This window comes from Aythya fuligula, chromosome Z, assembly GCF_009819795.1.
Source record: "Aythya fuligula isolate bAytFul2 chromosome Z, bAytFul2.pri, whole genome shotgun sequence".
Classification (NCBI taxonomy): domain Eukaryota; kingdom Metazoa; phylum Chordata; class Aves; order Anseriformes; family Anatidae; genus Aythya; species Aythya fuligula.
Window position 1 is genome coordinate 65719510 of NC_045593.1, and position 144179 is coordinate 65863688.

At 40.4% G+C, this 144179-nt stretch overlaps 2 protein-coding genes across 3 annotated transcripts; one reads left to right on the forward strand and one right to left on the reverse strand.

Annotated features, from left to right (window-relative positions):
• The first annotated feature begins 16922 nt into the window (after positions 1 to 16922).
• Positions 16923 to 25442, forward strand: LOX (lysyl oxidase). The gene is given in 8 exon segments (XM_032205772.1): positions 16923 to 17389; positions 17392 to 17473; positions 17526 to 17696; positions 17928 to 18036; positions 19310 to 19447; positions 21729 to 21885; positions 25090 to 25185; positions 25323 to 25442. Coding segments are annotated over 8 exon segments (1296 nt in total). The 5' UTR covers positions 16923 to 16966.
• An 11704-nt stretch (positions 25443 to 37146) lies between these two features.
• SRFBP1 (serum response factor binding protein 1) lies at positions 37147 to 113506 on the reverse strand. 2 transcript variants are annotated; one of them, XM_032206531.1, is made up of 8 exons: positions 113445 to 113506; positions 86538 to 86626; positions 85528 to 85600; positions 61169 to 61240; positions 40905 to 40986; positions 39243 to 39990; positions 38794 to 38831; positions 37147 to 38027 (listed from the first exon to the last, which is right to left on the reverse strand). In XM_032206531.1, exons 1-8 carry the CDS (start codon positions 113472 to 113474, stop codon positions 37840 to 37842), a joined length of 1320 nt encoding a protein of 439 aa, XP_032062422.1. In that variant the 5' UTR covers positions 113475 to 113506; the 3' UTR covers positions 37147 to 37839. The 2 variants fall into 2 exon arrangements, with proteins under 2 accessions (XP_032062422.1, XP_032062423.1); XM_032206532.1 differs by lacking the exon at positions 61169 to 61240.
• Between the last annotated feature and the right edge of the window lie 30673 nt (positions 113507 to 144179).

The window sequence follows — 144179 nt, forward strand, 5'->3', positions numbered from 1 at the left end:
TGGTAATTCATGAGTGATATCCTTGTCCTTAATTCAACCCATGAGATATTTTTTTTTCCATCGTGTTTTCTTCCTCTGCTGCTGAGGAGGGGTAGTGAGAGAGCAGGGTGGTGGGCACCCAGCAGCTAGCCAAGGCCAACCCAGCAGTCTCAGAAACTGAATTACTGTCTAATGCATTGAACGATTTATTCACTTGCCTTAGACGTAATGTGTATTGTTACAGCACCTACACTTGCTCATATGATTTATCATCTACTTTTAATGAAGGCTGATTGTTCCAGATATTTGTTTTCTTCTCTCTGTATCTGTTGTCCCAGTATTCAAGGAGAGAAGTGAAACTTGGCCATAGTTATATGGCATTACTCCCTGTAGTGGGATGAGACTGAACCACAACAGTTATGCTAGTACAAGACCACATAGTCCAGCATTTCTTGCTTCATGTGGCTTGTTGGAGTTTCCCAATTTCACCCTTGTGGATCTAGCTAAAATAGGTGTGTTTTGCATTGCAAGTAATATCTCAATTTTGCTTCAAGGATAAACTGAGTAAAATATATCTAGTACTTGGAAATAACGTTCTTACTGTATAAAACTGGGCAATCATCAAAGTTAGTGCTTTAGTTAGTATGCTGGAAGTGGCCCATACCAGTTAAATATCTAGAATGAAAGGGTAATCAGCTCCAGCACCTTTCATTTTCAAACTGGGGGAATATCTGCAGGGTAGTATAAAACAATTTAATAACAATGTCCATTTATTTGGAACAAAGTGTATTTGATAGGATGGCTTAACAGCGATGAACATTTGGAATGAGCTATTCAAGATCAGAGTGAGATATTCAAAAGAGGAGCCAGAAGAAAGAGAACTGAAGAAATAAAATAGAGTATGCAACACGTTATGAATTAAAAGTGATGAACAGTTCAGAGAAAACCTTTGTTTGTCATAACTATAGTTGAGCCAGGAACATAGAATCATTTTGAGAAATCACAGTGCATCAGGTTGCCAGGAGCTACAGAAAATCTAAGTACCATTAACCAAAAAATAAGGAAAATAAGGAAATATTCAAAGTAAATAAGTTGTTCTAAGTAGTTCTTGCACCTATTAATATGATGCAAATATAAAGGGGAATTTACATGGGTGTAGTTGTTACCCATCGGTATTATAACGGCTTTTATGCCAAGGCTAGCATCATTTCTTTCATGATTACTTCTAGGTACAGTATGTTCATGTAACATTCTGTACCTTGAGCAACACATGCACTTACTACCTTTGTGCTGGATGACGAGGTTAGCTAGCAGGGACTCAAAATAAAGCTCTCACCCGGTGAGTTATTATCACCATATAGTGCATACTTTATTGCAGTACTTTCAGAGTCAGAGAGCCACATGATCTGACTATGTATGATCTAACTTCTGGATTACATTTAAGATACTGCTTTTCACCTATTAACTCATTTATTTTCTCTAAGCTGGTCTTCTCCCTACCTCACTGTCCTTCCCCAGAGCTAAAAGGAGAAGGGGACGGGCTAGGTGACTACCTTATCGAAGAATAAATGGAAAGATGGCAAAGATAAAAGCCAGATTAGTTTATAAACTTCATACACAGTAGAAACAAAATGAAAAATAGATGTGAAACTACAAAAAGTAATTGGGTGGTGAATTCAAGGTGGTTTCACTGAGGAGTTTTATCATCTTGATACAAATTAAAAACTACACATTGGCCCTCAGTGGCAAAACTAGTACATGAATATGGAGATTTTCTAAAGAAAAGAAGAAATGATGCTTACCTTTCTAACAGTTGACCATAAACCATGATCTCTTCTTAAAAACCATGACGTTTTTCATGGATTTTTGAATACTCAACCTGTTCTGAACAGTGTGTGCAGATAAATGAAGAATAATCTAACTGTATCTATTTCTGGAACATATCCTTATTTTCAATTGAAGCCTCAAGAATCTCTCACCTTGAACATAAATATTTACATGCCTAATATACCCACTACCTGACACATGGTCTAACCTCTTTTATAATCTGGTTGAAATCTCCCTAGCACAGCATATGAAGCTTAGCAACTAGGTGTATGTTACTTAGTATATTAACAATAAATGTATTCCTCTAGCCGTAAGGACAACCAGAAGCCCTACCTCCTTTTAGCGCTACCATGTTATATAAAAGCCAGATTCCAGGATGTGGACGTTTCCACTAAGACCTACCAGAATGCTTGCTAAATCTGGCAGACAGATTATTTTGAGAGCGCTATGAAGTTGAAGGAAGTTATTTTAGACAAATTCTTTAGTCTAAACATTCAGTTTAAGTCTCATCCCATCACAAGTTAAAGACTTCTCTTATGCCTGGGAGGTCCCTGAACCACCAACATTCCTCCTGGACAATTTGGGATCTGAATGGAATTATCTTCAAATGGAGAGGACTAATAAATAACATAGCTAACGGATAAGTAGAGTTTCAAGAATGTCCCAGTATACTGCTTTTCAGGACAACACTGTGTCTGGCATGATTGGAAGAGTCTAAGGATTTTTGAGGTCCAAAACCTTGCTTAAATACTTGTAGACCTTCATGTACTTGTACAGATGGATTAACTGGTGATGTGATAAAAAAGAAAAAGAAAAAAAGTGACATGTAGAATCAGATTTCACATTAGAAAACACACAGAGTTGCATTACAAGCAGAAAAATCTGGGGTGATTCTGTACTATGCCTCAGATTGCCTTTGCTGATTCTGGTCTTCTTTGTTGACCTCTGCATGACTTGGACTGTCCTGAAAACTTAATTGCAGCACAACCTAAAGAATTTACAGCACTCTGTGCCGTGATGCTGCCTGTGAGTTGCACCTCCAGGCCTGCTGCTGACGTGGTCCTGTGAAGTCATCCTTGCAAGATTCTGGCTGGCTGGCTGGCCCTCACACTTCCTTGGCTGTCAGTATCTTTCCCTGGGTTTCAGTCTTCAGGGACTTTTTTACTGCTCTAGCATTCTCATCTCACAGAAACACAGGGGAGAAGGTCAGAGGATAACTTTCTAGATGAAATATAATTCATATGTTTTCTACATATATACATGTAAGTGTATGTGTGAATACATACAAAATACATATAAGTATAAAATATCCAGATTACAGTATCTGTTCACAGTACAGGTGAAAACAAACACATGATACATACAACACAGACCTACGAATAAGAGTCTTCAAGCTGTTTTATTTCAAATAAACAAGCATAGGATACAAGCATAGATACCACGTCCCCACACAAGACAATTTACATAGCGTCAGACTTGGTGGTACTTCTTTTATCAGTGCATTTTCCATCCTGTGCCATTAAAGCTGATTTTTTAATTTTCTCATTCTTCTGGAGAACAAACACAGGTCCTAGGGTTCCTAATTCAAAACCCTTTCCCACATGTGCCACCTGCACAATGTATGCTGCCTCTGACAGTATCCAGCCCTGGCTAGGGATGGCTGGGGAGGCACATACAAACAGGCTGTGATGAGGGTGATCTATCTTGGAAATACATTCCCACATTCACATGTTGTTCACAAAGTTGTCTTTTCTTACACATTACTGTTGGTTTGGATCCCATCAGAGCAGATGTTGACCTGGGTTTATTTTTCTCCAATCTCTAATGTTTATCAGTGCTAATTTCCACCTTAGCCTGACCCAGACAATGGTGTGTCAGTACTAAGTTTTGATACCTCATCATTTGCACCTAAATCCTGCTTTATTTAATTTAAACAGGACAAGTCTCAGTACAGAGCTGTTCACTGGAGGAACAATGAACACCTTCCCCTTTATAGGAATAACTGCCTCACACTTTTCATGAAGAAATATATACTTCTGCCCTCAGAGATCCCTACCTGTAATGATCTATTATTTGACAATGGCTTCCTTTTGTTGTGTTTAGTGCAGTATCTTATCAAACTTTTTTTTTTTTTTTTTTAATAGGTAAATGCCTGGGATGCTCTGAGTGGCAGACAAATAGTGCAACAGCACAGGAAGCAAACAGAGCTCACCAGCTCTGACTTGAGTGCTTCCTCGTAGCTTCTTTCCAGTACACTGATGAGAGAGGTGGTTTGTAGCACCTGAAAAAAACGTGTTCATAACCAATACATTGGACTGGAAAAAAAGAAAAAAAAATTCATCAGGGGAATGCATAATGTTCTTAGATCTGCTTCACATATTTTAAACCCCAAAATTACCAGATGAAGCCAGGAGAGGGCAATGAGCACACAGAATATCATTGGTAGCTAGAAAGGCCCGAGTTCCTGAATGGTATATTTTCCTCTTTTTAATGAAGGGGTCTTTTAACGAAGGAGCTATTTGCTCCATCGTTGGCTCTGAAAAAAAATGCATTTCTGAGGTTAAGTATTATTACTCACACAATAAGTTTAAGGATCTTTCAAAGCTAAGCAAAGGTTTCCACACCAATTCTGCTAAAATAAAAAAACAATTCAGAACTGCTGCCGATAGTTTCCTCTTGGGCTAAATGGAAGAATGTGTTTAACTGGACAAATTCCCAGAATTAATGCCACAGAAATTTGCATTAAAAAAAAAAAAATAAAAAAAAAAATCAGCATTTAGAAGTGGAAAAACCATTGCAAAGATCTGTTCTAAGAAATTGCTTTCACAACAGTCGTGCTATGAATGCACTTGGAGTTGCTTCTTTCCCAAAGCATATTATTTTTAAGAGGTTTATTTAGTGCATTTTGGTCTCTTTCAGAATGTTTAACTTTTGTTGAACTCTGGGAAAAAATTGCTCTGTTCATTAACAAAACGAAGACAGCTTTTGTTAGGCTTTCCCAGAAAGAAAGCTCACTGTTATATGTGTTGCTGTTAGGTCCAGTGCAGACATAAACAACAATAAATTGTCCTACTGGATTGAAGCATATAATTTTCTTAGCTTTTTTTTTTTTTTTTTTTAACAGGAAACTCCCTTTAAAAAGACAGGGTAAATTCTAACTTCAAAGATACTGTAATACAAAGGAAAAAAAAAAAAAGAAAAAAAAAAGGAAAAAAGAAAAAAAAATTGCATTGGCTGAAATAAAAATAACCTTTTCCAAAAGCAAATGAATAAGGTACATCATTATTCACAGGTGTAAACAAGTGCAGAGGTTTAGACTGGAGCTTTTTATAGCTGAACTGGAAATACATTCCTTCAAAAAATTCTTCAGAAGCTTGAGTCCTGATTTTTTTTTCTATTTTTCAATCTTAATAGTCTAGGTGGCATGTGTTGGATTCTGTTTTTGACCTAAAGGTATTGGTTTAACATTTTATAGCATAATATTTAAAGTCCTGAGGAATTCAGAATACTTTCAGTATCCACAGGAGCAAACAAACACATATTGCCTGCATACCTAATAGTCTAGTGGTTTACCATAGTGAGAAACTGCCCACCACATTTTATGGTTTAACCTCAGTGCTTAGTTTTTTATGGGTTCAAATGAGTTGAGTTTATTTTTCTCAAGGATATCACTATCTCACATTTGACATATGCACTCTTTTCCCTGCATGGGCCATATTTCCCAAATAATGTATCTTAAAAAGCTGTATAGTTATGAAAACATGACTTCATATGGTATAAATAACAACACATCTATTTTCTGTCACAGAAATATACTGGACTGTCTTATGTTCTTAAACAAAACAACATTTTTGTTTATAAATATATTATTGTTGTAATAAGGGTGCTGCCACAGGGAGGAAGGTACAGGTAAAGGCAAATTAATTGTAATTGCATTTTAAAACCTGAAGGGAGAAAAGATGCTCTCCAGACACTGTATATCCACCAGTGATTCACAGCAGGATTGTTTTATTTGCAGCCTTCTCAGAAGAAACAAGCCTAAGGAAAGATTTGATCACATGGAGGTGCACCGGCAAGTCTGGAGTGCATGGGACTCGCTGAGTGTGGAGAGACAGACTGAGGCAGGACTGGCTGGAATGGAAATTTCCATAATGGAAATTTGTCCTTTGTTTCTGGCCACAGTTTGATATCTCTTAACCCCTAAGAAAGTAATCTGGTCTGCTTCTGCAGATACAGGATATGGTTTCCCTGAGGTATTTTAAGCTTGGGCAGAAATTGCAAATTGCGATGTAGGACTGAGTGTGTAGAGCTCTGTGTTCCTTGGTACCGGGCTTTTTTTTGAGCAGTTCTTCTACCCGGCGTGCCCTCTCACTGGAATGTAGACCTTAGATCAGTAAAACAGCACAAATTTTTTTTAGAAAGTGCAACTCCACTGCTATGATAATTCAAGCTGAGAACATAACATTTTGACTGGTTAAGAAAACTGATTTGTTTTCAAGCTGTGTAATATTCTTTCTGATCGTAGTGTTTAGAAATCAAAAACAGTTAATGTAAGGGAAGACTTCGCAATTTGTCCTAACTGACTGACTTGTTGGATGGCCTAATGAGAAGATGGGGTGAGGCTCTCCTCAGATGCTTGGGTATCAGCACTTGCTAGTCTCGGAAATGATTCCAGGCAGTAAGTGTCTCTCTGCTTGCCCCCACAGCTGACACCCACCAGTGGCTTTCGCAGTCCAGCAGCACTCCACTGGTTGGAATGAGGAATGCAGAGTTAAGGAAATACTCTTCCTGCATACCACATGCCACATCCAACACTGCTCCTTTACAGCAACATACTGAACTCGTATTCACACTTGTGTTAGCAGGTGCTTTCTTGCTGTGGATGCTGTCTTGAGGATGAGTACCTCAGAAGAGGTGTTCAATTCAGATTATAAATAAGGCACAACTTTGTTTTGTTTTGAAGTGAAGGGGAAAAAAAAAAACCTATTGCATCAGCTGACTTTGGGATGTGGTGTGCTCTCTATCATTTGAAATCTTTAATCCAAAACTGTCTTTCTAAAAAAGATACCTTAGCTCAGCTACTAATTATGATCTTTATGCAGAAATTACTGGGTAAAATTCTATGGCCTGTGTTATACAGAAGATTAGACTACATAGGTCCTTTTTGGCTTTAAAATTTTGCGAATCCAAATTCCAGTCCAAATTCTAACACATGTAATCTTCCCTATAGCTTTCCCCAGAGGTTTCTATAAAAGCATATTCCATTTACTGCCTGTCCAGCACTGCTCAGTAACACTGTTTCAACAGAGTTGACATGCTCTTCCTTCTTGGTGTGCTAAAAACAGTGATAGAGGAGTTTACTGTAATGTGCCTTTGAATCTTCCATGATGTAATGCATACTGCTTGTTAACACTTACTCTTTGGGAAATAGTAAACCTTTAGGACAGCACAGTAAAGATGTAAAGGTGCGTGGTAGCTTAAGACCTTTCCCTTGTTAATTAGCTCAGGCATTTTATATTGTGCTCTGCTCCTGCTTGCCAACATGTTACAATTTAAAATTTAATAACCTAAAGTTTTACAACAGTGGAGTGGTGTTGAAAATCATTAAAATTTTAATGCAGATTAAAATGCAAAGCCAGAGCTACAATTAAAAATGTGGCGAAGATAGTATCTAGAGGAAGTTATATTCTTTAAAAAAACACATCACAGGACATATGTTAAATGCTCTACTGTCAAGTGCAAAGTCCAACCTTAGTATAACTCAGCTAATATCCATGACATCCACTACAAATGAGTGCTGTCCATAAAACTTTAAAGAGGAATCCAGACACACTGAATTCCCTGCATGCCTGTAGGGGAAACACCTGCTTCTGGAACCAGACATTCGGTAAGTTTCATCATCCTCAGCAGCATCCTTCCTCCTTACACATGCCAAAATTAAGGCTCTCTTTTCTTACGGGGTCATTTCTGTTAATATGATTCCTCAGGAAGCCCTGCGAGAGTTCCAAACAGGCTTTGCTCTTTATTCCTCATTAGGACCAAGATGGTAAGGTAATGCCACCACATCAAGACCTTCTTATTCCCTACTGATTTTCTGGCCTCCTCCATGAAGCTTGGTTCCAGTGGAGCAGTCACAATGACCTTCCACTAGGGAAAGCAGAACATCTAGGGTCTGTCATGCCTCACTACAATCCTATCTGATCACAGTACTAGAAGGTGTAATTTGGTGTACTTGGGTTGGTGATACACCCCATTCCGCAGAACAGCTAACCCCTGTTAGGATCCCCACAGAAAAGCATGGACAATGACAGAAATATAAAATGTTCTAAAGCTGAGGACTGTATGTATTTTTTTTTTCGTGGTCTATGTATTTGTAGAGATCCAACGGTTTGGCTTTGTTCAAGCTATGCATGGACATGTTACTTGTGTTTAGATATAACATAGTATGTAGATAGATACATGTGGGAACTTTTGTTAAACAAGAACAGGTTAAGAATTTAAATAGCACAGTGAAACTAGACTAAAAGAAAACCTGCCGTGGGTTCTCCTGTAGATTTACCAGGGAAGACAAGTAAGGGGTTTAACTGTTCCCATATGTCCCCATCTCATGTCCTCGTCCTTCTCCCAAGCCACCAAATAGACAACTCATACAAACCCAGTCACTCTGTTTAACCACAGCTTTTCCCTAGTGCCTCTGAAAGTAGGGAGAAGTCAGTGCTGCACAGGAGTCAAGGCTGTTTGTCGTGGCCTCTCCCTCATCCCATCTCCTACCCCCTTGTAGACCCTCATGGCCGCATCACCCCATTCCCTGACCAGATGTGGACACAGCCCAGACGTGTCACAGGGGACAACACAAGTCAGCTGGAGAGTTGGGGAAGAGGATCCATTCACACAAACAAAAGTAGCAGCCACCTTTGCCACTAGAGTATTCAACTGAAATTGGCACAAATGAGTGTATAAATTTCTGAAAATGTATCTATTTCCACAGACATTTCTGTTTGGTTATATGACATCACACGCTGGGATAATTTTGAATACTTCTAATTGACACACACGCAGTGCAGTTTCAACCAGTTACTGTGTTAGGCTTCAAATCAGATAAATAAACCCAACAAAACCAACCTGTCATACCACCATGACAATTTCTGTGCTGATCTCTAATTAGTACCTGCTTGAGTCTGTTTGCTTTGAAGAGAAAACAGTATTTACCACCAACTTTTGCATCAACTCATTAAAGCTGAACAAGAACTACATAAAGTATATCTCCATGATCTTGAGGTCTCTTCCAACCTAGACAATTCTGTGATTCCGTGTGATTCTTTTCAACTACTATTAATTGGTAAATATCACAGTTACAGCTCTTATATACCTTCTACATCTTTTTACAAACATTCCTTTCAATCTAACTGCATGACATAATGTTTTATTTCAAATAATTTCTTCAATGATCTAAGCAATGAAAAGACCTAAGGTAAAATGTGATAATTACCTGTGGATGAAAATAGGATTTAGATCAGGAATGTGTTTCCAAAAGGATCCACTATGCTGCTACAGAGCAGAATAGTGAAAGAGTTCATAATATTGGTATGTGAGACAAAATATTATGATGAAAATTAGACCAAAGGGAAAACCACCATGGGTGTTTTATTTGAGTCAGAATTGCTGAGTGTCAACTTTGCTCAATAATACACACAGCTGCGTGAGGGCTTTCACATGTTCTAAATGTCGCATCTGTTCAACGCAGCATTCTGTATTCAGTGCTGCTATTCATATTGCAGCAGTGGCCAAAAGTAACAGTCAGACTCAGTGCCCTACTGTGAGTATCACTGAGCCTACACATAGGATGCCGTGGTCCCTGCCTGGACAGCTTACAATCTGGCTAGAGGAAGGATACAACAATTGGAAAAAACAAGGGAATAGTAAGGAGGAAAGCTAATGGGACCACGATCATGCACGTGGGTAGGACAAGAGTATGAACAACAAGTAACTCCTCAATAGGTTTAGTGTTCTCTTCATCTTATGAGGAAAGTAAATAAATAGTCAGCTCTTCCCAAGACTCATTCAGTTAGACACTGTTTGTTTCAATCTTCCTAGAATAGTTATAGCTAGTTAAGACTAGAGAAAGAAATGCTCAGCAACCAAGAAATGCTTGCCAGTCCAGACCATCAGTTTAGGCAAACTGGGACATCTCTTCTGTTGTTTGTAAGCTGACCTGTTCCAGAAGTGGAAATGCACACACTTTGCAATACATCTGTTTACTTAACCCTCTCAGAAACTTCTTTTATGAAGATGTACAGAAAAACCATCCTACACATTCAAAATAGAACTAATATGTCTGATAACTTCAAACATTTGCTTGCCCATAAATACCAAGCTAGGAGCCAAGACTGGGTTGAAAATGTGAAGTTATTTTTGATGCATCTTGCCCCACATAAGACACATTTACATTTTGACAGTACCATCAGATACAGCAAAAGGCTGCTGGAGGCATCCAGTAGAGATTAATTGCTGGTAGACGACCGAACTACACTGTTATTTTACATGAACTTGGCTACTGTAATGCAACTCAGAACCTGCATCTCTGTCAGAAGACTCTTTGTTGGGTAAGTCTTTGAGGCCTACCTGAAGTAGGTTTACATGTTCCATACCAATTGTTTCTATTCTTCCGTCATTTCTATTTGAATACATACTGCAAACTGTTTTTTTCTAGTATCCTTGATACCTCTAGGACCATTATATCTAATGCAAAGGTAACGTTCTCTTTGATGCCATGATGGTATATTGTAGTTATGTACTGGATACAAATTCCTTAGTGAAGACAAAGTATCAGACAATTCACACCCTCGTTACAAAGATACTGGAATTCCTGTGTCAGTTCTTCATTATTGTCATTGTGCTACTACTTCATATGCATTCTTGTTTGCATTATGAATGCCATTATAGATTGCTATTTTGATTGAGACTCTATATGCACCTTCTTGGGGTAGAGACAGCTCTTTTCTGACACGAGTTATGAAAATCCACCTTACAAGCTGAAGGTGGGCTCTTCTCTAAACTTTTTTGAGCAGATACTGAAGTCCTACAGAAAAAATTACCTGTCTCTTCAACATCCACGCTAATTCAGGGATGATTAGGAAGACAAAGGTGCTATACACTAGGCAGAAAAGAACTGTCAGAATACAGAACAGTTAGGAATTATTTCTACTTGCAGACCAAGCAAGTTAGTTATTATAATGAACTAGATACAACAAATCTGTAACTCCTTTGTGCTATTTTTACAAAATTAGATTTGTTTTAGATATATCACTGCCACACTGTCTAAATATTTTTGATGAGATGAACAGTAATATAATGTTCCAAAATTTCTGTAGGCAAGTTCTTCTTTCATATTATGTTGGATTTCACAAGGACTTTGCCCCAGTGAAGAGGAAAGAAAAATATCTGATTTGAGACGTCATCCATTCCTCTCCCTTCATACACAATGTTCTTAATCTCAGAACAGTCTGGTGAATGCATTAATGTGAAATTAATTGTTTACTCAACTCTCCCTTAGCTTGGACTTACTAGCTCTTTTTTTTTTTTCGTTGTTCTTTTTTAATTTCTTTTGTGCAAAATGTCCACATACGAAAGGCAAGACTCATTCTGGAGCTGGGCCACAAAGCAGACATGATGTGTATAGAATGATGTGTGATGCGTTTAGCCAGACATTTGTTTTTCTGAATTTACTTAAGCTTTTAAGGTTTGTCATGATGTCCTCTTCTCAGGATTGAAGAGCTTCAATAAAAGAAGGCAGTTGTTGAGGACTTGCTCTGCTTGTGAAGACAATCCAGGACTGAACTTCCTAACAACAACAAGAAAAAATACTGTTTACACATGCAGTGTTCAAATCTACTTCATTAACCTTGATAAATGAATCTAATGTGTACCTACCATATGCTCTAATGCACAGGTAATAGTCTCTTTGCTCTAAACATCCTGGATTACTATTCCTTTCTGCATGCCATCAGATAATTTACTGAAATTGAAATGAACATACCCAGTTATATTTTCGACGGTAAATTTTGCCTACTATTGCAATGAATACTTCAAAGACAATAATTAGGGAAACTTTCATCACAGATGCAGACATATATGAAAGGAAATAACTTCATTGGATTTTCAATTATCTGTCTGAATTTGCATTAGTTGTCATTTATTTATTTCACTTTTTTAGAAATCTCACTTGTTATTAAAATATTTGTGAGACTCCTTAGTAGGGAAATAGAAAACAATAATCAGAGATGAAATACACTACAGATTCACAGCAGAAAGTTTTAAAATTTGTTTAATTTTTACCACGCTCTTTTTATATTCAGGTTCAGGTAAGAAGCCATGTAACTAGATGTTGTGAAACCATTCATATTCAGGTCTACCGACACACTGATGGTCTAAACTTTAAAAATACTGCTATTCAAACTTCACTGCAAATCCCTAATTTGACAAAGTCCACAGATGTCAGAAGGCTTTTGTCTTCAAGCTCTCATACCAGAATAAACCAATACTTGCCTCATCTCTGGTAATTGCTTTTCTTATCAGTGCTATCTGATCCTGCAGAAATTTACAAGTGTGTTTAATTTTATTCACCAGAGTATGTGCAGTTCAGCAGGTCTACCCACAGCATGTAAAACCAAGTAACTAAGCTAGCTTTGTATAATAAAATATTAGATAGTGGCCAGGTGATGTTTTGGCTGCTAATGTTGAATTCAAGAGATCACTGACTAATTAAATTTTAAATGATTTATTTGTTCAACAAATCGATAGGTTCACCAACATAAGAAAAATCTATGCATTCCCTTACAAATTCAGAGCAGAAAAATATATAAGAGTTTCCTTTGGCATTTCACTTTGGTGAAGCTGCTTGATGAGAGACTTCAAAATCAGACCTACAAACAGTAGCTAAATTTAACTAGTAAATTAGCTTTTGTAAAAACAAATTTTTATAGAGTCTTGTCCAAAACCTACTGACATCAGAAAAAGCCTATGATCCTGGTCTCTAATTAAGTTGGTTTCTTAAAAAATAATAGTAATATAAACCCATTACAGACTGCAAATACTTAGTGTCCTTACTGTCTAGTGAAGTCACGTACTGTATAGAATATCTTAACATGTTAATTCAAACTATTAAGGATAATTCATTACAATGAGGAACCTTTTCATCCATTGCACTGACAATGAGTTTTCAAACAAACATATATCAACCTGCTGTAGAGTGGGCTTCAGAAAAATCTACATACAGTGTTCTGCTGTGCAACAAAATTACCCAAATTTGAATACTTGAATGTAAAAACAGTTATGAAAAATACAATCAATAAGATCTGTAAAGCAATAAAAGTGTTAAGAATCTACTTGCAATGCATTGTTTATGCACACAGAAAAATCACAGAAAGTACTTTGCCTACTCAGGCATAACTCACAGATGAGTAAACTAATTTTTTTCTCAAACACAGAAAGCTGAAACCAGCCACGACTCATCAAGCCTATTCTCATAGCGACTCCTCAGCAACCAACCCTTCAATCTCAAACAAATAAATACCAGCTTCAAAGAAATAGAGTTAACACATAGGTAACACAAATTCCAGTCTTTTGTTAAGATTTTATAAAATTGTTTAAATTTCTTTTTTTTTTTTTCATGTATATGCCTGTAAGTAAGATCCCAAATTAACACTAAACCAGACCACAAATTAGTCATCCCATAACAACAGAGTTGATGATGTTCTTAGAAATATCATTAAAGCTAATAAATAATGGAGTTGTTGTAAACTGGCTATACATGCAAAATAACTTCTTGTCCTCTACAGTATCAGAGTGCTTTCAACAACACACTAAATAAGAGTAAAGGCTATCTTAAAGAACCTTAAAATGTCTTTCTTGGGACATGTACTAAGAAATGACAAATTCAAATAGTTTTGATTATTTTTTTTTAAACTATTATTTTATTTTGTTGATTTTTTTTAATTTAATACAGGTTAATTTTTACTGTTTTTGAGATTTACCACTGCTGTTCAGTAGTGCTGGACATATAAGGAGAGCTCCAAATGTTACAAAGGCCATTAAAAACATTTTTCCATTTCTAACCTTTCAGTGAGGAGCACAACAATTTTCCAATTAAATTTAACTATAAAATACCTCCCAATCTCAGGTTTTGAGAAATTAGTGGGATTACACAATAATACCAGCTTCTATTACTGTAATTTTGGGGGAGGGAAAATTCAATATCTAAGTTGATAAAGACTATATATTTCTATGTGTGGCAGAAATCAAAGTTCTGAGTGCGACACACACACAGGCAGCTCAGTCCTTCTAGCCAAAAAAGAAAGAGGTAGATGAATACTCAGGTCGCTAAGAGAACTGCAAACCAGTGTCAAAATTGACCTTTACAAAGAAGCTGTGTTAAACTCACGAGGAAGCTTGATAACAGAGTACTCGCTAATTTTTAGCGCATTTTTACAGCAATCACATTACCTGGCTTGTTTATGAGACTTTCAAGAGATTTTCACCACCTGTCTGTCTGCTCACAGCAGTTGGTGGGCTTTTTGATGGCCTCCACAGACCAAGGTATAGTTAGGCAACCTGTGAGGAAAAGACAGTTGCTGAGCAGCATCTAACAAATGAAGGATGTGATGCTCTAGGGATGCTGCTAGTGCTTTTTGTGAGTTATGAAGCCTAAATTCATGAACAAATAAAAGTTGTTCTGTGGAAAAAATGGCAAACAGTGTGAATGGGTGATAAATGGGCAGGGCAGGCTCAACTATGCTTTCTCCAGTTTAAAAAAAATAATAGTTACTTAATGAGGCAAAGCAAAAACCAAAAACCAAAGACCAAAAATAAACCAAAAAACATATGGCTAGAATCCCACTGTGTGGAAAGATTTTCTAATGTCACACATTGGGAGACAACCTGCTGTTTGTAACACTAGTAAGATTTAGAGGAAGATTAGAAAGACAGAAACCTCATTTCTTTGGTCTTGTATTTTCCCTGTCTTCAACCTTTCCATTTTACTCAGTCTTAGTCACTGATTGTTCCAGGCAAAACTTTAAATGGAGAAGACTATTTTCAAAGCCACAATGGTAATGGTCTGAGGGGACAGACAGTACACAAATATGATGAGTAAGGAGACCCAACTCTGCAGCAGGCTGCCAGGGACAGGGTCTGTTGGGGGCCCTGGTCTGGTGGGTGCTCCTCACCAGCCTGTTGCTGGCTGTCAGGGACAACCAGCACCCACATGGCTCCTGGGGTGCTCCAGGCAAGAAGACTTTGCTCTCTGTGATGAAAATCACCCTGCGCTCCCCAGTGTCCTCCAGACAGGGAGTTTTTACACTTGTCCACTGATATCCCAGGGATCTGGGGCCTTGAGATGATGTGGGTGGATGTTGTGTGTCAGTGCCCAGGGCCTCACACTCTCTTGCAGTACAGCCACAGATATCAGCCACAGTGGTGGGCCTGATGGGACACTGGGGTGACACTGGGCACAGGGCTTGTCAGTGGCCACGGAGACCTGCCAGGTCAGGCCCTGGTGGCACTGATGTTGGGTGCCTCACCCTCGCATGCCCTCACAGCCACAGCACAGTGCCCCATTTTGTAGGACTTGGGTCACAGCCTGCAAACCTCTGGAGGCAACACGCAAACGAACCACCATGGGCCATGGCACAAGCGGAGAGCCTGGAGGTCACCTCAGCACAGCAGCCACGAGAAGCACACCCAGCCCAGCCTGGGGGATCACTGTGTGTGTGCTGGTGGTGGCAGGGAGCACGTCCAAAGCACCGAGCTGCTGGTGTGGGACCAGTGGTGGTGGTGGAGGTGGTGGTAGTGGTGGAGGACACATCCCAGCGCTGAGATGTTGGCGTGGGGCTGACTGATGGTGGTGGTGGTGATGGTGGTGGTGGTGGTGGTGGTGGTGGTGGTGTTAACAGTGGTGGTGGTGATGGTGGCGGCCTCCCCTCCGCCGCTCTGTCTGGCTCTCAGCCGAAGACCCTTGGCAAAGGCAGCGGGGGACCCGGGCCGCAGGGGTCCCGGTGCCGGGGTCCCGGTGCCGCTGCCGGTCCCGGCCGTGCGGGTTTCGCCTCCCGGCGAGCAGCCGCCAGCGCGCTGCTCGTGTGACTCACAGTCAGAAAGGCAGCTCTGGATCCTCGAGGGGCTGCTCGTTTGATGAAAGTTTTCTCCTAATTAACAGCTCGTTAAGCGACTCCGCTACCCAGCCCCGACACGGAGCTCCCCCTCCTTCCCTCTCCACCCGCAGCCGCTGCCCGGCCGGGGCGATGTGCCGGCCGCCCGGCGCATTTTCCAGAACCGTGTTTCACCTCTCGCTAGCGGCCCCTTCCCCCTTCGCCGCCACCCCGTTTCGAGTCTCTCCAGCGCTGATGAGCTAATAGCATTTTTCCTTTGCATACTTTGGCGCTGCCCCACGGCATAACTCTGGCGCGGCCCCGCCGCCTGGCAGCCTACGTGTGTCTGAGCGCGATCGCCCGCCGCGGGCCCGGCCCAGCCCGGCCCGGCTCGGCTGGGCTCAGCACGGCCCGGCCCGGCCCGGCCCGGCCCGTCGGGGCTGGGCTCTGCCCACCGGGGTCCCGCCGCCGCCCAGCCCCGTGCCCCGTCCCCCTCCGGCCTCCCCCGCCCGGTCGGGGGGCGGTGGCGGCGGGGGAGCCGTCCGGGCCGCACGTTTCCAGCCGCATTACGTGAACAAATAGCGGGGGCGCAGCCAGCGGGGCTTGTGTAACTTTGCGAGCGTGCCAGCGAGTTTAAAGTCCCTGCTCTCCTCCTCCTCCTTCCCTCGCTGCAGACGCCCGCGCGGGCCGGAGGACGGTGAGAGGCTGGTTGTTTGCTCCGGCTCCCATTCGCACCCCCTCGCCTATAAATACCGCCGAGAAGAGGAGCCGCTCCCGCCGCCTCCCCCGGGCCGGGCTCCCTCCCGACGGCCCGACCTGCCCGATGGCACCGCCCGCCTGCCGCCGCTCCTGAGCGACCGGGTGCCCCCCGCCTTTCTTCCTCATCCTCCTCATCCTCCTCCTCATCCTCCTCCTCCTCCTCGGCGGCCCGGCCCGGCCGGAGCCCCCTCCCCCGGCACCGGGGCGCCCCTCGCCCCGCTCTCGCCCTCCGTGCTCAGCTGCCTGCCCCCGCCGCCAAGATGCATTTCTCCCGGCCGGGGCTCCTGCTCGCCCAGCTCCACGCCTGCATCTACTGGAGCTGCCTCCGGCCCGCCGGCTGCCAGCAGCAGCAGCAGCACCAGCAGCAGCAGCACCAGCAGCCGCCGCCGCGCCGCCCCGCCGCCGCCCCGCCGCCCCCCGCCGCCTGGAGGCAGCGGATCCAGTGGGAGAACAACGGGCAGGTGTACAGCCTGCTCAGCCTCGGCTCCCAGTACCAGCCCCCGCGGCGCCGGCAGGCGGCCGAGCCGGCGGGCAGCCCCATCCTGCTGCTCCGCAACAACGCCTCGCAGCCGCGGGGCAGCGCCGACCGCCCGACGGCCGCCGGGCACCCGCAGCCCGACGGCGGCAGCCGCGGCTCCGGCGCTCGCCACTGGTTCCAGGCCGGCTACCAGCCGCCCGCCGCCCGCCGCCCCGGCCCCGGCCCCGGCCCCGGCCCCGGGGCTGCCACCCCCGGCGGCGCCCGCAGCCCCTCGGCGGGGCCGTCGCGGCCCAGCGCCCCCAGCAGCCCCGCCGGAGGGCCCGGGGCCGGCGGCTTGCTCCCCCCCGGCGGCCCGCGGGGCGGCAGGGAGGATGTGATGGTGGGCGACGACCCGTACAACCCCTACAAGTACACGGACGATAACCCCTACTACAACTACTACGACACCTACGAGAGGCCCCGCCAGGGCAGCAGGTACAGGCCCGGCTACGGCACCGGCTACTTCCAGTACGGTAAGAGCCCCCCCCGCTCCTCCTCTCCCTCTGTCTTACTCATTTTTCCCCCTCTTCCCCCTCTCCCAGTCTCTTTTGCCCCTCTTTTTTACGAGGAAGGGTCTGGACGCACGGGAGAGCGCGTAACGGGGGGCAGGCGACGTCTCCTTGAGGATGGGGATGGGGGCCAAGTGTGTGCAGACATGTCCTGGGTTGATCTTGCTGTTCTGTGGTTGGTTTGATGAACTGCAGGTCTCCCTGACTTAGTCCCGGATCCCTATTACATCCAGGCGTCCACGTACGTCCAGAGGATGTCCATGTATAACTTGAGATGTGCTGCCGAGGAGAACTGCCTGGCAAGGTAGGCATGGTTCGTGCCCTGGGTTTCATGGTGGTGCTGCTGCAGCTGTGGACTGGTGGGGAGTGGGAGACGGGAGGCCAGAGGGCCTGGGGACGTGCAGACCCCTCTGCAGCCCTTTTCTGAGCATGTGGCAGATGGCAGGGTTGTGCATGTAGCAGAACAGCACGACCCCATTAGAAGGAGAAGCCAAAGACACTTCGAAGAAACTCCACTTTTTTTTTTTTTTTTTTTTTTTTTGAGTGATGCTGCACGTTTCTATTGCCAGGCTCATTTGAACGTCGCTGAGTTTTGCAAAATGGAGGCACTGAAAAATCCACTTGGACCTGGTGATTTTCATCAGCCTCTTCTAATCCTGCCAAATTGTATTCTACTCCACTTGTAAAAACCTATTCCTAGCCAGCACAAGTTACTGTTAAAATTGAAACATGCTAATTGTTTCTGGACATATGTATTGCAGTGCATCTTAAAACTAAAATCGCCCTGAGAAGTGTTTCCAAGCCTTGCAACAGTCTGAAATAGCAGCTTTGCTGACCAAGTTAGGTCCTGTACACTTGGCAATGAGGGACTTTTCCTGTTTTGTTTGGAACAAAATCACCGTGGCTGGTTTTAACCATTTTAACTGGTTTGATATCTTATCGTGCAAAACACATTTATTATTTACCAGCATCATTAATTGATGTCAGACTCTTTCTGTGGTCGTGCTCTTTCTTCATTTGCTGAAAAAAGAAAACATGGTATAAGAACTGGTATTTTTTGTTCTCACTTTACAATGAAGGCAATTCGAAATGTTCTTGCTGACTAGCAAATGATTAAATCATTCAGTATGTAAAAAGCTGTAGATTACGGCGGTGTAAAATAGGATAAGCCTGGGGCATGTGTTCAATAATATTTTTACAACAGAAACAAACATCTGTTACGTGATCTTATATTCACAGTGATTTTTTTTGGTTAACAGTAGTTACTGTGATTGTACTTTTGGTACCAGAGTAATTTTACAGCTAAGCAGTGATCTGCTTAACAGGCAGAGCCAGAGAGTCGATGATCCAGCTCCTCTTTGTGAGATTAGAAGCAGGTCTGAATCTTACTCAGTTCTTCCTCTGATACCAGGCCCTTCTGAAGACACCACGTGGAATTCTTGTGCATCTCTATTGCATGAGCTTTAAGGAGGCTTAAAAGATCAATAATATTCAATCACTTCTGAAACAATATAATGTATTTTTAAAGTGTGCTTGTTTTGCATATACTTATGGCTCTTCTTTTTGCACTGTTACAGTTCAGCTTATCGAGCAGATGTTAGAGACTATGATAACCGAGTGCTCCTGAGGTTCCCTCAAAGAGTGAAAAATCAAGGCACATCGGATTTTCTACCAAGCAGACCCCGTTATTCATGGGAGTGGCACAGCTGTCACCAGTGAGTGAAGTGTTCAGTATGGTACCTTCTAATTATCTCTTTCAGTAACAAATTGTCAATTATAAGGTGACATTTTCTGAAACCAGAGTGGAGTTGGGGGAAAGCTATGGGAAGCTTTAGCATTTTACTCCGTGATTCATTTTATGCTAGTGGTAATCACTTTCAGAGAGCTGTGTGAAAACAAAATGAAGATTGGATATCTATAAAACTCTTGCAAGTATAAATTTGTTACACGCCTCAATTCAGTTTTTGACAGGGAAACTTCTCCTTCAACTATATTCTATTAAGGTTACTATCTAGTTACATATAAGTCGAACCAGTAAATGAAAATAAAACAAAGTAACTGTGGAAATTCTAAAATGCACGTTTACTAAGATGTTCCCTGTCATTGTAACCACTGACCCATACTTCTTGACCTGAACTTCTTGGGCTAGTTTGACAAGGCATGTTCAGATCAATGGGTACTGAGTTGGTACAGACTTGGTACTGAGTTGACTGATCTCCTTATCAACATTCATATCATAGCATGATATTTTAGCAGAGCAGTATGGCTCTTGAATGGCAAAATTGTTGGGAATGTGGCAAGGGAAATTCCCAACATTTTGGGAGCAGGTAACATTGCAAACTTGTACAATTACAGAAAATTCACATGCAGGCTTGGAGGCTTGTTCCTATTTCTGCTATTTCATAGCTGAATCAATTGTAAACTATTAGAAAATTTACCATACTTCCACCTTACTTAAAATATAGTTCTAAGTAATGGGTACTTAATGATGATTTAGTATTGTTCTATTAAAAATACTATGTAATGTGGGCTTAACCTGAATGCCACTTCTGTCAATTGTCTCTAGTTTCAGGGGCTTTAAGCTTAACTGCCTGTAGTCAAACTTGGATGAAAAATTGGTTTCATTAAAACAAATTCTTTCAAAGAAGGACTGATACTACTAGGTTATAAATCTTGTAAGGATCAAAAAACTAAAACCAAATCAAGCCAAACAGAAAAAGCTTCCAGAAATGTTTTAGTTAAACACCCACTGTGAAAAAAATCCAACAAAAACAACAAAGCCCCCACCCTGGCACTTACTAAGTTGATAAGTGGATGATGAAATGGATGGAGAGAAGTTGAAATCTTCATTGGTAGAAAAGCAGTTTCGTACTGTGCTACTGTAGCCCAGATATCACTATCCAGATGCAAAGTGTCTCTGATGTTAATACAGTTCTTGGACAGACCATATACTGTCAACAAAAAAAATCCATTTCTCGTGACCATTCCTATGGCAGTGAAACAAGTCCATTTGGAAATAGACTATAACTGCTAATGCCTTTGGCTAGTCATCATCTGTGAACTGGTTTTAGTGTTCCTGACATGTATGCTTGCTAGACTTCTGTGCTTCTCTCCATTTTAACAGTATGTTTGAATTCTATTTAATTACCTTTTTCATGTAGCTCTTGAGCTGAAAGTGTTCATAAGTAACAGTAGCCAAGTGCTGCACACAAAGTGCAGATAGGTAGTACAAGTTTAGGTTTCCACCTTTAAAGAAAAAGTGGGACTACTAGAATAGTAGGTGTTCAAGTCCACAGAGAGAGATATAACTCACAGTGTATGAAAGCAAGAAAAATACTGTGCCTAGATTGAAAGCATATGCACTTTTGAAATAGAGACCACATTAACTGTAGACTACAAAAATGCTGACATCTCTGTTCAGTTTCCGTTAGTTCTTAATGACCAAGCTAATGAGATCTGTACACCAAAGCTTCCTTCATGCAAATTTGTTTTCACTAATATTATGAATGTGATATGGATTTCCATGGACTGAGGACCATGGAAATGGGAAGGTAAATAGCTGGTTTTTGGGTAACAAGTAGGAAACATCTCTGGAATTTACAGTATGTAAGGTAAGCATTCCTAGCCAAACTCTGCCCAAAGGCAGAGTTATAAGATGTACAACTCAAGTATAAACTATGTAATATTTGCTATTGTTATTCTGATAATAACAGCTCATTCTCTGTAAAATGGTAACTTTTGGAAAAACCGGGCTGTTGTACAGTTTTTCCCCTATCATTTGCTTGAAGAAGTTGGGGTTTTTATACTCATTGAAAATTGGAATAATGAATAGAATACTTAACTGAGTGGCTTATAATAGGAAAGTATACTAACATGTGTGTTATGTGCAATGAAGAAAATGTGGCCAGGTCTTATCTTGATAAGTGAATAGGAATATGTTAAAATTATGCTGACAAAATCTGATCCATCTTTAATAACATATCCATGGTCTCACAGACATTATCACAGCATGGATGAATTCAGTCACTATGACTTGTTGGATGCGAGCTCACACAGAAAAGTTGCTGAAGGACACAAAGCAAGCTTCTGTCTTGAAGATACCTCCTGTGATTACGGGTATTATAGACGATATGCATGTACAGCACACACGCAGGTAAGAGTTGGTTCAGGGACAACCAGAAAGAGTTGGTTCAGGGTTTCTTTCTCCTATCTGATTTATTTTTTGATTGTGTGTCTTTTTCCTATCAGTACAGGCTAAATCTGATGTGCTAACAGGTGTGGAAATTCTGCATCACAGAGGTTGGGACAGCGACTTGAAATATTATAGTTTACCTAGTTGCTGTGAAATGCAGGTGTCACTAAAATGCAGGGATACTCGTTAACTTACACCACTGGTAACTGACCTGTGTTAAAGCACACCACAAATTCTTTCAATTTATAGACAGGACTGGTCTAGCAAGCTAAAGAGAACTGAAGACTGAGTCAGTAAAGTTGTTTGAAGTGTTCATTCCTCCAGGAACTGTTGGGTGATGCCCCTGGCTGTTCCCAGTGTTCATAGGTAGTATCTTCTCTCTTGCAGAGCATGAAGCTGCAAAGTGTTGAATTTCCTTGATACCTGTAGTTACTGGGTGGCAGTCCTGTACAGAAAGTTTACAGCATTGTTTTATGCATATATAGAAGGCCATTAAAGAATCACAGCCATGTGAACGTGTGTATATTAGTCATATACAAGTGTAAAGCAAGATATTAGGGCTATTAAAGAAACAGCCAAAAAACAACAAAAAACAAACAAACAAACAACAACAACAAAAAAGAATGTACCATTCTGATATACCAGTTCATGATAGACTGCTACCTTGACTATTGTGTGGAGTGCTGGTCACTGCCTCTCAAAACTGTTACCATAAACAAGCAAAGCAACCAACCCTAGGAGAACAAGGATGATCAGGAGTGTAGTATGGCTACAACATTAGGATTTCATAGGGCGTGAAAAATATTTTCATATTTGAAAAGCCAGAAATAGTACCAAATCATGAATGATCCTGGATTGGAAGAAGAAATCGTTGATATTCACTGTTTTTCACAGTACAAGAATTTAGGATATCCAAAAGAATTGCCAGGCAACATCTTTAAGACATTGAAGGGTGCTCTTTTGACATAAGAATAAATTGTTCAACTCCTTGCCATAGGATGTTGCAGAGACCAAAAATAATCTATGAGTTCAAAAAAAATCTTTGGCCAAATAATGGAGGCTATTAAACACAATCTGATGGCATTCTGTGTCTCAGATATTGTTAAATGCCTGGTGGAAGGAATTTATCTGGCTAAGGGACATTATGAATCCCATTTCTTTTGTTTTTTCTCCTCAATCATCTGTTGCTGACCACTGTCAGAGACATGACAATGAGCTCAATGGACCTGTGGTTTATCTCAGTGTGGCTATACCGTGAACTTGTATCCCTTACTCTGCAGTTTTTAATCTAGGAGGTAGTTATTTTATCACAGAGAATGACAGCCATGCTTCACTGGCTGACGTGTATGCATCTGAATTTTAAATATAATGAATGATCTACACTACATAAAAGCTTTGAAGAGGTTTTATAAACATCTTTTCTCCTTCTGTAGATGATGACATCTAACTAAGCAACATGCATATTTTACAGCTGGTGTATTTGTGTCAGTAGAATCATGCCTATGTCAGCATTTCCACTGGAAGCCCATATTTCAGGGGTTTGTAATTGGACTGTAAAACTTTCCTCCAGCCTCAGACTTGGCACATACGTGAGAGAGTCTGAGCTGATCACCAGCTGGGTCAAGAGGGAATTCTTGTGGACTTGGATTTTGAGCAATCTGTGTGTTACTAGAATGTATTAGCTTTGCCTAAACCAGTCTACATCGGCCATGATGAAAAACACCACATTTGAACCACTGATACATTCATATATGGAAATTCTTTTTAAAGTTCCTAAACTGCAAAGAAACTTTCAGAAAAGATAGGTCTGGAAGAAAGACTACATTTTAAATTGTATCAGAATTCTTGTGTCTGTGTTTGCCTGAAGAGAAACCCCACCGGGGCACTTCCCTGAAAAACTAAATGTGCAAACAGCCCTCAATTTTCCTTTTCCTGTTTAGAGGTTGCACTTACACAGAGCAAAAAGATATGCTCTTCCTAAGGGTGGTGACAGGTTCCAACACAGGTGATGAAGTTCATACTCAATCACAGAGTCATAGAGTGGTTGAGGTTGGAACGGACCTCTGGAGATCATCTAGTCCAAATCCCCTGCTGAGCAGGATCACCTAGAGGACTTTGCACAGGATGGCATCTAAATGGATTTTGAATATCTCCAGAGAAGGAGACTCCACAACCTCTCTGGGCAACCTGTCCCAGTGCTCTGTCATCCTCACAGTACAGAAATGCCCCCTCATATTCATCTGGAACCTCCTGTGCTTCAGTTTGTGCCCATTGCCTCTCGTTCTGTCACTGGGCACAGCTGAAAAGAGACTGGCTCCATCCTCTCAACACCCTCCCCTCAGATATTTATACACATTGATAAGACCAACAAACCTCAGAATCTCAAAAATCTCAGAAGCTGTTTACTTGAGATTTGCAAATATTTAGGTCCAGTCTTTGGTCAAGTTTGATTTTATTTTTTTCTGTTAAGATTAAGATTTTTAAATATTCAGCTGTAAGGTTTCCTTTGAAACATTGCTGTTGGAAAATGTATTATTTTCTGTGAAGAAGTGTCTTTTGGCAGTGAATAATTCCAACTCATTTTTATTTGGGCAGGAGTGGTAGTTAGGGAAGAATAGGGAGGTAGTGTCAGAATTCTGTCTTGTAAAGGTCCCTTTCATGTTCCAAAGTCTTCCTATCAGTAGCTCAGTGCCTTCTACTAAGGATCCCCTGCTGACTGACCGTTCTTGTACTAAAGTAGTCATACACACCAAAAAAGCACAGCTGGAGGAAAATTAAAACTAGACATGCCTAATCATCACTTCTCAGAGTACTTTTCAAAATTATGGTTTTCTAGATTATTTTAATTAACTTAATTTTTGACTTCAAACTACGGATAAAATCTAGATATTTCACAGTTGTGATATATACTGATAGTATAGGTATTTCTTATGCTATACTAGCAAAATGGTCTCTGTAAAAGTGACATGCTAGAATTATGTGTTCTAGTTCAGGTATTCAAATTAAATGCCAAGAAAAAATAAGCCTTATTCCCTGAGATAATTTTTCATTTTCCTACTGAAATGTTGTGATGGCTAAGTGTACTTCAGTCTCAGTGTTACTAATGTCTGGAATGTTACTGTTCCTAAAAAAAATTTTGACACCTATCTAACTCTTATTTTCAAGGGATTGAGCCCTGGCTGTTACGACACTTACAATGCTGACATAGATTGCCAGTGGATTGATATCACAGATGTGAAACCTGGAAATTACATTCTGAAGGTAAGGGTTTTGGGAAAGGAGAGTTACTTTCCTTCTCTCTTCTCTCTCTCTCTCTTTTTTTTTTTTTTCCTTTTTGCTTTTTAAGAGAAGCAATGTAAAGTTACCAACCCAACAACACTGCTCTTTCTCCTATTAAGGTCAGTGTAAACCCCAGCTACTTGGTACCTGAATCCGATTACTCCAACAATATAGTACGCTGTGATATACGCTATACTGGCCACCATGCATATGCCTCTGGCTGTACAATTTCACCGTAAGTATATTTAACTGTTTTGTGTTCATAGTACTGAAGTTGACAATCAAATTTATGAAGTTTAGAGATGTATTTCCTATTGAAAAAGTCACAGTTCTAATGATACAGGTTTATTTAGTATGTCACTTCACAGCTTTCAGGATCTAGTGTTTTAATTTGAAATTTGGATGAAACTTTTCAAAGGTTTGTCAGGAAGGATGAGTATGGTTACTTTGGTCTTGATAACTTCATATCTTTTGAATCCTGACATGGACTAATTACATTATTTACACAATTTAACACTATTTTTAAAATTATTTAGCTTTGAAAAACAATCATAAGTGAGAATTTCACTTTTGTCATCTTACTATTGGGATATATAGCACTTCAAAATTCTACTATCGCCTGTGCTCTGAGATGCTGCCTCTGGCTCAGGCCTTTATATTTGCACTAAAACCTTTCTGTTCTCATTCAATACCCATTTATAGCACTCGAACAGAACTGTTGAGCAGTTAAATAGCTCAGTTAAATAGTTAAAGCATTTTGCAAAATCCCACACGTATATGTTACTTTAGTGCTGTGGACACAGCAGCTATCTTTCCTGAAACAGCTCTCCCAGACACACAGTGTTGACAGTTTGCCATTAGTTCTTCAAAAGTTTAAACAATGCTACAACTATGCTTGTCATTTCTTTCCTCTGAAAAGGCACACTCACGTTTAAATAATGTTCATATTTGTGGATCTGCCATAGCTTAGTAGTTGCAAAATATACACACAGAAAGCAGTCTTCTGTAACACAGAGATAAGTGGTTCTCAGGATAACATGTTAGCTACTCATACAAAACAATTATGAAGTGGTTTGATTTCATGGCATAAAAAATGATGTGTCAACACTGTATAGAGATTCATGTGAGATTCCAGAGCAGCAAACAAAAAATGAAATAAATGTTCAGTATAGTCCACTGTAACAGCATCGATGAAGCAAACATAATTAATTTAAAGTAAATATTGATAATTTAGCCTGTAAAAGGTTCATTGCTTACTTTGTATTAGGAAGTTGCTGATTAAGTGACACTAAAATGAGAAACATTATTTCACTCCAGCATGGAGATATGTTTATAATTACACTTAGGTCATAAATGCAAGAAGTTAAATAAATGGCTTCAGCATAATCCTTTATTATTAGTGTACAGTGGTAAGACTTGTAGAAAGTAGTGAAAGAGAACAACATGTGTCCTAGAGGTCATGAGGGATTTATTTTTGACAGACCTGTGTAAGGAGCTTTTTAAAATATTTCTCTGTAGCAACAATGACTAGGTGAATGCAGTGAACGCAGCTTCTACTCACTCACATTCAAAGGGAAGAGATGCTTGATTAATTAGCTTAATGTTCTCCCCATCTTTGTAAATGCAAGCAAATAAATATATTCATGCCTATTAGAATCTGACAAAATTTCTTCTGCCCTTTTTGAGCTGCATCTTCATGTTGACAGAAGGATGTGTAGCAGATTTTTTTTGTATTTTTGACCATGTGCTTACCACTGTTACTTTTCTTTTAACAGGTACTGAGAAGGATGCAAGAAAATGGATGAGACAGAGCCAAATGTTTTGAACTGAAGTATCATTATATAAATTTCAATAGGATGTAAACACTATAGAAGCAAAACTACAGAACATACACATATACACCCACACACATCATGTGATTTTGAAGCACATCAGCTGCTTTTCAACAAAATCTGTAACTGGATTTTAAACATTTGAATTGGCATTACTTCTTTAACTATTGAAATGTGTGGAACTGGTGATTCATCTACAGATAAATTTTGAAATTCTAACTCATTAGTAAAATCATGAGCATTTTTTAACTCCTGCAAATTTGGAGTTCAGGTGATAAATAGACTTCAGTCAGAATATTACTGTTGAACGTATTCTAAAAAGTAGCAAAACTTTATGTAAAATAAATTAAATAAAATGCAATAGAAAGTACTAACATCAGCTATCTCAGAAAATACCAGAATGAAAAACAGCTTGAGAGTAATGCTGCAGTAACCATTAAAATAAAACTTGCTAGGACACGTTGATACGAATGAGAAAAGTATGTTCAGTTTTCAAGGGATATTAACATATAGCGAAGAAATACATATCTATCTATCTATCTATCAGTTATACCCCTGCAAGAAAAGTTACGTTTACATTTTTAATACATTAGAAGTTTTACCGTTTTCTTAAGTCAAAAACAGATGGGGTTTTGAAAGAAACCTTTCATCAGTAGAAATGAATTAAAGAACTTATCCACCTTTCTATGCTTTAGAGATTTTTCAAGGTGGGGCTTTTAAAAGACTTCTGCACACATAATGTGGATAAATATGAATACCTGTCAAGAAGAGGGCTCTTAGAGGTGACGAAGAGTCCCTGGTGTAGTCATCTGTGAAAAATAACCAGTTGAACAGGTTAACCATCAAAATAATACAGGCAGTTAACTCAGGTGGCACCATAAAAAGAAGTAGGTCAGAATCTCTAAAAAGGTATTTTTATCGTGAAGAAGCTTACTGCCTGCTTCCCCCTGAAGTACTGTACTTGGCTTTTAAAATTTATATCTCAGTAGTCAAGCAATGAAGTTGAAAATATACTATATAGAGAGGGAGAGCAAAAGTCAATGTATTAAATATCCTACTTTAGGCTGTTCAGGAACCAAATACAACATTTTTAAGGGGAAAAAATTCCAGCCCAAATTAAAGTTTTCACTGAATGTCTTACTGGTGCTGGGTACACTACCCCTCCTCCCATCCCCAAATTATTTTGCTTTTGCAGTGCACCCTGCTGTAAGCTACAGTAGCTGTGATTTTGTTTTTAAACTGTGAAATAACATATCACAAGGGGATCTCATGCTTTTTTTCAGATCATATAAAATGAAGGATCTACTTTTGAAACAAAGTGACCTAGAAGTATTGATTGGTATTGGTTATGTTTAATCAGCAGTTCAAAACATCTAATGAGATGTGAAAGCTAGAAATCAAGTATCTTGATTTCTTGATTTTTTTTAAGTACATGTGCTATTCAGTATAGTTAAAAAGGAAAAATCTGAGGAGATTTTGTTACCAGTATTGAGAATACTTCAGGCAGTATTTGGAAATATTTTTTGAAATAGAACCTTATGAATTAAATTTGGAAGTTTTATCTCAATTATAATATCCTTTAAGGATCAGCTTGTTTTTTACTGCATATATTTATTTCAAGAGTATAAAGTATTTCCACCGTAATCATAACTAGGTTAAAAACTTATCCAACTAATGGGTATACTGAAAAGAGAGTCTAAGAACCAACAACCAAGTGATTACTACCCCAAGTTTGAAGTGTGTCCTGAATACAGTTTAGACTGCAGGTCCCTTTTTGTTTGTTCAGAGATCCATTTTAGCAATCAGTCACCAGTATGGGCAGCGAACAGGAGCAAAATTTGGAAACTAGGTTTATTAGAAAGCCATTTATTACATGTGTCTGCAAAGTGAGGGCCTGATTAAAGCTCAGGCTTCTGAAATCTCAGCTCAAAGAGTTTTTAAGACTAGGGTTTAAGGGATGCAAGTGCATTCACCTTTCTAGAAACTTAGGTTAGAACTGGGGTGAAGGTCCTGATAGCAGCTTGGGCAGTGGACACACAAGCTACTACTGTAATGGAAGCTAAGCTGTGGGCACAGACTGCTTCCTGGTAAGAGGTTGTGTGCTCTTACCTCATTGTGCCTGACACTGAATGTGGGACAAGAAACTAACTGGACACAGAGCAGCTGAGGAATTTCTCCCTCAGCTTTCTAGGCAGTCACCTGCTCGCATGTCTATACCCAAACTACTTGCAGAACTCCACTGAAGTCAGCAAGAAGCCAGAGAAGGTTAAGCATCTGTGTAGGTGGAGCAAGTTTTAGTACTGGACTTAGACCTTTCAATGGGAACGGCCTGGTTTGGAAAGGTGTCGAACGCCATAACTTTGAGTATTGGGGATATTGTGGCTACAGGGATGTAGCTCTTTTCCGTAGCAAAATATTTTAACTTGTTTTAAAGTGTGTGTTAAGGAACGTGACAGTAATATACGATAGCACAAACATTGCTGAAGATAACATGAACAGTCTATTCAGAAAAGCAAGAGATTTTAGGATTAAAAAAAAAAGAAGAAATATGACTTTAACTTACCCTATTTAACTACAGCTAATCACAATGCAGTAGAAGAGTTGATCAAATAGCATGTGTAGAAGCATTTTTAATTAGGGGAGCGCCAACCAGAATTTTTAGTATCTTGGCTCTGCAGTTTTGTCCCAGACATCTTAACTGACTGTTTTCATACTGGAATATATTTAAGAAATTACGTGCATTTTTGCTGAAAAACATTTATAAAAAATGTTTGATAAAACCTTATTTTATAAAGCAAATTATGTTTTTGAATCATTTTTTACAAGACATTGGGCTTATTTCTATCGTCTTTGAAAGGGATCTACCATTGGTCTCAGTGGGAGCAGTATCAGACAAATTTTGTGAGAAATCCAGTATAAAATTGTTGTAATGTAGTCTCAGATCTTTGAAAAGACAAAATGTTTAGTATATGTGTGAAGCAATTGCCTCCCACATTTCAGGTCTTTAGGTAAAAACTGCACATAAGGAACGTACCATGTACCAGACTCATTACAGAAGGGGTTCGTTATATTTTTTTTTTAATCCTGAAATATATTTGGTATTTGCATATTTCTAGACAAAAGTGTAACAAAAATGACAGATTGGTCACCATCTGAACCAACATATTGTGTAGATGATGTTTTTGTGTTAGTAAGTCTACTCGTTTTTCTCTCTGCTCCAGAGTTTACTATGCCATGTTGAATGGGTACAAACACCAAAATGTACCTTCTTTGTCATTTATGCATTGTTTTGTACTCATTCAGACCAGCATGGTGAATTTCATAAATGAGACATCAAAAGGTGGTTTATCCTGTGTCTCACATTTATGCTGATATGGCATTTTCATTTTCTCCAAATCATAAAAGGTGCTGAAAGGTTTTAACTTGAATTAAAACCGAAAAGTATGCTATGGGGAGGTTTTTATTATGCAACTAATTGCTACAGATTCAGTGAAATGCCACTTGTTTTTGCAACTTTTTTTTTTTTAAGTTTTCATTATTTTCTTCACTTCTCTTCCAAGAGTCTTAATTTCAAAAAACCTTGCATCTTTATCTGAAGAGCTCTTATTTATAATATTCAGACACTAGCTTTGTATTCTTTATTGCACTTTCATATTCTTGTGTTACATGCCCGTATTATGGTTGCAAATTTATGTGAAAATGACTTGAATAAAATTTTTCAAGCGTTCTATTTGTCTAAGTTTTATGCTTAATGGAAGAGTTTATCATAGGCCACATCCAACTATAATGAGTAAGCTTCAGTGAAAGTTGTGTGCATGTGCACGTCTTATATGACAAGAAAATGGGGAAGACCATGTCGCTCTGACATGGTCTCAGAAAAAAATGTCATGCCCAGATAAAAAGAAATCAAAAGATGCAAGGGATGATAAATTACCCCTCACACTACACAAAAGCTTAACAAGTGAAGGCATAATAGGATAAGATATGGTTCATCTGGATACAGCCCATGTTGTTAAAGATTTCCGTACCAAACAAGCTGTCTCTGAAGGAACTGGAGCTTAGAAACCAGTTTTGGAATTTTTGCACCAAAAACTTTGCTCATATGGAAAGAATGTATGAGCAGTCTGTCACAGATAGTCAATGTACTCTATACAATTGACTTAACACATTTAACACTCAGTTACTCCAAAAACATTTTACCCTTTATTTACGTTTTCTGAATACAAACCAACATTCCGCTGCCTCTTCAATCTGTATGCTAAGCTGATTAAATAGGATGAATTACAAAACATCTCCATTCCCTTTGCTGAGGGATTAATTCAGAACATGGTTAAGAATACTGAATTGTTCACTCTAGTAAGAGGCCTCCAAGCACTGAAATATCAGCGATGGTGTTCTTGACCCTGGGTAAATGGAGATAAAAATGACGTAGTATCTTTAAAAAAAACACACACACATAAATGTAGAATTATTTCAGATTTAAACAATGTTGTGGTGGTGTTTCCAAAATTTATTTAACAATATTATTTCTATGCTATATGGTTTAGAGCTAAGAGCTTCTAACTAGGAATCCCTGCAAGTGCTATCCACAGAGCACAGAACTCCATGCAAGGACAGGAATGCAGTCAAAACAATTATACATCCAACTATTGTAGTAAGAATATTCAGATTTATTGAAAATATCATTTCCATCCACTATCACTCATCTCTCATTTTCACATTAACTCACCTGCCTAGTATCACAAAATGATCTGTCACCAGCCTACAACTAGAAAATAGCCCCAAACTTTCAGTTAAGATTTTAATTTTGGCCCTAAATCTAACTTGTTCATATAAAACTGATGACAAATTTTTTATGCCTGTTTGGAAATCTTCAAACTGGTGCTATCAATTTCACAGCTGTGTTTTTTTGATTTTTTTCCCCTCTTTTATTCCCTTTTAATATATTCAAAACTAACACTGAATCTTTTTAAAGATAGTGAAATCTGAGATTGTTTTGTCAGGAAGTTTGAAGTGAAAACATTGTGCACCTAAAAGCAGTCTAGGAGTATCTGACAAACCCAGGCTGAGAACATTTCGCCAATGGTATGGTACTGAAGTGGAAAGCATGGTTCTCCAGGTTTCTTAATCTAATCATCACAGAATAAAATAACTTTACATATCACTATGAAAATAGATTTGTAATACTTTGTGAGAGGTCTATGTTGAAACAATGTTACAGATACAAGCAATATTATATACTGAAAATGTTATGCTGTCATAATGAAGAAAAAATGTTCTAACTTTTATCAACAAGCTCCAGGCATGTTCACTGAGTTTATCAGTTCATAGAAATCACCCAGTTGCACATTATAAATATTATCAAGTTTTAACCATCACTGCTCATTTGTACAGTGCTTAGCACATGAAGGCTGTGATCCAGGTGAGTCACTAAGTACCAGTAGCAACAATTAATTAAGATATGAAGCAATGCCAATAACCTAATCTCTCTTCTCTCATTCATGTTCAGCACGTCTTTTTTTTTCACATCTTTTGATTTATTTACTTTTTATTTTTTATTTTTTATTTTTTTTTTTGAGTAGAAGCTTGAAGGTGTTTCAGAAGTGTTTCTGAAGAGGAAAAAAGAGATGTTTTGATAAACTAGGTTTCCTTCAAGAAGAACTCTATGGCCACAAATTACAGCTGTAAGAATTTGGTAAGAAACTTGCTCCAATGCCAAGATAAACTAACGCTCCTAGATCTCTCAACACATACAAACAAGCATTTTAGAACATATGCTTCTTAAACATTTTTTTCAAACTATTTGCACTCTAACTTTTTAGTCTTTAATGTAAGTCAACTATTAAAATATGGTTCTCATCTACTCAAAGAAAGATAAGCTGTCCATGAAAAATTGTATTATAACTGATGACAGCTAACAAAAGAAAATTTTCTTGCCTTTTACTGCCTTTTACTGGAACCAGAGAAGTCACATGTCAAACATTTGTTTGGACTAGCATTCAGCGAGGATTATGTATTCATTTGTTTATTGTAAGCATTCAGGACTAGCATTTGCATCTGGAAAACTACAAGAGTTTGCTATGTGGCAGGTAAATGCAAGGCGTTTTCTACAAAAGCTGATCCTTCTCTACAAAAACACAATACACAGGCTTTTATGTTTTCATGTTTTATTTTTCTGGCCTTAAGTTTAAAGTCATTCTATGTGGTACATTAGAAACAGCAACAACAAAGAGCACTGGGAAATGGAATGTTATCTGAATTTCAAATTCAAAAGCAATGCAACTCAGGAAAACAAAGCAGCCCAGAAGGCTACTGGTCTTCTCTGCTGTTGGGATGCATTCCTGGCTCATGCTCTGCTGGTGTCCACCAGACACCTGGGTCCTTTCCTGCAAGCTGCTTTCCAGGCAGTCAGCACCCATCACAGACTAATGTACAGTGCTTGTGCTCACCAGGGGCAGGGCTTTGCATTTGCCCTTCCCAAACTTCATGAGGTTTAAACTTTCCCTCTGACCATTTCTCCGTCCTGTCCACGTCTCTGCATGGCAGCACAACCACCTGGCTAACATGCCGCTCCTCCCAGTTCTGTAATTTCTGTAAATTTGTTGAAGGCGTGCTCTGTCCCATCATCCAGGTCATTAACAAAGCTGTTAAATACTGAGTTTAAAATTTATGGTGACAGAAGGAAAACAGCCACCAAAACTTCAGCCCTGGATATGAGGAAAGCAGACTTCAGGCTGCTCAGGGAACTAGTCAGCAAGGTCCCCTGGGAAACTGCTTTTAAGGCATTGGCGTCCATCAGTGCTGGTCTCTAAGCACTGCCTCCTAAAAGCACAAGATCAGGCAATTCCTAAATATCGGAAGTCAGGCAGGCAGGGCAGAAGGCCAGCCTGGCTGCCCAGGGATCTTTTACTGGAACTTAGGTGAAAAAAGAAAGTGTATGACTGCTGGAGGGAGGGTCAGGCGACGAGGAAGGAATACAGGGATGCTGTTAGTGTTTGTAGGGAGAAAATTCGTGTGGTCAAAGCCCAACTAGAGCTGGCCATGTCTGTGGGAGACAACAAAAAAGTTTTTTTTTTTTTTTTTTTTTTTTTTTTAAGGTATGTGAACAGAAAAAGGAGAGCCAAAGAAAACAGGTCTGCTACTTGATGGGGAAGGTCTCCTCACAGACAATGACAAAGGCAAAGCAGAGAAGTTTAATACCTTCTTCGCCTCTGTCTTCAACACTCATGATGGGCTTCGGGACCCAGGGTGCCCTGAGCTGGAGGACCACGACAGTGGGAATGATAAACTCCCAACCAACCCTGAACATGGGCAGGATTTGCTGGTCCACCTGGATCCAAACAAGTCCATGGGTCCAGATGGGATTCATCCCAGGGTGCTTAAAGAGCTGGCTGACATCATTGCGGGACCTCTCTCAATTATTTTTCAATCTGGAAATTTTCACTCTGGGAATCTGGAGAGGTCCCAGTAGACTGGAAGCTGGTAAATGTTGTGCCAATTTTCAAGAAGGGCAAGAAAGAAGACCCTAGCAATTACAGGCCTGTCAGTGTCACGTCAGTGCCTGGTAAAATTATGGAGAAGATGATCCTTGAAGTTACTGAAGCATACCTGGCGGTCAATGCAGTCATTGGTCCCAGCCAACATGAGTTCATGAGGGGTAAGTCGTGCCTAACAAATTTGATTTCCTTTTAGGATAAGATCACCCATCTAGTTGACCAAGGGAAACCAACTGATGTGATCTTTTTGGACTTTAACAAGGCTTTTGACATGGTTTCCCATAGGATCCTACTGGACGAAATGTCCAGCGTACAACTTAACAAAAACATCATACAGTGGGTGAGCTGATGGGCAGGGCTCAAAGGTTTGTGGTAAATGGGGCCACATCTGGCTGGCGGATGGTCACTAGTGGGGTCCCTCAAGGCTCCATTTTAGGGCCAGTCCTCTTCAATGACTTTATAAATGATTTGGATGTAGGACTAGAAGGTGTTTTGAGCAAATTTGCTGATGACACCAAACTTGGAGGAGTTGTGAACTCGTATGAGGGTGGAAAGGCCTTGCAGAGACCTGGACAGATTGGAGAGCGGGGCAGTCACCAGTCACATGAAGTTTAACAAAGGCAAGTGCTGGGTCCCGCACCTGGGACTGGGCAACCCTGGCTATACGTACAGACTGGGCAATGAGATGCTGGAGAGCAGCCCCGCAGAGAGGTCTCTGGGTGTTGCGGTTGACAGCAAACTGAATATGAGCCAGCAGTGTGCCCTGGCAGCCAGGAGGGCCAATCGTGTCCTGGGGTGCATCAAGCACGGCATCGCTAGTAGGTCAAGGGAGGTGATTGTCCCGCTCTACTCTGCACTGGTGCGGCCTCACCTCAAGTACTGTGTGCAGTTCTGGGCACCACAGTATAAAAAGGACATGAAACTGTTGGAGAGTGTCCAGAGAAGGGTGACGAAGATGGTGAAGGGTCTAGAGGGGAAGACATATGAGGAGCAACTGAGAGCACTGGGCCTGTTCAGCCTGGAGAAAAGGAGGCTGAGGGGGCACCTCATCGCGGTCTACAAGTTTCTTGTGAGGGGGAGTGGAGGGGCAGGTGCTGACCTGTTCTTTGTAATCAGCAGTGATAGGATCTGTGGGCACAGTGTTAAGCTGAGGCAGGGGAAGTTTAGGCAGGACATAAGGAAGAGGTTCTTCACTGAGAGGGTGGTGGCACACTGGAACAGGCTCCCCAGGGACGTAGTCACTGCAGCAAGCCTGTCTGAATTTAAGAAACAATTGGACTGTGCACTTAGTAACATGGTCTAAACTTTCAGGTAGACCTGTGCAGTGCCAGGAGTTGCACTTGATGATCCTCATGGGTCCCTTCCAACTCGGGATATTCTATGATTCTGTGACTATTGACTTCAGTACTGAACCCTGGGGACACCACTAGTTACCTGTCTTCCAGTTGTATGGGCTTTCTCCTGATCAAAGCCTTTGGAGCTCAGCAGTTTAGCCAGTTTTTGATTCATCTCACTTTCCATTTACCTCGTCCATATTACCTCAGTTTATCTATAAGGATATTAAAGAAGAGTGCATCAAAAGCCTTACTAAAGTGGAGATAAGCAACATCCATTCAGATAATATCCAGATGTTAGGATAAGCAACCTTTCTCTAACATCCACCCTCTCTATGATAAGTAGCATTGAAAGGGTGAATTAATTGTTCACTGTGCCTTCTAATACAGGAGTTGAGAACATTTAATAAACCCAGTAAGTCACTGCTTAAGACACAGAAAAAGAGATTGTTTTTTCTTAGAGTAAAATACATAGGAAGGACTTCTACAACGTAAGAGATTAGAGGCTGCACAAGTTCACATGGATTTTACAGTAGACAAACTTGCAGAAGAGAAATTCATTAAGGATTATCAAACACAATAAATTACCATATCTTAGTAAGTCCCTGAGCTGTAAAACTGCAAGTTGGGTGAATGTTTGGATAACGTAGCACTGCCTGCTTCCTCCATCTCTATACTTAAAGCATGCCTTTTTTTGATTACTGTTGTAGATGCTAGGCTAGATGACCCTTTGATGTGATACTAGGTTATTCTCAGGCATTAAAAAATGCCACAGGACTTATACAGTACATCATCTCCCACCCATAGTAGTCATTTATCAAGTTTCTGGATTAACTTGCTACAAGATTATGAAAGATAACTATATTTAAATAAACATCACCATTAAAGATTAACTATAAATTCAGAACTTGTTCCAATTAAGCAGTAGGAAAAGACCCTGAAGAAAAATACTGTGAAGATTTTATCTCATATCCCAATCAAAAGAACTCCAAAATTGAGAATGCCACTTTAAAGCCAAATGTTTCTTAGTCTGCCAAGACTAAGGCTTTCAGTTTTTCAGCATTCTACGAGAAATAACTAAATACATTTGTCTAACACTACTTTTTTATATACATTCAATTTGCTTAAATATCAGCTGTATCAAATACTAAGGATGACTTCTAATTGTACAAATGGAGACAGACCTAGTGAACCACCCAGATACAACCTCCAGGACAGGAATATTAAAGACACTTTTTTTCAGTTTTTCAGGTCAGCCATGTAATCAAGAAATGACAAAGATTGCAATTTAACAGGCCAATATTTTATTGCTATCTGGAAATTTTGGTATCACGTGCATTACAGAGTGGATTTTTGAGATACCTGATACATCCATGAATTTGTAAAGTCTATTCATGTTTAAGAGATCTTTTCTTCTCACCCAAGATGTATTTGATAATATAGTCCTAAGATTAGCACTTCAAAAGAGGTATTTTATATTCTCACCTCTCACCTGAAATACAAGCCCTCAAGCAGTTAGAAGTACACTTTTACAAAAACAATGCTCCAGAGAGTCTGTACTACTCCTACAAAGCACAAAGGGTGTTCCTAGCCCATTCAGTCACATTAGGATGTATTTCATACATGGTGGCATTATGTAACAGGACTTATAAACCAACTCCCAAACCAACGCCCATACCTTAGTCAACAGACAGCACGCTCAGTAAATGAAGCAATCTAATGACAATGCTTTTTTATAGACTGCAAAGAACAAGGAAGGTTTAGTAAAAATAATTTATAAAGACACCTAAACGTGACTTAAAAATGCATGAATTTGGAGACATGTAAAATTTTATCTCAGTAAAGATTTCTAGTCTGATTTCCATCCTTACCACAGAGAAAAAGTGTTCAAACAATGGTTGTTACTTCATAAGAAAGTACCACAGGATGCAAATTTACAAGAACCGTATTTTAAAATCTCAATTTATATACAGTCTAGTCATCAAATTTAATCTTTTTTCCTTGGAATGCTGTAATTTGAGATATTTGTTCCCGACGTCTCTTGCTTGCTTCCCATGAAGGATGAAGAGGCTGCTCCAAACACGATTTCTTACTGTCACATTTAAGACCCGAACCTTTTGCAAATGGTTGCTTTTTGAGCTGTGGTTCCTTTTTGAAAAGAGCTGTGCGAGAAGTACAACATGAAACATTAAGTACAGCACAAACCTTCATAAAAATGTGCTAAAACTACTTTGAGATTATAGACATTTTCAAGAATTTATTAATGAGCCATGGGGCATACATTCACCTGAATGCTCACAAGCAAGATTTTCTCATCTTGCAGCCCAGTAAATTGTCACTTGGTAGACTGCATATAGTTAAAATTTATTATTACCGACCACACTGTAAATTTGTGCAAATATTCAGCACAATCTCAACTTTTTCTTCACAATAAATCAATCAGGAATTACACAATAAAACTCAGAAGGACTGAAATGATACCCTTGACTTGAAGAATTCCAAAATGGAACCACATACTATAAATGGAATAAAATATTGAAGAAGTTAAGTAATTACTCACAAGGTAAACTATGTGTTAAACACCATAATACCATCCGATTGCACTTACCATTACCTGGGCACAGGTAGCATTAACTGCTCAATGTAAACAGACAGAAAAGCATTTTTCTGTGTAAACTACTATGTACTGTGTACATTTTCCTATGTATTACTTTAAGTATTTTTAATAATCAAAGATAGGACATAGCAAATAACATCCAGAAATAAAAATGAAAGCTAAAAAACCTGACAATTTTAACAATTTAAAACAAAAAAATAATGTTAAAATTGTTAAAATACATGCCACAATTAAGACTAGCACAATTTGACTGCAGAGGCAAGAAAATCTCAAGATGTTTTTATTTCTACAACTTAATCAGTAATACATACCTGTTCTTCTGTTTTGGAGAGGCTGATCTTTAGTATTTCTAAAAACAAAAACATAATTAATGACTTTTCAAGAAACTTGTAAGATGATAAACACAAATAAAGAATCATCATCACCAAAACACTCGTGCAATGACATTTCAAGCATAACAGTAAAAACCACATATAGTTTTTCCTCTTTGTTAATAAATGACTAAAACCAGAAGTATTCCACACTGATTTGATTTGGATGCAATACTAGTTAGGAATGCTAAATGTAAATCAGTGCCTGTATGAATATGAAAAATACCTTAAGTATCAATAAAGCACAAGAAGACTTAAGAGTAGTTTAGGCAAAAAAAGCTGTAATGGGCTGAAATTCTTGTTTAGTAACAGCTACTAAAAATCAGAAAAAATTACATTACTGGGAAGGAGGGAGGAAATGAATTACAAAGCAACAGGAATAGGTTTACCTTCCTCTGTTTTGGGATTTCTGATTGGAGGTAGTAGACAAAGAACTGCAGAACACTGATTCTAGCTTCTTTGCTTTTGTACTGGACTTTTCTTCTTCTACGATCAAATCTTGCACTGTCCTAGATCCTGTGTTCTTTTCTTTGTTCAGTACATTTTCCTGAGGCTTATTCTTATCTTTTACTAAAGAAAGATCACTAGCTGCCGTTATTTTTTTCTTTCTTTTTACTTTGCCAATGAAGAAATCGTCACTGCTATCACTGTCAGAATCTGATGTCTGGTTATAAAACCTCTCTTCAGTACTATCATCAAAGTACTCCTCTTCACTATTTTGTTCCAGGTCACTATCATTACTAATTGTTTTTTTCTTTGCAGTTAATTTGTTCATATTCATATTTTCTTTCCTTTTTTTATTGCCAAGTTTATCTCCTGTTTTATTCTGAGTGAATTGTGGCCTTTCCACTGTCTTAAATGAAAACTCTTTTGGACTGCATGTTCTCTCCATTTCCATAATTTTCTGTTCAGATTCACTGTCACCGAGTTCTTCAGCCCCTCCGTTAGTCTGTATTTTCATGTCCATTTTTGTTTTGGGTTCACATCCTTGCTTTTTTTGATCTGGTTTAAGTACTCGTTCATCCAAACTGCTAATGGAATGTTGTCCTGATTTAGGCTGTGCTTCTGGTGTATCCTTTTTTGCAGGACTGGCTTTGTTTGGGTCCTGTCTTGCATCCTTAAACGCTTTTACAGCAGCTATAAGAGGGGAAGAAGAAAGGTCATTTGTTGCAGCTATGTAAGTTAAGCATGTAAGTTATTTTAATAAAATAAAACATTTTTGCAAGTTAAATTTATTGTATTGAGTAAACATTATTTGAACGTCCTTATCAATCTTTAACTGAACAGCTGAGACAAATAATGTCTTAGGCTACAGCACAAACAAGTGAGGAAAACCAACTAATATGCTGTTTTTGAAACTAGGTTTAACTGTGAACTCATCTTCAGCTTATAATCACGGTTTTTAATTGTTTGGGATGTTTTTTTGCATGTAAAAACTGCTAATAAATATTAATTTCATTGGATATAATTAAATGGGTAGTTGACATGGTCTGTTATTAATGAAATAATTCCGTGTTGTTATTACTAGGACTTGACCCTTTTTAACATTGTTTTTAGTTCGAAAATTTGAGTTTAAAGAGCACAGGAGATATTCTGAAGAACCAGGAAAGATTCCATAGGGAATCTATAGGCAGTTTACCAGGAAGTCTAAGGGAGTAACTGGCAGAACCTTTTAGCTACCTTTGAAATCCCAGCTGAAATGCTCCTTTTACCTTTGTATCTGCTTGTTATTATTCTGCCAGTTCAGTCTTGTTTTATTTAGAGATTGTCCATTACATCTATTCAATTTTTGGAATTCCATTAAGAGCCCTGTTTGTACTATACTTTGTATCTTACATGCCATGTGATGTCCCGTCACGTACAAGCCTATTTCAGACAGCACATATAACTACAAGCTTGTGACACTTGCTCCACTGCAACCAGTTGAGGTAGCTATAGGTGCTGATACACTTTTCTTTTTATACTGGTTGTTCATATCAGGAATTAACATGAACAAGGGAACACATCTTCAAGCTACTAAGTCGCATGCAAGTTAATACACTGTGTCATACCTTTAAGTTCAGCAATTTTGTGTTTCAAGAGGGGGTGTGTTGCAAGTCTTGCAATGGCTCGCTCACTTGCAGTAGCCTTTGGCTATACAAAATAAAAGGCATGAACAGAATAATTAATACTTACAGAATAGGTCATGCTAAAATGCATACTAATGTGATTCTGGACTATTGAACAAAAAGAGAAAAAGCTTAAGACATTATAACATTTGAGGATTTCTCAGTTTTCTTGTATTACTGTAATTCTAAACGAGGAAAAATCTGGCTGCACAGATTGACAGAAACGTAACAGACAATTCTGCAATTTCTCAGCTACCAAAGAAGCATAACATGATTTTTATTTTAGAAGTACCAACCACATATTTCAGACCTAATGCATGGCTATTATATTTTCTGTTTCTGATACGTGTAAAGCAAATTCATGAACCCTGTGAAAAAATAACACTGTATTGGTAGGAGCCATTCTGCATGACGGAATAGAGCTGCCTGCAGGAGGTACAGCGCAGAAGCCTTTAAAGTTGGCAAAATCACAAAACAGATATTGCAGGAAGATACATTAAAAGTGTTTGATAGGCAAGGTCTAACCTGATCTTAGAGTCAAACAACCCTGAGTTTGATATGGTAGAATAACAGATCTACATAGACAGATTCAAAGATTGAGTACTATCTTAATGCTTTAATATGAAGAAAAAGTAGAGAGGTAGGAGGAGCTAATTCTACTTCTGACTTCCTCTTTTATAGGCTGGAATTCACAAGTACTAGCTATCATATCTTCAGGCTCTTCTTATCACTTGGCTTACAAAACAAAATAAGAAGTACCTAAGACTTTTTCAGGAATAGCGTTTTTTTTTATTTTTTATTTTTTTTTTTTTATTTTAGCTCACTAGGAAGATTTCCTAATGCCTGCGGTAGAATTTATGAGAAAGGATAAAAGACACACCATTCTCCCTTCCTCTTAGTGGTACTGTAATGGGTATATTATTAAATTGCTGTAACCCATGAACTGAGCTGTATGTTACAGGAATTACCACCTCAACCAATGGATGATGAGCCTTATAAAGAGCTGGGCATGTGCCCAGTGACCCAACCTGGGCTGGCTTTAGTGCCCAACAACTCAGCACAACCTGCTGCTTCTGCGTCTCCTGGCCTGAGTAACCACTGTAAGAAATGGAGCCCAAGTCACAGGCTGAATTAACTCGGTGAGCAGTTAATGGAGGTGCTTCACAGACTAAGGGAATGACAACCTCTGTATATAGTCAGGGTATGGGGGTAGTCGATAAGGATAATATAACAGTGAATAATATATAATGAATGAGTCCTGAATAACTCATGACCGAGCATGATAGAAATGGTATGGAGGAAGCGATGGAGATTGTACCAGGTCTGTCCTGGGATGAAGTCCACTTTCTTCATATCAGCCACACTGGTGCTGTGCTTTGCATTTGTGACTAAATCAGAGCTGATAACACAGCAGTCTTTTCGTTACTGCTGAGTGTTGCATGCACAGCATCAGGGCCTTCTCCATTTCGCTCTCAAGAGAAATGCACGTGATGTTGGGAAGGAAATACAGCTGGGACAGCTGACACAAATTGACCAAAAGTATATTCCATTTCACATTAAGTCATGCTCTGCAATAAAAGCTCAAGAAAAGGAGGAAGAGGAAGGATGTTTGCTGCTGCTGCATTTGTCATCCCAAGAATTGTTACCTGTGATGAAGCCCAGCTTTATGAGATGTGGCTAAACATGTGCCTGCCACTGGGAAGTAATGAATGAATCCCTCATTTTGCTTTGCTTGCACACACAATTTTGCTTCACTTAAAAAACTGTCTGTATCTCAACCCACGTGTTTTTTAACTTTTGTTCTTCCCAATCTGTCCCCACCCTGCTGGGCAGGAGGAGTGGAAGAGTGAGCAAGCAGCTGGGGGGTGCTTAGTGCTTAGGGTGCTTAGTCTGGTCAAGCCACCAGACATACAAACAATACCTAAAAGATCACAAATGCACGTTTGAAGTATTTGGTTTCTTTGACATAACAGCGTCGAGTAGGGAATCCTACTAGGTCGCAGGCACGTTTTCTTCCAGCACTCATGCCACTTAAAATTAACAGTTGTGTATTCATAGGGTAGAGATGAAGGGATACTTATACCAACCACGAGAGCTGGAGAGTCAGTTTCTGTGCTTTGGGTCTGAAGAAAACAGCAAATCCTGAAATTTGGAATCTGACGTGTCCCTGCTAAGTTTCTCAATATAACAAGACACCACAGTTACAGCAAAGCCAGTATTTCCAAATGAAAAAACATTTAACTGGTTTGCAAAATGTAAATTCTGTTCCTCAAACAATGCAAAGCAAATCCAATTTGCTGTAGTTGTATAGATTATAAAGTGCATGCTGGATATGTCAGTTCATATTTTACGTTTGAGTTGTGCAGAGCATCTGGGAATTCTAGTACTTTCCTTTCTCTTCAAGTCTCTGCTATTACAGCATTATTGCTTCAGATTAAGAAAAACTGGAAAAATATTTCGCACATAGAATGTCTACAGCATTACAAACACTGGCCGGAGAAGATGGGTCAGAAGATGAGTCCATTTCCAAGGGCCACAGACTGGCTTAATCTCAGGCTAGTCTAGCTCTGAGAACTTGGGAGTCTGGATTTTTGATTCCCATGTGACAGTGCTGTATGCTGCCACCAGATTCCTGGGACAGCAAGCTCACATTTCTGAAGATCAAACAGTATTTTCTTTGGAGATTTTTCTATAGCTGGAAAATGTATTTCTGAACTTAATTAATACACTTTTTCCCTCAGCCGCTTCCTGTGGGTTTTGAAAGAATATACCATGAAGTTCAGAAAGCAGCAGCAGCTTCTGTGCAACATCTGGTGTCCTTTAATTCAAATATTTATAGAAAGAGTTTAAGCATATACATGCCAATTCATATGGAATAACCACATTTTTTCCTTATAGCTAAATGCTTCACAAATGCTACTCACACTGACAGACAGCAGCCAACAAACATACAATATGACATTAACATTCTCAAAAAAATCCCATTTTTCTATTTTTTGGCACATCCAATGCTCAATTTATTTTTCCTCAAGTATTCTCCAGTATTCTCCTCAAGTATTCTCCATAAAGCCTTGGCAGAAAATAAAACTTAACAGAAAAATGCCAACTGTATCTATAGCAAGAACACTCCCACCCTCCACCTTCCCCCAGTATGTTTATTTACACAGATACTGGAAATGTAAATATTTACTTTCATAAGTTCCTGCTACTTCCTGTATTATTTTGCACTATTCATTTTTTTCATGCAAGAATTTCCTAATGTTTTTCATAGGAATGCTCTGCCTCATTCAATTTGCAACTGAGGCACTGCAAAATGAACAATGCAACTCAGCACTGCATGATCATACTTTTCAGCCATGGGCTGTATGCTACCTGCAGAAGAACCAGAAAGCTAGAGACTCCTCACATGTTTTATCTTGGTAAATAATTCATTATTTCATTATATATATACATATTCATGTATAGCATTAAAGACATTTACCATCACTGTTGTGTTTCACTAAACTCCATAGGAACATTTGACAGAATTAACTGCATCAATCATTGTGCCTTTCAGATCTTAAAATTAAAAAGAGAAACTTGTGTTCCTTATCCTAAATAGCAGATGTTGACAGATGCACAAACCTCAAAACATAATTTGTTAGTTATAGCAAATAAAGTAATCTGTGCTTAACTCATATGTACAAATACATAAGGACCCCCTACACAGGGGAGACAAACTTCGTAAAATGTGGCAATGATTGAGAAAAGTATGGACATTAGAAGCTTGTTAAAATAGAAACAGATTCACACTTCAAGTTTTGAGATGAGCTGGACAGGGGTCAGAAGTATGGAATGACTCTGAGGGCTGGCAGCACCATGTAAAAAAAAAAAAACTGTGGTATGGAAATATCATGCAGAATTTGGGTGTGTAGTACTTGCCTCATACCATGCAGGAGATAAAGTGAGAACAAGAAAGACTTGGTAGAGATGGGATTTGCTGCCATTACTTGCTACATGACAGTAGGGCTTCTGGAAGAATTTAACAGCAGAAATGTGAGATTAATTTGGGAACATGAAGTGGAGACCTCTGACCATTGCTTCATCCTTATTACTCATCCTGTTCAACTTTTCTTTAGATTTTACCCTCTGTGCTACAATTATAACCAATAACAGGGAAGAAAGAGGTCATACTTTTATTTCTGTTGGGTTCTGTACAAGAAGGGACTGCCTTGCTACAGATAGCCTAACCATGACTACTACTAGAAGACTACCAACAAGAATTTCAGCTGGGTCAAAGGACAGTGCCGCCAAACAGGCAATGCTTGGTGGCCCTCCACCTGTCACTGTACATGATTTATTATAATACTCACATGGACACAGTCAGAAAACCTATCAATGAGCACACAGTATACAGTACATCGCTAAACCTACAGCACAAAAGTAACCTAGAAACATGTCATATTGATATTTCTATAATAACTGGCAGTACAGTCTAAAGTGCAACAGCAGCCTGATTTCAAAAGAAAACAAGAAAGAAATTAAAACAAAACAAAACAACCAACCAAACAAGCAAGCAAAAAAAATAAGTTAAAAAAAAAAGACGAGAGAATGCTAACCAGGTTAAGCATAAAAAAATCCCAAATTCTGGGCCAAAAGAAGATGTCATTGTAATACCCTTTGTAGCAGATTAGTAGAAGAGCTCTCTCTGTGCTAAAAACATCAGAAAACCTCTTAATCCACATATTGTTCCCAGAGCTCTAACTAGCTACAGCTGTCTTTCACAACAGCAGGAGGAATGCAGTTAATGTGGAGTCACAGGGTGTCTGAAGGTGCTAGATGATGGCTGCCATCCAAGTCCATCCCATGACCTCATACTGCTTTGGAAAAAGATCATTGAGAAAAGTTACTTTCTGACTGTGAAATGCTGTCAGTTCTCCCCCTTCCTTTATGTCTGCAAGACATATGGTACGCGTCTTGTGGCCATCAGATCAACTGAAGATATTGGTATGAGAACCAATTGGTTATCGATCACACTTGTGGCAGCGGTGCTGCCCTACAGCTCCTGAGGTTGTTTGGCTGTGTCCCGTCTTCATAGTGGGAAGATGGATCAGATAGAGGATGCAAGAAACAGGTCTTTGTTGGGCATGGCAAGAGTTTAAAAGAGTGACTCTTCCAAATACAGAAACAACAGCAAGCATCACACAGTATGCACAGGACAGAAACATCAGCACTAACTGCTTCAAATTCTGCACTGGAAATAGATAACCAGAAATTATTGGATTTTATTCAACTTTTACTCATTTTTTACTCAAGTCTCCCTGTTTTTCCATCTAAGTTCAAAATGATGGTACAGCTATTAGGGAGAAGTAGCTCTATGAGCTTAGTATTAAGGCAAGTGAGAAATTCTTATGGCGATTAATTCTGTATGGATTTCAGGAAATCACGCTAGTTTATTTATTTTTTAAACTGTAATATACGTATAATTTTTAAAATGGGTTGAACATTTTCCAGTTGAAGCTAAAATGTATGTCTTAACAGATCTAAAGCCTTTGTAAAAACCTCAGTATGACAATGTCTTGAAATAGAAAAACAGGACAAAAATTGAACAATTTCTCATAAACCACCAAAATACACAGTAACCCCGAAGTCCCCTTTGACTACCTGTTTATTCTTCCTAAGACTTGTCACAATTTATGTTGGCTCGCCTAATTTTCTGTTATTGCCATAATTCAACCATGAAAATATATGAAAAATTATTTTACTTCTCTTGTAAGCACAAGGAAGTTGTAAGGAGTTGAATACTCACAGCAACATGGGGTACTCTGCACAAACTTTTTGGTCACTGCAGAACTACGCACAATGCAAGTCAGAGGTCTGGAAAACCCAGCTGGTCTTGCACTGATGGCAGTAGCACTGTCTGTCACGCGAACATTGAATTCTACGGACTTCTGAATCCAGCTTCAGGAAGAAGCATCAAAATCTTCTAAATACTGCTGAGCTGCTTACACTCCTCTAACTTAACTTGTATGCATGGATCAAAGTTATTCTCCCCCCCGCAATCCATTCACTTTATTTACCCTCAAATCAACATCCAATTTAGCTTGTTTTGTCTCTTATCAAAAATAAGTACAGAGCATAAACCTGTTTCTATCATTGTCTCCCTCTTCATTTAAAATGTGAGTTTCCAAAGATGCCAAAAACTCAAACAAAATAGACTTCCTGCTGTTCTTTGCTGTATGCATGATGAAAAAATACCTACAGTCCATGCATTTAACAACGTTTAAAGGCACTTTAAGAACAAGTGTTTCAAGACCAACTTTATTTGGAATACAGAAGAGTCAGAGTTCCTCTGGATTAACCTGTCACAACTAATTTAGCCAACCGTACAACTGTGAGGTAAATGCTTACTTTTCAGGTTGGGAATTGGTCAAAAAGAAAGAGTGCTTCATCACAAACTACCACAGTGATCTACAGCAGAGCTTGGAATAAAACACAGACCTGGCCAAGTCCAAATCATTTATTCAATCTACTGCTAATTCTTTCCTTCTTCTCTTTATGAATAAAATAACTCCTATGATTGTTTCAATAAAGAAAAGTCAGAGCAAGAAATCCAGAATAAAACAGGCATGGATTCCTAATTATCTCCTCATGGTGAACAGGGTAAACCCTACATGTAAGCTGAAAGAGCAAGACTGTGGGGAATCGCAAATGCTGCTTGCTCTTCACCTCTTGCAGGGCCAGGAAGAAGATGTCTATAATCCCATCAATTTGGCCTCCCACGCAAACAATAAACACATTTTGAAGAAAAAAGTCAATTTCTTAAGATTGTGAAAGAGGTCACAAAGCTAGCATTGTGTCAACTCCTCCTTCCCCTCTCTAAATTGCAGCAGTTCAACCTATTGTTAGTTAGTCTACCCCAGTGAAACCTCCGCTGACCTTCAACAAAGCCTAGAATCATGCTGAACATTATTTTATGCTGGGAAAAATGTGCACATGACGTCGACAAATCTTCAGTAGAAAGCAGCTGGAGAGACTGCTAACAAAGACTTCTTATATTTTTAATTAAAATATATTAAATGAATACAAAATTACATGAATTGTACATATGGTACAATTAACCAGCATTAAGTATTTATAATTCTGACTTGTATCAATTTAAAGTCAAGTACATAAAACTACAGCATAAAGACTGCATGGTTTTCCATATATTTTGGAATAAAATATATGCATTTTGTGTATTTTTGTATGTGAACATTGAAGCACTACATCAGTACAAAGTATTTGAGTTTTGCCAAACTGAATAAAAAAATAAAAAATTGGCACAAAGCACAGTAAAATAGATGCCACAGGAGAAGGAAAAAAAATCAGGCAAAAGACAATGATAATGAGAAACTAAAGTGGAAAGCAAAATATGAAGAAATAGAAACCCTGAAGCAAAAAATGTACTTTTCAGGGGGAACAGGAACAAAATGTGTCTTGGATAACAGGCGGTAGCTCTGAACAATACAAAGAGAAAGGTCTTTGCTACAAAATTCACACCGACTTCTTAAGAGAATATATTGACATTTAGAGTGAAGTTCATATATAAATTAATTTGACAAGTATTCCATATCAGATCTGAAACCACAACTGACTTTTCCAAGCATGTGAAGTATCCTGAAAAGTCGACTAATTGTTTGCTTGCAATTGGCCACCTAGAATGAGGGTCTAGAGGCTCAAAATAGGCAGTTTACTAACTCCAAATGGAGAGTTAGCTGGCCAGTCTCAAAATTAAATTTGAAACAAGTGCTGTTTGGGAAAACAAAATAAATTAATAAATAAAAGCTTACTTACACTTGCTTGCTTGTTATAGAAAAGACAACAGAAACACAAAGTAGACCAGCAATACTCAGACATGCATGAGTTCCCAAGATCCAACTGTGCATCATGGGCATGTCCAAAGACTCAAAGAGTGGAAGCAGATGGGAGCAAACAAATTGGCAGTGTACAAGGATGAGCTCTACATTACTAGAACTGCTTAATGGGCCAAGAAGCTCACAGTACTCAACCTTGGATGATCCCGTTAAGCTTCAGAATTGAGATATCCACCCGTCTCCTGACAAAATCAGTTTGGAGACAGAACTCTGTACAGAACTTTTAGGGATGTAATCCTGAGATGTCCTTACAATATTCTGCTGCAAGACAGATGCTCAAACCTCAAAGCATATCTTGTCAGCTGGAGCCTGATAAAGCGGCATAGATGTGAGCACATACAAGAGTTTATAACAAAGAACCACTGGAGAAAGTAGACACAGTTCAGATCTTAAAACTTTTAAAACAGATGCAAAGCTTCAAAACTAACAGTTGAAAACAAGCTCTGACTTAATCGTGTGTATTTCAAATCACAGGCAGTTAAAAGAATTATCTCTGAAAAAAAAAAAAACAACACAAAACAAAAACAAACAAACAAACAAAACCCTACACCATTCTGCTCACACCTACACAAGCATTAACACCAGGGAATTTGCCAATATATAACTAAAGACTTGTCAGGTCAGCATCCTCAGATAAAACTTCAAGAGAGAGATGTGTTTACGTTCAGAGCACTGCTGCAGAACCTACGATGGCCAGGGATTTGGGGGCACAGAGGACTTACAGACTTCACAAATCCTGCACACACGAACCAGGGGTAGGCCATATTAGAATATGCTATTCAAAACAAGACAGAGTTTCTTGGCATCTCACATTGCAATTTTTGTGCACAATTGAAAACAGATTTCTTTTAATCTATATGTTTTGCAGCCACTTTCTGAAAAAGACAATGGAAACACAAATTCAGTTCACTGAAAAACTATTAAACATCTGAGATAAACATACTGATTCCTTGGCACCAAAATACAGATTTTCCATCATTAAGTCTATTGAGGGAGTATATGCATTTGAAACTCACTCTAATCATAAACACATGTCAGATATATATAGAAGCCCTGCTGTTACTTAAGAATATCATCAGATGATGAATGTAAAATTAATGGAAAACCTGAACGGTCACATTTTCTAGCAGGTAGTTCACCATATGGTGCACAGATTAACCACCTTTATGCTCGGAGGCTCTCAGGCATCTTCTGGGCCATTACATTATTGTTACTTTGGCATGCAGAGTGTTCCTGAAGTGCAATCACTCAACCCTTTCAATCATCACACAATTATTGGTATTGGAAAACCAAGAAAAACTACACCACCCTTCAAATGTAATGCTGTTACACTTTCAGTAAGTAACTGGTTACATCACATTTCCCATACATTCTCTTACTTCATGATCTTGCCATAGAGGGGCAATATGCTCTAAACCCATGCTCTCATTTTACCTAACCAAGACTTTTAAATGTACCTACATTCACTGACATCTGAAGAGACAAGTTGTTTCCTTAAACAGAATTCCAATAACTCAAGAAAATCTTATTTTTCCAATTATACAGGCAGGTATTAAAACTTTCAAGCAATAATGTCTTCAGGATTTTTGATATGGTTTTCCAGTGTTACAGACTCATACTGAGCTGAAAGAATCTGAAATTTCATAACTTTTTTTTTTTTTAAAAAAAAAACATTTTTTGTAACTGTTAATTCCTTAGTTCTAAATTGCAAGACTTTAAAAATGACCTGGATAGGAAGGAGGGAACAAGTACGAAAGGTTTTGCATTTTATTTCTCTATGATATACAACAAGGAACTGATAGTTTCATATACGCAAATAAAAAGAGCAAAGGACAGCAGCAGCTGTTTTTCATTTTTAGAAATATCAGAAATGTCATTTATTCTATTCTAATTTTGTAACACAATTCTGGGTTACACCACAAAGCATATATATAGAAAGAACTTTTTCAATTTGAAATAGGTTAGTAGCTGGCAGTCTTTAATGTAATCATAATTGTTTAAATAGCATCAAACTCATCTTAACACAGTAGGTTCTGTAAGCAACAGGAACAATGGAAGATGACAACTCATGTGCGTTCCACCTCACATCTTCTCTTCTTGCACACCCTCTGTGGTGTTTCTCAAAACAAGACAAAGAGGTGATGAACCGCAGTCACCTTTCTCTCCCCACTGATTTAGGTTTCTCACTCCTACTCAGGGAAGAGCTGTTACACACAGAAATAACCTGTTGGAACTATGAGCTTCTAAAACCACGTCAGGTAACCTTGGTTGAAATTGATCGGTCGGTGCCAGTGTTTAGAACAGACTGACGGCCAGACAGGGCTTCCTCATCTGGTGGAGCACATCCTCCTCCCTGCCCCTTCATGTGGATGAAGTTGAAAAAATGATTACCTTCCCTATGGATACATAAAGGATGCAATTTAGAGGCTGTCTTTAGTAACCAAATCATACTGGAAGGAGGCCCCTTCCAACCCAAGCCATTCTATGATTTCTGTGATAGAATCACAGATTGGTTTGGTCTGAAAGGGGTCTTCTGAAAAGAAGACTATATTGTTCCAGCCCCCTGCCACGGGCAGGGACATCTTCCGCCAGCCCAGGCTGCCCAAGGCCCCATCCAGCCTGGCCTTGAAGACCTCCAGGGATGGGGCATCCACAGCTTCTCTGGGCAGCCTGTGCCAGGGCCTCACCACCCTCTGGATGAAGAATTTCTTCCTAATATCTAATACAAATCTATGCTTTTTAAGTTTAAAGCCGTTCTTCTTTGTCCTATCATCACACTTCCTGACAGAGAGTCTCTCCCCAGCTTTCCTGTAGGTCCCCTTTAGGTACTGGAAGGCCAGTATAAGGTCTCCCTGGAATCTTCTCTTCTTCAGGCTGGACAATCATAGCTCTCTCAGCCTTTATGTGTAGGAGAGGTGCTCCAGGCCCTTGATCATCTTCATGGCCAACCTCTGGATTCACTTCAACATGCCCATGTCCTTCTCATGCTGGGGCCCCAGAGCTGAACACAGTGCTCCAGGTGGGGCCTCACAAGAGCAGAGCAGAGGGGGAGAATCCCCTCCCTCACCCTTCTGGCCACACTGCTTTTGGTGCAGCCTAGGACACGGTTGGCTTTCTGGGCTGCAAGAACACATTGACAGCTCACGTCAAGCTTCTCATCCACCATCATGCCCAGGGCCTTCTCCTCAGGGCTGCTCTCAATCCATTCTCTGCCCAGCCTGTATTTGTGCTTAGGATTGCCTTGACCCAGGTGCAGGACCTTGTGCTCAGCCTTGTTGAACTTCATGAGGTTCACCCAGGCCCACCTCTCAGCCTGCCCAGGTCCCTCTGGATGGCATCCCTTTCTGCCAGCACGTCAACCACAGCACACAGCTCGGTGTCATTGGCAAACCTGCTGAGGGTGCACTCAGTCCCACTGTCCATGCCACTGACAAAGATGTTCAACAGTGCCCATCCTAATACCAACTGCTGAGGAACACCACTCGTCACTGATCTCCACCTGGACATTGAGCTGTTGACTGCAGCTCTCTGAGTGCGACCATCCAGCCAATTCCTTACCCACCAAGTGGTCCATTCATCAAATTCATGTCTCTCCAATCTAGAGACAAGGATATAACGTGGCACTGTGTCAAATGCTTTGCACAGGTTGAGGTAGGTGACATAAGCTGCCGTTCCCCTACCCACCAATGCTGTAACCCTGTCAGAGAAGGCCTCCACATTTGTCAGGGACCATCTGCCCTTAGTGTATCCATGTTGGCTGTCACCCATCACCTCCTTATTTTCCATGTGCCTTAGTAGTTTCCAGAAGGATCTGCTCTATGATCCTGCCAGACCCAGAATTAATGAATTAAATAGATGAATTAAAGGTAACTGAAATGTCTTGCTATTACCAGCGGTCTTAAATTTGTAGTTTCTATAACCTGGTTTATGGTTTTCTATTTGCAATCATCATTCTAAGTGTAAGTTGTAGGACATTACTAGTACCAAACTTTTATTACAGTTGTAACTTCCATTTTCAGGACTTCTTAGTGCTTCTGTTTTCCTGTTACATTTTTATGCTATTATACTAAAAACAATTATTCACAACACAGTTCTACTCTCATGCATGTACATACTGCCCCATCATCCCTGTAAAGACAGCACCTTTCATTAATAACCTTAAAGACTCTGAGGAGGATATCCATTAAATATGTGATGACAAAAAAAGGGAAACATTATTCCCATTATTCAGAAGGGTAAAAAGGAGGACCCAGGGAACTACAGACTGGTGAGCCTCACCTCTGTGGCTGGGAAGACCATGAAACAGGTCATCCTGGAAGCAATGTAAAGGCACGTGCAAGACAAGGTGATCTGAGACAGCCAGCACGGCTTCACCAAGGACAAGTCGTGCCTGACCACTCTGGTGGCCTTCTATGATAGACTGACTGCCTCAGTTAACAAGGAATGATCAACCAATGTCATCTGCTTGGAATTCTGCAAAGCCATTGACATGGTCCCAACACAGGTTCAACAAGTCCAGGTGCAAGGTGCTGCACCTGGGCATGAACACAGACTGGGAGAACTCACTGAGAGCAGCCCTGCAGAGAAGGACCTGGGGGTTCTGGTGGACAGAAAGCTGAAATAGTTGAAATGAACTTATTCCAATCTAAAGAAAGGACATCAATTTTGATATTGAGCTTAGCTAAGGACAGGAATACATTTTAACAGATCCTTGGCTTAGTCATTTAAAACCTGACAGGAGACAGCCTTTTCATGTCAGAGATGCATGTACTACCCCCATGAAAAGCTGTCAAAGCTGCTAGTAGTTTATTTCAACACTGAACTTTGAAAGTATTCTTTCGAGGATGGACAGATGCAGGCTGTAACTAAACTGAGATCATATGCTACTCTGGTGCTGAAGATGATTGTAAGTTCAGTCTTGCCTACCTCTTTGCTCACAAATAGTGACCATACTGAGGCACACGGGTGGCAGCTCAAGAATGGAGAAGGATTTGTCAAAAAATTGACAGACTTTTTAATACTTTTTATACATTTCATTCTGACATAGAACTTCAGTTGCAGCCATAGTGATGGGTTCTAGACTAAAGTTTCATGGGCTGCACAAAGGACACACATGCAGCTTAGCATATCTTTTGTTTTTATGTATACACATATGCTTATATATTATTTATATGTAAAAAAGACATGCTAAACAACTCACAGTTCAAATGATCAATTTTGGAAGATGAGAAGCCTTCAGGAAAAAAAAAAAAAGCCAACCAACCAACAATCAGTCAGATTGTACAGAGAAAGTATTTACGCCTGAATGCGATATTCATCGCTGAATGCAAAATTCTTCACTTCATCAGTAGTGTTAGAAAGACCACAGACATTCCTGTTAAAGTTAACATCTGGTGTTTGACATGGAAAATTCGCAGGAAACAGTGGTTTCATACATTCAGTTTAACTTCCATTCAAACAGAATCAAAATACTCAAGACAAAAGGAATCCAACACTGCAACACTGATTCCCAGCATTAATCCAATCCTATTAGCCTGTGTTACAGGAAATTGTGCTACAATATCAATGCAACACGTTTCCAAAAACATGTATCATGCTGACAGATGCAACCATTACATAAAGAAAAGCATATCTAGTGTCTGATATGCAAATCATTGTCTTTGCTTCCATACTGAAAGGAAAGGAACTCAACACGATGTCTTATCATGTGGGGATTCTGTGAAAAGTATTTTTTACGACTCTCATAATAAACATTGCTGGGGAAGGGAAACATCATTGTACATACAAGGTAATACATATTCATTCTGATGCAAAACTAAATAAGGGTAACAAATCTGGTCACATAAAACTGTTTTGACAGTAATGCTCCCAATCATTGTTACAAACAATGAAAAAGGAGATGGATATTATTAAGAGTACTGACAGACCGTCATTAAAGATCATAAACATATTATAATTATGCACTGATTATCTATACATAATTCCTAATTTAAGGAGAGTATTAACAACCTGAATTTAGATTAAAAAAAATCATGGGCCCCACAAGAAAAGCAGCTGTTCTCCCCAACATTTCTAAAATCAGGCCACAAAACAGCTCAGTGCAAAGACGTAATGATAAGTGCGTGTATTGTACAAAGCTGATGGACTGTAACCCCACTATTACACAAAAGACTGATTCATACAGTAGTTCTTTCCCTATGGTCTATGGATTGCAAAAAAAAATATTTTCATAAGCAAAGTATGTTAAAAATCCACATAAGTAATTATCTAGTTATGCTGCAACATAACTACTAAAGGTACTAGCAACAGAAACAGAAGTTTTATATCAATAATAGAATCTATCCTAATCAGAATGTTTTTGTAGCCAGAATTCTTCAGGGGGGCCTTGGAAGGGAGGGAAGGCAGGGGATTGTGGAAAAATCCCCCAAAGCCCAAACGAAAGACAGCAACTATTCTCTGCTTGATCCAAAGCCTTTGAAGTTAATGGAAAGTCTTCAATTAAACTGCAAGGGACTTTGCATCAGGCTCCTTTTATGATTTAATGTATTTCCTCAGATTAAATCCACAGAGAATACTGTGTGTTTTTTTTTTTTTTTTTTTTTTTTTTCTCTTTAATATATTTTCCATTAGAAAGTACATTTTCAAATAAAGTAAAGCCAGAATCACAAAATGTACATTTAGGAACGTCAACTAAAATTGAAACCATTATGGTTTTCAAAGTTAGAAAATACAGATACCAGCATTTCTCCTTGGATGCTGCTGTTTAATCAAAATTGTGTGTGATTCAAAAATGCCATCTTCCTTTCTTTCCTCATTATAAAATTAAAAATTACTAGAAGTATCAAATTTAAAATTTCCTTAATAAATTTACATTTTAAAAAACAAGTTTATGTGTAAGAGTAAATATTATGTTTGTATAACCATGTCTTGTTCATGTCTTCTGACCTAAGACTTCCAGTTAGTGCTATACTCTGGGGAACCTGATGCTCCAAATAATTGCTTACTGAGTGTGATACTCAAATGCCTCAAAGTTGGCAGCCTTTCACAAAATGCTTTTAACAAACTATTGGTGTGAAATGCATTTTCATTGTAAATATATGAAGAAGGACTTAAAGCAACACAAGCTCTGTGACTACCCTATCCTTGCTCTTTTTTTTTTTTTTTTTGCTCGCTGATTACAGAGTTGTGAATTTAAGAAGTTCAAATAATAGTTTAAAAAGAAGGATATGAATCTCATAATTGCTATTTTAATTTTGCAATGTAAACAGTTTATTTGAAATAAATAATGGTGATACACCATCAGTCTTGTAACTTTATCCTTTGCTCCATACACCTTTTTGCCCATACACCTTTCTATCTTGTTCTCATACTCTTCTTGCTTGACTTCTTCAGTCCTGCACTTGCAATCCAGTGAGTTCATGGAGGAGCTTGGTAGGTGGAGTAGTCTCTTCTCAAGTGTGAAGTAACAGCATTTTCATTTGATAAATTACAGAAAATCTTTTATTATTGCTGTTAATATTTTAGCTAGTTCTTAAATGCCAGATTTGTATGAGCCATGGATATTAATTTCACTCACCCCCAAAATAACCCCCAGAACTGTAGCATAAAAGCCTTTAAGCATCCATTAAAAACTGACGGACCTAAAGCTAAACAGCACTAATGTCATCCCTCCAAAATCATATGTTAAGTACAGCTGTTATCAAAAATCTTAGTGTGCACCAGGCTGCACAGTCAAATCCTGGCATGTATCTGCCTATGGCCATGCATAAGCTGCCTGAGATCCTGTTCCTAAAGCCTTAGAATTCCATCTAAATTCCAAACAAGACAAAGCTGGTCGCTGAACACGAAGCAATCCAAAATAAGCTGACCAGGCCTTACATTAACAAAAAAGCTTCTAAGGCCTAGTAATGGATTACATTTCTGGACTAGAAGAAATTTCTCAACACGCCTGGAAATTGCAGCAAGCTTTTCAGTAATGCTGAGACTCAGAATATGCCATGGCACCAAACTTTGGTGATCATTATAAACTCCAAGTTTGCTGCACAGAATCCTCTTTTCAGACAAGCATCTGCATACTTCAGACAAGACTGGAGGAGAAGGTGAAAATACAGGATTTAGCAGGAAAAGGTGGTTCCAAGGACCACACATGAGAGCTCAGTGCAGAAAAGGAAACCTCTGTTACTAATGTTATGTATCTAGGAACAAAAAACAGAGGACATACATTTATCATCTGCAGATTGACTTGCCTACTAAGATACAAATCATGTGCTCAGTTTAAGCTGCCATAGTAATGTATACTGGTGCTCTATTCTTTACTAAAGGAAAAGTTCATCGGGTCCTTTGCATTTTCAATTTCACATTTTCCCCTAAAAATCTGAAAGTTAATGAATTTTGAAGCATGTAGATTATTTAGGAAAAAATAAGAATATTTTGATTTAAGGCAGGATGGCATTTAAGATCTTTGCCTGGAGAAGAGAGTTCCATTATGCTGCCGTAGGATTCTGTAATTCTCACTGTTCAAAGCACAACTTTTTTTTTTTTTTTTTTTTTTTTTTTTCATGTTCTATATACCAAGTTTGTACTGGAAATAAAACTAAGTGAGGTGCTACAAGAAGTTAGTATCTGTTATCAGTAAGGGAAACAAAAGCAACTGGAGTTACGATGAAGGTGCTCATAGATGGATTACTGTCCTCTTTTTTTGGAGAAACAGCACATATGATTTCTCTAATACCACAAAAATATGATTGCATATTAACCTATCTATCCAGCCTCTCTTAACCTATCTAACTTACCTTGAAACTATGTTAACAGTAGATAATGGTTATGGCCCTTGCTAGCTTCTAAATCAGTTCTCTACTTATAAGAAAGAACTTTTTGTATGATTAGCTTTTGATTTATACTTCTGGAGTGCTGGAGCACACCACTAAGAAACCAAGCCTACCATATCAGTTCAGGGACACATCCTATAAAGAACAGTTCAAAATGTATCACAGTTGGAAGGCAAGTTAAAAGAAAAAAAATAGACAACAAAACTGGCACGTTTTTCAGTTTTAATGACTAACAAAAACATTCATTGCTGACAGTACACAACTGCATACAAAAAGTGCATAAAACTCATTCCAAACCTAGAAAATAGCTTTCATTTTTCAACAGCTGTATCTAAGCACCAACTATATACAGTTGAAGTCACATGGCAACATTTATTACAATCTTTACAACAGACTTTATCACCTGTTAATAGTAATGGTGCCAGCTGCAGCAATATTAAAAATGGGCTTTGAAAGTTTCATCAGAGGTGCACAAATGACTGCTCACCCACTGCTTCCTGTCTTACATTAACATGGCCAGCCCTATGACATTTTTATTAATGAAAAACAGAAAAAGTCTAGTGTCATGTGGCTGGTGAATTGCCAACTCACTCCACAACTATAATTTTGATTTGCTTATCAGGAACCATCAGCATAACAATCTTGACAGCTAAATCATAAAAACTGCAGTTACAGTGTCACTTGCTAAATGGCACAATTTTATTGTACTTCACTGAAATCTATGCAAACTCTTTCTAAATAGAAAAGTATGCTTATCTTATTCTGAAAAATATATGGGAAAACATAGTAATAGAACATAAAATCTCAGTGGGCAGAAGGAATGAAACAACTATCTTGACTACACATCCACTATGCAAAACTAATATTCAGCATTCCACAGTGAATTAAAAGCAGATTGCCTTTTATCAATGAAAACAAACCTATTCGGAAAATGAAAACAGCCACAGGATGTTTTGCTTCAAATATTTCGAAATTCGAGTTAATGAAAAGGTAAACAATGTGTTCGACATTTCATGTGACCTACAGAATATTGATATAGATTTTTTTTCCCCAAATTTTATTATTTCTAACTAACTGTGGGAAAAGAAGGAATAATACATTGGAAAATTAACTTCTGCTAAAGCATGCAAGGGATACATTCTTTAGCTGGGGATATGCTATGGCCAACCAGTGAAGTTAAGATGGCTAAGCTACCACTTATCAGCAGTGCTGCAATGCTAAGGATAACCCTGCCACCCCAGAGGTTTCAAAGAGCATCAGCCACCATCCAAACACTTGTTTTGAAACAGGAGACCTGTTCTCTACAAAGCATGAGATGAACAGACTTTCCCACAACCACAAAACATTACCAGCCGCAGAAAGTAACACAAATAACAAAAGATCTTAAAAATCAAAACAATTCCATGAAGACACCTGTATTATCTGTTTTCAACAATTCCTGCTAAATGAAAGTCTATTTTAAATACATTTGGAATGCACTCAGCCAGGACTATGAAAACATGAATCCTATTATCTGGGAGGAATATGTATACCCATGGCTAGGAGAATCTCACAGACTTCTCTTACACTTTTCCCCTCTGCTTACATCTGAGTAAATACTAGGAAAAGCAATGAATACACAAAATGAATGGGTAAGATTAACAATACCTCTTGTTATATTCTTGGCAATAGAATTATCCTCTTAGACAATAAAATTCCAACTATAAACCTGTAAACTCTTTTAAAACTCTTTTATTTCATCTGGGGGCTTCTACACCTTTTGAGAATGCAATCAGCACAAGCTTGATGCATTTGAACTCTTGGCAGAGAATCTTCTACAGTATTAAATGACAAAATGTTTTATTGTTTGAATTTTAGCACCCTCTTTAAAGTCCCTCTCCACGTGTCCTCTCTATCATGAATCTTTTCACATCTGCACCATTTCTGACACCATAGTAACCAGTGACTAGCTCATATTCAGAATGGAAAATGTTGGTCAAGTAACTTTAAAAAGAATGCTGCCTTTTAGCTCCTTGTCATTATCTCTGTGGCCCTTTCCTGACTCTCTTCCATCATCAAGAGAAGCAAAAACATAAGACACTTCCATCCAAACACTGCTCCAAAAATCCTGAATTCCTATGATATGAAGTGTACTATACTATCACACAGTCACAGAAGGGCTGAGGCTTACAGAGAGCTCTGGAGGCACCAGGTCCTGCCCCTGCTCCAGCAGGGCCACCCCAAGCAGGGTGCCCAGGACCACGTCCAGGTGGCTTTTGAAGATCTCCAAGGTGGGAGACTCTAGAGCCTAAGTGGACAAACTGTGCCAGAGCTCGGTCACTGGCATAGCAAAAAGTGTTTCCTGATGTTCAGACAGAACCTCTGATGTTCCAGTTTGTGCCCACTGGCTCTTGTCCTGGCACTGGGAACCACCAAGAGCCTGGCTGCATTCTCCTTGCACCCTCCCTTTGGGTATTTACATAAATTAATGAGATCCACCCTGAGATTTCTCTTCTCTGGCATACTAATTTTATTTTGTTTCAGTGAAATCCTGCTCCACTTTATGCTGATGGATGAACTGCACCACACATGGTTGTGCTTTGAAATAGTACAGTTATATTGCACACAAGTGATGCCATTATAGGAGGAAATGATCCAATTCTACATGAAAACTTAAGACTGTCCATGATGTACATTTCAGATCTCTGACTCTTCCCAGTCCTCAGTAAACCACCCACAGGAATTTAGGAGAATCTGGTGGAAATACACAGTTTCATTTTATTTTTTGATTCAGAATTGCTATGTATAATCATTTCTGCAGCACCTTTTAGAAGGGTACGTATTTCTGCTCTTCTTCACTTTTCTTTTAGAGTGTTATGCCTGCTCTCATCCTCAGCTACTTATTACAAAGAACATCTGCACACTTCTGTGCCTTCATTTCATCCCTTACAGGTACGCTCGTTAGTTAATATTTAGTAACATACCATCATTAGTGGGTTTCAGGAGAAGCACTGCATTGAAATTCATGAGCCACGGTGGTGTTAATATCCCACCTTTATTTCAGGCTAATGTTTTGTTCACATGGGTAAGCTTCTCTCTGCCTCTAGAAGTATTTAGAGCTTATTTTCAACTGTTGTTAAAAGCTTTGATTATTTACATTAACTGATCCGTGTATATACACTACATAAACATAACAAATCCATTTATAAAGACAGAAAGAACACTACTATGCTTCCTGGTATGCAACTCTAGTTACTAGGGATTAGCTGGCCAGCCCTGATGACAAGCTACTCATGCTAAACAACTATATAGTGTTTTGTAGACGTGTCCTAGTGGATACATTTCCTTAGAAAAGGAAGGCCTGTAGGGAAAACCTTATATAACATACACAAGACAGCATGCAAATGCAGGTACCCACCCACATATGCACCTTTTCCTAAGGAGCTTGCATACTCTCTCACACTCATGGAACAAGGTGCAGAAAACCAAGACCAACAAGCCTTACCTTTTTGCAGACACTTTCAAAGTTAATTTCTTTCCCAAGTGCAAGTTTGGTAACTTGATCTGGCTTTATTTCCTGTGGATGAAAGATATATTTATTCTTTAGACTTCACTAAACATTTCTAAGTTTTATGTTCCTCATAAACATGATAACTTTATAGCATCTCCTGTTGATTAACTAAAGGAAGAAATTCAGTTTGTTATATACAGACTTTTTTGTTGTTGTTTATGTAAATACTACATTTACTTAAAAAATTAATTTAAACTTCAATTAATTTAAACATTAATTTAAACTTATATCTGACTATCTAATATTACTAAGGGAAATGGAGATTTTCAAAAGCAAAGTACGTAGAATGGTGAAGTTATTTCTAGAAATTGTCTGTATTGATTGTGCTTCATAAAAGCTTTGAAAGGTTATGAAATTCCACAATTCTCATAGACTCTGAAGTTACATCAGAACTGATCAACATATGTGTATATGTAAGGTTGAGACGATGAAACTGAAGTTGAAAAGTAAAATAAAATGATTATAAAAAAATAGAAATCCTTCTTTTCTGAAGGTAATACACATGCAATTTCCATTCCCAGACTTAAGAATTAACTACTGTTATGCTGAGCCCGAATACCTTTCACACATTCACAGTTCTGAAAAATTTCACAGATAACACAGATAACTAGTTATTCTGATAGCTATCATTAAGATCGAGATTGTATCTAAATGCTGCTGGCTTCAACACTTGAAGAAAATTATCCATACACTGAATTTCTGAAACTCCAGGAAAGCAGATGCCTTAAGTCTAAATTACAGCAAATCACAACACCAGTGGTCAATTAAGAAGAAAAATATAAACTGGAGGTGCACGTGCAAAATATTAAAGTTTGACAAAGTGCTGCATGTCCAGATGACTGTGTGTGCCTGCAGTTGAATACTATGCTTAGATTAAGACAAGAGAGACACTAACTGAAAGCCCTTTCAAGCAATTACTGCAACTATTAGGTCAGAATAATTAATGTACTAGCCAAGATCAAATGTAATCAAATGTAAGTCAAATTTTGCAAGACATTATAGTTTACACCTCTAAAAGGAGATTATGGAAAGACTTTCATGTTTACTTATTACTTTCTTTTATTACCCTAATTTATCATCCTTGATAAATATTCCAATATTTCCATTAAACATCCCACTCCATTGTTAGGTTTCCATATTTTATCCTCTTCCTAACTCAGCTCTACAGCAGTCTGTGCATGTACTTGGTTCTTCCTGAAATTAGACAGTCGTACCATTAATTTCAAAATCTTACATTGTTGTTCTTTCTGTATATTAAATCCGAGAGTTGCATCTTACCTAGGTCTTTAAGATACTGTGTAAATACGTGTCTTAAAACTATGAGTAGGCATATAATAGCAAGAATAAGCTAACAGGACAAAATGGAGAAACTAAAAAAAATAAAAAATCAGTTTTTGTGCATGTCAGAAGAGCTTTCTGACAACGAGACCTAGATGCCTGCAAAATCATCTCCCAGAGGTAACGGTGGAAGCCCAATCATTTGGCATGCAGAATCCAGACTGGAAAAACACTGGTGAATATAGGAAACAATCTTACACTGGCAGATGGACAGACTGCATGACCTAATAGAATCTAGAGATGGAAAAGACCTATGATTCAGTTTTCCATGACTTTCCAAAGTGTTTCACAGATGGTGAAAGTAGGACACAGTAGTTAAGTGACATGCTTACAGTCACATAGTTGGTTGGGAGCTATGAATGAAGCTCTGGAACCCAGTACTGTTCATTAAATTTAGCTGTTTCTTTATATTAAAAAAGAATAGGTAATTTATATGATCTTCACTAGCTTAACGTTGCAGAATCACACATATTGATAGAGCAGGAGTAACAGTTTGGAATGTGAGGTCGTGAATGGAGCTTCACTGAAATGCTTAATATACAGAATGAGACTGTGAACCTAAAAAGCCCGAATTTATAAACATCTTCTTCACTTTCCTTAGATTTAAGGCAGAACAAGCATTTCTGATTTATATGGCCTTCAGCAATACCTCATTTTTGTGAAAGTAGCCATATGAGTGAAATTACTGGGCTATACAGACCTTTCTTCTGCCTCTATTAATGGTCAGCAGCAGACAGGAGAACAGGAAGAGAATACCATGATGTTTTTCCCAGCACAGCCTTCTCAACTTTGAGGTGCACACTGCTGAAGGATTCCCAACTCACAGAGAGAACCTTTGCATTTACTACCTGCTTCCATCGCTTCTATTGGGGGCTGTTGTAAGTGGCTGGTGCCTCCTATCTCCGGGACCCATGGATTCCTCCTGCCCTGCTGCTGGAGCCCAGCCCTGTGCACCTTGGAGCCCCTCTCAAACACCAGCACCTGTAGAATCAACCTACAACACCCGATGCAGGAAAAATACAGACACTCTGCTGGCCCCTACCAGCAGGCTGGGTGATGCACTGACACCCTCACTCTCCCCGTCTCAGCAGTATCTGTGCACAGGACGCGCTGTCCCTGTCTCCTCTCTGCAGCTGGCTGTTGGGACACATGCTATTTCTTGCTTCCCTGGCTGAGCTGGAGACCCTCATCTGCTCCCCTTGCAGGCTCGGGCAGCTTACACACTGGTCTGACTCTAGCAGCTGGCCCGTACTCAGTCATGCTGGTACTGCTGCCCTTTATGGTGTGCATTGATAACCATCATCCACCAGCACACCAGTGGATGCCAGATAGGATGCTGTTGTGAACGGTGCTGGCTGTACACCCAGAGGTCAGTAGTTTCTGTCATAACTCATGGGTTTCATCTCTTTCCTACACAAGGAAGGGCAGCCAGCATGCAGGCGAGTTGGACATGGTGATCCCAATAGCTGATTTTTGTTTTGATCATCCCCCAAGAAGATAATAGGTGACTAGAGACAAGCTGAACAGATCATTTTGTTCTGATTCCAAACTGTCCCTACCTCACCAACTATCACAAACCCTTTCAGAGACAGGGACGTGAGCAAGGTGGGGATCTCTGCAGGCTGCTGCACACAATGTGAAGCACATCAGCACTGTCTCACCTGCCTGGTGCCTGGGCCGAGCTGAGAGCTCTGGCAGGGACAACAGCGATGAGATGAGCAGGGAGCAAGCGAGCAGCAGCACAGGACCAGCCCGAGTCCCTGCACCAGGCCGTGCTGGCTGCTCCAGCAGCTGCTCTGCACTTTGGGGGGAAATCAGGCTAAATGGACCTGTCAGCCAGTTGGATCTTGTTAAGGCTGCAGGCAGATGACTAGGCCTTGGCCCGAGATTAAGCTGAATAAACAGGATGTGAAAAACTACTGGACATGACATAATAAAATTGCTGGATGTGACAGATAATGCGAGAAGCTGACAATACGGCTGGATTTTACAGATCTTTAAGGGAGAGCTACGTGAAAAACAGACAAACTCCAGAGAAAGCTTAAGGAGTACTGGGGAGCCTTAGGGGAGGACATCTTGTACGGTTGACAGTACCCGGGTAGCCACACCAGTTACACCATGTAAAGCCAAATCGCCTGAAATTTGGGTGTGGGTACAGCAATGGGGACAAATGAATTACAGGTGGGCAAAGGTTAGACAGGGATGGAAACAGGGATGGCCAAGGCAGTGAAAGGCTGGGCTGTGAAACGTGCAGATGGGACAACACAGCATGCAGCCAGACAGCCTCGCGCAGCCCCTCAGCTCCACGGCCAGTACCGCAGGCAGAGATTTCACTCCACCACCCATGGAAATTTAGAACAGCAATTTTTTTTTTCTATAAATGATGAAGTTTATTTAAATAAGCCGGAACTGTCTTGCATAGAAAAACAAGGCTATATTGCACAGAAGTATGAATTTTCAGATGCCATTTATGCTTTGCAATGTCATACCAACACTAGTCATGGTTGCTCAGATTACACTTTATCCAGGTGATACTGAGGAAGACACACATTTTAATATAAAGGGAATGGTAATGTAATTTATTGAATAGCCTTCAGAAGACAGGAAAGACAAAAAAACCTGTCGGATGAGGCTTTGACACATCTCAGAAATGCAAGATTATTCACATAAAATGTATTCCCGGCTTTGCTGTCTAAGGCAATTTTAGATGACTCAGAAGAAAAAGTTGCCAGTAGTGGCCTGTGGAAGCGATTTAGGAGTTTAAGTCCTCACTCTGTTAAAAACCATACCTAGTACGCGACCTCAATTTTGTTTTGACTAGTATTTTCCTTTTACCTTCATAAATTCTGTCATTTTTATCACCATGTTTTCATACGTTCTTAACTGTTCAAGCCTTAAGCCTTTCCTTATGAAATTTCACCATATGTACCCATCTTTATACAATGATTTTTTCTTACAATGAGAAAATTTCTTTAAAAAGAAATAAGTACGTGATTCAGGGTATATACAAGTAGCTAACACAAGACTTGCACCTAGTATCAAATATTTCTGTTGAAATCTCCCCTGTAGTTTGTTGCCTACTACTGCACTTAGATCTTTTAAAACAATAACATTTTTTTTACCCTTGAAACAGTTTGTTTCTTACCCATTACTGCACTCAGATCTTGTAACATATTATCCCTTGAATGGGTGTTTGAGGCTACCTTCTCATAAACTAAGTTTATTACCTTTTTCTTTTGCATTTAATCTCATTTTGTTGTCCCCTGCCATTTTTTAGGTCCTTTAGTAAGGAGAAAGGGGTAGAAAATACATTTATTTCAGTATAGGTTATCAGATCCTTTTTTTCTATGAGTAATGATTGTATCTAATGACTAATGACTACAGTCTAACGACTGTATGGTTTCCTGTCACAAACAGTTTGCCACCTTTTCTAAGCCTCTAAATGTCCTGTATTTCAGCCATTCAGAGCAAAAGTATCCTTTGACTCTGAAAATACCACCATTGTGAAGCACTTACACAAAAACAGATTATATGCTCACAGTATAGCGAGTATATATACACTCACCATATATACTCTACTACATAGTAGAATATATTCCAAAGAGTGAAAGAAATCAACAGTGGTTTACCTAAAAGGTTATGTGTTTTTCATAAATCCATGGTAAGAGTACAGGTTTGTTTCAACTGTGAAGGCCTGTTATCAAGAAATGCAATACCCTAATTGGTGATTATGAAGAAAAAGTGACACTAACTTAAGCCATTTTTTATTCCTGACAGTTGAGAATATGCAAATACTTGGCCAGCAACTGTGAACTAAATATACATACATTACATATGTATTTATATATATTTATACATGAGTTTATGAGTTGCTAAGTCTCATTAGTGGATCATCATAACAAAATTAATGAAACTCTGCCTGTCTAAAAATAAAAACAAAACAAAACCCAAAACAAACCCACCTCCAAAACTCATCCTCCTCAACCCCATTTTATCAGATTTGAAACCAACGTGTATAGTACGGGAAAAGAAGGGAATTTGGATAATATTCATAGCAGAACAGTAGGACAGAAAATTTGAGCTGGTAAGTAAAAATTTAATATTGTCTAGTTAAGTGTGGCTTAAGCTCATTAATAAATTTATTAAAAAGATCAATGCTACACTGAGATATTTACGTTATTATAACATTTCTATGTAATTTTTCCAATAGACCAGAATTAAAGCACTTCTGGGTAGGTAGCCACCTGCCAGCCAGAACTGACAAACTATTACCAAGTCACCTCCCAAGATCTCTTTTGAGTAATTAAGTGCAATGAAATTTCTCTATTACAGGATGAAAATTTGTCCTTACATAACCTAGGTAATTCTTTTTTTTTTTTTTTTTTCGCATTTCTTCTCATTTTCTACTACCATTTTTAAGAAAAGAATAAAATGGGATACAGTGTCTGTCTTGGTAATATCATACAGAAGAAGACGACTCTCATTCTGGACAAAAAGCCCATAGCCTTTCTGGCTCCTGGAAATTTAATCTTTCATTTGGCTTTATTATTTTCCTCAGTGGAATCCAGGCAATCCAGGTCACACTCATCTTTATCCATTACATTCAAATTACATAAAATCCTTCCAGAGAAGTCCACTGATTTGTTGCAAATTTCCATAACTGCAGCTTGAAGTTAGGTGAATTCAGAGAATGTTAAAAGCTGCTTGCTTATGACTGCAACTTCTGCAGTAAAGCTTTTCATGGCTAAAGACCCACACTTGTTTGAATTATTTCCTGTTTTGTTGACTGTCACAAGTAATCCTGAAGACCCATTTATCTTCTCCGGCTGAATGACACTAGAATGCCTGAATGATGCAACTGCACCATTTACTTTACCTGATGCTAAGACAGAGATTGGATAATCATTAAAATGTTTCATTCCAAACTGACAACAATATCGGCTGATATCCACTAGGTCAATCAATATAGTACCAGTATCTTGGTACTAAAAATTCTATTGCTAGCAGCCACTAAAAATGTCTGTTCTTAACATCTATGTGTTTCTATTAAAAATATGGCATGTTCTGAAATTGTGGCAAGTAAAAAACAGAATTTTTCCATCAGAAATTCAATCTAGAATTTCGATCTTTCATTGTAAAAAGACCTACCATCATCTGCTGCTGCAGCAGATTGCAAACAGACACTTTCTATAATGCTTCATATCCATGGAAAAGAAGGCACTATGCTGGAGTTAACAAATTTCAGATTACTGTTGCAGAAGTATGAGGTTTTAAGTCCAAAGGTGTGAATCCTGTAAGAGCTGGTAACAGCCTCACTGGAGGTAGATTGATACACATGGAGTCTAGGATGGCACTGTCAAGACCATCCCCGCCACAGGTCCAAATTTAACTGACACCCAGAAAATTAAGGTATACCAGCTTCCAAGTCACTCATTCAGAATAGCTGCCCTTCAGAAGTATCTAAGCATCTTTATGTTCTATAAGCTAAAAAGTTTTTTTTATTTTTTTTAAACAGTCATTTGGTAAAAACAAGCTCACCGATCCTAGAAGTGTCAGCTCCGCCACCAGCCCATGCAGCTGAAATGGGTATTCATGCTACCACACCTAGGAGCTGGGCAGATCCAGCACTTCAGGTAGCCTAGTTTGCAGAAACCCTTCATACATGTTGGAGAAAGGAAGGCCTTGTTGTGTCTCAGTTCATGCTAGGTTTAAATAAAATGCAATTAAAAGCACTTATTTGTAAACAGACAACGGCAATTACAGATTTATGAAGTGTAAAGAAAGGAAAGACAAGATACACTAGGGTTCAGTATCTCTCTGCCTTACTCTGGGTGATTGGCTGCTCTTCCTGACAAGGCAACACTCAGGATTTTCAATGTTTATGCACATTTACTCTAGAGCCTGCACTTTTCAGACAGAGAAAGTGAGGGGAGTCAGTTTAGGAGTCACGGCCTTGGTCTCTTCGGTGACTCACTGGCAGACTTGATGTAAGCACGTAAAGATTATACAAATGCACAATATCCTACTGCCTATTAACAGAGACTATAAAGTACAATAATTAACCACTATGGGGTGAAAGTGTTTGGAAGGATCGATTCCCAGTCACTTTCATCTAGTATAATCTAAGACACTGTCAGAGTAGGGACCAAACATTGAGGCATATGTGCACTCAAAATTCATATAAGCAAGACAAACAAAGCAGCACGTTACTAATTTTATTATTATTTTTAATAAATGAAAATTACAGGTCACATTGCAATGAGGGCAGGAATGTCTTCTCAGATGGCAATGCTCTCTCTGCATGTTGCATGAACTTCTCACTATTAAACTGTTTTTATACTATCAATCTTAAGAACGTTTACTGATACTGTTTGAATAAATACTCTTTTGGAAGTTTGCATGTTTTCAGGAGCGACTTCATATTTTAATAAATGACTCCACCAGTTAAACTTCTGCAAAACTTACAGGCAACATAGTCTGACAGAAATTGGAAGTATGTGGATATATAGATTTAGTTTTCCACAGAAGTCGGGTTTTACTGTAAATACCTGTGTCATGAAGAACAAACAGCTACAAGAAAGCAAAACCACAATAGAAAGAGATCTCATGGAACATTTTTTGGTCTACCAGTCTAGCCAAAAAGGCTTTTCCCGGCAACCTGACTGGATGACTTGATACTATATCATCACACACTGAAACCAAGGGTTTCATCCAGTAAAAATGAAGACATTTTCTCTCTAATTGTAGACAAATTAAGTGAATTATAATTTAAATACATTCTCCTGTGTCATTACTGTTGAAGATTGTTATTATGTCCTATAGTAATTATGGTATTTTTCACTTATCAAAAATCTAGATCCTGTATTACAAAGAGGAAGAACAGTATAAAAAGAAAGTGTTCTACAGTTGTTAATTTTCCTAAAGTATACAGTCAAGAAACTATCACGTTTTTAATACAACTTCACAACTTCCATCAATTGCCTTATTTTTTTTTTTTTTTAAGGAATTTAATGTTGTTCTAACTTGCCTTTTATTCAACGTATGACTTTTATAAAAAAAATCTTCCTTGAAATAATTCATTTTTAGTTTTGTTGTATTAATAACAACATGGGCAAGAATACCACAGTACAGATTAAGAAAAACAATAGAACTTAACTGTATTTTAAAATAACAAAACAAAAGCAGTCACTAGAGGAAATTTTCAGAGTGGAATAGAACTTCCCAAAAACTCAAAAGCTGCACAGCAGTCTTAGTTTAGATGAATACATGGCATTCAATCTTGATAGGAACTAACTGTCACTAACCTGTTAAAAAAAATGCACTCTGAAATTACATTTACTCATTGGGAATGTAAGAATGTATTTCAAGTGGAACTTGTCTAGCAATTGTTCTTTCTGTAAACTACACTGGTGTCAGGTTTTTGCTGGCACCAATTTTAAACATTACTAAATGTCTACAGTATTGCTGTCTCAGTTTAGATCCAAGTGAAATTCAATGTCAACCTGCAAGTTTTTATCTACTAAGTTTCACACTAGAAATAAAAAAATCAAGTTTTCTGTTTATAATGTTGTCTAGAAAAATAAAGTTATTAAAATCCTCATCAAATAACACTACACAATATTACTGTAAACACAGTTTTGTCCAAATGGATACTTTCCTCTAGCTAAATATCCTTAATCTGATATCCTTTACAAGCTCTCTTAAAAGCAGAGAATGAAGCTGAGGGAAAGATACTTAGTCATACAGTTTAATAATAAAACAAAGCTTAAAACCAACTTCCCAAAACAAGAGTTAACATAGTTCATTTGTTTATGCTGTTGTAAAATACCCAAACTTTATTTGGCAAGTATAGGCTGCTCTTTTCTGCCACGTTTATAAACTAATTTAATATTTCAAGAGGTATGCAAGTCAAATGCCAGCAATTACATCAGTCTACAGAGATGAACACTGTGAACTTGGCATTTTGTTTAGTCAATTAGATTAAATGAATTGTTTAATTTTGGAGGTTCCCATCTCATTCAGTAGCCACATTCGGGGAGAAACGTTGTTTTCACCATACATACAAAAAAGTTAGGAAGTCTGTAATCTTGTGACAATTTCAAAAGTAGTAGGTATTATGAAAGTAAACTACAATTACAAGGATTCAAAAAAAAAAAAAAAAAAAGCTACACAAAAGGAAAAAAAACAACCTCACTACATTATTCAGTGCAGAAAGCATGATAGCATGATGAGGCCAAAATTATCATTATTTGAATATTCTTTTCTCCTCAAACATTTTTTGGTTATTAATGTCAATGTTCACTCGGAATAGTACAATCTGTAATTTCACTCTGTACTGGCAATTTGTTCCACGCTGCTTTTCTAATATTAAAATAACAACCACATGCAATTTCAGGGTTAACATATTTCCAAGCAGTCCTGTGTTGGCTGGAACTATCTTCAGTTTTGAATTACTATCCTTGGTATTCACAACCATTGCCAATAGCCTTCGTTGCCAGATGAACTGTTTTTGCAAAAATTGAAGAAAAACAGCATTGCCTGCCAGAAGGGGACGCTATGCACAGCTAGCAGAAAGCTGCCTTATTTTCAGCTAAGCCTCTCTTCTTCCAGCAGGAGCTGGGGCCAGCAAGACTGCATGCAACCAAAGAAGCCAGGAAGGATATACTATATTCTTACAACGTTCCCACTGAAGACAGTGACTGACAAATGGATGCAATCCAGTTAATAAGCCCTACCTGCTAGATGCTGGTTTTAAATGGAAATGGAAACAGAAATGAATAATGAAGACAGAAGAACCCAGAGAGGTGCAGAAAGTGACGGAAGAGCACGAATACACAGAGCCATATATACAGCCTCTTTTTGTGTACTTCCAGACAGCATGAAAAGAAACGAGTTCAGAGATTAGTCACAATTGAGTAAGAAAGAATTCCCATTCTTCATTACCTTTTCTGGTGTACCTTTTCTCCAGGAAAAGTACTCCTTCATCAGTCTTTTCTTAAAGTGCATAAGGAAGAAATTAAATTACCTTTTGACCCATCCTAGAGATCTTGATCCTAGCAGTCTTAGCGGTCTTTGTCTTGGCCTCCACAAGACAAACTTGCTATTTCACTTGCCCAAGGTGAGAAAAAAGAAAAAAAAAAAAACAAACACCACCGCAACTGAACAAATACAGAACAAGACCACCATTTCCCATAGTTTCTAAAATCTGAATTTCAAGGAAGAAGTCAATTGTATCATATGTCAATCATGTCCTTAACAGCCTATTCATATCATTGCAGCATCTTTCATTAACATTACAAGCTCGAATCATTTTGTACATATGTGACGGGCAAAGGTGGAAAGCAGGGATCTGTCAAAAACACACGAAAAATAGGATTATTTTCACTACCTACAGTTTTCCTAATTGGCTGCCAGAACCTCCTGATCAAAATATTAGCACTTAGAGCACAAAATAAGTATCCAGCATGAATATATGAATTGAGCATACCTCCAAAATCAGTTTTCACCTTGTACTCTATTGGATCCAATTTTCTTATAGCTTACATAGATGCTAAGGTGTATCTGATCATCCTTGCCACTCTTTAACACTTTATCTATTTTTTTTTTTTAATTTAAAATACAGTAGGAAGATGCAGCACATGGGAAAACAAGACAGTCAAACAGGAACACACTGTCTTCTGCCTGAAGATGCTGAATAACAAAACAGGATTTTCACACAGGTGTCTGCAGTAACTCCAAAATCCACCTTCTCACTGGTAGTAGCCAATTTAGATCCAACAAAAACCAAACAAATCAAATCTTTAATTTGCACCAATACCACATGCATTATTTTGCATTTATGTGTACTGGATTTCTTTGTCATTTTATTGAATACTGCTCACTTTTATGGTATTGTTCTGCAGTGTTTTAGTGTAGTATCTGGCAATTTTGGATTATCAAGCTCTGTCAAATTAATTCTCTTTCTCTGAACCATTTCTAGCACTGATCCCCATAAAATGCCACTGCTAATGTTCCAGCACCATGATAGCTAGCCATATATTCCTCTCTTCTAGTTACCATGTCTTAACTCTGTTATAAAAACAAACAAATTTCCTTCTATTGATCAAAAGCTTTCCCTTCCCTTCCCTTCCCTTCCCTTCCCTTCCCTTCCCTTCCCTTCCCTTCCCTTCCCTTCCCTTCCCTTCCCTTCCCTTCCCTTCCCAAACAGAGGCCTTGGTGAAAGAGGGCCAAGAGCTGTTTGGAAATTTAAGATGAGACAGTGACTCGCTGGGCAACATCCATTTTATCTATTGATTTCTTCAAAGAACTCCCATTGATTTGCAGGGCATTACTTTCGTTTTCTAAAGGTACAATTATTCTGCCTCATCCTACTCACCCACATGTTCACTAAATCCGTTGTTTAATAAAAGTGCCAATGAGTCTGTCCAGCACTGAAGTCATGTTTACATTAATATTACATTCCCAGAACAGACTTTATACATATTCTTTGTAAGCAGGAGGCAACTGTGGGGGAAATAAGGTTTTACACACAAAAGCAATCAATTAGAATAGAGTCATAGCAGCTGCAGTCACCATTCTGAATTAATTAGTTTCCAAGTGACTATAAAGAGATTTACAGTAGGTCTCCAATTTCTACCCTCCTCCCTTCCTCACACTCCCCCCTCATTCCACCGATTAAGAGGAAAGGAGAATAAAACTTTTACTACATTATTCAAGAAAAAAAAAAAAAAGTCAACTGTGAAGAATAATACATATAATTTCTGTTTTAAAATTCTTCAAGAGACAGGAGTCCCAAAATGGACAGCTGATTGAGGGGACTGAACCAGTTTAGTACAACTCCACCACACTGACTACGCAGACTCACTGTTTACTGCAGATATTCTTCTTAGCTGCTCCAAAATCAATTGAACTACAAAGAGACTGGCACACAGCAAGAGGTTGACTAGAACTGACTCACAGATGGTCCTTTTGTAACGACCATCGTATTTGGTGACTATGAGTGTACCACAGCATGGGATGAGTAAAATGAAAAGAAAACATATGCAGTGCTTACAGACTTTCTTTTCTCAGATTCAAATGAGTTACGGAAAAACATAACAAAAAGGCCCAAGGTAGTGAGCTACAGTGAAATACATGAGATGATGGAAGAAATTAACAACAGAAGAAATATACATTTGGAATATGCAGACATGTTTTCACAATGAGCACAGGAACATGCTGACACTTCTGTAGTTATTTTGAGTAACAATAACTAAGTGTTTTTGTTTGCTGTCACTGCTCAATTTTCATATAAATTAAGTCATATGGGTTGCATTATTATTTTTTGTTTGTTTTTTTTTGTACTACTGCAAAGGTTGCATCTTCACTAAAACAAGCAATAAAATTACCTATGCAGGACTTTGAAAGAAGATGAAGTCTCATCTGCAAGACATATTTTTAAAAAAGTGAAAATAGCTTATTTTGCATCCTTACAAAAAATAAAAAAAAAAGTAAAATTCTTACACAAGACTTGAGGAAAAAGCTTCATCTGCAAGCCAGATTTTTAAGATAGTTGACAACCTTTATTTAGAACTTACTTTAATATTTTCCTTAAGTTGTCTCAAATCCAACAAAATGCTTGCCTTTGTGATCTGTTTTCACTTTGTAACTAAGAATCTAGTGTGCATATGAATAAAAGCACGTAACTGCTTCTATTTAAGTATCTCATCAATGATAAAGGCTTGAAAATGAAGGTGGTGATATATTTAATGTCTTTTACATTTAAGAAATACAGACCATCTTTTTATGCAGTCCAAAGCAGTATTTGGTGTAAAAAAAATCATTACTTCTATTATCATAATGCAATAAAACAGTAGGAATGGTTGTCATTTTTTTTCTCATCCCAGCTTGAAATTGTACAGAATAACCCTTTTCCCCCACATTTTTCTCTTTTTTTTTTTCTTAATAAACTCTAAGTATTTGTTTATGCTTGCCATCCAGAAAAGCAAACTAACAAAAAAAAACAAACAAACAGACAACACAAAAACCCAACAACCACCATACAAGTTTTCTCTGTCAAAATTATTAAGTTTGCTTAGTTAAGATATCTTGCCACCCGGAAAGTAAAACACAACAGCTATTTCTAGACTGGCTTGGGAAAGCAGTTCTCCTAAACATGAGATTTCTCGTTGTAGCATAAACATGAAGTAATGTATCATTGAAAATAATATCAACTGCCATAAAGTTTAAGAACAGAACAAAGTTTGCGATTATACCAACCTACCTTCTTGCTGTTTTGAGGATCAGGAAAAGGGGGTGGGTAGCAATACTCAAGAAAAGTGGGTACTACTGAGGAACCATGGTTAAGTAGTGTCTTTACAAAGTATTCCCTTTTTCATATTCTCAGTTATCAGGAATATCAAGAGCCAAGCCTCAAGCCACATTAACTCTGGGAAAAAGGAATCCCAATAGACAGTCATTCAACTCATCACTCTTCTCTATACTTTTACTCCACCTCAGCCATGTTTTTAATCAAAACAAATGTTTTCATTTTAAAAAAAAAAAAAGAAAAAGAAAAAAAGCGTTGTTATCATTTGCTTCTTAGGACAAGCTTATATACATAGAATCACACAATCATTTGGGTAAGAGAAGAGCTTCAAGATCTTCAAATCCAACCATCTCCCAGACCTACCAAGTCTCATCTCTACACCATGCCCTTTAGTGTTATGATTCGCATATCCCTTACATACCTCCAGGGATGGGGACACCGCCCCTGGGCAACCCACTCCAATGCTTGACCGCTCTCTCTGTGAAGAAGTTTATCCTCATATCCAATCTAAACCTCTCTGGCACTACTCGAAATCACGCCCTATCACTTGTCACCCCAGAAAAGAGACCAACACTCTTGCTACAATACCTTGCTCTGTATTCTAACGTCAATATAGTGTTTCTTAATTTCAGAAAGAGAAGGAAAAAAAGTCATTTGTAAAAGAATTTGTTTAATATCAGAAAGTTGTAGCACTTTTGAATGCTCAATAACTTATTGAGGAACTATCTCCAGAAGAATTTCACAGAAGAGGAATTCCATGGAACATCATAAATATAATAAAGAGTATCAGTGAGCACATTCGATGACATATCATCTCACATATCACAGTCAGAAGGGGAAGCCGGAGAGAGAACACACTGCAGAAGTAAAGGTTCGGGTTTTGTCTCTTTCAAATTACAGCAAACAACACTTTTACAGTCTAAACTAATGTCCAAGATACTTTAATAGTCATATAAAATATTCAAATACAGAAATACATGATGGTTGCTTCCTGATCTCCAGTCATGAGACACTGATTGCCACACAAACCTCTCTGCCATTTTTGCATGGCAAAAGGCCATTTATTTACCCCTTATCTGAAACAAGTTGACTTGCTGGTAATACCAGTTCAATAGTACGAACTGGGACAGAACAGAAAGTCCGCAAGTTTATCCATTACAGCAGTATCAAATACCATTGTCTAGCCACGTGCAGGTACAGTAGTACTGCACACTGTATATTCTCAAGCACTTTGTCTACCTGCTTGTATTCAATATTGATTATGATGCTCTTCTACACACTCTTTGGAAGGTGAATGTATGGTATTGTATGGTTATTTGTGCACATAAGCATGCAACTCTATTGACTTATTCCTAAAGATATTTTTAATGAGGAAAAAGAACAGGTGACAGGATGACATAGCTTTCACACCCAACAAAAGCTAAAATATTTCACTGTACATTTACATTTTTACCTCTCCTAACTTTAAAATCCCTCCTGCTTAGGACTGCATAATGATACGATTATGTAGATTGGGAGAGACCTCCAGACCTAGTCCAACCTTCTTCCCAAACAAGCTCCAGAGAAGATGACTGCTCAGAGCCCTTGAATTCTGAACACCTCCAGTGGCTAAGATCCCATATTCAGGTTGTGACTTGAGCCTATTGCTCACCATTCTCCCACTGGATACCTCTAAGAAAAGCCTGGCTTACCTCCTAGGCTATAGTAGGTAGTTGCAGACAGCAATAAGGCTTCCCCTTAGCTTTTTTTTCCCTGACGAGTGAACACAGTTCTCTCCTTGTACTTGCCAGCTATACACTCTTCCTAATGCAGCTCACAATGCAGTTAATATTCCTTGCGACAGAGGCACTTTTGCATGTCATGTTCAATTTCTTGTCCACCAGGGTGCTGAGGTCCTTCTCCACAAAGCTGCTTTCTAGCCAACTGGTATCCAGTCTCTAATTTTGCATGGAGCTATTCCATGCCAAACACAAGACTACGTTTTTGCCTTTCTTGAACATGTGGCTCCTCTCAATGAGCTCATTCCTCTACCCTGTACAAATCACCCCAAATAGCAGCCCTGCCTTCATACATATCATTTACACTCCCCAGTTTGGCATCATCCTTGAACCTGCTGAGCGTAAACCCCATACCACCATTTAGGACATTACTATAACACTAGCCAGTATCGGTAGTAGCATAGCTCCTTAGCGGACACCGCTTGTAACCAGCTGGCATGTCCCACCACTGATTACACCACTTTGAACTTGACAGACCAAACAGTTTTCCACCCAGTCTTATTGCCGGTTGCCTAACTCTCAGAATCCAGAACTCCACCATCACATGGTCATTGTAAAGGAGGCTACCCTAACCTTCATATTCCTGACCAGTTCTTTCCTGTTTCTATACACCCAGTCTAGCAGAGAACCTCTTTTCATCAGATTCTCGATCACCTGTGTTAGAAAGCAATCATCAACACTACCTGTGTGCGTCTACATTCTCCCAAGCAGTCTGTCCTTGTTTCCACTTTTGGTGGACTGTGTATGTGTTTGGGATCAGTTATGAGCTCGCTGTTCATCCATGCTGTCTTCTGCATTATGTTAGGTGTTTTCTATTTGAAAGAGCTTTCCATTTCAGTCATGACAAAACTAGAGGTATCGGTTAAATTAATACTCAGTTTTTATAGCAAATATAACCTGTTTTATAAGGGCATACATTAAGCAGAAGAGCAAAGCAATGCTATAGACAAAGTAGAATGTGCTGTGATGAACTCTAGGAGTATAATTCAGTGTTTCCTAAAATTGCCTGATATGTTGCACATGTATGCCTTAAGTAATGTGCACATGGGTCCATCCATCACTCAAAGCACCAAATTTCCTGTATTACTGCAGAGAAGCACATCATGCATTCCTAACAAGTGAGACACTTGCCAAAGCATGGACTTGCACTACTCTACTGAAGCAGAGCTGAAGGACTTCAAGTTCTACCCTTTCCCCCTTCACTGCAATGGTCTGAAAGTGGCATCCGGCCCATGCCATTGTGAAAGCAGGACCCTTCTGTTTTTCCTTAAGAAGCAACAAGGACCCCTCCTAAAATGATTATACATTAGAGTTTAAGAGTTTCCCACTACTCTTTCAGAAACCTTTAGAGGTTAAAGATTTTGTAATGTTAATATGAAAGTCTGCTATCTATTATGAAATAAAATATGCAAGATTTGTTGGAAACATATGCTGGGAAATAAAACAAAAAGCAAAACTGCAAAAAGGTACTCTAGTCCTCATTCTTACCTAAGACAATATTACAGTGAGATATTAACTGAGAGCAAGGCTACATAAGATGAAAATATTAACTAAATAGGGAAACACTACTGTTGTAAAAAAAAAAAAAAAAAAAAAAAAGAAAAGGCTTTTTGAAAAAGCATGACATTTCAGGATACAAAAATTCCATTCAAAAAGTCAGTATTAAAAGCAAAATCTATTACGCTCCGTAGGCCTTTTGTTCAGGACTAGATAACCAGCTTTTTAACCAGGCCAGCCTTTCTCATCCACAACACTATTACTTTCATGAAACTGGATGATTTTTGTTCCATTGCCAAAGATGATAAAAACTTCAGACTGAACTTCTACCTTTAAAAAAACAGTTTGGCTTTCAAATGCCTGACTATTACTGGAGTTCATACTTCTGTTCATATCTTGTTAAAATACAAGCTTAAGAAAGAATAAATTACAACAAAGTCTTATTTTTTCCTATTTCTTTTGTAACAAACTCATTGTTTTACAATAAATATTGTGGTTTAAGTGTACTAGAAAAAACACAAAACATTGATGCCCATCTATATGAAGGGTTGTAAGGAGGACCCGGGGAACTACAGGCCTCTTAGCCTGAACCCGGTGCTGGAGAAGGTTATCAAACAGGTCCTCTTGAGTGCAATCACACAGCACACGTGGGACAACCTGGGCATCAGGCCCAGTCAGCATGAACTCATGAAAGGCAAGTCCTGCCTGACCAACCTCATCTTCTATGACCAGGTGACCTGCCTGGTGGATGAGGGAAAGGCTGTTGACATAGTCTGCCTAGACTTCAGCGAGGCCTTTGACACGCTCCCCCATAGTATTCTCCTGGAGCAGATGGCAGCCCATGGCTTGGACAGCTACACTCTGGGCTGGGGTAAAAACTGGCTGGACGGCTAGGCCCAGAGAGTGGTGGTGAATGGAGTGAAATCCAGCTGGTGACCAGTCACCTGTGATGTTCCCCAGGGGTCGGTGTTGGGGCCCATCTTCTTTAATATCTGTATTGATGATTTGGATGAGGGAAATGAGTACACCCTCAGTAAGTTTGCAGACACCAAGTTGGGGGGAAGTGTCAACCTGCTAGAGGGTAACCGGTCCTCTTTAATATCTTCATCGATGATCTGGACGAGGGCATCGAGTGCACCCTCAGTAAGTTCGCAGATGACACCAAGTTAGGTGCGTGTGTCGATCTGCTTGAGGGTAGGAAAGCTCTGCAGGAGGATCTGGATAGGCTGCACCGATGGGCTGAGGTCAACTGCATGAAGTTCAACAAGGCCAAGTGCCGGGTCCTGCACCTGGGGCGCAATAACCCCAAGCAGAGCTACAGGCTGGGAGAGGAATGGTTGGAGAGCTGCCAGGCAGAGAAGGACCTGGGAGTGATGGTGGACAGTCGGCTGAATATGAGCCAGCAGTGTGCTCAGGTGGCCAAGAAGGCCAACGGCATCCTGGCTTGTATTAGGAACAGCGTGACCAGCAGGGCTAGGGAGGTGATCGTCCCCCTGTACTCAGCTCTGGTGAGGCCGCACCTCGAGTACTGTGTTCAGTTTTGGGCCCCTCGCTACAAGAAGGACATCGAGGTGCTTGAGCGGGTCCAGAGAAGGGCGACGAAGCTGGTGAGGGGCCTGGAGAACAAGTCCTACGAGGAGCGGCTGAGGGAGCTGGGCTTGTTCAGCCTGGAGAAGAGGAGGCTCAGGGGCGACCTTATCGCTCTCTATGGGTACCTCAAGGGAGGCTGTAGCGAGGTGGGGGTTGGCCTGTTCTCCCACGTGCCTGGTGACAGGACGAGGGGGAATGGGTTTAAGTTGAGCCAGGGGAGTTTTAGGCTAGATGTTAGGAAGAACTTCTTCACTGAAAGGGTTGTGAGGCATTGGAACAGGCTGCCCAGGGAAGTGGTGGAGTCACCATCCTTGGAAGTCTTCAAAAGACGTTTAGATGTAGAGCTCAGGGATATGGTTTAGTGGAGGGCTGTTAGCGTTAGGTTGGAGGTTGGACTCGATGACCTTGAGGTCTCTTCCAACCTAGAAAATTCTGTGATTCTGTGATTCTGTGACCTGGACAGGTTGGGTCAATGTGCAGAGGCCAATGGGATGAGGTTCAACATGGCTGAGTACCGGGTCCTGCACTTTGGCCACAACAACCCCATGCAGTGCTGCAGGCTTGGGGCAGAGTGGCTGGAAAGCTGTGCAGAGGAAAAGGATCTGGGGGTGCTGGTCGATGCTCACCTGAACATGAGCCAGCTGTGTGCCCAGGTGGCCAAGGAGGCCAATGGCATCCTGGCTTGTGTCAGGAACAGTGCAGCCAGCAGGAGCAGGGAGGTGATCATCCTCCTGTACTCTGCTCTGGTGAGGCCTCACCTTGAGTGCTGTGTTCACCTTTGGGCCCTTCAGTACAAGAAGGACATTGAGGGCCTGGAAGATGTCCAGAGAAGGGCTAAGAAGCTGGTGAAGGGAACACAAGTCCTATGAGGAGCAGCTGAGGGGACTGGGGTTGTTTAGTCTGGAGAAGAGAAGGCTCAGGGGAGAACTCATTGCTCTCTGCAACTGCCTGAAAGGAAGGTGTGGGGAGCTGGGGGTCGGTCTCTTCTCACAGGTAACCAGTGATAGGACTAGAGGGAATGGCCTCAAGTTGTGCCAGGGGAGGTTCTGGTTGGAAGTGAGGAGACATTTCCTCTCAGAAAGAGCAGTCAGGCATTGGAACAGGTTGCCCAGGGAGGTGGTGGAGTCACTGTCCTTGTGGGTGTTTAAGGAAAGGTTGGATGTGGTGCTTAGGAACATGGTTTTTTTACTGGTAGGGTGATGGTTGGACCATATGATCTTGGAGGTCTTTTCCAACCTTAACAATTCTGTGAATATCAAATTATTTTTTTCTTCAGGAATAATTTTCAGGATAGAGAATGCATAAGCATCCATTTACAAGCAATTTAATAATAGTTGTAATCAACTGCTGCTCTTTTCTAACAACTCAAAGATAATTTCCCTTCAATCTTATCAAATAGCCTTTTGCCCATGTATCACTAATTCTCCAAATGAAATATTGCAATAGCAACAGGTGCCATAATAACAGTATTCCCTGTGAGGTATAGGCTAGTCCTAAATACACAGTAAAGCAACTACATTAAGTTACATTAAGATCTAATTTCAGCAAAAAAAAATGTAAACAGTTCAAAGTAAGTTGCCCACTGCTAATAATTTGCTAGACTATCAGTCATAATTCTGCAAAAGATGCTTAAAAAATACTACAGCTTCATAAATAGGGTAAGAAATACTCTACGATTGATAATAAACCTGCTCTGGCAGTACCATCAAACCTGAAAATTAAAGAAAATCCTGTACATATGTACAATTTTCTCTTTCAAGAAAGTGAAATCACAGTTGAAAGACTAGAAAGATCATACTGTTCTTCCCTCCCCAACCCCCCCATCTTTCATGAATTGTTAAATAAATATTTTGTATGGATTTGGCAAAAGAAATTCTGAAGAACTCAAAAAACAGTGTTTTACTCCAATAGCTTTGAGAACTCCTGCAAACAATTAACTCAGTCCTGCAACCACGTAGCTAGAATTTTTAACTGCTCTCCCTTCTCACAATGTATGTATCTTGTTGTGCCTGAGACATTATTACTTGTATTTGCCTATTAAGTTCTTTTAAATCTCCAGTTCTAACAATCAAAACACACACAACTAGAAATTAAACGTCATTCTAACAATAACACAACAATATAAGTGTTTTTTTTTACATGCAGCCCAGCACCAAAATTTCTTACATTTTCAATATATGCAGTACTGTCAATGAATGAATATGTAGAATTTTTAAAAAGTATACACAAAAATAGATACAGTATTTAACCTGAAAAGTGAGTATCTAATTATGTCCCACTCCTAGGAATCTGTGTATTTACAGTGAAATTATGTCATCAGTGTCTTTCTGGGTGTACTTGAAGATAGGAAAAAGCACACTCAAGAGTTAGTGGTAAGGCAACAATTACCAAATGACAGCAATTATATTCCTCTCCCTGTAATATCAGATGGTAATTAGTAAAGACCCAAGCTAGAAAGAGAAGTTAAGATCTTTAATTGAAAGTTCACTTTTATATCATTCTAAAGGAACTGTAGCCCTCAGAAGTCCTCCTGAGCTGCAGGCAATTGCTAACAACACATGAGCCATTCGGAAATTTTCTTTTTCCTCGTTATTGTTGTTATAGTCCAGATGAAAGATAACACCTCCTCCAAGACAGTGAAAAGGTTTTTTGGTTTAATGGTAGATGAATGTATAACTATAATTCTTAGAAAGACAAAGAATTCTCCCTCACTGGTATTTCAACCCCTCAGCTTTTTTTTTTTTTCCCCTCAGAAAAATTTAAGTTATTGCATTAAAAACTTTAACAACACAGACAAATGTGTCAAGGTCCCAGTGTTTCAGTCTTTCTTCCCACAGCTGGAAACAAATTATTTTTGAAACGTAACTCTACTCTTACTCCTTCTGAGAACATCAGCATAACTTAAGTCCTTCACAAATGACACTGTCCGCACTGTCTGTGCCAGCAGTTCCCATAAAGTGCTATAAGCTGGTGTTTGTTTTTTTTTTTCTCCTGGATATGTGGGAGGGGAAAGATGTTCCTGATGTCTTCTTGACTGATGGAAGAAAAATGTGTATTTATAAAGTGTACTCTCTTTGGCAACGGTGGGAAAAACTCAGAAGAAAAATTATACTATTTTCCTTCTCTGGGATTTTCAAAGATGTATTTTTTTTCCAATCTTCAGAAACCCTTCATAGCTTTTGCAACTATTAAAGAAGTTCTATATGCTCTAAGCAGTCATCCCAAATAATCTTTTATCCATATATACACATGCTGTCAGATTCTGGTGTAACATACGCTTTCTGGCTCCAAGCCACTTTGGCCAGAGTAAGTATTTTTTTGTTGCTGTCTTTTTCTCTAGATTTACAGCTCAGTATACTCCTTAAGTGTAAACATTCAGTAAGAGAGAAGGTAGAGATTTTTCTTACATAAAATGATGAATGAGTAGAATTTCATGGACTATTTCTGTTAATTATAAGGAATACGACCACTTTTTACTTTCTGGACACACTGTCGGTTTCAAAACAATTTGTGTCTCCTCTGACAAGTGCTTGGGATCCACACATCAAAACTGCTGAATTAGTCTGGATAACACAAACCTGCTTTAAGTTAAAACTTTGTAGAGTATTAATCAATGTTCCTTATTAACCATTTCTATTCTTTCTTTCCTAAAAATGAGAAAATACCTTATCATGTTATGTGAGGAGTTATTTCTAAAACATCGATCATAGGATCAGTAACTTAAAAGAAAGGTTGCTGGGTGTGATGTTTCACTGGTAAAGAAACGCCCACTATGACAGAGAATTTCAATGATTTATGTGAAAGCTGTCTTGTTTCTCCACTATGGTGAATGAGGAAAATTTCTATGCCAACTCTGAAAAGATCTCAGTCTAGAAATCAAAAGTGGTGAAAAAATATGTAAACAACTAGAGCCTTTTAGGCTGTGATTCATAAGAAAAGAACAGGAATCTTTATTTCATCTAAGAAACAAATGTAGTCTAGAGCCGTAAGTGTCTACTTATTCTTTTTAAAAGATGAAAAAACAAACCAAACAACAGGAGATGCAACCTTTTTTGCTATTAAAATACTACCAATATAATATGGGTACTTTTAACACAATAAAGACCACTAACAGCATGATTTCAGGCAACTGAGATCATTTAATAGCTGTTTGCCTGGGAAGTGGGAGAGCTTTTCTTCCTTCTCAGCTGCTCACTTGGAAGTCTCCTCACTCTATATAAACTATTTCAAAGCAAGCTTTGTTTGCCTTTAGCTCTCCAAATTACAAATCTACCCTCCCTCAACAATCAGTTTTCAAGCACTTACAAGTCCTGCACTCAGGAAACTTATGTAGCATTAATGAATCACTACTGACAGCTGAGGTTCTCCCTTAATTCCACATGGCTCATTCTCTGCTTGACCAAACAACAACCTCACAATGAAAGGTCTTTTTCAAAGCAGTGTTTCACAGCACTAGTAACAGAACCAGCCTTTTATCTCAGGGCACCTCTGTTTACAAGCCTGGTTACCCTTCCAGGGAAACGGACAGGCAGTCCAGGAAGGTAACTCAGTCCATTCCACATCTGATTCTTTCTGGAGATATTTCTGTACCCATTTATGATACAGAAACCAGAAAGCACTGAGTTTTTTTAACTGACATTGCAAACTACCTAGAATCAGGTGGGATAAGTCTAACTGCTGCTGTTCACTGCAGGTGTATGGTGAAAAAAGCAGACACATTAAAAAAAACTTACACCAACAGAAACATCTCTAATGTACGTGGTCAATACAGTTTGAAGTACAGGCAGCCTTCAAGATGTCTGCGTGAGCCAATCCTGGAAGTAAAAGCACTATGCAGACAAAGAAACACTTCTGTTGCTTGACTACTGCTTAACACTATAGTACAGTGATAACCATTTCCTTTCCCCCTTTATTTATTTGTGGAGACTCTTTTTCAAATACTATGCTAAAAAACTCTGTGATTCCACCTGACAAATAAAGCAGTTCTTAATGGTCAATGAAGCCTCTTCATTTGTCAGCTTTTTTTGAAGACCAGGATGAAAAATAAACAAATAGGTAAGGGCAATCGCTACTGTTATCAGGAAAAACAAAACAAAAACAAATCATCAAATAAAACTTCTGTAATTTAATACGAAAACAGCTTTCTTGGCCTATAATCTTGTGCTCAGACCTCATGAGTATAATATATACCTCCTGTCAACACAAAAAATTGTTAGCATTACCTGCTAAAATTGAGATATAAGTAGTACAGAACATTGTCAAGTTAAAAGATACCAAAACAGCAACGGACAGCAAGCTGGAAGATGAAAAAGGCCTGAATCAAGCGCTACCAGTCCCTTGCAGCTACAATTTCAAAAACTAGTACAGAACTTTAAAGATGAAAGTAGTACACTACTGGCATCACATTTAAAGCGACAAAAACTGACAACAATGATGCTACGGTCGGGCACATAAAGCACCATTTGCACTTCTAAGTGGCATGAGAAATTTATTTCCTGCACTTTAACTGTCACAGTAGAAACTTCAAGCACGATTCATTTCTAAACAGATTCAAGTTTTGTTTGGCAAACTTAAGACCCAAATTGTCTTAACACCTTGACAGATGCACCAAACAAACACAGAAATATGGAAATGTTCATAATTTTCCAGCTGTGTTACAGTAATGGCCAAGCTGACTTTGGAAATACTTCAGCTAAGTTTCAGTAATGCAGTCCTAGAAAACAAAGCTTTTAATTGTTAAAATTAATTCATTTTAATATTTAAATATCTAAATATGGTATTACCTTCATAGCATGGATTTCTTCTATTAATCTCTCAACTCGTTTTTGGTTCTTTAATTTGAGGTCTTCTGAACCCCTGTAAATGAAGTCTGTCTTTATTAAAAAAATCTGACTTCTCTTCACTTTTTTCTTCCAATATGGTGATACTAAGTAGCAAACTAAAAATATCACAAGAATGAGCACAATTCACATTCCCTTGCTGTTAAATAAAAATTTTAGCAGAGTTGAACATAATATAATGCTCCTACTGTTCAGAACAGAGGAAAACACACAAAATTTAGCAAAATAATCAGAAAGACAAATGTTATTTACTAGGTAAATACATGGTAATTACAATTCCAAACAGTAATAAGTAGGAGACACTGTTATCTCAAATATGATTACATTTTAAGATCTGTAGTACTTAAATATAAACATTCATTGGGTGGGCCTGTTTCTTATTTTTCACGATTTGCTAGGTTTGTGGGAACACAGTATGTTCAATTTACACTTTGAACACAGTAACAGAGTTATCTTATGTTGTCTCCAGTGAAAAACATCACCAGTCACTTTGGGCCAATCTACAAATATTGTTTTAATTAACTTAATTAATATAAACTATTACAAAATAAGTATTATTTATATAACAATACTTACTAAATATTTCTTAATATAAAATATTGCAGACAACTGCAGTGAGAAAATATTGGACAACTTACGTGCAATAGTAGAATAACCTCAAAGATCAGGTTTGATGCTTTCAAAAGCACCATAAAAAGTTGTGTTGGGATTAACTTCAAATATGCTAAATATGTTTAATAAATTTTACCCCTATTCTACTTTACAAAACTACTTTTTAGTTGGTATTTTGATTCTATCTAAAATAAAGAAAAAATAAGACTAATAAAATATATACATCAGAGTGCCTTCAGTTTTCTATGTAATAAATGTTTCTCCCTGTTATTTTGGAAGACATTTCAGATACTGACTCATTTATAAATACACAAACAAGAACACTGATATTTAAAACTGACTTTTTCAACTTCAGCTTCCCAATGTGTCTGGTTAGTCTGCGAATAGTCAGGACTCGGACTTTCTTCACATCTTTTCTCATCTTCACAACCTGTCAGAAAGATGGAAGACATTATAAAGATTGTGTTCCTTGATCAATTTCCATATACAATACATTCATTGCACTGATTTAAATTTTAGAAATTAGTTCAACAAAAAAACATTCTTGAAAACAGAGTGCATTCCCTTGCTACCCAAACCCAAGTTCAAGTGAATTCAGATTTCATTTAAAAATCAAACTGCTTCCATAAACAGAGGAAGAACAACCAGCAGTCTAAAAATGTGTCTGAGGTCTCAACAGAAGACAAGACATTCCTAACTAGCCATACTTTAATATTATTCTTTGAGCTAGACTGAGCTACATATTTGTAAAGACTCACCTTTTACCTTCACTTTATTTTTGTCCTGGTGAAACAGCACCAGTACTTTTCCATTGTTAAATATTATGTAAAAGCATTTTGTTATGAAACATTTTGAAAGATATAAGGAAAGACTCCCAAGCTAAACATTATCTATTATAGAACAGATTTTGTGATGCAAAAATCTTTTTATGTATTCGAATTGTTGAAAAATTGATTATATGAACCTGTTGAAAATAAAATCAAGGTGATTTTCAACTTGCTACACTCATTTTCAACTTTACACTGCCTACTTCCCAAAATGTATTTCAAAATAGAAAGTATTAAAGAAAAATGATAGAGATGTTCTGGTCTTGCTTCTCTCACACTAAGAGGTGCAGAATTGAAACTATTAGTAAAAGGTGGTACAAACAGAAAAATCTCTAGAATCTTTTGCTGTAAAGTTCCATCATGGGAAACCTTAGGCTGAGATGTTGCCTTCACAATGATGAACATTTTGAAGAGACAGGGACTTGATACTGACTTATGAAAGTGCTTTTTTAAGTCACAGAATCACAGAATTGTAGGGGTTGGAAGGGACCTCAAGAGATCATCAGGTCCAACCCTCCTGCCAAAGCAAGTTCCCTTGAGCAGGTTGCCCAGGAAAGCATCCAGACAGGCCTTGAATATCTTTAGAGGAGACCCCACAACCTCCCTGGGCAGCCTGTCCCAGTGCTCCATCACCCTCACCGTGAAGAAGTTCTTTCACATGTTGGTGCAGAACTTCCTGTGATCCATTTTGTGGCCATTGCCCCTTGTCCTGTCCCCACAAACCACTGAAAAGAGGTTGGCCAAATCCCTCCGTCTCCCACACCTCAGGTATTTATACACATTGATGAGATCCCCTCTCAGTCTTCTCTTCTCAAGGCTGAAAAAAAACCCAACTTTTGATATATCTGAATCACTATCTAAATATGAAAAAGATTTCATATTTAGATTTACAAAATATGAAATATTAAAGCATTAAAAATACATTGTTCCTGACAAAAAGCTAAATTTGTCTTAAATTCAAGCAGTATGGTTCAAAAGAAATTTTTAAATAAGGGTAGAAAGGAGGATGTGGGGAATTGTGGACCGGTAAGCATCAACTCTGTGGCTGGGAAGACCATGGAACAGGCCCTCCTGGAAACAATGACAAGGCACGTGCAAGACAAGGAGGTGATCTGACACAGCCAGCACGGCTTCACCAAGGACAAGTCGTGCCTGACCACTCTGGTGGCCTTCTATGATAGACTGACTGCCTCAGTTAACAGGGGATGATCAACCAATGGCATCTACTTGAAATTCTGCAAAGCCATGCACACAGTCCCAAATGACATCCTCATCTCCAAATCTGAGAGATTTGAAGGGTGGACCATTCAGTGGACAAGGAATTGGCTGGATGGCTGCATCCAGAGGGCTGCAGTCTCTGGCTCTTTGTCTAGTGTGAAGCTGGTGACAAGTGCTGGGACCTGTACTGTTATCTTACCTTACTGTTATCTTACAACATCTTTACTACAACTCAGATTGAGTGCACCCTCAGCAAGTTTGCAGATGACACCAAGCTGAGTGGTGCAGTCAATACAACAGAAGAAAGGGATGCCATCCAAACGGACCTGGACAAACAGGCTCATGTGAACCTAATGAGGTTCAACAAGTCCAAGTGCAAGGTGCTGCACCAGGGTTGGGGCAATCCCAGACATGAGCATGGACTGGGAGAAGAACTCATTGAGATCAGCCCTGCAGAGAAGGATTTGGGGGCTCTGGTGGATAAAAAGCTCAACATGAGCCAGCAGGGTGTGCTTGCAGCCCAGAAGGCCAACTGGATCCTGGGCTGCATCAACAGAAGGTGAGGGAGGGGACTGTCCCCCCTCTTTTGCCCTCATAAGGGCCCACCTGAAGTGCTGCATCCAGGTCTGGAGCCCCAGCACAAGAAGCATGTGGACTTGTTGGAGAAGGTCCAGAGGAGAGCTACAAAGATGATCAGAGGGCTGGAGCACCTCTCCTGTGAAGAAAAGCTGGGAGAGCTCAGGATATTCAGTCTGGAGAGGAGAAGGCTCTGGGATGATCTTATTGCAGCTTTTCAGTACTTAAAGGGGGCTTATGAAAAAGACAGAGTGACTTTTTCCTTTAGCAGCCAATGACAGGACATGGAGTGATGGCTTTAAACTGAAAAAAGGGAGATTTAGACTGGATGTTAGAAGGAAATTCACTCAGAGGGTGGTGAGGCACTGGAAGATGTTGCCCAGAGAAGCTGTGGATGGCTTGTCCCTGGACTAGGCCCTGGCCACCCTGACCAAGGCAGGAGGGTTGGAACTGGATGGTCTTTAACCCCTTTACGATCCAAGCCACTCTATGAAGTTGGCAGCCCTTTCTTGAGGAAATACTTTACTTCCAATTTCTCAGAGGCAACATCAGACTGACTGTGTGCTGCCCAAATACCTAACAGTTGCCATCAAACCAGTTCCACCAAGAATATTGGCATTACAAACCTGCATCAAGCTAGACCAAAAGCAAACAAAAATTTTCAAAGTCCCTGTAGGAAAATATAGTAATAAACTATGATGTGAAGTTCAGGACCACAAATTGAGAAGATTATTATTTTTTTAAATGCATATTCTGAACACTTAATTATCTTTGTAGCTAAGTTACCTGCACAAGCAAGCATTTAAGTCCTAACTGTGCTCAGCAGTAGCTCTACTGAAGGCTGAATCTGTTAGAATAAAACAATTTATAGGGAGAGGACCTTTGAATACAGGTCCCAGCACTGTCACCTCTAAGAAGAAACACATTCAGTAGTGCTTCTGCTAAAAGGAGTGGAGGGAAACTCTTCTGGGGTAGTTATTCACACTTGCACAAAGAAAAGTGAAAAGGTGTTGTTTGGGGACAGGCAAGATGACTTCATGAAGGGCAAATCATGCCTAAATTGTGGTCTTCTAGGACAGAGCAACAGCATCATTGAACAAGGGAAAGCAACCTGGACTCGTGTAAAGCCTTTGGTAACAGTTCCCCACAACATCCTCGTCTCTAAGTTACAGAGATCCAGTTCTGGGGTCCCCACCATAAGAGAGACATGGATAAGTTAAAGAAGATTCAAAGGGAGCCCTGAAAAAACGATCAGGGAGCTGGAGCACCTCTCCAAGACAGGCTGAGAGACTTTAGCCTAGAGAAAAGAAGTTTTCAGTGGAGGCCTTATGGCTACCTTCTAACACCTAAAGGCAACCTATAAGAAAGACGGGAAGAGACTCATTACTAGGTAATGTAGTGATAGGACAAGGAGTAATGGTTTTAAACTAAAAGAGAGTAGATTTAGATTAGATATAAGGAAGAAACTCTTCACTTCTTGGTGGTGAGGCTCTGGAACAGGCTGCCCAGTGAAGCTGCGGATGCCTCCCCTGTGGGAATGTCCAAGGCCAGGCTGGATGGGGCTTTGGGCAGCCTGATCTACTGGAAGATGTCCTTGTCCACAGCCAGAGGTTTGGAGCTAGATGGTCCCTTCTAATCCTAAGAATTCTGTGAAAAGGGTAAGAAGGTTTTTGGGCCAAGAATGACTGACATTTAAGATCGGTGTCCTGTTCTAAAATCTGAGTATCAGAAGTCAGTACTTTACCCAGGTGAAAAAAATCCAAAGGCCTACAGAGCACTTATACATCAGTGAATAGTAAAAGCCACAAGCACCAAGCCAAGTCTATGCTAAATAACTACACTGTTTAAGTTTCCACGCACTAAGGAAAAAATGCTTAAGATTACCATTTGCCATCTTGGCATGTAAACATATCTCTTTATATGATATCAAGGGGAATTATCACTTTTTTTTTTTTTTTTAAATAGAGCAACAGTTCACTGTAATACATCATCTTGTAAATGGAGGAAACAAAATGAACCTTCTGGTTGAATACGTCTTAAATACTAAATACATTCAAAAAGATGAAAACTGGGTATGCATGCTTCAAAGGAAGATGTTTTTCTTTTGTTTAATGACTATTAAAAGCATCTCCAAGCTACAAACACATTTGAATTCAAAGAATTCATACAATAACTTAACATGGTAGTTACTGCATATCCGAATACTAACTATATTTAACTTTCTCTCCAAAATATTTTGTAATGTATTTTTTTTACAGAAATATTAATGCAGACACAGCATGTTTCTGGGGCTTAAGTGAGCCAAGACCCAGCCTCTCCAGATGCCAGCCAATGAAAGCTCTGTAGACATATGACAGCAGGAATGAGGGAAGGTATTCACTCCTTGGCAGACTAGGCATATCAATTTATGTAATCCACAGTCACTTCTTTCACACGGGACAGCATGCATCAACTCTGTTCTTGGAAGTACTCATAAAGTTCTCAAGAAAGCAGTCTGCTCTTTGGGACAGAAATCAAAAAGTCTTTGCTTTAGAGTGTGCCTCAAACAATGGGTCTTAGACCACCAGTGTGGCTCCTAGGACTGATAGCCTCTCATGTTAAAAAGTGAGACAGACAACTTTCCCTTGAGGTAAACAAAACCGTAACAAAAACAAAAAACAGACGTGATTTTTTTCAAAATAGTAATAAACATTTATTCACAATAGGTAAGATATTCTTTTATATAAAAGATAAGACAACAATACAGGAGTCTTTGCAATGCAACTTGTAAAGGCTGCACTATAAACAGGGTTAGACTTACCAATGCTTCAGTGCACGGTGACAAGGATTTTTAAACATACTTAGATGTGAAAGTAAACTCAAAAGAATAATTATAGCCTCAGTCAAAACCCCAAGCAAACAGCTTCTTCTATCAATAGCAACACATTTTAGGATTCCTAGAAATTCAGGAAGCATGCCGTTGTAAGTGGAAATAACCACTTCAAGGATTTTTTGCAATAAAGGACGTGGGATGCTTTCCATTTTGGAAGGCATTTTTTTATTCTTTAGAAAAACATTATCTAAGAAGCAATTGCTTCTATCTAAGAAGAATTGTTAAATACTAAGTAAGAACTAGTCACTTTTACCAGGACAAATTGACCTTCCATACATGTATTAGGAATAATTTATAAATTTTTAAATCTAAAAGAAATCACAGTGGAAAGGTGTTCACTTTTAACAACAACGAAGGCAGTGAAATGTATGCTGTGGTTTAACTCAGCGTTCAGATGAGCAACACTCAGCTGCTTGCTCACTCTCACAGGTGAGACGTGGGAGAGAATCAGAAATGTGAAAGTGTGAGAACCCAGGGGTTGGGATAAAGACAGCTCACTAGGTCCAGCAACAGCTGCATGCACAAGTGAAACAAAGCAAGGAATTCATTTGTGGCTTCCCATCGGCAGGCAGGTGTTAAGCCACTCCTGTGGACAGCCCCCGCAGGCTCAGTTTGGGAAAGTTTGGGAAGGACGGCATCCCTGGGAGGGACCCCACGGGGAGCAGGGGCAGGGAGGGACCGTGAGGGAGCAGCAGAGACTAAGTGCCAGGGACGGACCACAGCCCCCTTTCCCCGTTTTCCTGAGCTACTCAGGGGGAGGAGGTGTTTTGTTTGTTTGTTTTGTTTCTCACTGCTAATAACAGGTAGTGAAACCTGGATTACATATATCTCCCTACGCTAAGTGTTTTCCCTGTGACGATAAATGTTATCTCTCTGCCCTTATCTCAACCCTTGAGCCCTTTCCATCATATTTCTTCCCTGTTCCTTTGAGGAGGGGGAGTGAGAGAGTGGTTGTGGTGGAGCTCGGCTGCCCAGCTGTGTAAAACCACCACAATCATGCCCACCATTATATTGGGCAGACAAACACCATCACTCACAATATCCCTCCCTTCCTCCTTCTTTTCCCCAGCTTTTATTGCTGACCACGATGCCACATGGACATTCCTTTGGCTGTCCTGGGCCAGCTGTCCTGGCTGTGCCCCCTCCCAGCTCCTGGTGTACTTCTTGCTGCCAGGGCAGCACCAGAAGCTGAAATGAAGGTCTTTGGCTCTGTGCAAGCACTGCTCTGCAACAACTGAAGCATCAGTGTGTTACCAGCATTCTCGTCCTCAATCCTAAACACGGAACCATACCAGCGAGTAGGAAGAAAATTAATTCTATCCCAGTCAAAACCAGGACAACATACTAGCCTGAAAGAACATTAGCATGTTTCAAAAGCTACAATGGTAGTGTAGGAGCTGCACTAAAAATTACATCCATTATACACTATGCCTTGCACAGATACCTTAAGTAAAATAGGTATTTCTACTACTACAGATCCCAATTTGTATTACTACAGATCCTAAATGAAGATAAAATACAAAAAGACAAACAAACAAATAAAAACGTCAAAGGTTGCAGCTATTCTACACGTAAAGAAAGCTCCATAGTCCCAACAGCTTGAAGTCTACAGCAAGCATTCCTCAAAATACAATGCACACCAGCCAGCTTCACACAAGCCCTTTTGAGTCATACGCAAAGTAGTGTCTCCTGTTTCAAGACAGGACGAGACATAAGATCACCAGGAAATTACTGGCCAGACAAGAACTGTAGAAATCCTCTCCTGTGGTTTACCTTTGCCCAAGGAGTGCAAGTTATTGAGAAGGATTATAACAGGAGTTACTGATTTCAGCACAACCCACGTTAAAGCGATACTGACCACAGAGGCAGGAGCTCCCAGGACTCACTGCTAGTAATGGCAGTGACAGGGAAGAGATCACGGATCCTCCTGGCAGCTTTGTCAGCGCATACGGAAGGCAGGGAGGTGACTCAAGACAGCCAGCACAGCTTCATAAAGGGCAAATCATGCCTGACCTACCTAGTCACCATCTCTGATGGAGTCAATGTTTGTGGATGACACTAAGCTGAGTGGTGTAGCTGATACAACAGAAGGAAGAGATGCCATCCAGACGGGATGGCTTGGGAAGGAGGCCCATATGAACCTCATGAAGCTCAACAGCACCAAGTGCTGCACCTGTACCAGAACAATCCCCAAATTAACGTAGGCTGGGAGATGAAGATGGAGAGCTGCTCTGGAGAAAAGGACTTGGGGGTACTGGTGGATGGGAAGCTTGACATGAGCCAGCAGTGAACACTTGCAGAAGTGTTGGCCAGAAGGTGATCGTATTCTGGGGTGCATCAAGAGTGTGGTCAGCAGGTCAAGGGAGGGGATTGAACCCAACTACTCCACTCTCATGAGACCCTACCTGTAGCACCCAGCTGTGGGGCCCTCCCTGTAAAAGAGACCTGTTAGAGCAGATTTAGATTAGATATAAGGAAGAAATTCTTCACCATCAGGGTGGTGAGGCACTGGACCAGGTTGCCCAGAGAAGCTGTGGCTGCCTCATCCCTGGAGATGTTCAAGGCCAAGTTAGACAGGCTTTGGGAAGTCTGATCTAGTTGAAGATGTCCTTGTCCATTGCTGGGTATTTGGAACTGGATGGTCTTTAAGGTCCCTCAAACCATCCTGTGATTCAGTATCTGGCAAGAAAAAGAAATCCCCAATTTGCTCAGACGTATATAGTTGGCTTGTTAGGTCAGAGGTTGTACTCTGTGATCTTGGAGGTCTCTTCCAACCTAGATGTTTCTGTTATTCTGTGAAGAGGCTGTCTGCCAAATCAAAAGAGGATGATCCCCAGGAAATATGGAGTCTAACAAGTCTCCATTTAAAGACATCATAAGAACTATATTTAACCCAGCATTTAGAGCTAAGAAAAAGAGAAATTAACAGCTTCAGCCACTGACTTCTTATTGCAGGCTGCTCCTGCCTTTGACAGGTGAAAACCACCTTCAGAGCTTTTCCCTCTCACATGGTAGCCCTACAAAACCTTCCCCAGTCCTCAGCAGTTTCACAACTGACTATGTCCAAGCAGGGGGAACAGAGGGAGAATAGAAACTCACAGAAGACTGTTTAAGCACATCTTTGATCTCCAAGTTTCCTCCTGGTATCTTCTGCAAGAAATTCATCTGGTTTGAATAGTGATATTTCAGCCATAGTTGCCAAGTTACTTAATTTCAACTAACAAAGGACTTGACAGGTCTAAATTAGTGCCGGAATCAGTGCTGGAGTTACTGGAAGTTGTTTTTGATCACATACATTATGCCCTTTTAAATTAACAGAGCATAGATATTGTATAGAATAAAAAATATCTGCAATAGTAAAGAAATCTATTATAAGAGTCTCCCATACAAATTAATTGTTGCAAAAGAACTCTTATGAAAATGTTCATGCTTCCTGAAGAGAAACCTAGTGAATTTGTAAAGAACCAAAAATAAAAGCTTGTTTTCGGTTCCAAATCCTGAATCACGACAAAAAAGGTCCTCAGATCTGTGATGGCAACAAAACCACATAAAGCAACGGGGACCATATGACAGTACAGGCACACTTCACATTCAAATTTACATGACTAGTCAAAGGTATTTGTGTTCACATTTCTAAGACAACAGCAGCAAAGTTCTCAGCGAAACACTACATGAGAATAAAATGTTATGCTTGGCCAATTCTGAAACTTGTTTTGAGGTCTGTACAGGCAACTTGCCTCCAAACTAAACTAGTGTTCAGCCAATTAGAAAAAATAGAGGAAAGTGTGACTAAAGATTTGTAGATGTATCAAGAAAGGTACGTGTCTATTCTGAACTATAGCATCAACTATGCCTCAAAAAAAAACACACCACAAAATCTTCAACTAATTATAATCCAATGGATTAAGAGCAAAAAAAGAAAAGCAACATTTTTATGCCTAAAACTTGTTTAATATAATATACTCTAAAAGACTGACAATTAGAAGATCTGTATAGATTTATAACATGAAATTTTTCTTTATAACATGAAAGTTTTTCTTTCATATTATCATGTGCAAAAACTAGTTCCATAAATGAATATACCTGAAAGACCTAGAACATCTTAAATTCTTCTTAACTTAAAGTTAATACAAGCTTACTTATGCAGCTGACCCCAGTTATCCAAAATTCATGGAAGCCAAGAAACTGATGGTCACGTCTTTTCCCTCTGAACAGTTTGAAGCACACACAACCGTTCTCCTTAGGATTCAGCCCATAGGGTGCTGAACATCTTGATCATGACCCAATAATGCACTTAAAGTATTAAACCCTTAAAAACAGCACTGGACAACAGATGGGAGTTTCTTCATCCACTTCTGCTTTATGCCAGCTCACAGTCTAGTTCGAGTTCCTGTACAAGTACAAATCTATCTGTTCTCATCATTGAAGGCCTCTGCATTGAACCTAATTAAGTGAAATAAACTCACCAAGAGGGGTTACAGTGTTCTGAAATATCCATACAATTACACAAACATGCAATCGATGAACCAAGACCTTCCTCCTCTCCCCTGGCACAGTGAGGTCCCTACTGTATGAAGACTGTATTCAGGGTCCAGACACAACTGAAGAAACTTTCATTTACAGTTTGAAGATACTCCAAAGCAATGCTCTGTAATTTTACATAGAAATGCTTGAGTCCAGTTGAGTCCATGAGAGACATAAGGTCTCTCATGTCTTTCCCTAAGAAAAGCTGCAACAAAACCAGATGCATGCACTGGAAATGCTCTCATGGTATCAGCCACGAATCCTTTGATATTACATGAAGAAAAAGAGGGTAGTTCTGAGTTTGCTTCTGTACTTGAGGCCAACAGGTTCTATTTGACACAAAGTTCAAGCATAATATAAGAGTAGGATGACAACAAAAATTCAAGAAACTACCTTGTAAATTGCATCTCAGAAAAGAGCCTATTTTAAATACACCCAATCATATCACTACCAACAAATTCTAACGTAACTGCAAAAGCTGGGTCTAATGAACAAACTGTTATAAATGAAACAGCCACTAGCTGTATTTCAGCCTTAGAGGAGCCCTGTCATGAGAAAAGAATCCCAGCATACTGCAATAAGATTCTGTTCCATTAACAGCAGAATGGCTCAAGGCAAATAGAAAAAAGATGTTTAAATGTACCCAAAGGCAAACAACAGCTTGTTGATGGTATTTCACATTTTTTCCTGAACCCCCTAAAGTTTAAGTAGCCTTGCTTATATACAAAGGGAAAAATTCACCAGAAATGCACCAAAAACATTTGCAAATATTGCTTAAGTTATGTGCAAACAAATTCCACAAGAAATCCAGTTTAAAAGACAAAAAAAAAAAAAAAAAAAAAGGAAAGAAAGTACTGAAGAGACATTGACTACTTAAATACATAGCAAGAAAAACATGGAACTAAGTAATGTTTCAGTTTTCACCAATCCTTCCTTTCCTAGCAGAGGGCACACCAAAAGTATTGGTTTCATTTTTGTTACTTGGCAGTCTGCTAACCAAGAAATTACCATGGCAACCTAGTATTCTAGACGTTAATTTTTGGTGCTATTTGGCAACAGAGAGCTTTCAAATTCAAAACACCTGCAGCTAGATCACTTATTAGCCAAAACTAACAATAGTATATAATCTTTTGAGTGAATGATTTCAGTGAAAAAATGTTTCTGGAACTTCATTACAAATATTTCTCTCCACTATCTGGAATGTCACTTGAAATATCTAATGATTTTTGAGATTCTTAGGAAAAGTTAGTAATTGCCAAGTTTACTTTTTTTTTTTTAAAAAGTCACTATATTACAGTATATATTTTATACATGTCAAAATATCTGGAAGTAGTCAGTATTAGACTTATTATAGCTTCACGTATTTGCATTATAAAAATATATGTAAGCAGGGAGAGAAAGGCAGCAAGAATAACATATACACAGCGACATATAAAGATCAGGGCTCAGTCGTTCAGTTCCATGACAGTTTTACACAAATACACATCCACAAAAAATATCCTAACCTTACCAAAAAACAAACCAAGGTTAGTCTTCAGCCAGATCAGTTTCCTGAGTTGGTTCCCCTCATGGCCACATGAATGCTGGCCAGTTCCAGGGCAAAAGAACAAGGTGGGAACATACAGATGGAGATGGAGGGAGAGACGGGATACCACAAACCAGACTAAAATCAGTAAGCTATCCCTTTATTTGATACAAGGATCAAGTCCTAGCATAAGAAGAGCTAAGGAACACACTGTTTCTTTTAGCTAGGGTCTTCTATTTTATTACAATATTAGTCTTGCTTTTTCCATCTTCAGCTACACGCAATCACATTTGTACCAAGTGGACTGGGCAGGACCATAATGCATCAACACAAATGGTATGCAAGTTCATGAAACATGGGACAGCTTTTTTCGGGATTAAAACACAGCACCCTGCTGCCCAAAGCGGGCAGAGGTGCACTGCTGGAGGCACCTGCAGAGCAAAGCACCCGCAGTCTCTCAGGATTTGGGCACTCATGTCATCAGGCTCCCCACAAAGACTCCTTAAGATGAACGGGGAAAAGCTTGCTGCCCTCTTGGGCATGTTTCCACCTTTCTCATTGGCAAAGCAATGCACGCACTCCTTGTGAATTACCATCAAACCCTTTCTCTGCTGTCTGACTATGCTGCTTTCCTCATACCTGCTCAACTGAAGCACTGAAATGAGCTTTTTGGTATTATATTTTGAAATATAAATTTATTTATTTATTTATTTTTAAATACAGGACTGATTTTTCTCCTGTGTGGAGAACAGTTGTCATTTCTACCATAATTTCTCCAAATGGAAACCGCAATGAGTACTCAGACTGCTAGTATTTTCATCTAAAGGTTTTGAAAAGCGATTCAAAATATCTCAGATAGTTGGGAGGGAGTAAGGATAGTCTAGAATTACTTGCTCATTGCCAAAGACCGAAATTTAATGGATTTACTGCTGCAAAATCGGTGTCTCATTGTAAAGAGTCAGGCTGCATGCAGTACTTCAGAAAGCATTTGAGCTCTCAAGTCCAAACCAGGATCATGAGCTAGCTAGACATACTTCTGCACCCTAAAAAGACAGTGGTAGCTGTAAAAGGACAGAGTAAAACTAAACATAAAGAACTAGTCCACAGATGCCACACTACACAAACCAGCATGAGTTACCACATGGACAGAAAAAAAAAAAAAATAAATATGTATATTTATATATATATATATGCACACACACACAAGTCCTCCAAAACTGAGGACTAGCAGAAGGTGACTTTGTAACCCTATATTTAATTAATCAGCTGGACACACATTCGAAAACCCATAGCTAGCACTCTGCTGAAGTATTTCCAAGGAATGTTGCAGGGGGATGTGATTAAGGCAGTCAACACAACCGCACACTAATCAGTGGATTTATATGTTCAAGATTTCTTAATTAGACCACTGATCTAGCTAGAAGCCTCATGTGAATTTCATCCCTCCTTATGCTTTGATTTCACAGAAAAACAGTAATAGAAACTACAATAGTGATGTAAGAATTATCAGAATAAATACACATGAATAAATATTGAGAGTAGCAAGGGTTGTGTTTTTTTTTTTTTTTTTTTTTTACTTCTACTCTTCAACAGGTGGAATTTCCAAAAGTAGATGAAGAAGAGTGCACTGCTCCCATGATAACATTACGAATTCTAAATAATCTTAAGCACAACATCATACCTTGACTAACAATCTGTGTAACTTTTCGCAGTCATCATACAAATCATGAATATTACCCAAGCATGCAGAGTTCAACTGGTGCCATAAAAAAAACAAAACAAAACAAAAACACCTCTGGCAGAACTGGGTATGGAACCTGTTCATACAACAGTCAGAAACACACCACCACCATTCCCAGTATTAAAGGGGAGGGAGTATTGATTTGTTGAATCTCCACTCAGTGTGTCTTAAATTGTGATGTTGCTACTCCCTCTTCTTCCATTTTGAGAAAGAAAGGCATCTTTTTATATAAGTGGCATGTTGTATAAAAAAAACAAAACAAAACAAAACACAACCCTCTTCAGAAAATATTTTACATTTAAAAAAATACAATTCATGTTAAAGTTTTTTAAAAGGTTAGAAGTTTAACATCCTTTTATCTAAAAACAAGCTTGAGCAACACTGTTGAGCACTTGCCGCCCTCTCAGTTACGACAATTCGCAAACTAAAGCATTAACCTTAATCACCAGAGAGGAGCTACAGCTCTCACTTCTGACTGCCCGGTACATGATCAGCAATGGCTTTAAATGTGCGTGAAATTCAGGCCAGCTGTCAGAGCCCCAAACCATCAAGGAATGGACTTGTCTGACCGAACACGTGGACAATGGACTCCTAGCTACGTAAGTCAGTAGGGATCTACCACGTACCAACTCCTTTGCAACAGAATCTGAAACTGGAGCAACTGAATAAGCGTCATTCCTTCTTGCAAGCAGAGAAGCAGCAGAACAACCAGCTGGCAGTTCAGCTGAAAGAACAAACCAGCACATCAGGTCATTTTCCCTTATTCTATCTCAGTAATGGGATATAAGCCACTCGAAAAAGGGCACAGTAGCAATGTTTACTAGAGGAGAATGGTAAGAGAGTGAGTAAGTTCTGACAAACTGTAAACAGTGTTCTGTTGTAATCTTCTTTACTTTCCCTCACTTACTTGCTCCTCTACTTCCACACAGCAGTTCACTGTTGAATATTCCAAATAACTGGCTAGTAAATCGTGCTGAATTAAATGATTTCAAGCATCCTCACAGCATTCTTCTTCTAGTTAACCAGCTGCTCCTTGCATGCCTCGGTTTGCTTTCAAAGAACTGCATGACATGGGCTTTCATGCATCATCTATCACCCGCCCACGGTCCTCCAATATCCTTTGCCCAAGCAGTCAGCATGCCACAGGAGCAACTGCAGGTCAACTGTCTCAACTCAGAATACAGGGTTCGGGCAATTAACGACTGCTGTTGCAATGAGATGGTGGTATTGGCCTCTTAAGTCACCACAGAAAACTTCAGAGTCCTGAGAGCCAGCACATTACTACTTTTCTCAGCTATCCTGTAGGAGCAGAGCATTAAAACTTTGTGTATTCTGGAATTAAATTTGTTAACCTAGTTTCTGAGGAAATTAAGTTTGTCATCACATTGTTTGCCTGTCAGTATCTCTCCCCAGTAACTTTCAGGCTTAAGAAACAGACACCAGGTCTGACAAATCACCACAGGCCAGAGCTCCCGCACATTTTATGAAAATTGGTAGCTGAATAGGTCACGAGAACTAAAATTAGCTTGTCAAGCATGGAAGATACATAAGCAGAATTCGTATCTTTTCCATGTGGGCTGCCAATTTGCATGCATACTCACTCACCAGCATGTCTGGCTCTGAACCAGCCCCAGAGCACCAGCCACATCTCTGGGTCAGCCAAACAGGTGGGAAACATGGTCTGTAACTACAGCTACCGCTTAGTGCTCACAGAGGGCAAATCCCTGGACAATAAGTAAAAAACTGTACAGACAGAGGAAGAACTGAGGATATCAGTATGAGGTTTTAAGGAACACTGGATGCAAAGTTGTAAGGCTTCACTGGTTCTGCAGCTTATGTATTAAGTATGTTTTACTCTTACATGTTCTTTGGGCTGATGCTTTTAACCTGGTGACCGAAGTTCCAAGGGGAATTAGGACCTGACACCTTGCTGAAGTGGATAGATGAAGGTGAGGTTCTTCTGTGCAGGAGATATCACGTAAAATGAGACATTTTTATTCTGATTTGAATTATCTTCAGCTCAGACTAGTCCCCCATACAGAGATAACAGGGAATGGGTGGGATGCCTGCGAAAAATTATAGTTGCACAACACCTGGCAAATATCTCTGTCTTAATATTACCAGAGAAAGCACTAAGTATTTTTGTGAAGCTGTCGTTCAAAAACAGCTACTCATTTCATAGTAAGACACCCACTTCAAACTCACCCACTTCAATGTCACCATACAGTTGTTATTATGCAGACAGAGAGGAATCATAAAAGGAAAATGGTTTCAAGTTAATAAAACAACACAAAACTTCATTATTATTTGAATGCTAGTACCAGCTGAGGAATGATAATATCGGAGAAACACTGGTTAAACTGCTGTTCCATTTCTCTGTAAATATGAAAGATAAGAAATGGTTTGTAATTTCCAGATTGTATATAAAGTACATCCAAACTGTGCTTTTGTGAAAAATGAAAATAAAAGTACTTCACATTATTATTACCAAAAAAAAAAACCAAACACCACCACAAACGTACACATTTTTAATATCCACTATTTTTCTTGAAATTCTTCCTCAGCAAAGTATCTCCCAGTCCATACATGTAAGAAGGGAAATCTGGAAAATCAAAAGACAGAAAGGCTTCTTCAACTATGTGAAAACTGCCAACAGAAAGAGGGGAAGGCCTCAACTATCAACTCCTACCAGTGAAGTGAAACTCAAACCATTAAGTTTAAATGCATTCTGGATAGAAGTAAACCATGTCTCATATTAAACCTTGTAGCAGGTAAACCAAATTTTCATCGTATGAGTAAATATCACCAGTACAGGTGGACAGTGGAGACAGAGGAATACGCAGCACTCCTTGCACTACACAGGTCCTGCAAGCTGAAGGAATTTCTGCCATGCAAGTGTACTTTAGCCGTAACATTTTTTCTTGTCTCTAATCAGTAACCCTGAAAGTTTCTACCTTCTTGTCTGAAGGCAGAAGTATGATTCTTCAAAATTCAGACAGGAAAGAAAGTATATGCCTAGCAACACAGTACTGCATCATGAGGGAGATAAGCAGAGAGGTATGTCACAGAACAAGGGAGTATAAAGAAAGTGAGAAATGGTGTCCCGTCCAACAAGGTGATAAATCTCCAACCCTTGCCAGACCAAAACAAACAAACAAAAAAACACAGAACAAAACCAACAAAACACCATAAACCATAAGCCCTTTGTTTTCATGCCTGGAAAAAACAGCTGTGGTAATAAATATTTAATAAGGATGAAACATTCAGAATTTCAAAGGAAGAAATCCAGAAAGGGAAAGCCAAAGAAAAGAAAGGGAAAGAAAGGGAAAACCAAAGGAAAGAAAGGGAAAGCCATGAGATAACCTGAAGCCAGTGAAAGAATAGAAAAACGTATGTAATTTTCCATTTCCTAAATATTTTGAACTTTTCGATAGTTTTCCACAAAACTGTCGTCTTCCTTATTTTATTGATAAGTGCTAACAAAAGACAACTTCCAACTTATTTCACTAATGTACCCCTAGTCTAAGGCTGTTCATGTGCCCTATGCAGCCCCTAGCACAAAGCTACCTACCACGCATATCAATTACATATATATCAACACATTAAATGAGTACAACACCAGTTCAGGCCTACAGTGTGCTAATGAGTGACAAAAAAAGCCATAGCCTCAGGGACCACACTCTGATAACCACTGATAAAAAGGCAATTCAGTTTGCATAACCAGTTTTTTGGAGTTGTTCAAAGAGGATGAGTATTCTGCTAGGGCACCAAAAAGTGGGGTGAGCTCCTGGTTTCAAACATTAAACAACATTAACCATGTGTCAGATTACAAAGCACAGCATGCTATTTCCCCTACAATGCCTGCCTCCCCCCCCACACTTTTCTTCCATCAAGATCATTTATTCTAGCATGTCTCTGCATTTTTTTTTTTGTTTAACAACTACAGATTAGGCCAAATAAATCTTAAAACAGAAAGAGAAGCCCTACATATTTAACAGCACTACCATAAAACTTATTTAATGTACTTTTCAATAAGTGTAGAAAATACAAAGAACACAGAGTTTACGGAGTTTAAAACATCCCTCCAGGTATCTGTTTGACACTGTTTCACAAACATACCTTCAATTCTTCATTGTGCAGTTGACAAAACCCCAGATCTAGAAGATACAGTAACCATGCCAGTGTTAGTAAGAACTTACAGTTGCACAGGACGGTTCCTGCAGAACCTTCTTTGTTCTGACATGACAACTGCTCTCACATACACACCTGTTTTATATATGTTGTATTCACTGTTCAGCCATTTAGAACTTCTTTCCTAGTTTTCCCACCTGAAGAGTGGCTTTTTACCCAGGCAGACAATGACAGAACAAGAGGGAATGGCTTTAAAATAAAAGAGGAGATTTTAAAATAAAAGAGAGGAGATTTCGATTAGAAGTTAGGAAATTCTTCACTGTAAGGGTAGTGAGGCCCTGGCACAGGTTGCCCAGAGAAGCTGTGGATGCCCCATCCCTGGAGGTGCTCAAGGACAGGTTGGATGGGGCTTTGGGCAACGTGGTCTAATGGTGGCATCCCTGCCCACAGGAAGAGGGTGGAACTGAATGGTCTTTCCTCCCCCTTCCAACACAAAACTTTCCATGATTCTAGTATTGGGTTTTGGGGTCATTCCCTTCTCCTGAAGCTTGCTGCTTGCTTCGTTGATCTCCAGATTTTCCATACCAAACATAAACATTTTCCCTTACGAAATGTGTCCCTCATTCCATTCCCTCCTGACACACATCGCCCACTGATCATATTTGACTGATGGAATACCTGAAGTTCTGTCCCTCCTCCCTTCTTTCCATAACCCTTGTTATTTCTGAGCTGCTAACAACAGCAAGCGATCACTTTGACAGCCTGTTGCTTTATACTCTTCTCTGGAATTCCTATCTCATGGTGCAATTAAGTGTTAGTTATGCTATCCTTCCTATGCAGCAGTCCCCCAGTGATCTTTCCCTCTGGATGAAATCCTTTATTTGTTCCTAGGAACCAGCTGCTATTCAAAAACAGTTCTTACCAGCCTCTCAGGCAAGCAGTCTACCGATCAGCACATAAGCATATCTACACAGGACCTCAGACTTTTTTCTGATGTATTCTCATAAAACTGCAAAGAGGAATGGCTAATTCTGAAAAAGATGAAGATAGCTTATTATCACAGAAAAAAAAAAAAAGTAAGAAGCCATCTACTCAATGAATTGTAATAAGTAAAAAATTAATGGAAACTGTTCCCTTAGGTGCTTAAGGATTCAGATATTCACACCCAGCACTTACTGGCAGCTCTATGCCAATGATATACTGTAGGTACTGCTTATATAAAATCTTGTTTCTCCGTCCTGCTCAAATAATTTTTTGAAAGGGGTGGGCTTTCTTTGAATACTTTAATTCAAGACAAAATAAATTTAATTTCAATATTTTTAGTTTGAAAAAATTTAAGAGTTATACCTGCTGGAAGACGTTTTGTTTTCCATTGGCCCATTTTGCATTGCTGGCTAGTTTGCATTTTCCATTGGAAGTATCAAGGTCAGAATTTAGGGAAATGACCTACAAACTCCTGAACCGCAGACCAAAAAGAAAAGAGAAATAATGAAGACAAACATAATTTTAAAGCCATTTTAAAAACATGTTTGGAGACCTTTATTTGAAACTGGCTTATTGTCGTTTTAGGTATTTGGAAAAAGAGTAAGCCAAATCAGAAGATGGCACTCTTTTTCTTAAATAGCTTCCAAACAAAGAGCCATTCCAGGTTCACTGCTCACCTTACCTTAACACACACACGCCCTAAGAATGGGAAACATGAAGTCCCTAACATTTTACTCCTCACCCTGAGCTCCTGCTCCTACTGGGGTGGTACTCCTCACTTCTGCTGCCAAAAAGGACATGACATGTTTGAGATTGCACTCTTCCATAGTGTATTAATTTCAAAGACTTTCTGATCTGATTTCTTATCTTGCCAAGCTGCTAGACAATCATATCTTAAGCTAACAGATGTCCGATTCAACTTCTGAGAGATGCTTTATATCCAATGTTTGCATAAATAAAACATTTAAACAAGTCTACTAATGTATGAGAAACCAGCTTCCGTCACAATTGGATTGATCCAATCAGGTCTCTACATATTACACTCAAATTAGTGAATTAGAGCCCCTAAATTATCTCTGGCCAGTATTAAGCTTGCTAATGATTTCAATAGAAGTTCTCTAAGAGACTTACAGAAATACTTCGCTGGACTCAATTTTGGCCTGTTTACTCATTACAGAATGATGATGAACAGAACATTTTCGTTCTAAAAACATGATAATTGATTCACATTCCAAGTAAATTTTGACTATATACACACACACATTTCATTTAGTACTAAATGCAATATGAATTCATCGTTGTAACCCATCTTTGCATCAGAAATAACGTATTTGTAACTGTTCATACAAAACCAGTACAAGATTTTAAAATCCCTTTCCCTGAGATGACTTAAAGGGCAATCAAAGAGTCACTGAATGTAGTAACTGATCACTTCTGTGTAAAAAACCCTAACAGAAATTTTTTTCCCTTAATTGCTCTCCACTACCAATCTCCACAGCATAAAATAAACTAAAAGAAACTTATCACTGGTGAATTTATCGTCAATTGTTGATGATAAATTCACAATTGATTACTATTCTTCTTCTAGGACACTCCTCTACCCTAAAAATCTAGTAGGAAAAAATGCAACACCATAATATTCCCCTTTTCAATCAGTTCACCCTTTCTTCTTTTTCATTTGGCAGCAAGCTTTATACCCAGTAATGCAAAGGTTGTAGAAAGATGTCTGCTATAACAGCAGTAAGCAATTCAGCACATTTACTACAATAAAAAGGATTTCTATAAGAATATATATATTTCAAGCATGCATATACACCTATAAATTACATCCGATAAAAGTCTAGAGTGTGTACTGCAAGTATCTCAGCTCCTTTAAAAAACAAGTTGCAAAGTTTCCCATGACTGTTTGCATGTTTTTTTCATTATTGTATACTACCACACCAAGGAACCACAGATGTTTTGTTTTATGAGAGCATCTTGCTAGCCTACGTGGCCTACCACACACACTTTATATAAACCACTTGAGTTAAGGAAAAGTTTTCATTTCTGTCCCGAAGTACGGTAGTTTGATAAGGGCTGTATACAATACTGCCAGAAGAAGGCAAAAAAAATAGGCACAGTTTGCCATGTTTAATTGATTCAGTAATCTGATGAAAGAAAATCTGTGTGAATGGCTGATCAGAATTTGCTGTTAATACTCATATAACTGATGATGTGGCAACTCTAGAAACTTTAGAAACAGCTGCTGGAACAGTTCCTAGAAAAAAAAAAAAAAAGCCACAATTCCTCAGAATTCTATCTCACAGAGTATAAGTTTGGAAATTTCATAAGCTTTCAAAAGACCTTTTCCTTAGGACATTTACATGGTCTGTAAAAGAATGTCAGTAATTTAACACTTGAACTGTTTTAAACAGAATTCAAGCCCAATGTAGCACAGTTTTTTCTCCTGCAAGAAACTGTTGTGCTTAGAATTATTTATTAGTAACACAAGTAATGCAAGAATTTTTACATGCATTTCCACAGAGCTAAAATATGACTGCTGCCAAGTATTCCAGAGTTTAAAGAGAAAGCACTGCTAGCTTTCTAACTTTGCAGAGACTTGTAATTTACAGCAAAAAGTAGCAATTTGCCAATATATTGAGAAAAAAAAAGGAATAGATTAGCTATCTGGTTTTGAATTGTGTAGGTTTTATAGATTAAAAAAAAGGGGGGGGGGGGGAGGGTTAAACTCCTGTATTTTCTTATACCTTTCCAATGAAGTTTAGTCTGATTTCAGTGACATGTAAGAGACTGTGTGACCAGCTCCAATGAAGTATTTAAGACCATGCACAGATCCTGGCAATGCCACAATTCAGCCCACAGCCAGCTTCAATTTCTACCACAGAACATCCCCAGACACCTGTACTTTTTTCAAAAGTATCTAAGTGCAAACACTTGATATCAAGATTAATTCTGAAGTGGTCACAGGTGAGCCTAAAGTTGACCTAAGTTGCCTAAGAGATATCAGATACAGCAGATAGCTCAGGGTACCAGGATGGGTGCCCACCACCAGCAAAGAGTCTGGATTTTGTAGCACTTCCCAGAATTGAAAAGGTTAAGATTACAAAATGAGTTCAATGAGAGGGAGTTTAAGATAGCTGCTTCTGCTTAAAGAGAGTGTCTTGGCCAACATGCTACTGTAACATGGTGCTGGAACAAACAAGAATCACAAGCCAGAGACAAAATATTAAAAGAGAAGTCATCTGTAGACCTGCAAGAGGAATTTCTTCAGGGTAAATAGTTCTGAGTTCCGGTATTTCCTTTGAGGGAGCTCATGTATTTTATGTTAATTGGTGGATAAGCAGCCTTTGGAGCACAGCCAAGAACTTTTCCTAAGGAAATTCTCCCACTGGTTAACTATACGATGAGGCTCCCCTCACCACGTCGAGTCTACCTTCTTTCCTTGACAGTAGCCTATTATTGCTATTTGTTAAAACTTGTGATTAGTGCTCTCTGCTGGTGATTGAGATCGCAGGATTGAACTCATCTCAGACAGATACTATAACCTTTTCTAACAAAGCCACAACACTAAAATACAGCGTTTTCCTCAGCAGGGAGACACATGCCTTGAAAGAGAGCGTGGTATTTTGACATACGAGCAATCAGACATCTCGTAGCTCAGTGCAATACCAGGTAACTGGTCAGGCACCTCACCTCATACCCCACTCCCCCTTTAGACAGCTAAAAGGTCAGAGTAGAGGATTATTAAAGGAGCTCCTAGATTCACCACAGCCCAGAGGATAGCACACAAAATGGATCTTTGGGGGCAGCTACTATATTTCAAAGAGAAGCCTGCATAACCGCATTGGGCTGGCTGCCCAGTATTTCGGCCTGCTTTAAATACCATAATGCCTAACAGCACTCAGTCATTGTTATTTTGAAGGTTTCAGTCTAGGATTCTTTTTTATCACTGGTAAAGAAGGTCCAGGAATGCACTTAAAAACATCATAACATTCTTTAGGTAACACTAGCTATTTGGATATAATACACTAAAAAAAACCTCAACGCTCCCACCCAGTTTGTGCTCAAAAGTGAAAAGAGATTAAAAAAAAAAAATCTTGAAAGAAGACTGTGGGAAATAGAACTCCTGAAAATTACATTTCACCTTTACTCATTACAGGGCTGCAACTTGGTCTAAGAGCTCTTTTTTCAGGTAAGAGAACAGGTGTTGTTTTTTCCCCTTCAGATACTCTTGTTCACATTTTCCAAAGATAAACTTTTGAAAGTGTAATAGCGAAATGACATGATTCTTCTTACATAAGGGTTAGTAACTACTCTCCAACGAACTCATTCTGCAAGATTAGCAAGATCTAAGGACTCCTTTGGACTTCTCTTTGAACCCTTTAGTTTTCCTGTCCCTATAACCTTGATCACTAGTTGACTTCCACAAAAGGAACACCTGCTAGACAACAGAACTGTACACCATACAATCACCCTGGCTATTTAGGTTTGTTGGCTGAATGCTCTCCCCAGACCTTCTGTCTATGCAGAAGCAGAAAACCACCTTACCGAAAAGTTTATCCTGCTCAGAAAAAAAGGACGCATGGTCTTGTGGCTGCAGTGGGTGAGGAGCAAGAAGAGTGAGAAACTCCAGCACCTGATGCAGAGAGGCCCATGAAATCACAGCCTGAGAAAGATACAGCTGTGGCATGTCACATGTGACCATGATGCTACACTGAACAGCACAGCACTTCTGAAAGTGAAGACCCTTCAATGCTAAAAGATGGCCCAGTTTCTGCAGTCTGAAATGTGAGGGAAAAAAATAACCAGTAAGATACTGAATTACTTGCGTAAATTGTCATCAAACATCAATGAAAACACATAGATGTGTATCGCATCTGAGTGATGTGGCAGTCAAAATACTGAAGACTGGAAATAAGGAAGCACTTAAGCAACGGCAAATAAGTACCAGGGAGCAGTCCTGAACTACATTTTATCTGGAATGTCTCTCTGCAAAAATGGGGACTATTCAATGAACACAGAACTTCAAATTAATTTCATTTGAGGTAAGTTTTAAATTGAAATTTATGAAAACATGCTGGGCCTACTGGATCAGTAACAGAAATACACAATGTGCTAAGGGCTAGCTAGGATGCTGTGCTAATATTCTGCATTTAATATACTTACCAAAATGATAAATGCATTTCTGAACTGTACAAGTCAATTCAGCTTCAGGAGGAATGCATGTGCCTCTCAAACATCCCCCTCCCTATTCTTCTTTAATAATTCCACCTGATATCCTGCTGAGAATACAACTTCTGGCTTCCACTATTACACAAAGTTTTATCACTGGAAGTTAAAAGAATATATTTGGCCTTACTGTTACAGGCTGATGCACAGCAATGCGTGAGTGAAGGTACGCCTAAGGGCAAGCGTGGTAACTGATTTTCCATTGATGTCTGTTACCTAAGCTGTGACTGACAAATGCAAAACCAGCCTAGGCTACACGAGGCAAACCATATATAAACATCTACAAATTTACATTTCCTTCTTGTGCTGTGATAAAAGATGCAAGTTTCACACAATTAAGGATATAACAAACCACAGTTTCAGACCATATGCCAGTCATTTTCCACAAGTTAAAGCTCCCTCCCATGACTTTGTGTGTGATTTTTTTCCTCATCATTCACACTATCCATCATTGACTCTGCTGTACACCAGTTTAAACACTTAACCACATGTCCAGATTGGTTTCTGACCATGTCATTCATCCACACTGCAGCCAAGTCAGGATGACAGCCCTAAACTGAAAATGTAAAAGGGCCTGAGAACTGTCGTGCTGAACATTGCAGCACAAGGGTTTGTGACCCAGAAAACTGCTGAATGGAATCTACAAACTGGAGCTTGATTACGAATTTCCTTGTGCAGATTAAAGGAATTCTACATTTCTATTAGGAGCCTTAAAAGTTTGTGTGCATATATATCACTCCAAAGACAGACTTTTATCTTGACTTTACCTCGCAGTAAAAAAGGAAACCTTTGCACTGAGAAGGATAAATATCTTCTAAAAAGCACAGCTTTATAAATAAAGCTAGACTTTATACTGAATCAGTAAGAAGTCCACAACATCATTAATGGCAAAAATTATTTTAGAGCACGTACCTAATTATTAAATACAAATTTAAGAGAAAAATGCAACTAATACAAAGTTTCCATAACCAAACTTGGCAAATTCAGTTCATATGTCCCAGAGAAACAACTCTCAGCTCCGCAAAGGCTTAAGCTTGCTTTCCAAAATACAATGCCTCGCTAACTAACACTCAAACTTAGGCCCTTACAGCACCAACTTAGGTACATATTAGAACTATGCATTTTTAGAAGTATTCATGCAAAGATCATTTGCATTGGCTTCATGGGCTTTCTGCAGCTTGATTCCTTGAGGTAGTTGTAACCAAATGAATTCCAAGAAGACAAAAAAGGGGGGTAGAGAGAGAGACTGCCTCTACACGACACAAAAAACACAAGATAACACTATTAGAGAAGCATGAATTCTGAAGAAAAAAAAGAAAGAGAAAAGAAAAGGCAAATCTGACTTGGTTTCCATTCACAAGCTTCTGTTCCATGCTGATCAACAAAAATAATTTTTCACACTAAACACGTGGTCTTTCCCTTTAAACTTACCCTTGTCCATGGCAGTTGATGATTATGTGCTGCCATCTAGCAAACGCTTCCAGAAAAGTTTAGTTTATATGGTGCTTTTTTTTTTTTTTGTTTTTAATATTGCAAGATATTTTGTGACAAGATACATCAATTTCTTTTAAAAGCTTTATAAAATAGGAAACACATATAGCACAGAAGTATTTTTTAAAGATTTCTTCAGCCTGTATGCCTTTTAAGGTTAAACATGAGATAGGAATAGAAATATAGCTTACTATAGACAAAAAAAAATGCATGTTATATTTTAACTATGTGCAAAAAAAAAAGTCACATCTCCTAAGAAATATTGTATTTTCCGCTTCCTTCTAAAAAACTCTAAACTTCACTTCCCTCTTTCTGCAGCCATTACTTCTCCCTGCCACTTACTCTACCTTGGGCACAGAAATTGAATGACTGAATGTCTGAATTGAAAAAAAATAAAATAAATTAAAAAAAGAAAATCCTAACTTCTAACTTCACAGTCACAATATAGCACTGAAATTGCATCATGTTATCTGATGGCAGCAAGCTGATAGCTTCTTAAAATAGCAGATCTTGCTCCTTGTATTCAGATCTTGCTGTTTTCTGTAATTATCTAGGTATACATGCAATTAGAAAAAAAAAAAAAGAGCATTTATACACTTTTGGCAGAGTATCTATTTGTTGCCCTGGAAACACTGTGACAGTTTCTGGGGGTGTTACACTGATATCAACAACTGTGCATGAAAAAATAAAACAAAGGACAAGCAGAATGTCTAAATACATTATTCTGTGGATAGCGAAATAAACTGCGTTTTCATAACCTTGTCTTAATTCACCTTACCACAATGACCGCAGTCCATCTCAATTTTACCCAGAATCCTCACCACTCTACAAAAACTTTCAATCTGTTCATACAGTGACCAAATAGTATCACAGTTTTTTTTTTCCATTTTTATTTCTGTTAGATCAGAACAACTGAGAGCTTGCTGCTTCATGGAGTTACTATTTTCTATCCAAATTACACCTTTTAAAAGGCTTGAGGTCTCTACAACTTTACAGATTTTCTGAAATTATCAAATGAACTCAAGCTGTCAGAAAGGAGACATGTCACAGCCTTTTACTTGTTTAATTTCCTTGGAGAATAAGACTTGCATTATATTAACAAAATTTTAACTTTCACATTTCTCTGTTGAGAAGAGGTGGAATAATCACCCAGTTCAATATCTGCTTTCCATTTGTGACAAAATACTTGCACACTTCATGACGATACTGGCACCTGAAGTTTGAACTTTTCATTAACAGTGCAAGGTTTTTTTTTTGTTTGTTTCCACCAGAGCAGTAATACCTGATCCCCTGCCACTGAATTACACTGAACCTACTCAGACACTAAGTTATTTACTTCTCTCATCCAGAAACAAACTGAATAAATATATCTTATTAGCACAGAACAACTGTGCACAGAACAATACCCTCTTTCAAAGTGTATGAGTATACAGCTCTTACCTGTGCCAACATAGTTTATAGGAACACTGTAGCCACTGTGTAACAAAGTTTTTGCACAGGAGTGACTATTCATTTCTTCAGTTACCATGTTTAGGTTATGTATTGAACACACAACAGGAAGTAATTGAAATAAAAGTCAACTAGTATCATGAACGGCATCAATTTATGTTACTGAGAAGTGTTCTTAAACTACTTCATCTTCCTGTACGTTGGTTAACAAAACATTGAAACCTATCAAACTAAGATTACGTGACTCCATCATATAGCTTATTAATTAATTAATAAAGAAGTGTATCACCTATTTGACACTTAAAGTTCTTTCTGTAATAATTAGCATGATATGATATATATTGATATAGCCTGACAGAGGAAGAAATGTGTATGATCCCTAGTGCTTGTTTGCTGCAGAACGCCAAAGCCACACCGCATAAAGCTGCTTTTTACTTTCCGTACGCCTGCCCTTAGCAGGCTGGACGAATATCCCCCCAAAAAAACGATAGTTTTAAACACCGGGCTTCCTGAAACCACCCCTTCACTCGTGCCCACACCCCACCACGCCACCTTTACCAGAGAAGGGCAGACATCTTTTAACGGGACGACAAATCCTCTCAGCAGCACCCCAGTAAACGGCGAGCGGCCGTTAAACCGCCCGCGGCCGTTAAACCGTCCGTCCCCCCACCCCCCCCTCACCTCGTTGTTGAGGTTCAGCACCGGGCCCATGGCGCCGGGACCCCGCGCACGCCGCCGCCAAGCGAAACCCCGCGCATGCGCCGCGCCGGGCTGGAAACTCGGTGGTTGGAGGCCCGCTCTATGCCGCGTCTCTATGGTCCCGCTCCTCCCGCCCCGCCCCGCCTCAGCCGCGGCTTCCCCTCACTCCCCCCCCCCCCCGCCCGTCCCAGTAACGGTCATAACGGTCGTAACGGCCCCTTCTCCGCCCCGCCGCCTCTTCCAGCCTCGGGGGGTGCTCGTCAGCAGGCTGGGTGCTGGCCCCTGGATGGCGGTGTTGTGCCTGGGAGTTGCGCTGCTTGGTCGGGCGTGGAGGAGCTGGGGGCATTTTTGGCCGGTGTCCGGGCATCGCCTGTGGGCACACGAAGTAAAGCAAACCAAAAAAAAAAAAAACCAAAAAAAATAAACCAAAAGTACTTTGAGCGCGTTCACTCATAGTGCAGCAGAGGTATCTGTGTTTTTTTTTTTTTTTTTTTTTTTTTTTTTTTTTTTTTTTTTTTCCCGCCAGCAGGTCAATTTCAGGTTAAATCTGACTGCTTTTACCCATTATGCTTTGTTGCTAACTTCAGGTAGGGTGTATTTTTAGAAAAAAAAATTAAAAAAATCTGACTTGAGCAGTTCAGTCCCGCCAACCTGAAGACAGTCAGCTACGTATAGCATTCTTCGCTGTTTGGTACCGCTGAAGGCAAGTAGCCGTACTGGGAACTAGATGCATGTGATCATGGCTGCGTATAAACAGTTCCGGATGAAATGCGCTCGGTACAGTCAATATGATTTTAAAAGTCAAGGAACGTAATCGCATATCTAGATTAGATTTGTGTGCAGGATGTAAAACTAGAATCAGAAACTCAGTTTGGAAAGATCTGCCAAGGCAAACGAAGGGTACTTCCCTTTGTCATTATATTTTATGCAAAATTCCTAAATATGCCATTCTTAATTTCCCTTGTGCACCTTACCAAAGAGAAAGACAAAAGGGCACCATAGAGCCAGCTACGGTTCTCTGGCTGTAACCACTGTCTGCCTGGCCTCACATGAATTAGAATTGTTCCCTGACTCTGTAACCCACTGGATCGTTACCTCAATTTTCCTTTCCATTTCCTCTGGACACTGAAATAAGTTGCTTTGGAAGTGTCTTGCAGACCCTGATGACATGCTTCTGGCCTTCTTCATCCAACAGTTTTATTTTCTCATTATTCACTCAGTCACTGGTGAAAATATGTGTTTTGCTTGCTTTTGCTTTCATCTTTTAAACTTCAGAGTCCTTCCAGAGTTTGGAATCATTGTGCCTCACAGCTGTTTTTTTGGCTCTTTCTCATACTATTCTTTGACTTAAATTCATTCTAAGTTGAGATTTTCTTGTCAGCTTGCCACAGTCAGGATGCTTTGAGGCATTGTCCCGTGTAACACTTCCATACCATGATGCTTTGTTCTGACCTTCCTTTCATCTCAGGATTTCACTCAGAAATGTCGGCAGGTTTTGTCAGCGTTTGAACACATTTCTCTGAACCATCATCTCTACTTTGAGAACAGCTGCAGTCATGTGCATGTGGCAGGGTGTCAGCAGGACACGGTATGTTGCGGAACACCACAGGGGAATAGAAGCAGTAAGATATTTAAGGCAAAAGGGGTTTGTGGTTGGGTCCATTTCCCTCCCTTTATCTGGGCACGGCTTTTTTTTTTTTTTTCTCTCAGCTCTTTATGTATGTGTAATAAGAGAAAACCTCAGCATCACACAATAAGCAACTGAAATATCCAGGTATGAACTACTAAAATTGCTGCTTATGAAAGGAAAATGTCACAAACATAAATTGTTAAGTAATTGATGATGGATTGCAGAAAACAACCAACCAAACAAACAAAAACAACAAAAACCAATATGCATTAAACATTTAAACTTAATGTCCCAGATCTGAGTTCAGCACAAAATCATCCTTGTAGGCTTTGTTTTTCATATAAATTAAAGTATTATTTATATTCAGAAATATTTTTCGAAATTTAAACTATCAGAGCGTGGCTCGTTGTTTATTAGGTTCTTGGGAAGAAGCAGTCTCAAAGTTAATTCTGTTCCTTTAAAAACGCAGGGATGTGATCACTTAGAATTGAAATACATTGAATTTCACTAAAGAGTTCTAGGTGCATACACAACAGTGTGGTAGCTGTTAAATATGTATGAAGAACCCAAAAGTTTTAGAAGTTAACAGCAGAATATGAAAAATAAGTCTGCAATAACAAGAGCCATCGTCTACTTTTGTATTCTGCCCTAAAAAGTCAAAATAACTCAAGTCATTAAACATTTTTAGATGTTATCACGGAAGTTTTTAAATAAGTTTTTCAATCTTTTTCTTATGTATATGAGAATTCACATTTCAATACTATAATTAAATTATTAACCTAATTTGCAACGTATACATCTTGCTAAGATTTTAAAAATAAGATCAGTTGCATTTTTTAACTGGTCTTTCTCAAAAGAGCATGTTCACTGGATTTTTGATGTGAATTAATATGATTGAATTACTCATAAAATACTGATTACAAGGGGTCCAACAAACTCGCTTACAGAGAAATAATGATAAGAAAATAAGATGCAGGTTGAGAAAAGGGCAGAGAACTGAGCTCCCTCCAATCTCTTGCAGGAGGATCACTCAAAAAGTCAGTTGCAAATGCACACTAAAGAGATCGGATGAGCAGAAGCTGCATGAGAAAATGGTAGCAAGATTAACAGTCTTAACGTTGGCTCGTTGTCATGCCACACAAACAACGTGTTGGGAAGGCTGAGAATGGAGAAGTGGGTCTGACTCTTGCTTAGAATGTATATGGCACATAGGGAGAAAAATAAATAGGGTTAGTCCTAATATTGAAACCCTGGAAGGAGATTTGGAAGTAGGTAGTGGAGCTTAGAGATGGAAGGAGAAAGAAAGAGGGTAGGACAATATTTGGAGTGACTGATAGGGTTAGTGGTGCTGTCTGCCAGCTGTACTGTAAAGAAAAAGCTGAAGAGAATGAGTGGAAAACGGAAATGGATAAATAATGGCATAACATGGCTTTATCAGCACTAATGGAGAGGTGTGAATATGAGTGAATGAGAAAACTAAAACAGAGGAGAATTTAACATGCACGGGATAATGTTAGTTACTTACGTGAATATATAAAACAAAGCATTGTGACTTATTGTACTCTTAGAATTAAGAAATTATTTTGTTCCAGAATTTTAATTTTGTAAACATAAATTTTGTGTATTAAAAAGGCGAAAGGTCAAAGAACATCACATCGCACATTGTGCATTTAAAGAGGATATTTAGTCAGAAGTCAAATCAGCATTAGTTGTCCCTTCCATTCCCTTCAGGGAGATGCAGAGGGATACTTCCAGCTAAGCTCAGCTAAGGTCTTGCTGCTGAGAGTAACAGAATTTGAGCGTGAGTGGATTCTTAACCTAAAGTCCTCAGCTGAAGTTTACTTTTTAGGTAGGGTGAATCTTGGCATGGGTATCACAGATGTGAAGAAAAGCTCAAAAAATGGAAGGAGTGTAGTTGATATTTAGTGTCTACCTAAGTCTGAAATCATAAGTGGATGTGATTTACTCCAGTTGTCATGAAATGTTTCTTGAGTGCTTCCAGTGCTAATTAAAAGGCAGTGTTTGAGTCAGTGTCAGTCTTCATCAAATTCGTGTACAAAAGCAGCTGGGGAATTGAGAACTCATAGTCTATTCCAAGGGACATCTAATTAATGAAGCACTTGTCCTCTCTCTCTTTTCTTTCCCCTTTAAAACTGATCTAGGAGTTAAGCCTCTGGAGAGGAGAATTCTAGCAGAATTCATTCAAGATTTGTCGTTAGGAGGAACTGAGTCAAAGGAATTTCTCAAACTCCAGAGACCAGAAGCTGACCTAAAGTTTTCTGCCGGGCCTGTATACATTTTCAGTGATGTCTTATTTTGTTACAGCTTTGGAATTGCATATCTGCACGATATTGTTAGGTGGTGAGTTTATAAGAAGCCAATTTGGTATTTATGATAGTTTTGATATATCAGGAAAGATAACTGACATACAAAAACAAATTTGTAAGGGTAAAAATTCTCTGAATTTCTTCCAGTCTGCTAATTAATGTGTTTTTACCAGAATGTGAAGAGGATTGCAGCACTTTACCTATGCTCCTTAGAGGGATTGTTTTCTCATCCTTAATGTAAACTGAATTTACATTAGAAAAAAAAATCTTTTATTATTATTTTTTTTTCCCCCGAAGAATCAACAACATGCAAACAGAAGTCAACAATGCACTGTAAGTCTTCCTAGAGCAATTAGTTATTCTCAGCAGTTCCTTGGAATTATCACATTTTCTATCCTGGTTCTTCTGGCTTCAAAGAAGCAGCTGCTGGAGTGTATCTCATAAGCATAAGCACTTCCAAAACTAACGCAGGTTCTATAACATTTCTGTGGGGTAACATAGAATATGAGTAAAAGTTGTTGTATTAGCTGCCTTCTGTGTTTTAAGTTATCATACATATTTCAGAAACTGCTTTTATGTGTCTTTACTTGTCTATCTGTTACAGAATAGCAAAGGACATTCCTGGTCAATTAAAAAATGCATAGAACAGATTGTAGCAACTCAAGAGAAGTAAGTTCTATCTGCAAACACATATGAATCCATACAGTAGACACTCATTTGTATGTACCATTTCTCTAATTAAAATGAGAAAAAGATTAAAACTATGTTTAGGATAACATCTCTGCAGAATGTGGTTTGTGAAGCACGCTGATTTTTTTTTTACTTCATGTTTTTAAAACTGTTTTATATGGTACTGGCTTAAAAATAGTTTACAATAATCTCAGAAAGCAATCTGAAGCTGATGTTCATCCCTAAATACATTTTTATGATGTAGCTTTTTGAGGAATAGCTTGTAGTGGAAATTCTGCCTGATGAATATGTAACTTCTTCAGTGTTAACAGAACTGTGTTTTGAGGCTTTTAGAAAAGGAGATGAAAAATACAGATAAAAAAATTAATTCTTACTTTATAAGGTTGTACAACCAGCAAAAATGGCGTCATTTAAAAGCACTCTGTTTTGTTGCAGAAGTGTACATTATGTGATACAGCCTGAGTTTATGTAACATGTGATCCTCTGGCAAAGATTAAACTTACAGAGCTTCCAAGCCAAAACATGATGGAAAAAATCTGGTGTATTTCCAATGCCAAAGCAATTGCTGAATGTTTGCTGTGAAACCAGTAAAAACTGGACATAATTTCCTGGATTCTGAGGGCTTAGAATGTATTACTTTTAACTTCAAATACATCTTCTTTTCTCTGTTTTCAAAGAAACATCAGTGGTTACATTCCAGTTGCAGTATTCAGTTTGAAGAGATGTGTTTTTGGCATGGAAGTGCTGATAAGGGAATCACTGCCGTAATATTTATGCTACAGACACAGATACTCCTTATTTCTTATCTTCCAGAAAATTTATGTTGCTGACTTTATGTTTCACTTTTGGTTTGTTTTCACTGAGAGAAAAGAAGAATTCCTTGTGGCAATTTATATATGAAATTTCCAGTAGTAAACATCTTGTACTTCTTAATCTGTTGCACTGAATACTTCTAATTTGTGAGATAATTAAGCCTTTTCATTATACATTTATTTGGCAGTTGGTTGGTTTTGACACTCTAACACAAGTACAATCACACATTAACAATCTCACTAAAATTTTAATTGACTTTTTAGTATTACCAGCAGAATCCAAAAGTTACAGAGCGGTTTTAAAAGTAATCTTTAAGTAATTTCCAATTTGTGAAAAGAGTAACTTTTTTTTTTTTTTTTTAATATCACAAAGAGAAAATTGGATTGGCGTACATAACCAATGGAGCATGGATTCTGAACATCCTGAAGTGACCCATGAGGTAGGCAGTAGATATTGTTTTCATAGTTTTGGGCTCTGTTCTCTATATAATTCTCACTGTTTGCTAGGTTTAGCTCCTTCTTTCCCATATAAAATGGTCACTGGACATTCTGGGTTCCTTTTAATAGATTTTTCCAATCAGATGTGATTCTTGATATGTAACAGTTTACCAGCTGCACAAACCTGATATTTAAAAATTATTTCTAAAAGGAAAATGAAGAAATGTTTGGATAAACATTACTTCATTCTTCAGTTTCTAATGTTTACAAAATCTGTAGAGTCCATATCTGAATCTAAGATTATATTTTGTAATGATTTGTAGTCTAAATAAAGAAGGAAGGGAAGGCTTATAAAGATGAAAGAGATTTAAACTTCAGAATTGCAGAGAAAAAGAAGGGGCTTTCTGCTAATTTAAAATATCCTGATGTCTGTCCTGTTACCACAGTCTATAAAAAGTCTTACAACTTCTGTCTTAGAATAGGAGAATCTAAATAAGAAGTAAAAAAAGTGCAAACGCAGGCACACAGATTAAGTTGTTTTGTGGTTTTGTTTTTCCTTTAGATAATAATAACAAACCCCACAGTATATGTAAGTTTTGTGTATTTACTTTTCTGCTATCACACAGAGCATTGGTAAGTGATGAAAAGAATCACAGAATCATAGAACAGCTTGGGTTGAACCTCATGCGGTTCACACTTGTTTAGGTTGTCCAGGTCCCTTTGGATGGCATCCCTTCCTTCTGGTGTATCAGCTGCACCACTCAGCTCGGTGTCATCTGCAAACTTGTTGAGGGTGCACTTGATCCTGCTGTCTGTGTCTATAAAGGGCCCATGCAGTTCCTAACTGACCAGTGTTTATGGTGCAAGTTATAACTCTGTATTTTTTGTTTGTTCTTAAACTTAATGTCATGTCTTTGGGGAACACATCTGTAGTAGATTCTAGCACTTTGGTCATCTGACTTCCTGTTAGAATAATAAACAAAAATTAGTTAACAGACATGAACGGTTTGGACAAATAAGGATTCATTCCTATTTATTATTTTTTCTCATGTAATTTTCTAAGAAGGTAGACTATCTGTAGTGAGTGGAAGAATATGCTAAAATATTCAAGACTCATGGACTGTATTACTGCATAAATAGGCATCTTTCATGATTTGCTTCATGTTTTCCAAATTAGTCTCGGCCTTTGAAGAGTACACTGAGTAAAGGCTCTGTCTGGTGATTGTCAGTGGTTTCCTGATTTTTCTTACTGTCTTTTTTCAAATCTCCTAAATTTTTGTCTGTTTGTTCTTGGTTCAAACTTAGTCTACCTTTCTTTTCTGTAATAATTTTTCATCCTGTCATGGATACAATAAGCTGTGAATCTGAATGTATAAGCATTTTTTTCCCTTTCATTTTGTCTTTCAGATGCATTGAAGTTTTCAGTTAGCACTCCAGCAATTCTATCAACCTCTATATTTTAATCCCTAATAACTGTATGAAGAATATTCTAATTTCTGATTTGATTTTTCTTCTTGCTTTTTTTTAGTATTGGCAAAGTTTTTAAGCCTGCTAATAAAGATATCATACATCAGTGTGTCTTTTTTATCACTGTTTGAGTTCTCTGCGTATGTGTGTGCATATGTGTGCCTTCATTTTGATACTGCATGAGAGAATAAATAGAAAAGTCTCTTGTACTACTGATAAAATCTTACAGGAATCCATTTACAAGGTCATCAGCATAAGGCTGGTGCAGCAGCACTAAGTTACTGTAGCTCTGTACGTGTTTCTTTTGAAGCAAATAAAATAGGAAGGGAGCTAATTGAATTTCTCGGACTCCCCGTTGCTTCTGCTGCCCTTAGTTTATCCTTGGAAACTCCTCAAAGCTTTGACAACAGTGGCAAGAAACTGTGCAGTCACAATATTCTGAAACTTGCTGTAGGCTGTTGGCATTTTATTAGTTTTGGAAAGGAATGATTGGCTTACAGTAAGTAAATATACATATGAGTTTTCCTGAAAATTGTCATTGAAAGTGCGTATTCATAACTGAATGGCAGTTATGGTGATATAAGGTGAAGATGATGGGTACTGTACAAATAACAGTTATTTTCTGAAGAAATGCATGCACATAGTGATCTTGTCTGCCTCTCTGCCTATGCAGGTACAAAATCCTTGCAGCCTGTAATAATAGCTTGATTAATACCTGATTGTAATTCTTTCCTTCATGGCAGTCATGCCTGAAGAATGAACAACTATATTCAGTTTGTTCCAATCAAAATGGCACATATTTCAAGAGCAATTTTCAGATGAATATATGAATAAGAAATCCTGTGCAATGACTTCATATCCTCTCCTTTCTTGGTGTCCAATAATGTATAACCACCTTTAGGATAATTTTAGAGAGAAGGACTGCTAAGAGAAGGTCTTTTCAGACTGCTCAGCATTTAAGAACTGAACTTACTGAGGTCCTAAGTGGCTTGCCCAAAGTTCTTGCACAGTTTGTGATCAATCCAGAGAAATAAATTTGATTTCTGTTTTTCACCTTCATGGCCTATGTGCTGCACTAGTGACATTTAATCAATGCAAAAGCATTGTTTTCCAATGGAAGATTATGTTGCTTCTTCCTCTGGTTCCTAATTCGTTTATTTATAGGTCAAAGGCCTGAGTCTGCATGACTATCTTGCATTGCAATAGTTTTGGAAAGCAGATAGAAATTTGATAGCTCAGCATACTTGGGACTTCTCTGTGTAACTTTGTAGAGAGAAGGGTGCTTAGTGGATGTGGGAAGAATTCTTCTGGATTCTGATTGTATGCCTCATCTGGATATGGAAGCTCCTGGGGAAAAGATAGTCAAGGACAGTCCTCAGCTACTTCATTGTTCTCTGCACTTATTGGCAGCATGTTATCCAGATGCTTTAATTTATGTGAGGATCAAATAAGCCAATTGCAGGTCTGGTAGAAGTTCAAAACTGGCAAAAATGCATTGCTGAGCATAGCTCAACTGGGAACATGAAAATCTAGGCTGAAGTTGGTGCAGTGCATAAGGACCCCTGTGCGTAGGCTTTACAAATAAAAAGTTTGGCTTCAGCTCATGGAAGTGATTAATCCATTTAGGCAGGGCTGTTTCATACAACTTAATTCGAAGTCTCTTGTTAAAGCTCACTAAGTAAGATTAGAGTCTGGAGGGAGGACTTCTTAGGGGAGGGGCAGAAGGTTAATCCTGTTCTAATGATCTTACTGATAGGGATTTTTTTACTTACTTTCTCCAGAAGGTATTTATTTTAGAAATAATGAGTTCACTTACGATATCGTTGATATGCGGAACAAGTGAAAAAGTCCAAAAGCCGATTTCTACACTGCTTTTTAAATGATTATGTAGTCATTAAAATAATTAACGAGCCTCCATGGACTATGCGAGTACAGCAAGAAGAATAAGCAAATTTACCTTGCGTGCATACCCTTAAAAATGCTGTGAGAGTAATTGATTTCTGTGACCTAGTGGCAAACCGGGAAACCTGAAGACAAAAAAAAAAGTTCAAAATGACCTATTTTTTATTTTAAAATAGTGGTCATTTACACATTTTTTTCCACTTGCTGTTTAAAACACATCTTTTGTATCGTAGAACAGCATTTAAAAGGGCATCAAGAAAAAAAAATTTTTGCTTTCTATTCCTTTCTTAGTCTTTCAATTTATTGAATTACTATCAATAAACTACCACCAGTATATTCAAAGAAGTTGCTGAACAATGTTTGTTTTGCCATATTGCTTTCACAAAGGCTAGCTAAATGGCTGAAAATCCACAGTTGCTGTCATGTATGGTATTTTGGATGATTCTGTTATTGAATAATAAAATGCATGCTCTGCCTGATGTCCCTGATTTGAGTAATCTGTAGTAGCTTACTCTTGTAACATTATCACTACTAAGTGATAAATTCTTATTTTCTGATTTTATCAAAATTTAGATATTTTCTGCAGTTTTCTCTCTAGAGTCAAGGTTTTGCTATTCTCTCTGTTGTATTGCTTAAGCAATGGGTTCTAGAGTCCTCCTCATGCTCTCTGTCTCTCCATCCCAATAAACACATTCATGGAACAATTTCAAAAAGAAAAAAATCCCTCTTGGCATATACTCTAACATGAGTTTTGAATACTTTCATAAGGAATAGTTGTTCTGGTACCTGTGGTGAAGAATGAAATAGAACTAAGCCCAGCCACTGGTCTTTGAGTAAAGCATACAATATCTCCCTCTTTGGTTTCTGAGTTCTAGTTTCTAATCCCCAATTTTTTATTTTTTATTTTTTTCCCAGATGTACTGAGTAAGTTTATCCCAAAATTTTTGTTAGCTTTGAGTTGCCTATAATTTTTTGTTTGTTTGTTTTTTTGTTTTGTTTTTTCCCAGCAAATAATTTATTAACATTTGCCACTCCCTGCGGCATATCATTTAGAGCTTATGTAACTAAACCTTGTTCATTATTACATTCATCAGTTCAATGGCAAAAGACAATAAATACTTCTTTAATTGAGGAGTGGTTGTACTGGCAACAGTAGTTAGTGCTTTCTGTCATGTTTTGAAAACTTAAAAAATGAAAGAATCTTGCAAAATCTTCTTTTACATGATTCAAAAGCCCGATTTGCAATTACTATAATCCATCTAAATGAAGAAGTCCTACAGAGTTTGTTATTGGCTATTATCAGTAGGAGGTCTAGAAAACACCAAAATTCAATTATGTGCATGTTCACATGCATTTTGTGGTGTATTTGTAGTGATACATTGATCAAATGTATTTTCAGTCTGCTTGAGTCAGCAGAGAGAAAGCAGTTTATAATAATTTCAAAGTAATATTGTCCAAATTCCATCTGCTTTATGAATAGAAATCCATGAAAATACTCATTGAGTACTGTAAGCAGGTCTTATGTCACGTGTGTGTAGTTTGGTAATTCTACACCATAGCAATCGCAGCCTGTGAAAATAGTTAGCCATATGGTACAGGTCACGGGACATACTACATTTATCAGAACAGTAAATGTTTTCTTTCTTTTACAAGAAGAGTAAAAATTTAAAGTTGATACTGGTATGTTATTCAACTACCAATTATACAGAAAGAGACAGAGAAAGATAAATTTTCCAGCTTTTAATATCACCAAGCAATGCCTTCAGACATCACTCGAGTCAAATCTAATCATGTATTACATGATTAAGATTTGTAAGACAGCTGGTCTTACAAATTTTGCCCACTAACAAAATAATAGCCTGTCTTCTACCACAAAAACTTAGAGACAGCTTTGGGAAGGGAGTATTCACTGATTTAAGGAGTCTTTCATGCGTTTATGTGTGCCCTATCTTCTGATATGCTAATGCTGAAATCCTTTTATTCTTTATTTATAACGAAGCAAGTTAAAAATATTGCTGGAGTTAATCAGCAGTGCTGGAAGGGACAGCTTTCTAAAAGTTCACACTATTTCTCTGAAAGTTCACACTGTTTAAGAGAATTATTTATTTTTAAATCTTCAAGTGGAATCTTGACAGTGAAGGCGAGATGTGAACATGTTCAGGTCATAACAGTTCCCACTTTCAAGACAACAAATGCTCCAATACTTTGTATATCATAACCTGGTTTAAATTCTCTGGAGTTGTTTTCTCTTATCTGTATTCAATATCTGAGACCTAGAAAATATCTGACTAAATTAAAAATCTACCAATATTTTTTTTTTTTTTGAAAGACAAATCAAGTTATAAAGTCCTTGTTGTTATTTTGTTATTTAAAGCTATGAGAAATTGGTTGCAGTATTTTTACTGTTTTTAAAATTAACCCATATATGCTCTCTGGTATGACAAGTTTATCTGTTCTTCCAAAATTTAAGTAAGTTTTGGTTTATTTAGAATATGTATGAACATATAATATACATATATGCAAGTATAAGTATATGTAATACAAATGTATAATATATATAAATGATGTAATGCTTAGATAATATCTTGATGTTAAGGATGCAGTTCACAATTTTTATGAATAGTGGGTGCAAAGACTTTCATTTATCAAGACCTCATAGCTTAGTATATTACTGGAAATAATTTTTGCATGTACAGCCTTAAATCCTATGCTGGTGTATAAAACTTTCTTCTAAAAAGTACACCAAGCTTTGTCTAAAGGTTACTTTAATATTCCCCTCTCTCTATGTAAAATGTATCACAGTTAGAACTTTGAATTTCCTTAAATACATAAAATGGTTCCTGCCACCTACAAGCTACTGTCATTCAGGTTAATATGTGAAGACCAGCTGACATCTGCTATCTCTAGACATTAGCAGAAATATGAGGAACAGAGTTACAGGAACAATAATACTACAGTTGATTCACTGTATTGATACCAAGATGATTATTGTACCAGCCTTCTATAAAAAGCTGTCTTTACAAATGGTCGTTGCCAATATGGCTCATGGCAAAGAGTATGATGGGCAGTAGCTGAAAGCAAACCTGTAAAATCAGATTACTGCAGCTGAAGTTAGTGGATAGAGTTTAAGAATTTCTCAAATATTTGAATTCTTTTAGAAAAGGCTTCTTTGCTACTGCAGAACAGGCAGGAGAATTCAAGATATGTAATATGTGAAGCAGTGAGAGATGCTCACAGATACCGCTCAGCCAAAATATACAAATATATACCAATCTATACATAAACACAAATACACAAACATATACAAATCTATACATGAAGCAGTCACATATATAAGCAGATGTAGCTCAACCAACAAAAGAAATGTGTTTCTGCAGTTGTTCCTTTTGACATCTTTGCAAGCAGTAATGCAACTTAGGTGGCATTCCCTTCAGAAAAATATAACATAACAAAGTGCTTTTGAAAAGCATTTGGACAACCTAACCAGTCACATGTAATCACGTAGATGCAACATGATATGACATAGACTGCTTGTAAGGAAAGAAAATGGAGGAACAAGTATCCCATGGGTTATGTTCCCTGCCCACTGTATGGAGCACAAAGTGTAATGTTGTCATAGAAAAACCACCTTGCTGTACATGCTCTGAGATCCTCACTGGAGATGCCCCTATGTTCTTCTGACAAGAAAGGACAGTTAGTTGGCCTGTAGGGATAAAGGTGGTGCATAAATATGCTTACTTGTGTCTGTCTACACTATACCTTTTGAAAAAAAATAGGACAACCAGTTCGGAAAAGTCTTCATGGTCACTGGTGATTTAACATTTTTTTGTTTGCAGGTACTGAAAACTGGTTGGCCACAGAAGTGCCTGCTGGTGAAGCTGCATTGCACTAATTATGGTGCTCCACCTCCATTGCTAGCTTTCATTTCAGTTATGTTTTTGCCTATGAATTTGCTGCCTGGTAACTTGCAAAACTGTGTTAGGTTAGAACTTAATTAGATAAATTATAAATGAATTAGATCATGAATAATTATTTATATGTGGAGTACTGTTTTAGTATTTTTTATTCTCTACGGTTAGTTAAAAAAGATGATGTGCTGTTAGTTTCCATTACCATACTGATAGGTGCTTAGTTATTAATACATATTCATGACGCTCTTGGGGTATTCAGGGTGCTGAAACAAATAGCTCTTGGAACACTGACTATTGCTTCAGCACTTTTTCCCAACATCTGCTTTGTATTTCAACTTTCTGCACTCCCCGATTTTCTTGCCCAATCTGGGCCTCACCGTAAAACAGAGCTGCCAAAAGCGAGAGGTGAAAAGAAGTTTCTGGTTCCTTTAAGCTGTGGTCAGGCAACACTGTTCTACAATGTTTTCTTTTTATACAACCAGACACCTGAGCATGCTCTCACCTTTATTCTACATTTTTGCATGCAGTTAAAGCTCTGGCAAAACCTTATGACTGAAAAAAGGCAGGAAAAAAAAAAAAAAGCCTGATAGATGATTCTCAGCTTCCCAAAGAGGTTTTAGAGATTGGGGTCTGCAAATAGATCTGCCAGTCTGTTTGTCTGGACAAAGTCCTTCTTCACAGCACAATAAATTGCCCAGACTTGGTGGGTACTAATCCCTCTTTTGAGATCTCTTACTTCAGAGGTGCAGGAGGCTCCACAGAATTGTGAGGACTGGCTATCATGCTCCGTCATTCTGCTAGAGCTGGGCCAGCTTTCACTGACAAGAACTTGCATTATCACCCATTTCCCATGTCGTCAAGCATCCAGTGGAGCACGATATTCCTTAAAGCAGATTTATGGAAACTAATGTGTCTCCAGATTTTCTTAACAAAAAAAAAAAAAAAAAAAAAAAAAAAAGCGACAAAAACAAAAACAAACAAAACCAGAAAATTATTATTAGAAAATTTTCAATGGATTTTACAAATAACATGTATAAGAGTATTATAGCTGAAATTTCTCTAGAGAACATTGACAGGTCAGTCATGAGCTGCCAAGAAAAAGCACTCTGACTGTGGAAATCTGACATTAAATTGGCTGACACTGACACAAGAGTGTACTTCCCTCATAACAAAGTTGTATTTGCACTGTGGTTCAACATAGAAACTACTCACAAGTAATCTTTGTGGCTGTTAGGTAGCTATTATCATCGTTTTCATGTGTGGAAAACATCCTAAAGGTATCAAGGAACTGAGAAAAGACTGAAATCTGTTGACCTCTAGGCCTTTGCCTTAACAAAAAAACACTGGGAGGATAAAATAAAGGATGAATAAAAAGACTGTTAAAGAGAGATTGCTTCAATAATTCAGGTCATAGTAACTCTTGTGAAAATATGATATGATCAAAGATGGGGACCTACAACACCACTGATACTAATTTAGTAGCACGTGCCATTGAAGCTATTGTTATATATGCAGAAGTGCCTCGCTCAGTGCTCTAAGTGTAATGTTATCAGTCTTAGTGTCTTGAAATTCAGAATTTTATTACTCCCTAGTGCAGATTAGTGGTGTCTTCAGAGACTTTATCATCATTCTCAGGCTGCTGTATGACAGCGTTTCAGATGATGCCAGTCATATCAATGGAAATAAAAGATTATTGCACAAGATCTGAAATGTGAATAGTGACTTTTTCTACTTCAGGGTTTTGTATGATGGGGACAAGAATGTGATTTTAAAACAAGATTTGTGTTGCCGAGCTGACTCGTGTGAGGTAGAGCTACAGACACTTTTAGCAATATCACCTAGAATTTCTCCTTGCCTTCCTGAAGGCCAGTGTAAGAGCTTCTTTACTCTTTTTGAAAGGAAATGAACTGATGGACATGAGCAGCCTGCCTGAAAACATATTGCTGATGCAGTCCTTTTATTCAGAGTACTTAAAGTTTGTGATTTATTGTTAAGACAAATGAGTGGCAGAATATTACCCTCCATTTATGTTCCCATGCATTTAATGAGCACATAATGTAACACTGAAGCAATTCTCTTTTAATTGGACCAGACTCTTGCATGCACCCAAGAGAAACTCTTAATCTAACATGCTATACCTTATAGCTATGAATTATAACTTTTTAAAATCTATCAAGATTTTAAAATCTATCAAGATTTTAAAATGGAAATTTTCATGAAAAGCTGTTGAATTGTAAAACTAGATGGTCTTCAAGGACTCTTCCAATCCAGATCTTTCAATGATTGTATGATTCTATTATCTGTCACAGAACAAATATATATCCACTTTCTATGGGGGCTAAGTTTTATAAAACAGAAGATTTGTTTTCCTTATTATCTTCCTAATACACTTGATTGCAAATTGTTTGTGTTGCAGAATTTCCAGTTCAGCTGAGGACACTGAACTATTGCTTGTATGACAATAGCTCTTAGGACATTTTGAATAGTTCCCCAGTATTTACACTGGCAGGGAGGGGTTGTGCCTACTTTTGAAGGAAAGAACAATTTTCACTCTCTTTTCCCATGGTGTATAATGATCCTAATTAGAAATCAAGATTTTTCTTTAGAAACCAATACTGAAGTCTTTTAGTGAAAGGTAATACTTGCATGAAGTTATAATTTGGCTGATTGTCTGTGCTGCTTTGCATGTCAAAAATCCTATGAGGTATTAGTGTAAGGTTTAGGCAGGAATTCATTTTGAGGCTGTAAGGCTAATTTATTATAATATGTTGAAGTGTTAAAGAAGAGATGCGATACAAATTCTTGCCTGTCTTAATATGTCACAATGAATATATTGTCAATCTTAGCTAATTACCATTGCCAATGCTTGCTGTGAGACTCTATTTTAAAAATAGCTGATGATCTAATGGCAAATGGAAAATTAAAATTCTCTGCTGACATATCTATCTATTGTTCCATCATTGTACATATAATTTCTAAGAAAAGTGTAAATTTTTTTAGCACAATTCTAGTATCTTAGTGATTGCATGTTTTACTTATAGCTGTTGAATTCGAATATAAATCCATTCAGATTCCTTTGAATTACTAAACTCTGAACATTCTACAAAGGAAATATACTTGAGTAAGTGGTGTTATATATGAAGTCTCAAGTCAATCTGATCTTTGTAATATTTATACGTATAAAAGGTATAAAAGCTATAAAAGGTATAAAAGATATAAAAGGCAAGTAAACACTACTGGATGTGCGGGGAGTCTACGCTCCACCAACATGCACACACGAACATCAAACATTCTAAATATACAGAACATTGCTTTACATACTAAACTCGAATACGCCTTTAAATATGTAAAATCAGAAAACGTAACAAACAAACCTTTAAGTTGCATGATGTAACAGGCTCCATTTTCCATTCCTTTTATTGATTACAAACAAGTCTCCATTTTCCATTCCCTTTGAACAATATGTCTCACTTTAAGTTGTCAAGCAACTCGGCATACAGGCCTTACGTATCCCGTCCTTCCTGGATCAAAGAAAAGCATATCCATCTCCTTTTCAAGGCCAATAGGCCTGGGACAAAAAGCACGTCCAGGTCACCAGGGGACAAAACAGCAAAGGCCTTCGATGGCTGTAGAAGCGGGGGGGCCGATGGCGTAGCAGTGGGATCAGTAAAGGAGCGCGCAGCTCCCTCACTGTCTGGCAAACCGCACGTGTCTGACTGTGGGCCCACATGGCTCTTTAAGGCCTCAGAGGCTGCTCGCCAGGTGCCGAGCAATCCCGCTGCAACCTTGTCGGTTTTAGTTGCAGAATCCCACACCTTGACCTCAATTTGGCCCCATATTTCAGGCTCATTAACTGTCTGACTGTTAAGAAGGAGAATAAGCTGTAAGCTTGCCAGGACAGTCTTTGTTCCTAAGGACGACCGATTCCCCCTAACGCGCAACTGCTGACCAGCGAGGGGCAGTTGTGTGCGCGGCTGCGCTTCTCTCAGCTTGAGCTTCTTCCCAGCTCCGCTGCGCCCATTTGCAGCGACTTTCTGGACAAGCTTCTCGGAGCGGTTTGCTGAGTTTGGCCGAGCCCATCTTCCTGAGGCCATCAATGTGCCTGTTCCCATCCTGGTCTGCGTCCCGCTAGCCTGTTCCTTTTCATTCCTTCTTGCTACTTCTCTATTGATGCCATAACTTCATCGGGTTGCCTTGTTCATCTTGAGGACAGGCTCCCCTCTTATAGCCTTCTCCCCACGGCAGTCCTTTTCCAAAAGAGCTTTTCATTGGTCAAACAACTTTGCATCTACCAACAACGGCAAACACCCAGCAACATCCATGCCTTAATGGCTGGAGAACAAGCAAGCCGAGACTGCATGGAGTCTCCTGGATCAGCCTTTGGTATTCCCTCTAAGCTCTTTTTCATTCCTGATGGCCTCATCGTTCAGAGTCAGACATTCCCACCAAGCATGGGGCTTGCTGACCCCCGTGGCCACACTCCCACATCTCCCCCTTCTTCATTCATCCCAACCATCTTCTTGACAGGAATTCGTATGCCATATATGACAGTGGCATCCCTGGCCATGGCAGGGGGAGTGGAACTAGGTGATCCTTAAGGTCCCTTCCAACCTGAGCCACTCGACATTTCTATGCCCGTAGGATTGTGTGATTCGACGAAGAAGACCAAGACACTGTGTGTGGCAGGGGGACAACTCTTTATTTGGATGACAAGCACGTGTGCCCTGCTAAAGGCGCGGGGGCCTCTTGCAGGGCTGGGGAGAGTCCGGGTTGCTGTCGGCCCTCCTCTTCCTCCTCCGCCGGGGCCTCCCAGCTGAGTTGTCCCTGCCCTGGCCAGGACGAGAGGGCTCATGGCTGCAGCCCGGCACCACGGCATCTTCTTCTGCCGCCTGTCGCGGCTCTGAGAGGGGCTCCTCCTGCTCCGCGGGGATGGGTGCGGTGGGCGGGAGGTCAGGACCCCCACGCAGGGTGGCACCGGAGGTGCTGGGCAGCTCGTCGAGGTCAGAAGCCTCCGGGCTGCTGGAGGACAGCAGCATGGTGACAGGAGTGTCGCGGGGGGAGGCAGCAGGGCTGGGGGTGGGCTCGGGGCTCTCTTCTGGCTCCCAGGTGTCTTGGGAGCCCTGGAGGTCTGGCTCCCAGGTGTCTTGGGAGCCCTCGAGGTCCACCTCAGGGCCGTTGTAGAGCTGGCTGGCAGGCCGCGGTTGCAGGAACCCCACGTGCTCGAGGTACTCCTCGCTGCACGTCTGCAGCATGATGGGGATGAGGCGCTGCACAAAGCTCAGCGTGTGGCCCTGCAGCAACGGTTGCAGCTCCCGCACCAAGGCCTGCTCATCCAGCCCGTAGCGGCACAGCCAAGCGATGACGGTGGCCTCCAGCATGTCCTGGTCCCACCAGGCAGCGTCAAACAGCTCCCTGGCTTGCTGTCGCACCCAGGAGCGCAGCGGACCGAGGACTTCCAGGTGCTCCCTGAAGAGGGCCGCCCATTCCTCGGGCAGGAGGCCTCCCACGGCAGGCTGGGGCACTGGCTCTGCAGCCCCCTGCTCGTCCTGCTGGCTGTCATCTTGGGCCTCTGCGTCGGGGGCAAGCTGCACCTCCAGGAAGTCGTCCTCCGCCCAGATGGAGTAGCGGATGGAGGTGATGTGCTGCCTGCAGAGGGGGCAGGTGCTGCTTCTCTTGGCCCAGCGCATGATGCACCCGAAGCAGAAGTGGTGCACACAGGGGAGGGTGTAGCTGGGCTCCTTGGGGGCCCCCTGGCACACAGGGCAGGTGACGTCCTGGGCCTCACTGGCCATGGCGTCGGCTCGCTGCAGCGGGCTGGGGAGAGCTGCAGATGGGGAGCTGCTTCCCCTGGCTGGCGCCGCTGCCACAGGTGCTGTGTGCTGCAAGAAGGAGAGAGGCCAGGCTCAGTGGCTGTGGCGGAGCGGGCAGCGGCAGTGCCCCGGCCCCTCAGCAGGACAAAAGCCCAAGCCGAGCCCCGGGCCACGTGTCCCCGCACAGCTCACCTGCACTGCTGCGAGCACTCCCCGCACAGCCCCGGCTGCCTGAGCCAGGCAGGGCCGGGGAAACGCAGGCACTGGCTGTGGGGATGGGCACTGAGAGCAGCTGCCAACAGCCCCACAGCACAGCTCCAACTAATCCTCTCAAGAGATCCTTGCTCGGCACTCCAAGCCTCGCACACACGCTCAGCGGGAGTCCAGGCACGAGCCAGGCTGGGCCAGGCTCTGCCGGCGCCCCAAGATAAGCAGCGAGGACTGTGAGGTCACAGCCCGTTGCCGGCTGACCTCAGAGCCCATCGCTGCCTGAGCTCAGAGCCCAGCGCTCTGGGTGACCCCCAAAACCAAAGCACGTGTCTGAAAGCACTTCCCAGACAGTCTGTGAACTGCAGCACGTTTGCTGCCATGACCACTTCACTGGGAGGCCTGTTTCAGTGGCCAAGCCCCGTGAAAAAGTTGGTGAAAAAGCTTTTCCTCACCTCCAGCCAGACCCTCCAGTGGCCCACCTCCTTGCCGTTCCCTCGAGTTTTGTCAGTGTCCCCAGAGAGCAGAGCTGAACAAACACGGGGACCTCACGTGCTCCTCATCCATCTTACTCTCCAGAGCCTTGACCACTTTGAAGCCCTCCTTTGGACACTCTCCAATAACTTGATGTCCTTCTGTTCGTGTGCTGCCCAAAAGTGCACACCGGACAGGACTCGAGGCGCTGCTGAAAGAGCGCAGAGCAGAGCACAGCAATCCCTGCCCCCGCCCGGCTGGTGACGCTGTGCTGGAGGCAGCCCAGGATGCGGTTGCCCCTCCTGGCTGCCAGGGCCCGTGCTTGAATCACGTTCAACTAGCCTTCGACCCAAAGCCCCAGATCGCTCTCTGCAGGGCTGCGCTCCAGCCTCTCGTCCCCCCGACTGTCCGTACCGCCAGGGTTGCCCCTTGCCAGGCGTGGAATGCCTCACTCGCTCTTGCTAAACCTCATCTGCTTGGGGATTGCCCAGCTCTCTGATTTGTCAAGATCTCTCTGCAAAGCCTTCCTCCCCTTGATGGAGTCAGTCACTCCTTCCTGTTCAGCATCAAGCCTAAATGGACTCCATCTGCCCTCAAGTCCTACATGCGAGTCAGTCAGGACAACCCTGAAGAGAACAGGCCCTAAAATGGAGGCCTGTGGAAGCCCCTAGTGACTGGCCGGCAGCCCGATGCAACCCCATTTACAGTAACGCTTGGAGCCCGACCCGTCAGCCCCTTGTTCCCCCATCGCATTCTGCATTGCTCTAGCTGTGTGCTGCCCAATTTGTCCAGAAGGAGACCGTGAGAAACAGTATTGAAGCTGTGCTGAAATCCAAACGGGTGCCATTGGCTGGCTTCCCTTGGGCAACCAGATGGTTGGCCACTTCATGAAAGGAAATCAATGGGGGTGGGCAAGTGATGGGGAGGGGACATCGCCAGGGCAGCTGACCTCAACCAACCAAAGGGACATTCCAGAGCACCTGAGGCCACACTCAGCAAGAAAAAGGGGGGCTCCCGTGGGGAAGGGGCTGTCCTCCTGAACAACCGCTACGCATTTTGAGGCCCTGCTTCCCAGGACGTGGCCGAACATGGCTCGTTGATGGGAAGTAGAGAATTTTTCTTTTTCCTTCTCTCTGTGCTTCCGCGTGGCCTTATTGTTTCTTTGGTTTCTTTTTCTGCCCATTCCCCTTCCCTTTCATTAAAGCATTCTCATCTCCAAGCTCGAACTCTTTGTGCTGAATTTTCTCCCCCATTTTAAAAGCCGCTCCTCTGTGTTCGCAAGAAGTGAAATAATTTGAATTCCTAGCTTACTTTTTAAATGATTTTCCAATAGCTTCAGCAAGGTCTGTGGGACACCAGAACACCCAAATCATTGCCATCTCCCCTGGGTGATTTGTAGCACCATTGCCATGCGTGTGATGGATTGGATACCAAATTTGTGGAAAGGTTTAGGTGAAGTGGTCGGACTTAGGTGTTTCCCCCTGCTATTTGTAGAGATGCTGATATCTCTGAGAAAAGCAAAGTCTTGGAGCTCAGGCAATGTCCCAGACAGACAGCTGATGCGATCTTTGTCTCCAAAGAGCTTTTCCCCCTCAAAAGAAAGCAGTTTGTGCCTTTTGCAAGGAATTGGCTTCTAGCCAATGAGCTGGTGAATCCGCAGGAGGATACGATAGTTGGGTTGGAAGCGACTGCAGAGGTTTCTGCTTGAAGCTCCTGCTCGAAGCAGAGTTAGACGCAGTGTTTGAGGGCTTTATGCCGTGCCATCTGCAAGCCCTGCCATGGATGAGGCTGCACGCTCTTTCTGGGGCTGACGGCGTAGCAGTGGGATCAGTAAAGGAGCGCGCAGCTCCCTCACTGTCTGGCAAACCGCACGTGTCTGACTGTGGGCCCACATGGCTCTTTAAGGCCTCAGAGGCTGCTCGCCAGGTGCCGAGCAATCCCGCTGCAACCTTGTCGGTTTTAGTTGCAGAATCCCACACCTTGACCTCAATTTGGCCCCATATTTCAGGCTCATTAACTGTCTGACTGTTAAGAAGGAGAATAAGCTGTAAGCTTGCCAGGACAGTCTTTGTTCCTAAGGACGACCGATTCCCCCTAACGCGCAACTGCTGACCAGCGAGGGGCAGTTGTGTGCGCGGCTGCGCTTCTCTCAGCTTGAGCTTCTTCCCAGCTCCGCTGCGCCCATTTGCAGCGACTTTCTGGACAAGCTTCTCGGAGCGGTTTGCTGAGTTTGGCCGAGCCCATCTTCCTGAGGCCATCAATGTGCCTGTTCCCATCCTGGTCTGCGTCCCGCTAGCCTGTTCCTTTTCATTCCTTCTTGCTACTTCTCTATTGATGCCATAACTTCATCGGGTTGCCTTGTTCATCTTGAGGACAGGCTCCCCTCTTATAGCCTTCTCCCCACGGCAGTCCTTTTCCAAAAGAGCTTTTCATTGGTCAAACAACTTTGCATCTACCAACAACGGCAAACACCCAGCAACATCCATGCCTTAATGGCTGGAGAACAAGCAAGCCGAGACTGCATGGAGTCTCCTGGATCAGCCTTTGGTATTCCCTCTAAGCTCTTTTTCATTCCTGATGGCCTCATCGTTCAGAGTCAGACATTCCCACCAAGCATGGGGCTTGCTGACCCCCGTGGCCACACTCCCACATCTCCCCCTTCTTCATTCATCCCAACCATCTTCTTGACAGGAATTCGTATGCCATATATGACAGTGGCATCCCTGGCCATGGCAGGGGGAGTGGAACTAGGTGATCCTTAAGGTCCCTTCCAACCTGAGCCACTCGACATTTCTATGCCCGTAGGATTGTGTGATTCGACGAAGAAGACCAAGACACTGTGTGTGGCAGGGGGACAACTCTTTATTTGGATGACAAGCACGTGTGCCCTGCTAAAGGCGCGGGGGCCTCTTGCAGGGCTGGGAAGAGTCCGGGTTGCTGTCGGCCCTCCTCTTCCTCCTCCGCCGGGGCCTCCCAGCTGAGTTGTCCCTGCCCTGGCCAGGACGAGAGGGCTCATGGCTGCAGCCCGGCACCACGGCATCTTCTTCTGCCGCCTGTCGCGGCTCTGAGAGGGGCTCCTCCTGCTCCGCGGGGATGGGTGCGGTGGGCGGGAGGTCAGGACCCCCACGCAGGGTGGCACCGGAGGTGCTGGGCAGCTCGTCGAGGTCAGAAGCCTCCGGGCTGCTGGAGGACAGCAGCATGGTGACAGGAGTGTCGCGGGGGGAGGCAGCAGGGCTGGGGGTGGGCTCGGGGCTCTCTTCTGGCTCCCAGATGTCTTGGGAGCCCTGGAGGTCTGGCTCCCAGGTGTCTTGGGAGCCCTCGAGGTCCACCTCAGGGCCGTTGTAGAGCTGGCTGGCAGGCCGCGGTTGCAGGAACCCCACGTGCTCGAGGTACTCCTCGCTGCACGTCTGCAGCATGATGGGGATGAGGCGCTGCACAAAGCTCAGCGTGTGGCCCTGCAGCAACGGTTGCAGCTCCCGCACCAAGGCCTGCTCATCCAGCCCGTAGCGGCACAGCCAAGCGATGACGGTGGCCTCCAGCATGTCCTGGTCCCACCAGGCAGCGTCAAACAGCTCCCTGGCTTGCTGTCGCACCCAGGAGCGCAGCGGACCGAGGACTTCCAGGTGCTCCCTGAAGAGGGCCGCCCATTCCTCGGGCAGGAGGCCTCCCACGGCAGGCTGGGGCACTGGCTCTGCAGCCCCCTGCTCGTCCTGCTGGCTGTCATCTTGGGCCTCTGCGTCGAGGGCAAGCTGCACCTCCAGGAAGTCGTCCTCCGCCCAGATGGAGTAGCGGATGGAGGTGATGTGCTGCCTGCAGAGGGGGCAGGTGCTGCTTCTCTTGGCCCAGCGCATGATGCACCCGAAGCAGAAGTGGTGCACACAGGGGAGGGTGTAGCTGGGCTCCTTGGGGGCCCCCTGGCACACAGGGCAGGTGACGTCCTGGGCCTCACTGGCCATGGCGTCGGCTCGCTGCAGCGGGCTGGGGAGAGCTGCAGATGGGGAGCTGCTTCCCCTGGCTGGCGCCGCTGCCACAGGTGCTGTGTGCTGCAAGAAGGAGAGAGGCCAGGCTCAGTGGCTGTGGCGGAGCGGGCAGCGGCAGTGCCCCGGCCCCTCAGCAGGACAAAAGCCCAAGCCGAGCCCCGGGCCACGTGTCCCCGCACAGCTCACCTGCACTGCTGCGAGCACTCCCCGCACAGCCCCGGCTGCCTGAGCCAGGCAGGGCCGGGGAAACGCAGGCACTGGCTGTGGGGATGGGCACTGAGAGCAGCTGCCAACAGCCCCACAGCACAGCTCCAACTAATCCTCTCAAGAGATCCTTGCTCGGCACTCCAAGCCTCGCACACACGCTCAGCGGGAGTCCAGGCACGAGCCAGGCTGGGCCAGGCTCTGCCGGCGCCCCAAGATAAGCAGCGAGGACTGTGAGGTCACAGCCCGTTGCCGGCTGACCTCAGAGCCCATCGCTGCCTGAGCTCAGAGCCCAGCGCTCTGGGTGACCCCCAAAACCAAAGCACGTGTCTGAAAGCACTTCCCAGACAGTCTGTGAACTGCAGCACGTTTGCTGCCATGACCACTTCACTGGGAGGCCTGTTTCAGTGGCCAAGCCCCGTGAAAAAGTTGGTGAAAAAGCTTTTCCTCACCTCCAGCCAGACCCTCCAGTGGCCCACCTCCTTGCCGTTCCCTCGAGTTTTGTCAGTGTCCCCAGAGAGCAGAGCTGAACAAACACGGGGACCTCACGTGCTCCTCATCCATCTTACTCTCCAGAGCCTTGACCACTTTGAAGCCCTCCTTTGGACACTCTCCAATAACTTGATGTCCTTCTGTTCGTGTGCTGCCCAAAAGTGCACACCGGACAGGACTCGAGGCGCTGCTGAAAGAGCGCAGAGCAGAGCACAGCAATCCCTGCCCCCGCCCGGCTGGTGACGCTGTGCTGGAGGCAGCCCAGGATGCGGTTGCCCCTCCTGGCTGCCAGGGCCCGTGCTTGAATCACGTTCAACTAGCCTTCGACCCAAAGCCCCAGATCGCTCTCTGCAGGGCTGCGCTCCAGCCTCTCGTCCCCCCGACTGTCCGTACCGCCAGGGTTGCCCCTTGCCAGGCGTGGAATGCCTCACTCGCTCTTGCTAAACCTCATCTGCTTGGGGATTGCCCAGCTCTCTGATTTGTCAAGATCTCTCTGCAAAGCCTTCCTCCCCTTGATGGAGTCAGTCACTCCTTCCTGTTCAGCATCAAGCCTAAATGGACTCCATCTGCCCTCAAGTCCTACATGCGAGTCAGTCAGGACAACCCTGAAGAGAACAGGCCCTAAAATGGAGGCCTGTGGAAGCCCCTAGTGACTGGCCGGCAGCCCGATGCAACCCCATTTACAGTAACGCTTGGAGCCCGACCCGTCAGCCCCTTGTTCCCCCATCGCATTCTGCATTGCTCTAGCTGTGTGCTGCCCAATTTGTCCAGAAGGAGACCGTGAGAAACAGTATTGAAGCTGTGCTGAAATCCAAACGGGTGCCATTGGCTGGCTTCCCTTGGGCAACCAGATGGTTGGCCACTTCATGAAAGGAAATCAATGGGGTGGGCAAGTGATGGGGAGGGGACATCGCCAGGGCAGCTGACCTCAACCAACCAAAGGGACATTCCAGAGCACCTGAGGCCACACTCAGCAAGAAAAAGGGGGGCTCCCGTGGGGAAGGGGCTGTCCTCCTGAACAACCGCTACGCATTTTGAGGCCCTGCTTCCCAGGACGTGGCCGAACATGGCTCGTTGATGGGAAGTAGAGAATTTTTCTTTTTCCTTCTCTCTGTGCTTCCGCGTGGCCTTATTGTTTCTTTGGTTTCTTTTTCTGCCCATTCCCCTTCCCTTTCATTAAAGCATTCTCATCTCCAAGCTCGAACTCTTTGTGCTGAATTTTCTCCCCCATTTTAAAAGCCGCTCCTCTGTGTTCGCAAGAAGTGAAATAATTTGAATTCCTAGCTTACTTTTTAAATGATTTTCCAATAGCTTCAGCAAGGTCTGTGGGACACCAGAACACCCAAATCATTGCCATCTCCCCTGGGTGATTTGTAGCACCATTGCCATGCGTGTGATGGATTGGATACCAAATTTGTGGAAAGGTTTAGGTGAAGTGGTCGGACTTAGGTGTTTCCCCCTGCTATTTGTAGAGATGCTGATATCTCTGAGAAAAGCAAAGTCTTGGAGCTCAGGCAATGTCCCAGACAGACAGCTGATGCGATCTTTGTCTCCAAAGAGCTTTTCCCCCTCAAAAGAAAGCAGTTTGTGCCTTTTGCAAGGAATTGGCTTCTAGCCAATGAGCTGGTGAATCCGCAGGAGGATACGATAGTTGGGTTGGAAGCGACTGCAGAGGTTTCTGCTTGAAGCTCCTGCTCGAAGCAGAGTTAGACGCAGTGTTTGAGGGCTTTATGCCGTGCCATCTGCAAGCCCTGCCATGGATGAGGCTGCACGCTCTTTCTGGGGCTGACGGCGTAGCAGTGGGATCAGTAAAGGAGCGCGCAGCTCCCTCACTGTCTGGCAAACCGCACGTGTCTGACTGTGGGCCCACATGGCTCTTTAAGGCCTCAGAGGCTGCTCGCCAGGTGCCGAGCAATCCCGCTGCAACCTTGTCGGTTTTAGTTGCAGAATCCCACACCTTGACCTCAATTTGGCCCCATATTTCAGGCTCATTAACTGTCTGACTGTTAAGAAGGAGAATAAGCTGTAAGCTTGCCAGGACAGTCTTTGTTCCTAAGGACGACCGATTCCCCCTAACGCGCAACTGCTGACCAGCGAGGGGCAGTTGTGTGCGCGGCTGCGCTTCTCTCAGCTTGAGCTTCTTCCCAGCTCCGCTGCGCCCATTTGCAGCGACTTTCTGGACAAGCTTCTCGGAGCGGTTTGCTGAGTTTGGCCGAGCCCATCTTCCTGAGGCCATCAATGTGCCTGTTCCCATCCTGGTCTGCGTCCCGCTAGCCTGTTCCTTTTCATTCCTTCTTGCTACTTCTCTATTGATGCCATAACTTCATCGGGTTGCCTTGTTCATCTTGAGGACAGGCTCCCCTCTTATAGCCTTCTCCCCACGGCAGTCCTTTTCCAAAAGAGCTTTTCATTGGTCAAACAACTTTGCATCTACCAACAACGGCAAACACCCAGCAACATCCATGCCTTAATGGCTGGAGAACAAGCAAGCCGAGACTGCATGGAGTCTCCTGGATCAGCCTTTGGTATTCCCTCTAAGCTCTTTTTCATTCCTGATGGCCTCATCGTTCAGAGTCAGACATTCCCACCAAGCATGGGGCTTGCTGACCCCCGTGGCCACACTCCCACATCTCCCCCTTCTTCATTCATCCCAACCATCTTCTTGACAGGAATTCGTATGCCATATATGACAGTGGCATCCCTGGCCATGGCAGGGGGAGTGGAACTAGGTGATCCTTAAGGTCCCTTCCAACCTGAGCCACTCGACATTTCTATGCCCGTAGGATTGTGTGATTCGACGAAGAAGACCAAGACACCGTGTGTGGCAGGGGGACAACTCTTTATTTGGATGGCAAGCACGTGTGCCCTGCTAAAGGCGCGGGGGCCTCTTGCAGGGCTGGGGAGAGTCCGGGTTGCTGTCGGCCCTCCTCTTCCTCCTCCGCCGGGGCCTCCCAGCTGAGTTGTCCCTGCCCTGGCCAGGACGAGAGGGCTCATGGCTGCAGCCCGGCACCACGGCATCTTCTTCTGCCGCCTGTCGCGGCTCTGAGAGGGGCTCCTCCTGCTCCGCGGGGATGGGTGCGGTGGGCGGGAGGTCAGGACCCCCACGCAGGGTGGCACCGGAGGTGCTGGGCAGCTCGTCGAGGTCAGAAGCCTCCGGGCTGCTGGAGGACAGCAGCATGGTGACTGGTGTGTCGCGGGGGGAGGCAGCAGGGCTGGGGGTGGGCTCGGGGCTCTCTTCTGGCTCCCAGGTGTCTTGGGAGCCCTGGAGGTCTGGCTCCCAGGTGTCTTGGGAGCCCTCGAGGTCCACCTCAGGGCCGTTGTAGAGCTGGCTGGCAGGCCGCGGTTGCAGGAACCCCACGTGCTCGAGGTACTCCTCGCTGCACGTCTGCAGCATGATGGGGATGAGGCGCTGCACAAAGCTCAGCGTGTGGCCCTGCAGCAACGGTTGCAGCTCCCGCACCAAGGCCTGCTCATCCAGCCCGTAGCGGCACAGCCAAGCGATGACGGTGGCCTCCAGCATGTCCTGGTCCCACCAGGCAGCGTCAAACAGCTCCCTGGCTTGCTGTCGCACCCAGGAGCGCAGCGGACCGAGGACTTCCAGGTGCTCCCTGAAGAGGGCCGCCCATTCCTCGGGCAGGAGGCCTCCCACGGCAGGCTGGGGCACTGGCTCTGCAGCCCCCTGCTCGTCCTGCTGGCTGTCATCTTGGGCCTCTGCGTCGGGGGCAAGCTGCACCTCCAGGAAGTCGTCCTCCGCCCAGATGGAGTAGCGGATGGAGGTGATGTGCTGCCTGCAGAGGGGGCAGGTGCTGCTTCTCTTGGCCCAGCGCATGATGCACCCGAAGCAGAAGTGGTGCACACAGGGGAGGGTGTAGCTGGGCTCCTTGGGGGCCCCCTGGCACACAGGGCAGGTGACGTCCTGGGCCTCACTGGCCATGGCGTCGGCTCGCTGCAGCGGGCTGGGGAGAGCTGCAGATGGGGAGCTGCTTCCCCTGGCTGGCGCCGCTGCCACAGGTGCTGTGTGCTGCAAGAAGGAGAGAGGCCAGGCTCAGTGGCTGTGGCGGAGCGGGCAGCGGCAGTGCCCCGGCCCCTCAGCAGGACAAAAGCCCAAGCCGAGCCCCGGGCCACGTGTCCCCGCACAGCTCACCTGCACTGCTGCGAGCACTCCCCGCACAGCCCCGGCTGCCTGAGCCAGGCAGGGCCGGGGAAACGCAGGCACTGGCTGTGGGGATGGGCACTGAGAGCAGCTGCCAACAGCCCCACAGCACAGCTCCAACTAATCCTCTCAAGAGATCCTTGCTCGGCACTCCAAGCCTCGCACACACGCTCAGCGGGAGTCCAGGCACGAGCCAGGCTGGGCCAGGCTCTGCCGGCGCCCCAAGATAAGCAGCGAGGACTGTGAGGTCACAGCCCGTTGCCGGCTGACCTCAGAGCCCATCGCTGCCTGAGCTCAGAGCCCAGCGCTCTGGGTGACCCCCAAAACCAAAGCACGTGTCTGAAAGCACTTCCCAGACAGTCTGTGAACTGCAGCACGTTTGCTGCCATGACCACTTCACTGGGAGGCCTGTTTCAGTGGCCAAGCCCCGTGAAAAAGTTGGTGAAAAAGCTTTTCCTCACCTCCAGCCAGACCCTCCACTGGCCTCTCGTCTGTCTCATGAAAGCTGATCAAACCTGTGAAATTAGCTGTGGAATGAAAAGAAGTACAGATCCATTAGTACTTTAATGGACAGAGAACAATGGTGATGAGAGTATCTATATAGTATACTGTGTGGTACCTGAGTGTGACACTTATGGAATAAGGGTTGGAGGTTGTGTCTCAATAAATATTATAGAAATACCACTTTCCCCCAATTGACTTTATCTGATTAGTTCATAAACTATTCTCTGCTACCATATGTTTATGGAAGGTCTTTTCTTTTCAAAGGCTTACAGACAAAAATAGCTTTTTTTCTGATATATTCCCCTTACTTTCAAAGCTGTTGACTTTTTATTTCCACGTAAGAAAAAAGAAGGTGAAATCAACAATTTTCTTCCTCCAAATTTTGAAGATGAAATAACCACCGTTAACCGGGAAGCCTTAAAAGGGAACTATATGTTTCCTTGTTAAACACCTTGTTTCTTCTGAAAAATTTTCCAGAACTTTGTCCCTCCCATGGGATGCTGTCCTTCCCAAACTGAGCCTGCGAAGGCTGCCCACAGGCAGCAGCTCCTCAGTAACTGCTCCCATACGGCTCCCTACCACGGGGTCCATCCATCCCCCAGGAGCAAACTGTTCCAGCATGAGTCTCCCACGGGCAGCATCACTTCCCTAGTCCTGACGGCCAGTCTAGTTCTAATACAAGCCCTTGGCCTTCTTGGTCACACTTCTTGACCACATGTTCCATAATAACAATTTTCAGTTTTGAGGGTAGAAAAGCCATCATTCAAATAGAATAACAGAAAATTGACATTGCATTGCACCTGAAGTACATTTTAGCAAGTTTAAAAAAAATAATAAAATCTTAACAGTAAATGTATCTCATTTTATTTTATTTTTGACATACAGTAACCATGGTAATGGTAATAATAACCATCGCAATGCAAACTACTGTTCATACCACCTTGCTTTACTTTACGTTATTTCTCAATGTCTGAGAAAATCACATTTGTTGGATTTGGAATGGTTAATGTATTATAGCATTAAATACTAATTGCTTTCCCAGTAATTTTTCTAAAGTAATTTTTCAGTAATTTGTCTAAAGTAGGAGAAGCGGAAGAAATGAAGTCTTCACAAAGACAGTAAGCTAACTCTGAAACAACAAAACTGATTCTTGCACGTGGGATAAAACTGTTTCCTCAGCTCTGTGTCTCTGAGCTCCATCTTCCCTTGTGGCTGTAAAGACTATTACTAAGGTATAGATTCAATCTCCCTAAGCTTGCTGTCCATAATAAAACAGAATAAATCTGTGTGGACTTGACAGAAGCATGAATGATGCATTTTGTTAGAATTTGGAGATTTTTAAGGAAACGGGAGCCTGCAAAATGCAGACTGGTTCAGCAGAAATGAACCTGATCGTGCAAGAGCAGTCCATTGTGCTGGATCATCAAGAATGCTGTCAGAGCAATCCTGGCTTCACTCCAATGTTTTAGTTATTGCCGAGAAGGGCTTGCACAGCCCTGCCAGTCAGGAGGCTGTGGTTGCAAAAAAAAGCTGGGAGGCAACACAGCTAGGACATCTGAGCCTAACTGGCCAAAAGGGTGTTCCATAAAAAATATTGGCAATATAGTCAGGCAAAGCTGACTGAAATAAAAAAAACACTATCAAATATTGTTTTGCATTAAAAAAGGCGCTTTCTCACTTTGATAGGAAATAATGAAATGGAAGAATGTGTGTCGA

Excerpts from the sequence above, each read along its gene's own strand:
- SRFBP1 (XM_032206531.1), bottom strand. The coding sequence starts at position 113,474 with ATGGGCCCGGTGCTGAACCTCAACAACGAG. Across the intron at positions 86,627-113,444 it reads TGCTGAACCTCAACAACGAG|GTTGTGAAGATGAGAAAAGA; the intron begins GTGAGGGGGGGG and ends TCTTTCTGACAG. Across the intron at positions 85,601-86,537 it reads GGGAAGCTGAAGTTGAAAAA|GGGTTCAGAAGACCTCAAAT; the intron begins GTCAGTTTTAAA and ends CTTCATTTACAG.